Source organism: Dermacentor silvarum, chromosome 9 (genome assembly GCF_013339745.2).
Source record: "Dermacentor silvarum isolate Dsil-2018 chromosome 9, BIME_Dsil_1.4, whole genome shotgun sequence".
In the NCBI taxonomy this organism is placed as follows: domain Eukaryota; kingdom Metazoa; phylum Arthropoda; class Arachnida; order Ixodida; family Ixodidae; genus Dermacentor; species Dermacentor silvarum.
The window spans coordinates 53,141,188-53,268,936 of NC_051162.1; the positions used below are offsets into that span (position 1 = coordinate 53,141,188).

Below are 127,749 nucleotides of genomic sequence, written 5' to 3' on the forward strand. Positions count from 1 at the left end.
TAGCATTAAGGTGAATGTATTTATGTTTAAAGAGGTAAAAACTATTCACTATTTTGCGGTCGCTAAGTGCATTTACTGTACTGGTAACATGTTACAAAAATTCATTTGTGGCAGACATTTCCGCATCTAATTATGAGTATGTGTAATGGCTGTCTCGATATATCGTTCTTGTTGCCAAAGCACAAAAAGTTCGCAGTTTCAAGTGTCATGCACCTAATTCTTTTCGTACTAAGCTTCTCAATGAAAAAAAAATGCTCCTTGTATACATAATAATAAATTTTTATTATTGTTAAAGAATACATAAGTTCCTCGAACTAGCAGAAATGACAGCACTTGCTTTATGGTTAAACCTTTCCATCGCAATGAGCTTGCAGGTGCGTCACATTTTACGTTTTTCATATCTTTGAAATGCGTTCTATTTCTAACATGTACATAATTGTGTTGGAATTATATCTTACATTATTCTGTGTAGACTGTTGTTTGTCTATTTTAATCAGCGCAAAACGAGACAAAGAACGGCAAAGAAAGTGAGATGAAGACAATGTTTGTCTTCGTCTCACCTTTTTCGCCGCCCTTTGTCTAGCCTGTTCTCATACCTTACTGTATTATGTAAGCCTTAATGCTTACACTTCCACTACGCATTGTGTTTCTTTGATTTCCGCCACACGTTTATTCTTGCTTGTGAGTTTTTTTTCTTTATTCTAAAGCATGTGCTTATTATGAATCCTCGTAAGTTTTGACAGGTCCAGAAAATAAAATAAGTATGATAATTTGTTAGACTCTGTTTGACATGCTGAAAGGAGTTTCTAGTTTTGTTTTTTGTCTTCACTCTGTTCCAACTTCAGTCATGATATCTAGATCTTCAAAATTTTCTCTTTATCAGCGTGTATATTTGTTACTTTGAACAGTATTCATGTGTGCTTTGTGGACTTTATAATAAATGATAAGGTAGCAGTAAAATATTTGTACTTTGAAGCTGGTGTGAGGGCACTGTTTTGGTTTATTTGCAGCAGAGCGGCGACAGTGAAATGCGTTGAAGCACCCGACCGGTTGTTATAACAGGTTGGGTGCTTGATGCATTCAACTATCGCTGCTTCAAGGTGTGTGTGTGTGTGTGTGTGTGTGTGTGTGTTGTGTGTGTGTGTGTGTGTGTGTGTGTGTGTGTGTGTGTGTGTGTGTGTGTGTGTGTGTGTGTGTGTGTGTGTGTGTGTGTGTGTGTGTGTGTGTGTGTGTGTGTGGTGTGTGTGTGTGTGTGTGTGTGTGTGTGTGTGTGTGTGTGTGTGTGTGTGTGTGTGTGTGTGTGTGTGTGTGTGTGTGTGTGTGTGTGTGTGTGGTGTGTGTGTGTGTGTGTGTGTGTGTGTGTGTGTGTGTGTGTGTGGTGTGTGTGTGTGTGTGTGTGTGTGTGTGTGTGTGTGTGTGTGTGTGTGTGTGTGTGTGTGTGTGTGTGTGTGTGTGTGTGTGTGTGTGTGTGTTGTGGTGTGTGTGTGTGTGTGTGTGTGTGTGTGTGTGTGTGTGTGGTGTGTGTGGTGTGTGTGTGTGTGTGTGTGTGTGTGTGTGTGTGTGTGTGTGTGGTGTGTGTGTGTGGTGTGTGTGTGTGGTGTGTGTGTGTGTGTGTGTGTGTGTGTGTGTGTGGTGTGTGTGTGTGTGTGTGGTGTGTGTGTGTGTGTGTGTGTGGGTGTGTGTGTTGTGTGTGTGCAGACACACATATATATACACGACACACATACCGTCCGAAACACCTCCATCACAGGATTCAATTCGGACGTCCATCGGATGTCCGTTTATATCGGAAACGGATATCCATAGGACGTCCAGCGGATATCTGGGGTTGCTTGGAGAGCTAGCTTGTTTCTGGCTCTCGGAAAGGTGGGTATGACAAATGGTCGTAAATACGGGCGCTCCTTGTGTTGCATGAGCGCGTGAAACTCGCACATATTCGCATCCCACAGACTTAAGTCTCTGCTGCAGTTCTTGCAGTTCGCGACAGAAGAAATATCCCCTCTGCTCTTCTACATTTTAAATAAATAATGCTGAGCGATTCCCGGTCTCTCGGCGGAATGGTGCTGTTGCGTCAGGTGGCCGCTGATGCATACGGCGGTGGTGTATAGGAGGGTGGGAGAGGAAAAGGTGACCTAAGAATGCAAGGAAACACTACTGCTAGACACGGCAGCAGTGGCGGAGGAACGCGATATATTTAAATTCAAGTTACGCTACGGTGCGTTCCTACTATTTCTATACTAAGCTATACTAAGTAACGTTAGTAGTTTTATCAGCTGCATAAAATGCTGTAACCATTCGCTTACTAACTAAATTAACAAGCATGGTGTAACGCGCCGCACAGGCCACCACGAACACATCCCGCTCGATGACCGCGGACACTTGTTGTCAGAACACTGACGCGACGAAGAGTGGCATCAGCGACGAGCGAGTTCCCGTTCGTGTTGCCTCTCTCTTCAACGCGAACTAGACGTGCGAGAACAAGGCCCACACGAGGCCATCAGATATTTCCGGTCGGCTAGCCTTCAAACCCAGCGCACATTGGCTCCAAGATAGGACGCGTGCGCTCACGGTCAGCCGCCGCAGCTTAAGTAGTAAAGGAGATGCACGCTAACCTGCCTCCTTCCTCGAGTGAAAGAAACGCAGTATCAATTTGTCAAGCGGATAACTGACTTGGAGCGAGAAACCGCAAAGTCCTATTAAAGCACTCTAGATTACGCTACGGAAGCGGCCACCCGTGAAATCAACACTTCTGTACTCACCGTGGTAGTTTTGTGGCGATGGTGTTGCTCGAGATCGCGGGTTCAATCGCGACCATGGCCGCCGCATTTCTACGGGGGAGAAATGCAAAAAGAAAAAAAAAAGATGCTCTTGTACTCAGATTTAGGTGCACGTTATAAAGAATCCCAGGTTGTCAAAATTAAAACGGAGTCGTCCACTGCTGCGTGCCTCATAATCAGATTGTGGACTTTGCACGTAACGTTAACGTTAGCATTTTTCCACCATGCGTTTCGCCGGGCGAGGCAATGGCTGCGCTAGCCTTCTCGCTGGTTATAAACAACGACGCACAAAAATGCCTCGCTCTGTGTTTTGTGTACTACGTAGACAAACACAAGTGGTGCACGCAATTAACGTTTAACACAATCTCACCACTATTGCACTAAACGCTGGTGAGCTTAAACATTGCTGTAAGCATCACCGTCAATTAGCGTCAATCAACGCAACCAGTACAGAAAGCTTCGCTAACATCGATTCCCACAGTGCGTGGGATCCGTATAATTTTTTTTACACTCTTCACTCTTATCATCCCCCCAATATTCTAGGAAGATCTCTTTCAATATGATATTGCCCTCATCTTTCGTTTTTCAAATTAAAATTTTGTTTAAACAAAGAGTAGGCACGATACAAATGCCGTTCAACAATATTCGTCAACATTTTATGACTTTAGATGAGGCCCTAATACTTATTTAAAAGGTACGACAAATTTGTCATCTATTTCGAGTCAGTATAGCATGCAATACGCGAACGCTTCGCCAAAGTAGACTGAACTTCAGGTACAAAACGAATACCAATCGGCACGGTATATGGCCCGAGATGCAACACGCACACGCGCACACGCGCACACGCACGCACGCAATCCACACACAGTGCCGGTCGATTATCTACCCACGAGCTTATTATTAGCCCACGCGCTTATTACACTCTTTGCTGGGATATCGGTTTGAAATTCAGAGACGTGAAATACCGCTCGCAAAAGAAAACTCCCAGACGCCTTTTGAAATCGGCCGACAGAATTGAAATATACTATACAGTCGAAAGTACTTCGTGATTTTGGCCCCACAACGGCCCTTAATAAGTTTATCGAGTGTTCCTTACATACTTTTGCCTGCGTTAACGTGGAGCTCAGAACGTTTGATTCGAAGTCAAATTCTTATTCATCCGTCGTGCACAGTGATATAAGGACCGAGCTTACGGCAGTGTGTCGTGCGTTTCTGGTGGCGGTCCCACTCCGGCGGCACGAGCCCCCCGTTTTCAGCACTTTTGGAGCAACCGTGGCGGCTCTTCTACTTAAGGTATGAAGTTGTCGTATAAACCATAACATGCTTAATTCTTGTAGATTCCAACTATATATAATATAAAGAAATTGATTGGTGTGATTTAGAAATAAATGTTCAAGAACAAGCATGAGATACATGGTTTTTGCGAACTCTGTCTCAGTTGTGACCATATTTAGAAGAAACTACCGCACATACTGCATTGCAGCTTTCTCTGTAGCTTTAGGACATATTTATCTAGTTCCTAGACGTAGAAAATAATTTTTACTTTTTGGATAATTTGCTTTTGAAAATTGCCAAATATTGCAATCTTCTGTTGTAAACAGCCCGGCAACTACATGCTCAAGGAAGATACATTTTGGATAAAGTAGAGTTCAGAGAATTTACATTTGGGACGCAAAATTTCATTCATGTAACTTTATTAGTTTTCCTAATAATGCAGCCGAAAGTAAGCAATATTTAGATTTGTGGTTTCATTTTTGCCCATTTTTTGCGGGAAGGTAATAAAGCTACGAAGCTCCGCTTTCAAACTAATAAAGTTACATGAATGAAATTTTGTGTCCTAAATGGAAATTCCTTGAACTCTACTTTATCCAAAATTTAGCTTCCTTGAGCATGTAGTTGCCGGGCTGTTTACAACAGAAGATTGCAATATGTGGCAATTTTCAAAAGCAAATTATCCAAAAAGTAAAAATTCAAAATTAGTTTGCTACGTCTAGGAACTAGATAAATATGTCCTAAAGCTACAGAGCAGACCGCAATGCAGTAAGTGCGGTAGTTTCTTCTAAATATGGTCACAACTGAGATACAGTTCCGAAAAACCATCTATCTCATGCTTGTTCTTGAACATTTATTTCTCAATCACACCAATCAATTTCTTTATATTATACATAGTTGGAATCTACAAGAATTAAGCATTTTATGGTTTATACTACAACTTCATATCTTAAGTAGAAGAGCCGCCACGGTTGGTCCAAAAGTACTGAAAACGGGGGGCTCGTGCCGCCGGAGTGGGACCGCCACCTTAACGTTCACTCACCTGGAGGCAGCGACTTCGTCCACCAACTTCATCGCAGTGCGGCGTCGCTGGAGGCAAAGTGCAGCTGCTGTGAGCCGAATATTCACCCGTAAATGGCCAGTCAGTGGCCAGAAATCCGCCCTCAATTTGTGAAGCCCTGCAGCAACCAGAAAGCTCACTTTGGTTATTATAAGTAGTGCTACTTATTTGCACATTTTACCACCTTACGAAGCGCGAATAAGTTAACGAAACATTTAGCGCCGTAACACAACAATGATAGGTGAGCTATAGTTGGCACTTATTTACCAGCAAGCAGCGCTTAACTCAGAAATGACAGAGACGGAAAATTCACATGCCACTGTCGGTGAACTGAAAGGTTTACATATGGAGATAAGTAAATTTTTATCGGTTAAGTAGACTAAGGACTTATTAGGAACTGTAGAATAGGCAAATATAACAATGAAAGCCTTTTGTATGATGTGAACTATATACACGGTTTCTCAGCTAGGTTAACCAAGCCGTTATAAAAAACTGGTGCAATATACGATAAAGATACCTATGTTGTTCGGTCATCATTTCTCTTCAGTGCGAAGATAAACCTTGTGCATGGGTTTATTATCTGGCTAATTGAATATTGAAACAGTTTTAATCTTAGATATAACTGTGCGTGATCAATCGATGGGAATGTTTTATTGCATCCTAAATCATCCCATTCAGTCGTTTTCAGCGCGCTTTGTATTGCATAATTATTTTTTCCGCACTTTACACACACAATGCGCGAAATGCAATTGCCGCTTAATTACGTGACCATGAGTTGCGACACCAGTGGTCCCAAAAGTGATTTGAGAAAACTATCTGCGCTCATTGAGTGACTCAGCAACTGCCGAACCATTGCTTATAGCTATGATTGCCACGTGGAACGCACACTTCGTTGGTTTTAGAGCGCTGCTCTTAAGCGTCAGTTACTGCGTTGAGCGTCGGCTGCGTAACCGAGCGAACGAGCAGAGCGAAGGATGAAAAACCGAACACGGAGGCAGCGGGAGGGGAAAGAAGTAACCTTTCGCCCCCCCCCCCCCCCCCCCCCCCCCCCCCCGCGCGAGACCGTTGGCAACACGAAGAGGAAAGCGGAGGAGGAAGCCACAATGAAAACATAAGGCACTATAGGCGGAGGAGGAGTGGAGGAGCGACGGCATGCGCATGCGCTAAGTTGTCGGCGGCCATGACATCCACAGTCGCGTGGGCAATCTCATCTGCCGATCCGAGGGGGGGGGGGGGGCAGGATGGCGTGAAGTGGCTACCCTCGTCCGCGGGGTCAGATGCTGAGGTCAGTCCGCGGTATCAGCGTGTGTGACGGGGATCACAGCTCCTGCAAGAGGCGATGGCGAGAGGCTCCGAGTAAGGCTTGATGTGAAGCTCCCTTGGGTGTTGTCGCTGCTGACACTGGTGATACGATTTCCCCGCGACGAAAAGTGTGAGAAAAAAAGCGTAGCGCCGCGCAAGACGGGCTGTGGGGCGACGATGGTTACGATATGGTGCCAGAGTAGCGCGCGTCGTCTGTATGGAAACAAAGCGCTGCATGAGCGGAGGACTGTCTGCGGCGGCTGCTCCGTCGACCACGCGTTCCCTCTCGCGATCTCCTGATTAGCGAGGCAGTCGCGCCTCACTTCGCTCCGTTTACCATGTGCTGCACGAGACAGATTGTCCGCGCCAGCTAGGCTACTCGCCGCGTTGTCTTCCTAATTAAAAAAACGGGTATTTATGTAATCATAGTACAAAATATTGACACGCGAAATGAAAACACGTGTAGAGCTGCGCTCGAATTTAGCATTAGGGAGTATCGTAATCATCGGTGAAATTTTTGTGGACGTCAAATGAAATCAACTGCTGTTATCTGTCGCGCCTCACTTATGTATGGTTACTGGCACATACTCTTCTGCCATGTGGTAAACTGGAAAACACACTTGAGGGAAGAGCAGGAGGATGCTGCTAGCTACAGGCGAGCGATAACTGTTTCGAACCTTGGCCAACGTCTTCTCATGAGTACTTGTCGAATGTAGATAACAACAAGGACGATGACAACTGTTTTGATGCATAAAGCAGAAATAGCAAGCAAGATCGCTTCAGCGCAAGGCTTAGGTGGACGCAGTTAACGCCGAATAGGTATGCGATGATTTGTGTTAATAGGCAACTACGCACCCTGGTTCTCGTAAGCGTCGCTCCTCTTCGTCTGATTGGCAAGTTGAATAGACTGGCAGGTTGAATAGACTACGGCCTTCCAAATGGAAGCTGACTAGGGAGCTGGGACACAGGCAGTGGCGGCCATGCTGCTTCTTCTTCTTCTTCTACTTATCCACTCCCGCCCACTTCTTCGCTTGTCGGTGCATGTCATGGTCTGGAATAATAATGTTAAAAAATATTAACACAACGCGGCAACCTTATCCCGTTGTGTAAAGAGACACTAAACAGATAAATGAGTTCATCTGTATTAATAAATTACCCTTGAACAATAATAATTAAAAAGCGAGAAAAAGTTATGCGGATCCCACGCACTGTGAGAATCGATGTAAGCGAAGCTTTCAGTGCTGTTTGCGTTGATTGACGATAGTGGGCGGTGATGTTTACGGCGAATGTTTAAGTTCATCAGCGTTTGATGCAATACTTGAAAGTTGATCTGACGTAGAAGGTCCCTTACGTGCACCGCTTGCGTTTATCTACTTGTAACACACAACACACAGCGAGACGTGTTTTACTTGAGGCGTTGTTGTGCGCCATTGATCATGCCCTGCCAAAATGTTAGCGCTGTCATTGCCCCACAAGGCCGATCGCGTCGTGGCAGAAGTGGTAAACTTTATTTAAAGTATGGGGCTTCGCGTACTAAACCCACAATCTGATCGTGAGGTAGGTGGTAGTGAGGGACTCCGGATTGGATTTCACCACCTCAGATTATTTAACTTACATCTAAAATAAAGCACACAGGCGTTTTTCATTTCGCTCCTGTCGAAATGCGGCTACCGTGGCCGCGAGTGAACCCGCCACCTTCAGCAACACCACAGCCACAAAGCTGCCAGAGTGGCAACAGAAGTGTTCATTTTATGGGCGGCCGCTTCCGCAGTGTCATCTAGACGCTGCGGTGCTTTCATGTGGCTTCGCGCCTTCACACCCAGCATCAGTCGCCCGCTCTCGAAATATGCAAGGTGTTTATTTTCCAGGAATGCAGAAATGTACCGTACCGTACCTTGAGTTTATCCTGTTTGTCAACAACTGCTGCCGTGTCTCGTAGCAGCGTGTCCTTGTTTCGTCGCGTTTTCCCTCTCCCGCGCTCCTCCCGTGCATCCGAACTACCACGACTGAAAAGTGGCAAAGCTGTTATTCACTGGTTTCATGACGGCGTTGGTTCTGCCCGCCTCATCTCTTCACCTCCTCTGCCGTTCTGTCTGCGTCCCCTCTGGACAGTTGCGCAGCTTCTGCAATGCCTTTGCAGAAGTCTCACGGACAGCTGTCGAGAGGGCAATGTGGCGGCGTGATGGAAAAGTCCAAACGAGTCTCTCCCGTCGTTTTTCCTCTCTGCAACGCTCCTGCCATGTAGATGCGCGTCGTGAACAAACAGATGCGCGTCGTGCCAGACAACAACAACAACAACAACAACAACAACAACAACAACAACAAACAACAACAACAACAACAACAACAGCAGCAGCAGCAGCAGCAGCAGCAGCAGCAGCAGCAGCAGCAGCAGCAGCAGCAGCAGCAGCAGCAGCAGCAGCAGCAGCAGCAGCAGCAGCAGCAGCAGCAGCAGCAGCAGCAGCAGCAGCAGCAGCAGCAGCAGCAGCAGCAGCAGCAGCAGCAGCAGCAGCAGCAGCAGCAGCAGCAGCAGCAGCAGCAGCAGCAGCAGCAGCAGCAGCAGCAGCAGCAGCAGCAGCAGCAGCAGCAGCAGCAGCAGCAGCAGCAGCAGCAGCAGCAGCAGCAGCAGCAGCAGCAGCAGCAGCAGCAGCAGCAGCAGCAGCAGCAGCAGCAGCAGCAGCAGCAGCAGCAGCAGCAGCAGCAGCAGCAGCAGCAGCAGCAGCAGCAGCAGCAGCAGCAGCAGCAGCAGCAGCAGCAGCAGCAGCAGCAGCAGCAGCAGCAGCAGCAGCAGCAGCAGCAGCAGCAGCAGCAGCAGCAGCAGCAGCAGCAGCAGCAGCAGCAGCAGCAGCAGCAGCAGCAGCAGCAGCAGCAGCAGCAGCAGCAGCAGCAGCAGCAGCAGCAGCAGCAGCAGCAGCAGCAGCAGCAGCAGCAGCAGCAGCAGCAGCAGCAGCAGCAGCAGCAGCAGCAGCAGCAGCAGCAGCAGCAGCAGCAGCAGCAGCAGCAGCAGCAGCAGCAGCAGCAGCAGCAGCAGCAGCAGCAGCAGCAGCAGCAGCAGCAGCAGCAGCAGTCGAATAGTCGAAGGATAAGGAATAGTCGAAGGAACAGTCGAAGGAATAGTCGAAGGATAAGGCCAAAGAAAGCTTAGCTTAAAGAAAATCTTACTGTGGGAGCAGTCTTCGTAAAGCCAGAAAAAGCGCGAAATCGAAAGTTGAGTTGCAACGGTGCCTTAAAGGTCCCGCACTAGCTCGCCGTGACGTCATATACCTACGAGTTCTGTTAGACCCTATTGACACGTGTGCTTGTTTATCTTTATCAGCTGACCGCGTTTGACCTAAAGCCCCTATATATAAAAAGTAGCGTCACGCTTTGAAGAATGCCGCCGCCTCCTCGCACACCCTGTCCGAGGTCGACGCCGCGTCGGTATTGGCCTAGTGGCATCACGTGGACCGTCGAGCCCCCGGGCGCTGGCTGCGTTTGTTTACGATCACGCTCCATCGCCATTTTCGCCCGAGAAGCGTCTACCGACTGGCGAGGAGCACGGCGATAGCGGCGAACACAGTCGGCGATCGTCGAATATGATCAGCGGCGAAAGATAAACAAGTGCACGTGTTTCAAGCGGAGTAGGCGGCGCAACGGTCGAGAAAGGAGCGCGAAAGAAAGGAGAAACGAGGAGGAGGGAAGGCGGTGGAGGAGAGTGTCGCTACTTTTTATATAGAGGGGTTTTACGTTTGACCGTCTAAAAAACGTTATCGCACGGCGCAGGCGCGCCTGCGTGTATCGGAACTTTCTCGATTGTTATCGATGGTTCTATCCGCTGTCTGTTCTCACGGAACCTTGTGTAATCTGATTGCATTTATGCGCGACGCGAATTGTGTATACTCGCGGACAACTTTCTATGGCAATGAAGGGAAAGCTACGGGCGCGTGGATACTGCACATGTGTTATCGCGCCAAGTAGTCCGGTAGCGTTTGACAGTGCTTTTGGTTGCTCGGAATGGACGCTGAATCGACGCAGCTTTCACGTGCGACGGTTTCGCGTTTGCCCAGACGCGGAAGGGAAAAGCCACAAAATAAGTAAACTTTTACGCGCAGTAGTGTGTTCTGTCTTATTTAACTGCTGCTAATAGGCTGTTTATGTTTTCTCTTCCCCAGCCTAAACCAACGTGGTCTAAAACGAGGGACTCTTTTCAGAAGCGTTCTAGCTTGTGCGCGCTTTGCCTCCGTAGCTTTCCCTTCATTACCACAGAAAGTTGTCCGCGAGTATAGCACTTTCTGGGAAGCATGCCTGCATCAGCGATTATTCTGGAAGCTTCGACGACTCATGTATAAAAGCCGACGAGCTTGACCAGCTGATTAGATTTCGACCATCGCCGGCTGTGTTCGTCGCTATCGTTGTGCTTTGAGGGTAGCCTGTTTTTCTGGACACAGGTTCGCCCAATAAAGAGTTAGTTTCGTCATTCACACTTTTGATACTGTGTTCTTGACCGTCACTACCACGTGACACTATAGTCAATTTATCGGTAAAGAATTGACGAGATCATGTATGTAAGGAAGTTTAGTGGCAATACGACGAAGATGCATTATTCGAAAAAAAGAAGCAGACAGTAAAAACTAGCGACGGCACTAGTGCTGTGCTTCTAATAGCCTTTTTATGAAAACATTTGCCGATTAACTGAGTTGAGTTTGAGATTTCAGCGTTCATGCATCAATATTTCTACTACGGTGCGTTGAGGTAGCAAGCACGCCAGAGCACGCACAGCAAGTTTTTAAAGACTAATCGCGGGAACCTATTTCTGGCATTGATCTCTAATTACATCTACTATCTAAAATGCACCCTGTGTACATGAACGATGCCTCAGCCTAGTGGGAAAACCCGATGACGTCACCGCAGTTGATGACCCAGCTTGGTATGTTTAGATGAGTACAGTCGCAAAATGGGTCCCGAATATTTTTCATTATCGCCTAAATTTTTATATTGTGCATAAAAATCTATCCAGATCGCGTAAGTGCGACTACTTTTCAAACACGTTTTTTTTTTCACAAAACAAATTTTAGCTAAGACAAGTTGCAGCAATCTCGTTATCGTGTCGCAAAACGTTGCATACTTAAAAAAGAAAGAACGCGTGGTATAGAAAACAGAGTTTTCTACACGTTAACCCTTTTACTCCACATCTATACCACATCTCAGACGGAATTAAGGCAATTTCAATTTAATTAGTCTCAGCGCGGTGCGGAAAAAAGGCAGTGAATTTTCCTTTTTAAAAGACAGGGCGGAAATTGGGAGTTTCAAAACTAACTGTGATGGGAGTTTCAGAAAAAAATCAGGCCAGCTTGCACTAGTCGTGCAAGGCTGAAGAAACAGCGTAGCTGGGGTTCGACCAAGGTTTACGAAGTTTTGCCAAGTTTTTGCCCTGTGTTACTACATTGTGCCGAGATTTTACCAAGTTTTGCCTTTATTGCTATGTTATGCGAAGGTTTTTCTAGGTGGCGCAAGCGATGTGCCGCCGTCGCGGCGTCGCGGAGCTTTATACGAAGGCTGCAAACGAAGCGGTGTGCAGTGACGTCATGGCTTTTTTTCTCCGCCTACACGGCTGTGGAAGCTTGGCGATGTACGGGAGGCGGCGGTCCAGCGAGGCGCGGCCGGGCGCAAACATGCCAGGTGGTTGCTAGGCGACGCATAGTGACGTCAGAGCTAGGCGCAGCGCGGCGCGGCGCGGCTAGGAGAAGCGATGCGGAAGTCGGAGCGCTGACGTCACGAGACCCGTGCCAAGCTCCGCGAAGCCAGGCGCAGCTGTGCCAAGTGGTTGCTATGCAACGCAGTGACGTCATAGCTCGGCGGAGTTTCTGCGAACGATTTGTAGCCGAACCTCGAGCTTAAACAGCTACGCTGTTAAAATAACGCGAGTATGGTGCATACGCTGAATGAGCCGGTGGTCCTCAAACGACGCGCCTTTTCCTCGACATGCTTACGCGACGGCTACTTTCATTTGCAAACGCTTCGATAGTCTTCTCCATTGAATCTTATCAATAGAAATTGATTGCATGAGCACGCTCACATTCTTTAACAGTGCCCTTGAAAAAACTTGTAGGGTTGTTATGGAGCTTCTGCCCTGTGTGCACGTTTTTTTTTTTTTTTTCGTGTGGTATCGTTCATACGTACACGGACACAGGCAACAGCCTCGCTAGGTTTTTAAAAACGTTATTCTCTAGAACGCAACCTTTATTTGCTTCAAGTAACGCTCGGGAATTCGAAATAACGATAGAAGGGCACATCCTGTTCCTGACTGGGTGCCTTCAGTGGAGGCCCTAGGTCGCAACGCTATAACTGCTTTGGTTGCACGGCATCAGGTCAGTAAGCTTATATCTTCGCCGTTCGCGCTCGTGATTGGTGAGTAAGCATATGTTCGTGTTCGTGCCTGTACAAGCCCATACACTTATATATGTTGTCTGTGAAAAGTAGTGGGTGACTGGGGTCCTGCGTGTGGCCACAGACCCCGGCCAACTTCAAAATTCGCTGATCTCTCGGACGTAGGCGACATCGCTGTTGACGCATCGGCAGTGTTTATCCATCGCCACTGTTTCAGCGATGCTGAATGCGCATGCTCACTGTGTTTATTTGTTAGAGCGATAGCTCTACTACTCCAGGTACAAACCCAGAAAACGCTAGTTCCGTGCATCTGACCTTCTAGCTCAGCCAGTGTCAAACTGGGACTCAGCCTGCCACTACCGGCGGCTGCTGCGTACACCGGGCGGGCGCCCATACGTTGAAAGCTATCTGCGATGTGGACCAAGCGCGCGGTCGCGCGTGCATCATCTTCAAAGCGTCTGTGATGTGTACAAAGTGCGCCGAGTGCTGGTAGCTTCTTATGCGCTGTGCTTTCGATGTTCGCGTTGAAACTAGAAGCAGCATGAAGGTCAATTCGCTCGCGGCTGCTGCCGCGCCGAGCAGCGTCTGTATCCTTTCTCCAAGCAAGCAAAGCCGTGCTATCGCTCGACAAACTTGGTTTAACTGCGTTCAACCATGGGAAACTTTCAAAAGTAAATAAATATTTAACTTATGTATTCATTTATTTATTTGTCCAATACACGCGGCTGCCTCGTGGCAACCATGACTGCAGTGGGTACATCAGTTTTTATTCAAAATGAAATAAGTTATAAAACAGTCGCGTTTTAGTTCAGAGAAGAGCTACAAAGAAAAATGGGTTCTATTCTCGCGTGCGGCAGACGCTGCTTTCACCGACATTCGCCATAAAACTTAACCACGTCCCGGAAACATAATCATTTATTTTTTTTTTTTCAGGAGAAATGGTTGATTGTGTTTCTCCTATCACTACAGCCTAAATAATCTTCCACATTTCGTTCTCGGTGTACCTACCTACAGATCTCGCATGGCTAACGTTTGTCACTGGCATGTGCAGTCATAATATACGGCAGCCACAAAGAGCTTCAAACAGTAACAGCAAGAGAGCAAACCGCCCTGAAAGCCGGCGCCGTGTTTGTCCCTTCTCTTTTGTCAGAGTTTTCCGTGCAAGCTGTTAGTCGAAATATTCACCGTGCTTACATAAACCTCTTCGTTTAATGTCTGTTCATAGGTATCACTAAGACACACAGACTTATTAATGAAATAGCGAGTGATGCTCAACGAATTCACGGGTTTTCTTGTTTTCTCTGAATATTCCGGCTAGTCCCGTCTTGCGCCACTGGATAAGTGCCCATGCGTGGCCTATCCCGCTTAATAGACACGTGGCATAACGACACAAGGGCTGCAGTTTCTTGAAATGTATATAGCTACTTGTTATACACTTCTGTGTGCATACCCATCTGTTCACCATCTTATCGTCGAAAAACATTATAGATTGCCTTTTGCTACGCGGAAAGCTATCAGCTGCATTCGACGACGAGCGGCACAGTTCCATTCACTACCCCTGCTACCCAACTCACAGAAGATTCGGGTCACTTAGGCTCTAAACTGCGCCTGACTCGGCAAAAAGGTTATCAATTATGTAAACAAGGAACTATCAAATAAAAGCGGTAAGTATCCTGAGTTGCACTAACAGATTTTGAAGAAAATTACATCAACTCTACATACTAACATTTTAAACATATATATTTGTTAACATGCTCGCTAGAGATCGCTGGGAGGGTCGGTGTAGATACAAGTACACCTAGCTGATTTGGGCAGAGTGCTCTCAGCCACCAAGTGTTTTCCGTACGAATGCTTTGAAAAATAAATTGCAGAAATATTACCATTTGGCAAAGGAAACATAACTCCACAATAATCAGATAACAATAAATTTAAAGCCGTAACATAGGCGTAATAACAATAAAAAATGGGATTTCATATCCTCCTCCGCTGCTCGCCACTCTCCATTGACCCGAAGGGCCGACCGGACCGCTAACCGGGCCTCAGCCATTCGTCGACGGACCATCTACGCCTGACCAACTAGGGCCAGACTGATGGCTCCATACGAACGAGATGGCTGAACACAACGAAACCCCACCGATAGTCAGGGACCCAGCCATTGGCAGCGACCACGAGTCTGCCTTCGAGAGACATCCTCAAGGACATGTGCCAGGTTGGCTCGGGACACACTGCCTACCTACCCAGCGGCACCTTGTGCCTCGAGTCACAAGGCCACCACTGCGGTGATATTATCGTGGTTTACAGGTGCTGATATCTGTTGGGGATACAGGTATTTGTATCACGAGTGATATGCAGACGTTGCATACTTACAAAAAAAAAACGCGTGGTATAGAAAACACAGTTTTCTACACGTTAACCCCTTTACTCCACATCTATACCACCTCTCAGACGGAATTAAGGGAATTTGAATTTAATTAGTCTCAGCGCGGTGCGCGAAAAGACAGCGAATTTTCTTTTTTAAAAGACAGGGCGGAAATTGGGAGTTTTAAAACTAACTGTTATGGTAGTTTTAGAAAAAAAATGTCACAGTTTCGTCCTAAGGGCGAAGCAATGAATGCGATAGCAACACAGCAATGTCATACGAAGTAAGCTGAGCGGCTTTGGTAGCAATATGAATTGTAGTAAACATGAGCTGATTAAGTAAGCAGGTGTGCTGCGGCGTAAGTAGACCGACATGAAGAGAGACTCGATGACCACGAGAAGGCGCGTGTGAAACGGTGGTGTTGATGAGAAGCGCTTCCCGTGGGCAGCGCGTGCGAAGGGACATACCTGTAGCGCAGCACTGCCGATCCAGGCAGCATTGCATGTGTAGCGTGCGTTGGAAAATGTGGCCCGACTATTACTAACTGATTGAACGAGCGTGGTGTGAGCGCGCACAAACATACATGAATAGATCACACTGAATGACTGCAGACAACGACTGTCAAAACGCTGGCAGCCCAACGGGCGAAGGTACGTGCGGTCTATCTCGCTTCAACGGAAACTGAGCGGCGAATGCACGGTGCATAAAGGTCAGAGCCGTGTGGACATAAGCGACGGTGCGAGCGAGCGACGTGCGCGGTTGTTGGCAGAGTAGAAGTGCGCCCCCCCCCCCCACCCCCCCAACCCCCGTCGCTTCCTCCGGCGCTGGCTTCCCGCTTGGCGTTGGCTCTCCGTGATAGCGTGCCTCCCCCGCGCGCTGTTACTCGTACGGCGCGCGGCGACGATTTTATCGCCCTTGGAATCTATACGGAACCTGACGGCGACGGCGACGCCGACGGCAGAAATCCCGTTGAAGTGTCCATATAATTGCTATCGCAATAAAATGAGGCCAGCTTGCACTAGTGGTGCAAGGCTGAAGAAACAGCGTAGCGGGGGGTCGACCAAGGTTTACGAAGTTTTGCTATGTTTTTGCCCTGTATTACTACGTTATGCCAAGATTTTAACAAGTTTTGCTTTTATTGCTATGTTATGCGAAGAGTTTACCGAGTTTTTGCTATGTACTGTTATGTATTGCTCTTTTATGCTAGGATTTTGACGAAGCTTTGCTACGTAATGTTATGTTATGCCAAGATTCTATTCGGCGCAAGCGGTGTGCTGCCGTCGCAGTGTCGCGGAGCTTTATACGAAGGCAGCGAACGAAGCGGCGCCCAGTGACGTCATGGCTTTTTTTCTCCGCCTACACGGCTGTGGAAGCATGGCACCGTAGTATGGGAATCGGCAGTCCAGCGAGGCGCGGCCGGGCGCTAACATGCCAGGTGGTTGCTAGGCGGCGCATAGTGACGTCAGAGCTAGGCGCAGCGCGGCGCGGCTAGGAGAAGCGATGCGGAAGTCGGAGCGCTGACGTCATGAGACCCGTGCGAAGCTCCGCGAAGCCAGGCGCAGCTGTGCCAAGGGGTTGCTAGGCAACGCAGTGACGTCATAGCTCGGCGGAGTTTCTGCGAACGATTTGTAGCGGAACCTCGAGCTTAAACAGCTACGCTATTAAAATAACGTGAGGATGATGCACGCGTTGAATGAGCCGGTGGTCGCTCAAACGACGCGCATTTTTCTCGACATGTTTACGCGTGCACCTACGACGGAGACGCGTTGACCAATAGTCTTCTCTGTTGAATCTTATCAATAGAAACTGATTGCATGTGCACGCTCACATTGTTTAACAGTGCCCTTGAAAAATCTTGTAGGCGAATATGGAGCTTCTGCACTGTGTGCGCGCTTTTTTTTCATGTGGTATCGTTCATACGTACACGAACACAGGCAACAGCCTCACTAGGTTTTTGAAAACGTCGTTCTCTAGAACGCAAACTTTATTTGCTTCAAGTAACGCTCGGGAATTCGAAATTACAATAGAAGGGCACATCCTGTTCCTGACTGGGTGCCTTCAGTGGAGGCCCAAGGTCGCAACGCTATAACATCTTTGGTTGCACGGCATCAGGTCAGTAAGCTTATATTTTCGCCATTCGCGCTCGTGATTGGTGAGTAAGCTTATGTTCGTGTTGGTGCCTGTACAAGCCCATACATTTATATATGTCGTCTATGAAAAGTAGTGGGTGACTGGGGTCCTGCGTGTGGCCGCAGATCCCGGCCAACTTCAAAATTCGCTGATCTCTCGGACGTAAGCGACATCGCCACGTTTTCAACGATGCTGAATGCGCATGCTCACTGTGTTTAATTATTTATTAGAGCGATAGCTCTACTACTCCAGGTAAAAACCTAGAAAACGCCTGGTCCCGTATCTGTGACCTTCAAGCAGACATTAAACAAAGAGGTTTACGTAAGCACGGAGCATATTTAGACTAACAGCATGAATGGAAAACTCGGACGCCGCGTACACCGCGCTGCGTGCTGCGTACACCGCGCGGGCGCCCATACCTTGAAAGCTATGTGCAATGTGGACCAAGTGCGCGGTCGCGCGGGCCTCATCTTCAAAGGTATCTGCGATGTGTACAAAGTGCGCCGAGTGCTGGTAGCTTCTTATGCGCTGTGCTTTCGATATTTAGTTCGCGTTGAAGCTAGAAGCACCATGAAGGTCAATTCGCTCCGGGCTGCTGCCACGCCGAGCAGCATCTGTGTGTTGTGTTGTGGTGCAGCTGCAGATGCGGCAGTTGCTGACGGCGCCGAGCAGCGTCTCTATCTTTTCCCAAAGCAAGCAAAGCCGTGCCATCGCTCGACAAACTTGGTTTAAGCGCGTTCAACCACGGCAAATATTTAAAGTAAGTAATTAATTATTTAATTTATGTATTTATTTATTTGTCCTATACACCCGGCTGCCTTGTGGAAGCCATGACTGCAGTGGGTACATCAGTTTAATTCAAAATAAAATAAGGTATAAAACAGTGGCGTTCTAGTTCAGAGAAGAGCTACACAGAAAAATGGGTTCTATTCACGTCGGCGGCAGACGCTGCTTTCAGTGACATTCGGCACAAAACTTAACCACTTCCTAGAAACATGCACATTTAATTTTTTCGGGCGGGTGGGCTGAAGTGTTTCTCCAATCACTAGATCGTAAATAATCTTCCATATTTCGTTCTTGGTGTACCTGCCTACAGATATCGCATGGCTGGCGTTTGTCACTGGCATATGCAGTCATAACATACGGCAGCCGCAAAGAGCTTCAAAAGTAACAGCAAGAGAGCAACCCGCCTGAAAGCCAGCGCCGTGTTTATCCGTTCTGTTCTGTTTTGTCGAAGTTTCCATTCAAGCTGTTAGTCTAAATATGCACCTCGCTTACAGAAACTTGTTCGTTTAATGTCTGCTCATAGGTATCTCTAGGACAAACAGACCTGTTAATAAAATAGTGCCTGATGCTGAACGAATTTTTTGGTTTTCTTGCTTTGTTTTAATATTCTGGCTAGTCCAATGTTGCGCGCTGGATAAGCCACCAAGTGTTTTCCGTACGAATGCTTTGAAAAATAAATTGCAGAAATATTACCATTTGGCAAAGGAAACATAACTCCACAATAGTCAGATAACAATAAATTTAAAGCCGTAACAGAGGCGTAATAACAATAAAAAATGGGATTTCATATCCTCCTCCGCTGCTCGCCACTCTCCATTGACCCGAAGGGCCGACCGGACCGCTAACCGGGCCTCAGCCATTCGTCGACGGACCATCTACGCCTGACCAACTAGGGCCAGACTGATGGCTCCGTACGAACGAGATGGCTGAACACAACGAAACCCCACCGATAGTCAGGGACCCAGCCATTGGCAGCGACCCCGAGTCTGCCTTCGAGAGACATCCTCAAGGACGCGTGCCAGGTTGACTAGGAACACACTGCATACCTACCCAGCGGCACCTTGTGCCTCGAGTCACAAGGCCACCACTGCGGTGATGTTATCGTGGTTTACAGGTGCTTATATCTGTTGGGGATACAGGTATTCAAATTACTAGTGATATGCAGACGTTGCATACTTACCAAAAAAAATCGCGTGGTGTAGAAAACACAGTTTTCTACACGTTAACCCCTTTACTCCACATCTATACCACCTCTGAGACGGAATTAAGGGAATTTGAATTTAATTAGTCTCAGCGCGGTGCGGGAAAAGACAACGAATTTTCTTTTTTAAAAGACAGGGTGGAAATTGGGAGTTTTAAAACTAACTGTTATGGTAGTTTCAGAAAAAAATCAGGCCAGCTTGCACTAGTGGTGCAAGGCTGAAGAAACAGCGTAGCGGGGGTTCGACCAAGGTTTACGATGTTTTGCTATGTTTTTGCCCTGTATTACTACATTATGCCAAGATTTTACCAAGTTTTGCTTTTATTGCTATGTTATGCGAAGATTTTACCAAGTTTTTGCTATGTATTGTTATGTATTGCTATATTATGCTAAGATTTCAACGAAGCTTTGCTACGTAATGTTATGTTATGCCAAGAATTTTCTAGGCGGCGCAAGCGGTGTGCCGCCGTAGCGGTGTCGCGGAGCTTCATACGAAGGCAGCGAACGAAGCGGCGCGCAGTGACGTCATGGCTTTTTTTCTCCGCCTACACGGCTGTGGAAGCATGGCACCGTAGTATGGGAAGCGGCGGGGCAGCGAGGCGCGGCCGGGCGCAAACATGCCAGGTGGTTGCTAGGCGACGCATAGTGACGTCAGAGCTAGGCGCAGCGCGGCGCGGCTAGGAGAAGCGATGCGGAAGTCGGAGCGCTGACGTCACGAGACCCGTGCGAAGCTCCGCGAAGCCAGGCGCAGCTGCGCCAATTGGTTGCTAGGCAACGCAGTGACGTCATAGCTCGGCGGAGTTTCTGCGAACGATTTGTAACGGAACCTCGAGCTTAAACAGCTACGCTATTAAAATAACGTGAGGATGATGCACGCGTTGAATGAGCCGGTGGTCGCTCAAACGACGCGCATTTTTCTCGACATGTTTACGCGTGCACCTACGACGGAGACGCGTTGACCTATAGTCTTCTCTGTTGAATCTTATCAATAGAAACTGATTGCATGTGCACGCTCACATTGTTTAACAGTGCCCTTGAAAAATCTTGTAGGCGAATATGGAGCTTCTGCACTGTGTGCGCGCTTTGTTTTTCATGTGGTATCGTTCATACGTACACGAACACAGGCAACAGTCTCGCCAGGTTTTTGAAAACGTCGTTCTCTCGAACGCAACCTTTATTTATTTGATTCAAGTAACGCTCGAGAATTCAAAATTACGATAGAAGGGCACATCCTGTTCCTGACTAGCTGCTGTCAGTGGAGGCCCTCGGTCGCGACGCTATAACTGCTTTGGTTGCACGGCATCAGGTCAGTAAGCGTATATCTTAGCCGTTCGCGCTCGTGATTGGTGAGTAAGCATATTGTTACGCTAAAGCTGCTGCACGGACGGAAGAAGAGGAGAACGAACTGCACTTGTCTTGGTAGCGGCTCGTTGTTGGCGTGGCTCCTTTTCATCAATTCATCTTTTAAATAAACGCACCCCATCGTAACAGTTTTGGTGGACGGTGTGGGGTAAAACAACGGCGTCCCCGAACAAGCGCAATCTGTGGAGCTCCGCCGAAGTCGCCGAATTGCCGGTCTGCCCCCAGAGATGGCTTCCGACGGTGACAACCCGCCGCCTTCTTGCAGCTCCCAATGGCAGCCCTACATCGAACCACGAACATTCGCCGGAAAAGCCGGGAAAGACGTGGACGGATGGCTCAGCTTTTACCAACGCACAAGTCAGTTCAATGGCTGGAATGCCACCGCCCAGCTTAACAACGTTGCCTTCTTCCTCAAGGGAACCGCGTCTGTGTGGTTGGAAAACCACGACGGAGGCATGACGACGCGGGAAAGGTTCGTAGATGAAATCAAGAGGTGCTTCGGAGATCCGGCAGCTAAAAAGAAACGTGCAGAACAAACCCTAATGCAGCGAGCCCAAGTTCCCGGCGAAACGTGCACGACGTACATCGAGGAAGTGCTGAAATTGTGCAAGGCCCTGGACTCTCAGATGTCAGAAGAGGACAAAGTTGGTCATCTTCTAAAAGGGATCACCGAGGACGTGTACCAGTTCCTAACCGGAAAAGACAGTCTGGACTCCGTAAGTGACGTCATTCGGCACTGCCGCACGTTTGAAGCCTTGAAAGCTCGGCGTATCACGCCGAAGTTCGGCCGCCTGGCCAACGTAACTAACGTCGCCAGTGTTGACGTGGTCCCAGCTTCATCCGACCTTGCCTCAGTTATTCGGCAAGTGGTGCGCGAAGAGCTTGACCGACGTGAGGCGGCTTCCCTCTCGACTCTGCAGGTTCGAGGGCCCTTTCCTCACTGCGACTTTGATGAGACGTCCATCACCGCCGCCTCCGTAGACGCCTACAACTTCGCTCCTCGTTCAAGAGTGCCAAACCCTACTATGAACGCACATCCCAGTTATCAGTTCCACGGCGGTTACTCACCCAGAGCACCTGCAGTTTCTCAAAAGTGGGATGGCCGTGCCAGTTCTCCTGCTAATGACAATTTCAGTGCATCCCGTGAGCGTCCTATCTGCTTCCAATGCGCGGACACGTCGCCAGATTTTGTCCTCATCGTCGTCGCAAGCCACCACCGTCGCATGAGCGACCACGCACTTTTGATCGGCGCAGCAATCGGCAAGGTGACGAGACACGCTGGCCTTCTGACTCCGATGGCAGCACAAACCACAAGGCGAATTGCCGGAGCGACTCACCAGCTTCTGTGCGGAGCTTGACGCCACCGCCTTCACGGCGGCGCAGGTCTCCATCTCCGCGACGACGTCTCACGTCACCACCGCCGGGAAACTAGGCGGCACGACCAATGGAGGTGAGGTCGCCAGCCATCATCACCTACACGCCCCTATGCCTCAGCCAGTAACTATGTGTCATAACAAGATTCGTGTTTTAGTGGACAATGTTCCTACGTTGGTCTTAGTGGACACAGGAGCGAGTGTCTCGGTTATCATCCTGGATTTCAAAACCCGACTAGGCCGTAAAGTTATGTTTCTCTGGGATAACGCTAATGCATTTCGTGCTGTGAGTGGAGAGTTGCTCCGACCTATTGGAGTGTGCACCGCGAACGTTTATTTCTCTGATAACGTGTATCAAGCCGAATTTGTAGTGCTTGCTCAATCCACTCACAACGTAATTCTTGGCCTCGATTTCCTTCAACAGTGCGGTGCCACTGTTGATTGCGGTAGTGGCGAGCTTTTCCTCTCTCCTCTTGCCGACCAACCTGCTACCTGTTCATGCACTCTCGCCGTCATTGAAGATGCTGTCTTACCGGCACGTTCCTTATCCAGAGTTTTTGTTGCTGCTTGCGGTGTCGACGCCGATACAGTTGATGCAATTGTTGAGCCTGTGCCTTCGATGGTTGTGAAGAAAAGTGTGCTCGTACCTCGATGCGTCCTCTCTGTGGCCTGCGGAACAACTACATTGTGGGTGTGAAATTTAGCCTCCCAGTGAGTGGTGCTACCCAGCGGTATGCGACTTGCCTCTTTTGAAGTGAATACCAGCCCCCGCATAGGCGCTTTAACTGATGACACGTCACACGAATCCCGAGAGCACGGGGCTGGTCCCGTTGTCCCGGAAGACTCGTTGGCTTTTCTAAAAATGATCAACAAGTCATTGTCTTCAGAGAAGCGTCAAGCCCTGGTCAGCGTCCTTAGCAAGCATGCGTCATTATTTGATTTCGAGCAGAACGCTAGCAAAGTTCGCGTTCCAGCTACGCGGGCTCGCCACTGGATCGACACGGGTTCCGCGCATTCCATAAGGCAGAAGCCTTACCGCGTGTCCGCGTCAGAGCGCAAGATCATCGCTGAACAAGTCGACGACATGCTAGGCGAGGGCATCATTCAAGATTCCTCTAGCTCTTGGACTGCGTCGGTAATCCTCGTGAAAAAGAAAGATGGGTCCTGGAGGTTTTGTGTCGACAACCAGCGTCTCAGTTGTGTGACGAAAAACGATGTGTATCCACTTCCCCGGATCGATGACGTTATTGACTGCCTTCATTCCGCATCATACTTTTCATCTGTGGATCTCCGATCAGGCTACTGGCAGATACCAATGCATTCAGCTCACAAATAGAAAACCGCTTTTGTGACCCCAGACGGCTTGTTTGAATTCAACGTCATGCCGCTTGGTTTGTGCAACGCGCCTGCAACATTTAAAAGGTTTATGGACACGGTACTGCGCGGCCTGAAATGGGAGGTTTGTTTGTGTTAGCTTGAAGACGTCGTTATTTTGGCCGCTCTTTTGCAGAGCACAACTATCGACTGGACATTGTTTTGACGTGCCTTGAACAAGCTCCCTTACACTCAATTGAAAGAATTGTAACTTTGGCCAACGAGAGGCGCTAGTACTTGGATATCTAGTGGACAAGCAAGGGGTGCGACCAGACCCACAGAAGTTCGCTGCAGTTAGCGGCTTTAAGCAACCGCAATCACAGCGAGAGCTGAAGAGCTTCTTGTGTCTTTGCTCGTACTTTCGACGTTTTGTGGCCAACTTTGCCGATACTGCCTACCCTCTCACTTCATTGCTGCGCAAAGATAACCCTTTCACCTGGACAGCAGATTGCGATTCCTCGTTTCGTCAACGGAAGTTCCTTCTCCCTTCCGGACCCATACTTCGTCATTTTGACCCCTCTGCCACAACAGAATTGCGCACCGACGCGAGTGGAATCGCCCTCGGTGCCGTTCTCGTCCAGCGCTTTGGTGACGCCGAGCATGCTATTGCATACGCCAGCCGTTCGTTGAGCAAGGCCGAACAGAATTACACCGTCATTGAGCAAGAGTGTCTCGCTGTGGTCTTTGCAGGCCAGAAGTTCCGGCCATATCTCTACGGGCGCCGCTTCACGATCGTTACTGACCACCATTCACTATGTTGGTTGGTTGGTCTCCGCGACCCGTCTGGCCGCCTTGCTCGATGGGTGCTACGTTTACAGGAATTTGACTTTGCAGTACGTTACAAGAGTGGCCGACATCATGCGGACGCCAATTGTCTTTCGAGGCTCCCTCTACAAACAAGTGAATGTGACGCCGACAATTTCGATGAGTTTCTGGCCGCCATCGACGACATTCTTTTTCCCGACATGGCCACCTTCGTGGAAGAGCAGCGTGACGACCGCAGCCTGAATGGCCTCTTCGCCTCAGCTGCTCAGCCGACAGGCAACAATGGCTTTTTCATCCAAGATGGCCTGATCTACAAGAAGAATTATGCGGCTGATGGTGCCCGCCTCCTCTTAGTGCTCCCTGAAAATTTGAGAACCCACGTGCTCCATGCTAGGCACGACGACTCGACCGCTGGGCACCTGGGTTTCACCAGAACATACCACTGCATTCTACTGGACCAGTATGCGACGGGATATAGAAAAGTATGTGGCCAGTTGTAACAAGTGCTAGCCATTGAAGAGCCCTAATACTGCTCCGGTCGGACTCTTTCACCTTGTAGCGCATACCATCACCTCCTTTCGAAATGGTTGGAGTGGATCTTCTCGGCCCATTCCCGCGCTCAACAAACGACAACCGTTGGATTATAATCTGCGTCGACCATCTGACGCGTTATGCAGAAACCGCAGCAATACCAACGGCCACGGCTCTTGCTGTTTCGAGCTTCCTCTTGTCCTCCGTTATACTGCGTCATGGACCCACTAGTGTTCTCGTGCGTGATCGCGGTCGCCAGTTCGTGGCGGACGTAGTCGAAGAGCTGTTGCGTCTCTGTGCTTGCCAGTTTCGCCACGCGGCCCCGTATCACCCACAGACAAATGGTCTTGTCGAGCGCACTAGCATAACTTTTACCAACATGCTTTCGATGTATGTGGATTGCAGGCACAAAAATGGTATGCCATCTTGCCTTTTATCACATACGCCTACAACACCGCAAAGCATGAAACTACAGGCTACAGCCCTTTCTATATTCTTTATGTCAGACAACCCCGCAGCTTCCGTGACACCATTCTACTTTTTACTCCTCATGCGGACTCTTCTATTGCCCAGACTCTCTGCCGCACTGAGGAAGCACACCGCATAGCTCAGCTCCGTACATTGGCATCCCAGGACCACTCCAAGATCCGCTACGATTCACGACATAAGAATGCGTCATACGACAAAGGGGACATTGTATGGCTTTGGACACCACTTCGCAAGCGCTTCCTGTGCCAGAAGTTTCTGGCCCGTTACGCCGAGCCTTTCGTCATCACCAATCACCTAAGTGATGTGACCTATTCGATGGCTGGTCTCGTGTCTAATGGCTACCGGTCTAAGAAGACGCAGCTTGTTCACGTCGCTCGCCTGAAACGCAGTCATCCCCGTGACTCCGAGTGGACGTAACAGTTACTCGCCCAGCGGGCTTCGTCTGTGAAGGGAGGAGTGTTACGCTAAAGCTGCGGTAAGGATGAAAGAAGAGGAGAACAAAGTGTGCTTTGTCTTGGTAGCGGCGCGTTGTCGGCGCGGCCCCTTTTCATCAATTCATCTTTTAAATAAACGCACCCCATCGTGACAATATGTTCGTGTTCGTGTCTGTACAAGCCCATACATTTATATATGTCGTCTGTGAAAAGTAGTGGGTGACTGGGGTCCTGCGTGTGGCTGCAGATACAGGCCAACTTCTAAAATCGCTGATCTCTCGGACGTATATAGGCGACATCACTGTTGACGCATCGGCAGTGTTTATCCATCGCCAGGCTTTCAACGATGCTGAATGCGCATGCTCACTGTGTTTATTTATTTATTAGAGGGATAGCTCTACTACTCCAGGTACAAACCTAGAAAACGCCTGGTCTCGTATATGTGACCTTCAAGCAGACATTAAACAAAGAGGTTTACGTAAGCACGGGACATATTTAGACTAAGGCCCCAGCCAGACGTACGCGTTGGACCGCGTCCGCAGGCGCCGTGCGCCTGAGAGAGATTGTGGTTGTGAAGAGGAAGAGGCAGAAAATAGCGCCTCTTCCTCTTCACAACCACAAACTCTCTCGGGCGCACGGCGCCTGCGAACGCGTTACAACGCGTACGTCTGGTTGGGGCTTAACAGCATGAATGGAAAACTCGGACGCCGCGTACACCGCGCTGCGTGCTGCGTACACCGCGCGGGCGCCCATACCTTGAAAGCTATCTGCGATGTGGACCTAGTGCGCGGTCGCACGGGCCTCATCTTCAAAGCGATCTGCGATGTGTACAAAGTGCGCCGAGTGCTGGTAGCTTCTTATGCGCTGTGCTTTCGATGTTTAGTTCGCGTTTAAGCTAGAAGCACCATGAAGGTCATTTCACTCGTGGCTGCGCCGCGCCGAGCAGCCTCTGTATCCTTTTCCAAAGCAAGCAAAGCCGTGCTATCCCTCGACAAACTTGGTTTATCTGCGTTTAACTACGGTAAATTTTTAAACGTAATTAATAAATAATTATTTATTTATGTATTTATTTATTTGTCATATACACCCGGCTGCGTTGTGGCAGCCAAGACTGGAGTGGGTACATCAGTTTTAATTCAAATAAAAAAAGTATAAAATAGTGGCGTTCTAGTCCAGAGAAGAGCTACACAGAAAAATGGGTTCTATTCTCGCATGGCTGACGTTTGTCACTGGCATGTGCAGTCATAATATACGGCAGCCGCAATGAGCTTCAAAAGTAACAGCAAGAGAGCAACCCGCCCGAAAGCCAGCGCCGTGTTTGTCCCTTCTCTTTTGTCACAGTTTCCGTGCAAGCTGTTAGTCTAAATATTCACCGTGCTTACATAAACCTCTTCGTTTAATGTCTGTTCATAGGTATCACTAAGACACACAGACCTAATAATGAAATAGCGAGTGATGTTCAACGAATTCATGGGTTTTCTTGCGTTCTCTGAATATTCCGGCTAGTCCCGTCTTGCGCCACTGGATAAGTGCCCATGCGTGGCCTATCCCGCTTAATGGACACGTGGCATAACGAAACAAGGGCTGCAGTTTCGTGAAATGTATATAGCTACTTGTTCTATGTACTTCTGTGTGCATACCCGTCTGCTACCCATCTTATCGTCGAAAAACATTATAGATTGGCTTTTGCTACGCGGACAGATATCAGCTGCATTCGACGACAAGGCGCACAGTTCCATTCACTACCCCTGCTACCTAGCTCAGAGAAGCTTCGGGCCAGTTAGGCTCTACATTGCATCTGCCTCGGAAAAAAAACATTATCAAGTATGTAAACAACAAACTATTAAATAAAAGCGGTAAGTATCCTGAGTTGCACTAACAGATTTTGAAGAAAATTGCATCAACTTTACGTACTAACATATATATATATATATATATATATATATATATATGTGTGTAGGATGCTCGCTAGAGATCGCTGGGAGTGTCTGTGTAGGTACAAGTACACCTAGCTGATTTGGGCAGAGTGCTCTCAGCCACCACGTGTTTTCCGTACGAATGTTATGAAAGATAAATTGCAGAAATATTACCATTTGGAAAAGAAAACATAACTCCACAATAATCAGATAACAATAAATTTAAAGCCGTAACAGAGGCGTAATAACAATAAAAAATGGGATTTCATATCCTCCTCCGCTGCTCGCCACTCTCCATTGACCCGAAGGGCCGACCGGACCGCTAACCGGGCCTCAGCCATTCGTCGACGGACCATCTACGCCTGACCAACTAGGGCCAGACTGATGGCTCCATACGAACGAGATGGCTGAACACAACGAAACCCCACCGATAGTCAGGGACCCAGCCATTGGCAGCGACCCCGAGTCTGCCTTCGAGAGACATCCTCAAGGACGCGTGCCAGGTTGACTAGGAACACACTGCATACCTACCCAGCGGCACCTTGTGCCTCGAGTCACAAGGCCACCACTGCGGTGATGTTATCGTGGTTTACAGGTGCTTATATCTGTTGGGGATACAGGTATTCAAATTACTAGTGATATGCAGACGAGGAGCAAGCAGAGCAACAGTGTTAAGCCAGGAATACTTCACTAGCCAGGCACGACGTAACGCGTGATTGGCCCTTCTGAGTAATATTTCACCGGACATGACGCACTGATAGGAGTGGTGCGCGGCTGGAGCAGGAGGCTGCAAATGAAACAAAAGACAAGCAGGGTCAATGGGTATCCTCCACGGAGGTGTCAAAAGAAAATGTTACGAAAAAAAATCTGGGCAACTTGCGCTAGTGGTGCAAGGCTGAAGCAACGCCTAGAGGAGGCGCTGGCTGAAGAAACAGCGTAGCTGGGGGTCGACCAAGGTTTACGAGCGTTCGCTACGTTTTTGCTATATATTACTATGTTATGCCAAGACTTTACCGAATTTTGCTACTTATTGCTGTGTTATGCTAAGATTTTACTGAGTTCTTGCTATGTATTGCTATGTTATGCTAAGATTTTACCAAAGTTTCACTTTGTACTGCTACGTTATGCGAAGATTTGTTAACCAAGTATTGCTATGGTATTGCCGAGCCGTACATGGCCGTTCCGGTCGGTTCCCCACACCAATCACGGTTCTAATTAGGGAAGTGCAAGGCTGGTGGAGAAGCTTGGTCGACCCCCAACTACTCTGTTTCTTCAGCCTTGTACCTCTAGTACAAGCTGCCCTCATTTTTTTAGGCGGCGCAAACGATGTGCTCGGCGCAGAGACACTAGGCAATGTGCCGCCGTCGCGGCGTCACGGAGCTTTATACGAAGGCCGCGAACGAAGTGGCGCGCAGTGACGTCATGATTTGTTTTTCGGCGCCTACACGGCTGTGGAAGCTTGGCGATGTACGGGAGTCGGCGGTGCAGCGCGGCGCGGCTGGACGCAATTAAACGCCTTGATGTTGGAAAGTAGCGGCACTCTTTGATCTAAGCCGCGATACCTGCGCTGTCAACCTCCTCTTTTTCTCCCTCTCTTTCACGGAGCCAGCGCATCCGCCACGCTGAATGGCTGCGGCGCGCGATACAACCCGGTCAGGTGACCCTGACGTCACGAAAAGGGCGCGAAACTTGCTTTCGCGCGCTTTAATTTCCTCCCGCTGGCCATTTGCTTGCAAAGCTGTGGCCACCCTGCCGCTCCGAACGTGCGGTTCCCAAGTCTTTCCGTAAGAATCTGAGCTTCGTTCTCCGTGGAAATGCCTTGCTGCTGCGCGTTTCAATGCAGCAGCAGGTCAGAGAATGGGCTAGCATTTTTTTCTATTCCCCGAGGAGAACGGAATATCGTTCGCCGGAAGCAGTGGCTCCATAACATCGGGAGAAAGGGTTTCGTGTCTTCTAAGCACGTCGTTCTTTGGGAGTTACAGCTTTCCTTATATTTGTAGGTGAAGTTGCATGGAGAATTTAATGCTCTTTGCGTAGCCGGACTCTTCGTTCAGTTCAATACAAAGCACCTATAACTGTGCATGTATTTCTTCTTTTTCAAGTGAGTCATTGAACTTTTTTGTTGCCTCTTCGTGCTGTGACAAAGTTTTTTTGTGTTCTCGCGTGTGCGTTAGTTCTCAAATGTATGTAATTTATAAGTCAATGCCTGTAACTCCTATTCTGTAATTGTGTGTGCGTGCGTGTATGTGTGTGCGTATGTGTGTGCGTGTGTCTGTGTGTGCCTGTGTGAGTGCGCGTTTGCGTGTCTGAGTGTGCGCGCGCCAAGGAGAAATTTTCGTAGTTAACGTGGTATTTTCTTCGAACCACCCATCGGTCCGGTCCGCAACCTTCGGCGCCGCCTAGATCATTTTGTAATTCAGTGCCGTCAGATATGAAATGCAGGTAGCGACTTTTATCGTGCGAAAAAGCGCGAATAAGTATTATTTTGTTGAATTAAGCCAAACAATTATCCTCTTTCCTGCACATAGGCATATGAACTGGAGCTGGTTAAGCGAAGATAAAAATAAGTCAATTAGCAACCGCCCAATGATATCTTGGCAGCCGCCATGAAGTAAAAAGCCATACGCGCGAAGGTGAAGTTACGTATCTGGCATGTATTATTCGCGGATGCTCATAAAGTACAAGCCACGCGCTTCGGATAATCTCCCTCAATTCTGATAAACTTGACATCTCGAATTCTGTTCTTCAATTGAATTCTCGAATCCTTGATTAATTTTCAAGTGTCATAGTCATAGAAGTGGCTGTGTGAGCAATGAGCTTTTTTTTTTTTTGAGCGACATGTTGAGGTGATGGAATGCAATTTCTCGTCCTTTCATTGTGACGGAATACAGGCGCAGTGTGTGAAGTTCTATGTTGGCTCTTTTGCAAACATAGCACGTATTTGCACAATGGCATTGGTACAAAGGCTGTCGGTCCATTCATTTCGGCGAATTCACTTTAAGTAAACTATCACATTTCTTCTTGGTTACCTTCTATGAGCTTTTTTAAGAGCCACGATTATGAATCAAATTCTCGTGTATACTCTACGCTGCTTATATTCGCTCAATACACCTCCGCGTTACGGACAACCCAAGTGGCGACGTAGAGGCAAACCCCTCAGCCATTGCTTGGTACTAATTTTTATGGAGCGATAACGCTCGTTTTTATCGATCCGTCCTCAAAACAAAAATGTTACGACGTTCTATCGGAAGCTTAGTTTCGTCATGACAGTTTTACAAGGGATAAATGCCCATAAAACGCTTCAAAGGGCCGAATGAACAAGCGCGCATTGATTCTAATGCGGCTGCAGCGAGCCACTGGAATGTTCAGAGCGCCGTGCGCACCGCGCCGGCCCAGGGAGGGGAGTAATACGAGGAGAATTGAGGAGGAAAGCGCGCGCGCGGAGGAGAGTGTCACTACTTTCAAGATGAAGAGACTTCCGGACGCAAACATGCCAGGTGGTTGCTAGGTGACGCATAGTGACGTCAGAGCTAGGCGCAGAGCTACGCCGCTAGTAGAAGCGATGCGGAAGTCGAAGCGGTGACGTCACGACACCTGTGCGAAGCTCGGCGAAGCCAGGTGCAGCTGTGCCAAGTGGTAGCTAGGCAACGCAGTGACGTCATAGCTCGGCGTAGTTTCTGCGAATGATTTGTAGCCGAACCTCGAGCTTAAACAGGTACGCTGTTAAAAATTCAACTCCAAGTATTTTCGTGACTTGTATGGAACGCGTCTCACAATACGAGAGCATTGCAATATTCAGGAGCATATACTTTGCTGCTCCTGAATAACCTTTGGTGCAGCCACCAAGGTCATTCAATGCGCAAGGTATTTTGTGAACATTGTAGCAGGCAAACTTAAAGGGGCCCTGAAACGATTTTGACGATGTTGTACAAACGTACTGAGTTGTTCGGTTGGGTCGTTCTGACCAATAAGCGACGCATTTAAGCACTCGGCGTAAAACGTGTAAATTATTATAGGGTTTTAAAAATGTTCATCAGTACCGATCGCAGCGGCGCCGCTCCCCCGAGTTTTCAGCCACCCCTTAATTAGCCAAATTAACGTCAGTTGGGCCAGCTACTCGACTGGCTACCCACCTGCGTCATCTATAACTTTTCCAACTTTATGGTGACCAAATGGGGCATACGCGTGCAGATGTCTGTTCTGTGGACACTTACAAAATAGCCTTCAGCCGGCCCTTCTAGGTTTTCTGCGTAGCAAAACACTGTTGCTCCATAGGATTCGAACCGGTGGGGCGTACACGCGAGACACTGTAGCCAAAATTCATGTTCGTGACATGTCAATGCCGCAGCAACTTCGGCCACCACATTGCCCGAACTGCGAGCCGCCCAACGAACCCCCCCCCCCCCCCCCTCAAAAAAAAAAAAAAAAGTGCACATTCCAACACGCATGCTGGAATCCACGTACGTGAAGCGAAGCTTTAGTAAAGCAGTCACTGAAACGCTTTATATAACAGTGATACGTACATTTATGTTTACTTTCACCCTATCCAATGGAGTAGCCTAATGGAATGTGTTTGCTTGTCAGCCATAAATGCCACAAATTTACGGTCATGCAATTTTAATGTTTATGCACTACATCGCTTACAAGCTATAGCGAAATGCAGGCTCCACATTAGGCGGACGCGCAGTGTCAGACGTATACGCAGTGATGCCGCATCATGGCCGAAGGCGATGTAGGATGCTTGTCGAAGGAAGCAGGGTGATGACAAGTGTATGCGCAGTAAATCACGACACGAATCAAGCGACATTTCTGTATCTCTTGCGTCACAGTTGCAACATGCCCGTTCTGGAATGTTGTGCCAAAAACGGGGACACCCCCTGTGGCACGTACCGCATGGCTACGTCAAAGAAAATGACGTGAGTGAAAGAACCAGTTGAATATATTTCACCGTTCTATTAACAGATCGGTGTAGTTTGAAGACTCTTACGAGGCGACATTATATGTTCAGGTTGTATGTAGAAAGGGATCCTTTTTCTTCGTAGAACAGAGATGCGCATACTTGGTCAGCACTCAAGAGTTTTTATATAAGCGCATTCGCTGGTACTTTTGTTCAGCACGCCTATAGCCGTGGTGTATATGTACGCAAATGTACTTCCGATACACACACCCACACACACACACAAACACACACACACACACACACACACACACACACACACACACACACACACACACACTACACACACACATCACACACACTATATATATATATATATATATATATATATATATATATAGATACAATGCATAACCCAGGGAATTAAGGAAAGAAAGCTGCGCTTGAATATATACGACACCTGCTATGAAGCTGCAACACGCACGCACGCACAAAGACACACACACACACACACACACACATGCACACAACAGCTACCTTTCTATAGACCAGCGTATACTCATTTAGGGGTCGGCCGACTACAGAAAACACTTTTTTAAAAAGCCTGAACCCTATCATATTCAGACAGCAGGCCTTGAAGCCCACATCTGACACAATCACAACCCAATAGACACCCATTCAAGGCAGAGCTGTGTTTGTGGACTCTGCGCCCCACCACATTCATCCCAAACTCCAGACCTTATATTCATTGATTATTTTTGCTTGAATAATGACGACCTCCCCGCCCCTCCCTGATTTCAGGGATTTCTTTCTTATCTACTTGGCCATTAATTCATAAAGCTTCACTCCGGTATTCTCTAGAAATCATCGTTGCCGAGAGCGGAGAGATTCCTTAATAAACACGCGCTATGAATATGACGGTCAGTGTACACGCGTGATTACATTTGAGTGAATAAGAAATTAAGTGGACACACAGCAGATGTCTTACAACTCTGTAGAGGAGAAACAGCACGTGCTTACTCGGACATAGACAGTGAGAGAGAGAGAGAAACGAAGGAAAGCACATGGCCGAGGTGTGGCACTGCATATCGAGAATACTAGTTCGAAGAGCTCGCACGGGGGGACTCTGTTGCAGCCGCCAATGTGCACTCGCGATGTGTGCTTTCTCAATATCGTGTTTATTGACTGACGGTGGCACCCAAAGTAGGATTAATGAAATCTTCGCGTATGTATTCACCAGGTCAATCTATTGCGTCGCACAAAAGGCTTAGCTGTAGCTTTCATTGATAAATGGGACGTGGTGTTTATTTTAGACATAAAGCGGAAGCGGCTCCTTCTGGGCACTCTGTGACGCTCATTCGTGACGACAAGTGGTTACCTGAGCGCGGTGAAGTGCGAATCCTCAGCAGGACGGGAGAGAGAAGAAGGCGTGCTATTTCTCTCATATTTAGGAGGGCCTGCGGAAAGTACATCGAAGTATTTCACTCGACATGCAAGCAATGGAAGATGCTGTCGCTGTAGGGCGGAAAGCGATATTGACGTTCGGTTTCATTTCATTTTATTTTATTACCTTAAATACCCTTTGCGGGGTATTACATAAGTGGTGGGTGTACAAAAAATACAGAAAGTTGTCCACTATGTTATTGTCCAGAAAGAACATTTGTTACTTCTTCCATGAAGGCAGATGAGGTGGTGATGGCAGCGACGTGGTGGGGAAGGCCGTTCCAGTCTTTAGCTGCGCGGTGAAAAAATGATGACGAGCAGGTGAGAGTGCGTGCACTAGGGCGAGCTGCATTTAGTGGATGGCCTGTGCGCAACGATATGCGTGAAGGTGGTAAAATGTAAGGTGCGTAGCGAAGCGAACTGGTGTAGAACTTATGGAATAATGATAAGCTCGCGAGACGGCGACGGTGCGCTAACGTGTCCAAACCGGAATTTACTTTTAATGGTGAAACGCTGATATCGTATGAGTATAACGAGTGAATGTAACTTACGGCGCGATTCTGTATGGATTCCAATGCGTTGCTGAGGTAAATCTGGTGAGGATGCCACATAGGGTGATGCGTATTCGAGTTTTAGCCTAACCAGTGTTTTGTATGCTGGTAATTTTGCCTGTTCAGGAGCATTGCGGAGGTCGCGTTTGTTAGCGGATGAAATGATGTTAGTTACATGTGAGCACCAGTTTAAATCATGCGTGGTCGTTGAGCCTAGGTACTTAATTGAGTTTACAGTGTCGATTGGGGTATCATTAATTGCGTAGGGAAAGTCGTACCGATTACGGCTGCGGGAAATTAACGTAGATTTACATTTATTGCTGTTTAAGACCATTAACCAGTGATCACATCAGGATGTAATGTTGTTCAGGTCATTTTACAGATAAATGCAGTCATTACTGTTAGCGATAGTTCGATAGCCAACGCAATAATCAGCAAACATATGAATCTGAGAGGAAACATGCAATGGAAGATCGTTAATGTATATTATGAAAGAGACGGAGATACGATTCAACACGTATGTCATGATGAATTAAGTACCGTCATCCACCGTTCACAGCAAGTAATGCAATGTCCTCAATGATGATAAACTAACGAAACGTCGACCTCATGTCGGGCACCAGTATACGCGGTGCAATTTACATATTGTGAGCGCATTTTGGGCATATCGTCGTCGTCATCAGTACATAGGACTCATCATCATCTTTTGTCTCGCGCGGTGCTTCGTCTCTGCTTCGGGCGGCTGCTCGGAAATAAAGGCATCGCATCGGTCGACGTCTCACAATATATTATTCCACAGAATAAAAGTAAGTCGTTTCTGATGGCGAAGTCGAACGACATAAGGTTAGAAATTTTTGTGGTGTTTCGACTAAAAAATACTAGGCACAATCGTTGCGATCCACTTTCATTTCTCCGGTCAGCGGCTGCGCGTAGCGTTAAGCGCATGATAACGACACACGAACAATTACAGCATTACTCTTATTATTGTCTGACGACTGATCTTAGTACATGTTAGCGCTGGCTATGATACACCAATAGTCACACGAGCTCTAGACACAGCACTCTAAAGTGGACCTGCTAAATTGCATATAAAGGTCATGTTTATGAGTGCACAACTTTACAAACAGCCCGCATGTAGCGCCAGCCTCAGCTTATAGTGTTAAAAACCTGTATGGCGTGCTAATTATTGGCACACTTGAATGGTCACTTTTTGACATTCCGGTAGTGCCGCAGAACTCGCGTAAGAGTACAAGTATGCTTTATTGCGAGCAACGGGCGGCAGTAGGAATAACAAAGCCAGATTTATCGCGACTAGACCCCTTCGTTCTCTTCATACAAATTTCCTTGAAGCTGTACCATTATCGCAAATCTAAAAAGAACTACCGAAGATGCTATTATTTTGAAGTACAGATTGTGCCTTTGACTGGACGTTAGTGGTGTTCGGTGGCTTTCACACAGGGATCTATATTGCTACATGCACACTACGTGGTTCTTTTGGAGAAGAACTACCCCTTGGGTCCACTCTCGGAGGCAAACAAACATGAAGCTGTCGGCTGAACTGACCAGCGCTGCAGTTGTTTTATAAAAATTTAACTTGTAAATAGACTTCAGTGTAATTAATGACTAGTTCGCGCAAGATTTTGGTGGAGGTTGACGCTTCCAGTCCTCTCCACGGAGCTCCGCAGTGGCCGCACTGTCCAGCTCTTTCCGCCATTCCTCCTGTTGGCGACACCTCGTCTGCATTTGCATCCGCGACTCTAACGACAATGTACGTCACGATTACCAATTCCCTGGATCTTGGCATATTCTCCGGCCAACACAATGCTGACGTCGAGGACTGACTCAGCATGTATGAGCATGTTAGCCAGAACAGCCGCTGGAACTTTATTATAATAATAGCAAATGCAATATTCTACTTAGGCGGAAGACAGCGCGTCTGATTCCGGACACACGAGGATGAGCTCTCGAGCTGTGATACCTTCAAGGAGAAGCTCCTCGACCTCTTTGGCAACCCGTCCGGTAAACAACTGGCTTCATGAAAAGAGCTGGCTACCGGAGTACAGTCGTCCATTGAATCGTATCTCTCGTACATTCAAGACGTGCTCGCTCTTTACCGGAAAGTATACGATGAAATAGCTGAGGTTGTCAACGTAGGCCATGTCCTCAAAGGAATCGTGGATGACGCGTTCAGCTTGATAAACAACAATGTTTCCACCATTGACGGTCATTGTCAAGGAATGCCACCGCTTCGAGCTGGCCAAATACCGCCGCGTCATTCCACAGTTCTCCCGTCTCCCTAACAAGACTGCGACGTCATCCTGCGTCCACCTTATCACGACACCAACGAGAACGTGATGCGTATCGTTGGCCGCGAGCTTGAGGCTGGAAAATTCAACCCCACTCCATCCACGGCCACTTGACCACACCACTGACCAATCAGCCCCTGCCATCTCCCTCATTCCGGTAGTCGTGCGGCAAGAATTCGCCAAACCCGGTTTTCCTGCTGGGTTTGCTGCTCTGTCGGCAGACCCGACGTCAGACAGGTGCTAAAACCTGTGCCTCGCGGCGACCTGTATTTTCCTCACCGATTCCGCAACCCTACTGAGTGGGGAACTACGGACGACCACCCAGTCTGCGTCCGTGGCCACCGAATTAGCCACGTAGCCCGCCACTGCCGCAACTCCACCACGGTGGAAGAAGATAGGTGATCCGACGACAGCGCGAGGCGCGGCCACTTAGTGGGACTCTACGCACGCCGCTGCCGCAAGGGGCAGCACCTGTTCTGGGGGCCACTTTTTCGCTCGCTTTAGGGCACGCGCGGCAGAGGTGCTTTATTTCGATGCATATATGTCGTTAGCCTGCTTAAAACGACTCTATTTGGTTGGAGGAACGTCCCTTTATATTGCTACACGCGTGTGGTATTTGGTTGTTTGAACGATGCGGGCGGGCGCCATCACTCGAGAAAAGAAGAGGAAGAAGGAGCTGGGCTCGCGCTGCGAGTCTAACCGGTCAACGCTGCAACCGCTGTTGTAAATAAAACCTGTAAATAGTTGGTAGTCTTACTGACTCGTCCTTCGCGTAACATTCTGGTGGAGGTGGAACGTTCCCCGTCCTCGCCACGGAGCTCCGAAGCGGCCGCACCGTCGTCTTCTCAGCCATGGCTTCCGATGGAAACACCTCGTCGCCACCTACACCTGCGGCGCCAACCACAACGTACGTTACGGTTCCTAGTCTCCGTGATCCTGGAACATTCTCCGCCCAAAATGGCGTTGTGAGTCTAACCGGTCAGCGCTGCAACCGCTGTTGTAAATACAACCTGTAAATAGTTGGTAGTCTTACTGACTCGTCCTTCGCGTAACAATATTTCTGCTGACATTCCGATTGACTCCGATGCGGCGAGCTGCGGCGCGCTGCGACGCGTCTCTCTCGTGTTGGAAATGAAGGTATTTTGACAGTAAGTGGCATGAAACCTTCTACCTGCTCAGGATTTGGCGTCTGAATAACGAACATTTGCACATGTTTAGGTATGGGTGTTTAAATGCTGACGGAGGTGGTAAATTATCGACTCTTGTACCGCTGCTGCAAGGCCTCCTGATCACGTGCTGCCCCTAGCGGCGGCGCTCACGTCACACGAAGTGGCCGCTCTCTCGCCCCAGCGCGGGCGCGCCGTCGGAGCACCTATCTTCTTACACCGTGGTCTCCACATTGAAGCTACTTTTCCCACTCTCCTCGCCCATATGCCGATTCTCGCCGTATGCCTCCTACCTCTGATGTTCCTGTAGATCACACTCATTCCGCTCGCTCGCGGTCACCTCAGCGCCGTCAGTCCCCGTCGCCCCAGCCACGCCGCTATTCATCGCCGATCAACTAAGAACTCGCCCGGAAGAAAGACTATACCATCCAGCTCCTGGGGGTAATTCTGAATTATTTTCATTGTGCCAAAATTGTCCACTGATGCCCCAACAAATCAAAACTTGCCAGAATTAATACAAGCCCTTAAGGACAGATACATCGGAGAAGATACCAGTACTACAAGGAGTCCGATTAACTACACGGGTGTAAAAACGAGACACTCGACGCCCCAATAAGCAAGGGAGAGGTCTTTGCGGCAGCTCAGATGGCCAAAAAAAAAAAATACTACCCCTGGTTCAGACCAAATTACAAATGCAATGATTACGAACCTCAGCGATAAGGTCATAGGAGCATTGCCAAACCATTTCAATTTACGCTATTGGCTCAAAGGGAAGATCCCCAATGAATGGAAAGAAGCCAAAATTATAATGGTACCGAAACCCGGGAAAAAGTCATCCCTGCAAGCACTGAGTCCCATATCTCTGACGTCGTGCATGGGGAAACTTTTTTGAACGGGTTATTCACACTCGCCTTCAAAACGTCATAGAGGACAAAGGTCTATTGCCAGCTACTATGCTGGGTTTCCGCAGCGGCCACTCCACGCAGGACGCGTTCCTGCTATTAAAAGAGGAAGTCCTGAGCTCCGTACCCAAAGGAGGAGAACATTTAATACTAGCCCTTGATCTAAAAGGAGCGTTCGACAATGTCTCGCATAAGGCCATCCTATCCGAAATAAACAACATCGTATGTGGTGAAAACACCTTCAATTACATGAAGGCTTTCCTCACAGGAAGGAGAGCTACAATAGGCGTAGCACAAGTCACGTCGGAACCTTTTCAGAGGCCAAACAAAGGTACCCCTCAAGGAGCCATCATCTTTCCTGTGCTCTTTAATATCGCCATGAGAGGACTCGCGCGGGCCCTGGATGATGTACCGCAGTTGAGATACACCTTATATGCGGGTAATATCACTTTTTGGGCAACGCGCGGATGGCCCGCAAGGAGCAGACACTCCAAGAGGCTGCATCAGCAGTTGAAAATTTCGCCAGAACCAGCAGGCTCAATTGTGCCCCAGATAAATCCTAATTTATCAGGGTACATGAAAAAAAGATACAAAAGTAATCGAGACGTAGCCTTTCAAATTGAAGGAGTCAAAATAAAAGAGGTAACCGTTGCAAGAATTGTGGGTTGCTATTAAAAGAGGAAGTCCTGAGCTCCGTACCCAAAGGAGGAGAACATTTAATACTAGCCCTTGATCTAAAAGGAGCGTTCGACAATGTCTCGCATAAGGCCATCCTATCCGAAATAAACAACATCGTATGTGGTGAAAACACCTTCAATTACATGAAGGCTTTCCTCACAGGAAGGAGAGCTACAATAGGCGTAGCACAAGTCACGTCGGAACCTTTTCAGAGGCCAAACAAAGGTACCCCTCAAGGAGCCATCATCTTTCCTGTGCTCTTTAATATCGCCATGAGAGGACTCGCGCGGGCCCTGGATGATGTACCGCAGTTGAGATACACCTTATATGCGGGTAATATCACTTTTTGGGCAACGCGCGGATGGCCCGCAAGGAGCAGACACTCCAAGAGGCTGCATCAGCAGTTGAAAATTTCGCCAGAACCAGCAGGCTCAATTGTGCCCCAGATAAATCCTAATTTATCAGGGTACATGAAAAAAAGATACAAAAGTAATCGAGACGTAGCCTTTCAAATTGAAGGAGTCAAAATAAAAGAGGTAACCGTTGCAAGAATTGTGGGTTACTGGGTTCAGAGTAACGGAAGAGCAAGCCACACAATTAACGTGTTAAAGTCAGCGACAAAACAAGTTGCCAGAATGATACAAAGAATAACATATCACAAAAAAGGAATGAAGGAGGCGGATACAATTAGATTAGTACGGGCCCTTGTAATGAGTAAGATAACGTACAGTCTACCTTTCCACACACTAAACAAATGTGAAGAAGCAAACATCGAGTCTACAATTAGGAGCGCCTACAAAGTGACCCTAGGGCTACCAGTAGGCACATCAACCCAAAAACTATTAGAGCTTGGAATACATAATGCCTATATACTCCAAGCTAAAGACGGCGGTACGGACCGCGCAGAAAGGAGATACTCACTAGGGTGGGCTTCCCACCGTACTACCAGAACCTGGACGAGGTACTGGTGGAAATCCTGGATCCCGTCCGATACAAGATCTCGGTCGCTCCCCTGCCCAAGAACATGGACCCAATCAAAAAAGAAAAAAAAAGGATTAAGCTCGCACTCGGCCGTGCAAGGCTTGAAACAGCGAAGCTGGGTGATCGTAGGGTCTGATCAGATCAAATCGTTATCACGGCGCATGCGCACATCTCGCCGCGGCGGCGGAAACTGGTTGCGTGCAGTGTTTCCGAACTGCTGCCGAGCTGCTGCTGACGCCGCCCGCGTTTCCCCGGAGCGAACACGAGAAACGCGGAAACGGGGGCGGCGTCGGCAGCAGCTCTACGCGTTGCCTCGTTGGTGCTGCTACAATTTCTTTCTCTCTCTATCTCGCTCAAAATTTCTCCTTTCCTCACGCGAGCATTGCGCGCGCCGTGCGCATGCTCTCCTTCCCTCTCCTTAACGTCCCACGTCAAGGCAACATGTGCACGGCACGGAGAGGAGGCGAGGCACACACCGCTCTGCGAGGTGGTTACTAGGCAACGCAGTGACGTCATAGCTCGGCGAGGTTTTGCGGCAGCAGGCGGCACTTTTTACGGTTAACTAGAACAGCTTCGCTGTTGAAATAAACAAAAAACGGAGAGAGGAGAGAGTAAAATGGCACCGTAAACAACAATAAAAAACTAAGAAATGTTTTGTATGTGGACGCTTTCAGGTACAACTGTACACGGTTCATTGCAGCAGTAATTGGCAGCGATAAGAGAATGATGACGAGTGCCTCACTGTACACGTCATCGATTGCCAAGGCAAAATGCTTTGCCATTGTCCTGGTGATCACAGAGCAAGAACGGAGGGAGGAATCACACCCGACTGTCAGCGATTCGCAGGATGCGTGCCGTTTCTTTTTGAACGGCCGCCTCCCGATAAATGTTTAAAATTTTTCTAGGCGGCAGATTGACAAACGCATACAGGTTGATCTGGTGTCCGGGACACGCAGGCCTGGAGGGAAACGAGGGTGTGGATGCTTTTGCTCGGGGGCTCACGAATCGGGCAGAGCATCGACCGCACTGTCAATCCCCCCAAACATTCCAGGAGGACTCAAGCGAGGAGGACAACGACACTTCACGAAGGGCGCCTCGCGAGCTTCTTGCTCACCAGCGCGGCACGCGACAAAAATACAGCACACCCCACAAATCATTAGAAGGCGAGGACACCATAGACCTCCGCAGGCTTCAAACGGGTTCTTTCCAAACCTACAAAGATTAAAGAAAGAACGGGCACGTTTTCACTCGGTCGCGCAAAGCTTAGGCACAGCGAAACTTACTGGCTGCTATTTCTAGGTATTAACTTGATTTCTGCTAGGTCTTAACTTGGTTTAACTTAACTACACATGTAGGAAGGTATCCTCGAGCGATCATTTTCGGAGGTACCTTCCCTTTCGCGCCATTTCACGTGACTAGCGCTGGACGCGTCGGCGCCTATGAGCGATAGCGCTCCTGGCATGCCACAAACACAGGCAGGCAAACCAAGTTTGGTACAGTGCCAAGACCGCTGTCGCTGGCCGACGCCGAACACGTTGGTGACAATGTGCGTGACTAGCGCTGGACGCGTCTGTGCCTACGAGGGACAGCGTTCTTGGCATGCCACAAACGCAGGCAGGCTGACCAAGGTTAGCAGAGTGCCAAGAACGCTGCTGCTTGCGACGCCGAACGCGTTGAAAGCTAGCCGCTCGATACCAATCGGCCAGCTTCGCTGTGTCTTGAGCTTTGCGCGGCCTATATAGTGCAAGCTTCCGCTTTTTTTTTTCTCCTGGCTCAGCGTGCCGCGGAGAGAAGAGAGGAAGAAAGGCGGAGGTCATGAAGGCAAGGAGCTGGCGAGGAGGAGACCGCGTGCGCTCTTCCTCCTTCTCCTCCGGGTTGCCATGGCTGCTGCGCTGCAGTTTCCTTGACACGCACCAAAAATTACGGCTGGCTTAAACAGCTTCGCTGTTAAAATTTTCCAACGCTGTATGGGCACGCCTGTCCGGGGTGTGGTGGCTCGCCATCGGTACATCACATTTCGGGGGGCTGCCAAAATAGACCACCAAATTTAAATACCTGTTTAGGTAAATTTGAACTATCGAACACTTTGGAGCAATGGGAGGCACAACTCGCCAGCTCTCATCCGAAGGTGCAGCTGGCGCTTCTGGGTCACGTCAGACAGGCGGCAGAAACGAGTGGAGCCCTGGACTTGGGGCGCCACCCATCTAGCTCATAACCTTTCACCTCAACTCCTTTTCAATACAGTTATTCCACAGACATGGAACGCTTACTTTAATTCGGCATGCATGACACGCTAGAGGAATTAGCGGAAGCGCAGGAGAGGGCCAACTTCATCAGGGTATCTACCACACAAGCTGGAAGAGACATACTACAGGAGCTGGGCGTTCCCCCCACAGTAGTCAAAACAAAGTTCTGCAGCATCCCTCGAGAGCAGCGGGACCGCATCACTGTCGCCCCGATCCCACGAAACGTCCATCCGGAACACAACGTGGCAAGACGTCGGGCGCGCGCGAAGGCCCTCCTGGAAAAGGCTGGGGAACGGGCTTCGGAGAACAGTTTCATAGATGCAGCGCGCTAAGCTGACGGACAGGCCTTCGTTGCGGTTAGCGTAGACCATGAAAGTCAAGTAACGAACGCAATCTCGATTAGGATCAAGCCACACACAGTGATCTGGTTTCCAGCCCACATGGGAAAGATCGAGGGTGCCCCGCCAAACCTCAATGAGTCGGTACACTGTGCTGCGCGAGGGATCATCAACCGCGTAGCTACCGGGCAGCGTGACGTTGTGGGTACTGACAATCGGGACTCTCCTCCTTCGTACAACGAAATTACTAAGCACTTTTACTTGGCTCGGAGGATCTACCCCCTCCCACATTGTAAACTCAATAGACCTCAGGCTTTCACACTAAGGCTCCTACAGACGGGGGCATACCCAAACTCGCTACTTCTTCACAAAATGTACCCCGAACTTCAGACAACAAATACATGTGCACTATGCAATGACTTAGCGAACTTACCTCCCATGCTCTGGCGCTGTCCCGCGTTACGCGGCGATGAAAGCAATACTTCTTCACGTTGGGATGCGGTTCTACGCATCCCCAACCTCGAAGAACAGTTATGGGCTGTCTAACGGGCCCGCGACGCGGCAGAGAGGCTCGGCCTTTCTGTCCCGATGTGGGAGCGGCCCGATGCACGCTAGCGCGCGCCCTAATAGACCCTGATAAAGTTTTTCATCCATCCATCCATCCATCCTCCTCCTCTCAAGCCTGCTCCTACACGAGCTGTACGCATCCCTCATGGCTGCACTGTAGCCGTCACTGGAATGTGCGGTGCCCGTGTAAGCATCGCCTGCCACCATGTTCAAGTTCTTTTTACAGTGCTGACTAATTGTCCCCATGACTTTATACTTGGACTAGACTTTCTTAAGGCGCATTCCGCTCTGATCGACTATTCTGCCGGTACCCTTTGCCTCGAACTTCTCTTTTCCCCGGATTATATTGTCCAACTTCCGAATAACTTCAGTACTACCACTCTCCTCCGCCTGCCTCCTAAAGCCCCAACTTTCCTCGAGTTGCTATCCTCTTTTCCCGAACCTGATGGCGCATATGTAGTCCCACCTACTGCTTATATCCTTTGATGCGCAATATCATGGTGCCTCACACCGTCGTAACCACTGCAAATAAAACAATATGACTTCCGGTTGTAAATTTTTGGCCTGACAAAGCAAGTTCTACCCTAAGTAATTCTACCCCAACGGTTGCCACCCTGCATGCTATAGCAGACGACCACATCAACACTTTTTCAGTAGACGTCGGCTCCGATGCTAAAGCATTTCCGCAGCATGAAAGGATCGCCTTTCTTCGCGAACAGAAGCGGGAGTGGGCGCGAAGGCATCGGCAACCAATTGCAGTATATATCACAGTGACCACAAAGCAATGGTTGCCATGATGACAAAGTAAAGAGAAAATAAAAGACGATAACAACAACGGTATGTGCCTTTATTCGATCAATATAGGAATTAACCATATATAGCTCAATATACGAGTCGTAGTTATCGACAAGTACAGCTTCGCTGGTCTTCCATCTTCACAATTTGGAAGGGCTCTGAATTTTTACACTTCTATATCTCGCTTTGCTTCACTTCACGTTCTATATCTCGCATTACTTGAGCAGAGATGTGAACCCGAAAGCTTGGTTTCTATCGTGAGCCATGGCGAACACGTCTGTATCGAAACGGGAGCCCGATTCTACTGCGAGTGAGGATGACAATACCGGTGAGTCGTTATGCCTGAATCGTTATGTATTATTCGTCTCGTTAACTTATAGGCGGATACAATTAACGAATTGAGTCCTGCATTACATATCGGCAGTCAGGACCCTTGGTTGCTGTTTCCGAAATAAACCTGTAGTTGCTAGTCAGTGTTTGGCGTTTTTTAATTCTTGTCCTTTTTTGCGCTTTTTGCTCCCATTAAGACCACTTTGTACGATAGTGGGTGCGATAAATGCCACAGAGCCGCTGCAAGCCGTCGTAATACACACGCATCACGAAAAAAAAAGAGCGATATTGGAATGCGCGTACCAATTTTAGAGCGAAAGCTCTACTACACCATGTCTCGCAAGGTCATTCATCCCGTCGCATTGACCTTTGAGCCGCCGGAGCGCAAGTGTGGCAGGTGTGACGTCACGCCATGTGATCCGCTGCGGAGAGGCGTCGCAGCTAGGCTTGCTCGGAGCCTCGCCGCTCCGGTACCACGTGACTAAGTGAGGGTTTAACGGCTTCTTCGCCGGCGCTTGGTCACTCAGCCTCGCCATGTTGGGTCGTATGTGCTTGCGCTTCAGTGCATGTGACAGGCTGAATTCAATCATCCGATATAACTAGATGGCACGCTGCAAAATCTCAAGCGAAGACCGTCTTCTTCACCATTCAAGAAACGCAAAGAGACACACCATCAGATTTGCAATAAGCCTTATTTAATGAAATACTGTGCAAATAGTTTTTCCAAACTAAGCCAAACAGACCTTCTGCTCGTGATAACTAGGTTTACAAGAGTTAAACCTCAGTCAATTTTTTTCACTGTGTTGTAGCCGTGGTAATGGGTGACTGAGTACTCTTATATTTTTCTTGTATCCGCCCGCAGGTTCTTCCATCCCCAAAAAACCAAAAAAGCTACAGAAATTCTGAGAATTGTTTACTAATGCGTAAGCATTGTTTGTCTTGGCTTTGGTTTCGCTGTTTTTTACTTGCTAGTCATAGCTTAAGCTGGTCTACCCATGGCCTTCCCGGTCACAAAGAATGCTTAGGCTTTAGTAGTCAGTAGTCAGATTTTCTTGCCGCATCCGGCCCTTCAAAGCGATCGTATCAGTTGAGCAAGAACGCGGGGCATGAACACGCCTCGACCGAGCAGAGCGTGCAAAAGTGAACACCAGCTGCCTTAGTAGCGCGTAAGGTGTTGCGTGAGGAGAGAGTGAAGCGTCGCAATGCCATGTCACCTTTGCTGTCACTCTTGCAAGCTTGTGTTAAGCGCACGTTCATCGTCCATACAAGCTCTCGCCTGCGTTCTGACTGCACCTCGGTAACACCCAGTGAAAACGTGCCAAGCGTCTCAATGCGCTCGTTTGCCTGCAAGGAGTTCATAACTCGAAGGACACCCAGCAGCGTTCAATTGGACATTGCACCACGCGAAAATCTCAAGTTGGCCCACACATAAATTTCTAGTTGGCCCACCCCCAAATTTTAAGTTGGTCCAACCCCAGATTTCAGTTGTGCCACCCCTAAATTAGATTGCCCCACGTGTACATTTCAAGTTCACCCACCCTTAAGTTGGCCCACTTGCAAATTTCAAGTTGGCCCACCCTCAAATTGCAGTCTCCCCACCTCTGAATTTCAAGTTGGTTCACCCCCAAATGTAAGTTTTCCCACCCCAAATTTCAACTTCGCCTTCCCCCACCCCAAATTTCAAATTGAGCCACCCCCTATTTATGTTGGCCAACCCATAAGTTTCAGTTCGTCCACCCCAAATTTCAAGTTTGCCCGCCTACAAATTTCAAGTTGGCACACTTGCAATTTTCAAGTTGGCTTAGCTATAATTTAAGTTGACCCACCCCCAAATTTCAAGCTGGCCCACCTACAAATTTTAAGTTGACCCACTCACAGATTTCAGTTGGCCTACTTCTGCTATAAGCATCCCCATATATCTCCTAGGGAGCTCTATGTATTTCTATAAGTATTCTCTCATTAATTATTTTTGTTTAAATTGTCCCTCATGACTTACAAAAGCTACAAATCATCTACATTTACACTATATAATGATTAAATGCCTTAACTTTGCAAATTACTCATTTTTGTGCAGACACAAGGCATTACACTTTCCACGTGACAGGGCTGGGGTGCTCGCCAAATAATGCTTATGCTTTTATAACTCTTCAGTAAACTTAAGTGAAAGCACGGAAATGAATGCGGTGACCTTGTTGCCTGTGATCCTGCGTATTATGTGTTACTGTTCTGCCCAAACAAAGCTTCTACCAATCAGGTCTCACAGGGCCCTTGCGCAGCTAGTTGTCGCTCAAGGTGAGTTCAGAGCTGGTGTGTGGGGAATTGCTCACCGTCTGGTCTGTGTTCTTGTCTCATGTGCTACTCATGTGCTACTCATGTGCCCCAACAGAATCTGCACCAATCACGTCTTGGTCCTCATCGCAGGAGCCCCATCTGCACCAACAGGAAGGGGCTGGAGCCGAATTCTGAAGGTTTTTCCACCACGAACAAAGAAGCGGATGCAAAAATATTTGGATGAGATAACAAGTCTACGGAGGACTGTGTCAAGACAGAGGAGCCTCAGCCATTATTCCACGAGCACGGATATTAGCCCAGTCATGCAGGTACCCCAACAAAGATTTCTAGAAATATTTCAGGTTCAAATGCACCTGCATCCTCTGTACAAACATGGGCGATGCGGGCCTGCAGGGTTCCGTCGTTTTGCCCCGTCGTTTTGCTCCCTATTTCACCAGCCCAAAAGCGTATAGATAGCTGGCAAAAACGCTGAGCCTTAGAACAGTAAAAAACGTTAACTACCTGGTTATCGGCAATATCAGTCGTACCTGGATTGATGCCAGAGATCCTGGATTTCGGAAAAGAAAAAAAAATGGGATGTGATGGACAGGGCATTTGTCCTCATCTTTGACGAAATTTCGCTAAAACGAAACCTGCAATATTACCTAAACATGATCTTGTTGTTGGTTATAGATTTATTGACAGCGGCACTGTGAACATAACAATTACAAACCTGCAGCAAAGACAGCACTCTTGTTTCTGGTGTCAGGCATACTGAAGCGTGGCTCCAGCTTGCAACTTTCATGACAGGCGAAGACAGTTCATTCTGGACCCGTTTTGAGGTTACTGAGTAAGCAAGCTGAATGACTGGTCTCTATGCAAAGGCATTCATCTGTGCTCAAGCAAACAAGAATTGTGCTGTTTGTACAGCACTTGGAATAACCCCACAGGATCCACTTGAAATGAATGGGGCTGAAATACACTGTTTTTTGATCTGCCGCACTTGTTGGAATGTGCTAGGAACACCTTGCGGAAATATGACCTGCACATTGGCAAGCATGTTGTTTCATGCAAACACATACTCAAAATATACGAGCGCACGCATCACCTTAAACTCAAATATCTACCAAGAACCACTGACAAGCATTTGTACGAAACATCTTTCGGCAACATCGAGGTAAAACTTGCCTCGCAAGTATAAAGTAACCGTGCTGTATTTGGCACTCGAGGCATTGATTACTTTTAATAGTCTACCTCCTACTCACACACAGAAGAAACTTTGTAGAAAGATTGCACAAGCTGTTCGATGCCATGAACAGCTCCACAGTGCACATAAATGACCGGGAAATCAGAGACGCCATTACCTGGTTCATAGAGCACATCGAAATTTTAAAGGCTTGCGTACTTTAGATTAAGACTTGGAAGTTCAATTGCCCTCGCCAACCTAGGACTATATTTGGATGGCGGATCACAATTAAAGAAATCTCGATGCTGTGGCAAGACCTCGAACAATCTTCTAATTTTCAATTCTTGTTGACACCGCGGCTGGATCAGGATCCCTTTGAGAATACGTTCGGGTTCATTCGGCAGCAACACGGTTGTAATGAAACTCGGAATGTCTACCAGTTTTCTGCTGGAGTCAGGCACATTATTGTATCAAAGCTTTTCAAGCTTTCTGTCACAGCAACTGCGCGGAGGACAAGGTTGTTCTTTTCACTTAAGGCATTTCCATGGACTAACCTTAGCAGAGTGTCTGAAGGGCCACTTAGCACCTGGGGTGCTGCTTTTACAGAAGGGTCCTCTGAAAGTAGTGAAGAATCAAGTGGTGATGTGCTTGAATCAAACATAGTTACCATGTGTGGATATTTGATACACACATTTCTAAAGAAAAGCCAGCTCAGCTCATGCCACGACCTCCATGACGAAAGTATCCAGGACCTCACAAGACCTAGCCAGTTATTTATGATGTTTAAAGCTGTTGAAATAAAGAGCTAGGCTCTTTATTTAACTGTGCAAACTGAGGCAGCATATGAGTATGTCGTGAGGCTGGACGGCAAATTTACACATGCAATAGATGTTATTGTATACCATCAAGGTGTTACAAGTGTATTGTTCTCCATTGTGGCAGGGGAGTACTGCGATTGCCCATTTTGCAATGCAGACTGGAAGCATCAATTTCTGCAGCTCTATGTTCACCTTCAGCTTCTTTGGCAATTGCGGCTTCAAAACCGTGATTTAAGCTTGGCAAAAGGGCCTAAATCTGCTGCCCGCACAATAAACTGAAGAAAGTAAGCATAATACTTCCTTTTTTTTCCCAAATGCGTAAGCATTTCTTTGTCGAGTTACTGAGCAAAACCATCACTGTACGCGTGACGCTCAGAAGCCGAGGGCTCTATTCTGGACATTCCGCTATTTTCTTCGAGGCTTGACGTAGGCGCGACGCGTACAAATTGGCGCTGATTGCCCCAATTTGCTTTCGTAACGTGACGCAAATTTGACGTTTCGCCTAAGAAACTTTAATACAGCTCCTGAACCTAACGTTCTTGATAAAGCAAATCAGTTTCCCTCCTCAGTAAAAGTGAAGCAGCTAGCTCAAAGCGCACGATTATTCCGTAAAAAAAGGCGAAAGCTCGCGAATCAGTCGCGCAAGGCTTTAGACACAGCGAAGTTGGCCGATTTCATGGCGTGCGGCCTTTCCCTGGCCGCGTATTTCATGGCGTGCGGCCTTTCCCTGGCCGCACTAATTTCAATTTCTTCACGGGAAATTGTCAAAAAATGCGCTTTTTGCACACGTTTGCGAGTGTGCAGACGATTGCGCATCTTCCATCTTAGTTGCAGTACTCAAAGGCGCAAGGAAAGATAAAGGGTTAAACAAAAGGGGAAGGGTTAACTCGGCCTAAGGGGGGGGGGGAGGTTACAACCCCCCCCCCCCCCTCTTGTTTTCTCGCTTGTTTTCTCCCTTGAGACAACATACGCGACCTACCAGTGGTGACGAGCGCACGTTCTAGGCCGCATTATCGCTTTCTCGTAAATCATCGATAGCGTTGCTCGCGCAAAAGGTATCCGCTTGCGCGACGGATACGCCGGCGCTGCCATCTCTTGTTCATTTTGCTGCTTACTCGCACCGCGTGAGGAGCTTTGCGTGAGGAAACTTATAGGCGCCGCCTTGCGTTCATCTTTTTATGAATAAAAAGCCGGCGTTGTCATAACCTCCAATGACGCGAAAAGTAACTAATCTTGATTAGAATACATCCACAGCGGTGAAAAGTGCCAAAAGTCGTCTGAAGATTTCTAAGGTTCACCCAATTAATAGAAATAGACACGTTAAAAAAGAACAATGGCCCAAAAGAATTAATGCAAATGCAAACACCACCCGAGAGCGATGCAAATGCTATGAGCATGCGTTATGAACAGCATTTCATAGCCAAACGACCCGGAAAATTCGGAGATACGCATGCCTCTCGGCCGCCATTGCATATGACCGCTCATTAGCATAATTCGCTCGGCTTGTCGCTCCTCAAGTTATGGCGGAAAATATCTGCAATGGCGGCACAGCGCAACATCACGCAACGTCAAATTGACGTTTACGAAACAGCTCTTCCTGTGACACTCCTCAAGGAGCATTCCTTCAGCCAATCAGCAAGCTGACGTGGCGGCTATCTTGGACCGCCACCATATATACGCGAAATTTCAGATGCATTTCACTGACTTCTGTACGCTATCGTCCACTTTCTTTTTAGAGCGCTAAAGTCGCAATATAGGTGCCGAGGACCAGAAGAAAGTATTAGTCGATAAAATTTGTAGCTCCATGTCACGTTTCGTCAGTTTTGATGAAAACGCAAAATTGGATTTTGCAAAACTTCCGCTTCGCGGCACAAATTTCGAAGCACGTGGCCTCTCGACACCCAATCGGAAAGTCAACATTGCGCACAATGGCAGCCGTGCAGCCGCCATGCGTGTCGAGAATAGAGCCCCGAGTGTGTTACCCGCCTGGCTTACCCACGCTTGCAGAAGGCGAATATATCTGAACAATAAGAACATATGTACCGTGTTGTCTGTGTTGCCGCGCAACACAGACATATAAGCAATCAATGAGTTGATAAGGATGATAAAGAGCGGCGAGAGGTTATATGTGTCTGATCTGGTTGATAAGGGTTCGACGCAGATGGATATTGTGCTAAAGAAGGATAAGGGATTGTAATGGTCGGAACAATCCTGATAAGGTTGATAAGGACCGATAAGGGCTGGATCGAGTCCGATAAGATTGATAAGAACAGATAAGGGTTGATAAGGATTGGATCGATTTCGATAAGGTAGCTAACTACCGGTAAGGGTTGATAAGGGTCGGATCAAGTGCCAACATATTACAATGCCAATAAAGCCTACATTTACTGAACCGCAGTGGCAGTGCTCTATGGCGCTTGCCTCCGCGACTAACGCCATAGAGCAAGTGACAAGAACGAAGCAAATTCCTGTTAGATGGCGTCAGAACAAGATGAACCTCATCTACAAAGACAAAGGGGATAAGGATAAGACGAACTCGTACACGCCAGCTACAGTAACGTCGGTGATATATATAAAATGGCAATGCAAGTCATAAAATGAGAACTCTCGAAGTAGGTCGAACCGAGTCGTGACTCAGATTACCGTTTCAGAAAATAAAAGTTTATTTAGCTCTCTCTCTGGGAGAAATGCAGAATGGGTTCAGGCCAGGCAGACGCTTAGAGGATAATATTTTTGTAATAACTCAGTGAATAGAGGTTTCAGTAGCTCAGATTAGACATTTATCGATAGCATTTCTAGATATTAAACAAACCTATGACAACGAGAAAGAGTGAAATTAGTCAAGAAGAAACAGGCCAACCTGGACGCAGTAAGGGTAAAAGCAGACCAATTCATGCTGGCGTTCGCAAACAAGTATGCAGCTTTAGAACAGGAACACGAAGATAACATAGAAGTAATGAATGAAACCATTACCAGGCTGATTACAGAAGCAGCAATTGAAGTGGAAGGTACGGCTAATCGAGAAATCTGTGGAGTACAGTTAACCTCTCAATATGGTTTTCATAGAATATGAAAAGGCATTTTATTCAGTAGAGATACGAGCAATCATAGAGACATTGCGTAATGAAGGAGTCCAGGAGGCATGCGTGAATATCTTGGCAAATATCCACAAAGATTCCACAGCTACCTTGGTTCTCCACAAGGAAAGTAGAAAGTTTCCTATCAAGAAAGGGGTCAGGCAAGGAGACACAATCTCTCCATTGCTATTCACTGCATGCTTCGAAGAAGTATTCAAGCTCATAGACTGGGAAGGCTCAGGGGTGAGGATCAACGGCGAATACCTCAGCAACCTTCGGTTTGCAGATGACATTGTCCTATTCAGCAACAATGGGGACGAATTACAGCAAATGATTGAGGACCTTAACCGAGAAAGTGTAAGAGTGGAGTTGAAGATTAATATGCAGAAGACAAAGATAATGTTAAATAGCCTGGCAAGGGAACAAGAATTCAGGATCGCCAGTCACCCTCTAGAGTCTGTAAACGAGTACGTTTATCTAGGTCAATTACTCACAGGGGACCGTGATCATGAGAAGGACATTTATAGAAGAATAAAAATGGGTTGGAGTGCACACGACAAGCATTGCCAAATGTTGACTGGCAGCTTACCACTGTCGCTGAAAAGAGAAGAGTACAATCATTGCATTCTACCGCTCCTAACATATGGGGCAGGAACTTGGAGGTTAACAAAGAAGCTCGAGAACAAGTTAAGGATCGCACAAAGAGCGATGGAACGAAAAATGTTCGACGGAACGTTAATAGACAGGAACAGAGCGGTGTGGATCAGAGAGCAAACGGGAGAGCCGATATTCTAATTGACATTAAGAGAAAAAAAATTGGAGCTGGGCAAGGCATGTAGTGGGTAGGGTCGATAACCGGTGGACCATTAGAGTTACAGAATGGGCGCCAAGAGAAGGGAAGCGCAGTCGAGGACAGCAGAAAACTAGGTGGGGTGATGAAATCAGGAAATTTGCAGGGGGAAATTGGAATCAGCTAGCGCAAGACAGGGGTAATTGGAGATCGAAGGGAGAGGCCTTCGTTCTTCGTACGTAGACAGGGAATTGTTATTGGATATTCTGAACCACGATGGCATAGATGACGATTTCATGTAGCTGCTGAGGGAGGTATATAGACACAACCGAGTACATGTGGTATGGGAATATCGAAAAGGTAATGAAGTGGTGGGAATTCACCAAGGACTGAAGCAAGGATGAGTCTTCTGTCTCCATTGTTGTTAACGCTTTATGTTAAGGGCACAGCAAGACGACTGGAAAATAGCGAATCGTGGTTTGATTTATCCGACTGTCATAAAACTTGTGACTGTACACGAGAGATCTTGCACTACGCCACCAAGGGAACGGCGGCCGTCGCGGCAGGGTATCGAACTCCCGACGTCCAGCTCAGCAAAACAACGCCATTGCCATTGACCCGCCGTGGGGTGTCACGCACGAAATAAACGTCTGAAATGTTCAGCGTCGAAATTTAATATCTAAATGTAATTTGACCCTTCATAATGCGCAAGTAAGACATCGGGTTATGCTTAGGGGTGCAACTTCGACTGCTAATGAATGCGACCGGGCTAAGTGAGAACAAAAATAAGAGGAGCCTCGCGAAAGGGCTGCTGCTATGCGCGACATCTGATACGGTATGTGCCTCCGCGGTGCTATTCGTTTGACCACTAATAAACAACAGGCTCGCTTGTGATCTTGCACTATAATTTTATTTTTGCGTACGTTGTGTCCATACTTTACCCATATCCCCAATTATTCTCTTCCTGTAGGCAGGGCACCAGAGGAAGATTCACTGTATGTGATTTCTGATGCCGACAAGCATCTTCGTACTTCTCTATGCAGCCACTATAATAATTCGAAAAAACTGCGAAATATCCATGCAGTGTGTCATTCCACGCGTGAAGTTCACAATGAGTTTTGTTGTCTGGAAGGAGGAAATATTTCAATGTCAGGTGAAAGCTAGACAGGAGTACCCCCATCTATTTGCTTTAATGAGCGCAATTCAATCGTGACAGAAATTAGCTGCCAACATTTGCATACGTATATTCACTAACAGGATAGCACTGTAGAAAGCAACCTATAAACTGGAGAAATACTCCAATGGCTCAAAAGTCTATAGGAGGCTGTGGCATCAGTAATGGACAGTAATACTTCGTAGACATCCCCATTACCTGGCCTCCAATGTCAGGTTAAAATACAACATGGTGTTGTAGATATGATGCCCAAGTGAGTAGTGTCAATATTCAGTGATAAGTACAAGTTCCAACCCTATTTCTTTCTTTTATGATCTATTTAATTTTTCCGTGCAGCACTACAAGAACAGGACACGCAGATGTGAAACTCTCTACGCAGTTAAATAATCAAATTTGGGGATTTTACGGGCGAAACCACTATCTGATTATGAGGCACGTTGTAGTAAGGGAGCTATATATATATATATATATATATATATATATATATATATATATATAGAGAGAGAGAGAGAGAGAGAGAGAGAGAAGCGTTTATTGTGCTGAGGGAGGGTGGAATTCTCCTGAAGAAGGTGAGCCGCGCGATATCCTGAGGTTGCCGTATTATACGGCATCCCCAGGTCCGAGTTAGCGCCGCTACCCACTAGACCTTTTTTAGTTTTCACAGGCGCCACCATATTGCGTAGGCAGTGGCGCCATCTATGGGAAGTCGGCATGCTGGTTTGGGCGAGCGCTCCGTGTTACATGCCAGGTACACGCTCGGCGCGCGTGCTTGAGCCTGCAATCAGCCTCGGAGATCAGTTGTGTATTCCTAAGAATTTGTTTCACGAATGGGAACTTACTGCAGCATTCCCACTGTAGCTATACGCTGTGGTTTAGCAGCAACGAGTTGTTACGAAACACGTAACAAGGCTAACGTTGTGTGTACCGTTCTGCTGCAGGGTAAGTTGTGCTGTCTACTTTTATAAGCGTCCTAATTGTTATCTGTAGATGCATTGCTCGACTACTTTGTTTGTTGGTAGAATGTTCCGCCCACGAATGAAATAGTTTTGGTTAGTGATAACAGCATACCATACAGTCTAAATCACACTTGTCCAGTGGGCGAGCGACCGGCTGGGGACTGCGCGAGCATCTGAAGCAGTGGTAGATGCTTGATTAGAGATCTGTTTGCTCTATATTAGGGCATATAGCCCTAATATTTTTTTTCTCTATATATATTTTCCCCCTATATTATCTTTTTTCCCCCTATATTATTTTTTTCTCTTTGACGTGAAAGAAGAGGAAGAAAGCCCGACTTTTTTTGTTTGTTGTGTCTTGATCGTCCTGTCATGTACGACGCACTCACCCGTCTTACGGAAATAATGTGCTCAAAAATAGCCGTCGGATTCTTTTTAAGCAATACCCTTTGGATATTACTGCTTTACAGGGTAAAAAAAAATTGGCGGACGCTTAAAGGGCCCCTAAACCACCCAGAGGTCAAAATTTAGGTGTTGCAGTTGTGCACGAGTCTACACCGAACACGTAGCCGCGAGAATTTTTCGAAATGGTGCCGTAATAGCGGAGTTACACGCGTTTGATGATCGAAAACGAAAACGGCCCTCGCTCGTTTCGCTCTTTCCTTCGCTACTCTCCTCGTCGGCTGGTCTCTTCTCGCCGAGTGCTGCTCCAAATGTCACGTGACATACGTCATCGCCAACGCGCTTCTCAAAACACCTCACACTTCCGGTTAAGGCACGTCCACGCTAGCGGCAAATATACCGACGGCGAACCGGCCTCCCGTGCCCTAAAACGTCTGCCGCGCGAGAGGTGTCCAAAGTAGACGGTAGTTCGGCCGGCGCACTGCCCGCAGCACTATCAACGGGCCAATCGACGACTGCGAAGCTGCACGCCTCCGCCACCGGCTGACGAAAACATCGGCTGCAGCTTCTGTTCCAAGCAAAATAATTTTCTCCTATCTCCAAGGCACGGGGCTTCGCTGCCCTCCTGCGAAGTCCGAACACCTCCTCTACAGGCCTACTCTCCGTGGCCGCCGTCCGAAACATTCCACCGCTAAACACCAATACGAAGACATCGCGCTTCACCTCACGGATGGCAGCCCCATCACCCTCGTCACCAACGTCCGTGTGCTCCGCATGCTTATAGAGGCGAACGGAGCGAATGACATGGCCCTCGCAAAAATCCAGGTAAATGCATTCAGCACCATGAGACTTTTGAAGCGGGTGGTCTCCAACCGCCGTGGGGGTATGAAAGAGGAGAATCTCCTCCGATTAATCCAGTCATTCGTAATTTGCCACATCACCTACGTTGCTGCGTTTCTAAATTGGTACAAGGCTGAACAAAACAAACTCAACATCCTCCTACGCGGTATCTATAAACAAGCCCTCGGCCTCCCCGGTTACACCAGCACTGACCTCCTCCTTCAACTAGGCATCCATAACACACTGGACGAGCTCATCGAGGCCCAACGACGCTCTCAGCTGGAGAGACTCCACTCACAGCGACGGGCCGCAACATCCTCACCTCGCTCGGTATTACCTACCACCATCAACACGGCCATAAACACCAGATCCCCTCCACCATACGAGCCTGGATTCACGCCTACCCTATCCCCAGAAACATGCACCCCGAATACAACCGCGCACGCAGCACAGCACGTGCCACGGCTCTCACCAAAGCCCTTGCTCGCAACGACGGTGTGAGTTTCGTCGACGCCGCCGAATATCCCCACGGTACCCGCTTTGCAGCCGTCACCACGCGTGAAGGCTCTCTCCATCATGCTATCAGCCTAGTAACCCCACACGCTGAGGAAGCTGAAGAAGTGGATATCGCGCTAGCCACACTAGACCTAACATGCCATACCATCGTCTCTGATTCCCGCTCCGCTGTTATCAACTACATCAACGGCCGTATCTCCCACCAAGCCTTGCGCATCTTAAAACAAGCAACCCGCTCAGCCGACCATCAGGTTACACTCGTCTGGTTCCCAGCTCATGTAGGCACCGTCCACCCGCACCTTCCCAACCTCAACGAGGTTACCCACTCCCTATAGCGCGAGGGCTCGCTAACCGCGCGGGAGACGGGGAGGCTGGCCCCACCGGTAGGAATCGCCTGACACGCTACAATGATGTAGTGAAATCCTTCTACTTAGAGCGTAGGACTTTCCCCGGCCCGCACTGCAAACTTTCCCGAGCGCTGGATACAACTTTCCGCCTGCTACAAACTAACACTTACCCCTCGTTACACCTTTACAACATAATTTACCGAGACATTTACCCCAATCCTACGTGCCATATCTGCAAGACAAAGCCAGCCACACTTACACACATGCTTTGGGACTGTACACAACAATACCCCGTCACTAACACCACGACCCTCTCGTCGAGATGGCACGCTGCCCTGCGTAGCTCCAACCTCGACGACCAACTCTGGGCGACCCAGCAAGCCTGCGAGGCGGCGAAGAGGCAACACCTCGACGGCCCCACGTGGGAGGCCTAGGCCCAGCACCACCTCTTGCTGGTTTTAATAAAGTTTATTCAGTCTTTCAGTAGATAAAGTGATGCGTAAATTTTACATTTTATGAAGAACGATATCCACTGTCAAACGTTAAACATGAACTCCAGAGCTCCGATACTTGTCGAGCTCAGCTGCCGTGCACGGCTACCGACGGGAGACGACCGGCTCGGCTGTGCTCGCATAGCAGCCGACGGCGCCGCTTATATAAGCGCGTTTTCTTCTTCATGTACAATTATTGCGAAGAGCGATAACAATGGTAAGAAAATATTTCGGCTTGTGAGCGTCGGTAATTCATTCCGAAGCGCCGTCCGTTTTAGCTTTGAAGTGAGCCGGAAAAGGCCTAGCGACGATATCGGCGCCGTCGAGTGATCGGCGGCGGTTGCGGTGAGGCTACCTCTGCGCCGCACAAATGGGTCCCGGTCTCATCCTCTCTACGGCAAGGAAATCTAGCCGTTCGCGAGGAAAACCGCCGTCGAACGGCGGCCCGCGAACGGCAAACGGCATGCGGCGAGTTACCGTGCCGGTAACGGGGACGTGGACTCAGCGCTTCTCGGCTAACCGCTGTCGCTGCGGTGCCGGCCCGTGTTCATGCGAAGCGTGCCGCTATAGACCCTGTGTTGCGCGCTCGTCTAGAAAGGCCAACACTGTCACACTCTTTTCGCGCAGCTAATCAGACCGCTAAGCACGACTGTGTTGGAACGCGAGCGATTTGGCACTTGCGCTGCGTGCTGAAGTTACCGATTCGCAAGGGCTTACAAGCGAGCAACACGACAAGGAAGAGCAGGGAGCGCGCGTACCTGCTAGTAGACAAACCGGAAGTCGCAGGTTCTTGTTCGACCAATGGGCATCGTCCCCGACGCTGACATCACCAGATTCACCCTGCTGACATCGTGACGACCACTGGGGATACCGGAAATGCCAGAAGAGGAGGACGGCATTGTTTTGTTGATTTTGTGGCGCGCCCGCGGCGCGTAGCGCTGCAGCGTTTGGCATCGTTGATAGTGACGGCATTCTGGGCCGCGATTTTGTAGCAATGCCTTATGACTTATTCTACTCTAGTCTTATCATCCACCACTCACGGCCGGCTGATCCCGTTGATAAAGCGAGGGGACCGTCCCTCCGACCACTGACAAAGTGCGATAAGCGCGAAAAGGCATTATTACCGGAAAGGCATCGCTACAAAATAAGGGCACTGAACTCGATGCGTGTGTTCACTTGAAATATTCAAAAATATTTGAGGTGGTTTAGGGGCCCTTTAAGCTTCGCCTTTAAGAGTAGAATGCGATAGCGTTGTCGGGACCCGTTCGTATCGCATCGTTCGCATCCGGCAAATAGGCTTCATTCACTGCAACACTGAACGTGGGAAAGCCAGCTTACAAAGACCAAGCTTACACCGATCCCCTTAATGTCGGCATCACCTTTAAACAGAAATGCTTTGCTGGAAAGACCTTTTTTTCGGGGGCAATATAAGCGGGCTTATATTAAAATTTGAGAGCCCTAGCACCTTTTATTATTATTTTATTAATTGTTTGCTATTGCCCGACACGCGCGTGTGTCCAAAACGAATTAGCAGGCGAAGTCCTAATTTGACCTGCCTAGGATGCGAGCGCCACCTGGATATAATTTTCGTAAGTATCCGAGCGCGCGGCTGTAGGTCTGGTAGAAATGCTGGAAAAGGGGTTTGCGTTTGAGTTTCCTCGTAGCCCGATTAGGTTTTCTCGTACATTCAAATTACAATCCGACGCCGAATGGTAAACAATCCGACCGTGAATCCGACGCCGAGTGGTAAAGTCGTACTTTACCATTTTTCTGACAGATTTCACTGTGAAAAATTCAATTTTTGTTCACCAAAACCTTGCACCACGTGGAGGGCCTGCGCGGTCGGGGTGGTTGGAGTTGATTTTCTCCGCCACCGACGCCGACATTGCGCACCAACGCCGGTCGCCGACTCCGGATTTTCTGCGACACGGGGCCCTTAACGCTTTCGCGTTAATAGTCGTTCTTCCTCTTCACAGCCACTATCTCTCTCTCTCTCTCTCTGCTAAGTGTGCGTAATGTAAGCTCATCGCCAGACAGGCCGGGCTACGGCCGTGATAAAATTTCGCCCATTTTGCTCTGGTGGCATCGCATTGCGGCATGGCTTGCTACCGTGTCTACACCATGCCCGCCATGCCTTCGAAAGAAAGGCAGCATGCGGTTACAGCGTTTCTGGCGCTGCGTCAGAAAGTCTTTCGCTTGTCCACTTCGACGCGTCCGATGGAGATACGCGCAAAATTTCTCGAAGGTGATGCAGTGCCGGAAATGATCGCTCGAGAATATCACCTCTGAATACAACTTACGTTTGGTTTTCGTGCACCATCGCGGCTTATAGTACTTATAGTACGAGTGAGTATGTCCGCTTTGAAGGAGTACGAGGGGTGCCATACTTTCTCCCGGCGTTTTACATCGCCATCATACATTCGTTATCAAACCGTAGTCGGGATGCCGTCGCGGTTTTCCCATCGCCGTCATTCAAACTTCGTAATCGGATTCTCTCCACGCCGTTATGGACTCTCGTCACGCCGTTGTGACGAGAGTCCAGTCCAGTCCAGTTAATTTTGTGCTTGAATGCATAAAGCGACGTTTTGTTAAGATACTAACTGGAACGCCAATGCATTTCTCCGCAAAGTTCGATAATTAATATCTCGAAACTGGTGTCATCCCGAGAATTCTTTCCAAGTGGGCCTTGCGAACTCCACGGCTACAATTTGTAAATTGCAATATGGGCCATCAGGTGATTAGTTAAAAATCTAATTAGTGAATTATTGGTAATTATTCAATTATGCATTTCAATTTCTTGTGCAAGTAATGTCCGCCTCTTCGAGTAGACCAGCTCATGAACGAAAATTGTGCTATCTGCCACAGGTAAGCTTTAAGAATTTTTGAAAGTGTTCGCTGTAACACCCTGTATATATATTGTCACGACTAAAGAAACTAACAGCCACGGAAGACAACGAAGTGAGCGACACAAGAGCAAGCATAAAGAGGACAAAGTTGGCGCGGCCAATTTTGCTTGGGCCTCTGAATATAGAGCTTGTGTTTTTGTCGCACCGTCGTCCTGTATGCTGTTCTTCGTGTCCTGCGACAATATATATCTGAACATCACGGCAACGAGTGGTTTCAGGGCGACATATCCAGTCGCTCAATGTCGGCTGACAATTTTGCGCTTCACTATCTCCGCGATCAGCCCACGAAAGGGGCTAGACGCAAAGCTGATACGGGATATTGGCGATAACGCACTAAGAAACAATTCGTTTTTTTTTAATTGAGTGCGCTCCTTCGAGTTGACGATGAAGAGAGAACTTACGGAAAGCGTTTGCCCCGGAAATTTGATGCGCGTTTCTATCGTACTCTGGCGCCGCAGTGCGTTTGAACAAGGTCTAGCACGTCCGGTCTTGTGCATCCACATGCTTTAAGCATGAATAAAAGTCAACATGGTTCATGAGGGTGCGCGATGACGCGCTCGTTACTGAAATTTGCAGCATGTCTCGTTGTGTAATAAGTGGTCTACAAAACCCGACGTATACGACGTGTTACCTGTTTCCCCAATTGATTCCGCTGCACGCTACCCACAGAATCATTCCCTTTGAAATCTTTATTTCTTATCCAGAGGGCGCCAATACTGGGGCATGGATTTGGACACGACGAATACACAAGCTATCGCTGACAAAGATATCAACATAAGATTGGCTCTGCGGGGACTTTATCGTGCTTTAATTTTGTTGCCCTGTCAAAAGGAGTAGCCTACGCCAATAACTCTGCTAACCTTTCCTTTAAAATCATGCACCTAGAAAGTGTCTGACACGCGCACGGAAGTCTTCGAAAGGCCTTTCCGACAAAGAGAGAACAAAGAAGAAGAAGAAGGAGAAGAACAACAGGAAGATGGCCACCTCTGAAGTGTCCCGCATACCAGCCTCCAAGAGCTCGGGGTATCCCAGGCTCCAGAGTACCGTCGATAGGAACGATGCATCCAGGAACACTAGGAAATGGCAATGTTCCGCCTTTCGCGCCTTTGCCGTTGTGGGGGTCGTCTTCGTAGCAATGGTGATATTGCTGAGCATCTACCTTGGAATATGGCAGCACCGACAAGGCCACGCCATCGACGAGTACCAACAGCCGTTTTGTTGCCCGAGAGAAGCGCAGCAGACTTTGCGGTACGTCAATACCAGCGTGAACCCGTGCTACAATTTCTTCGAGTACGTGTGCTCCAACGTCATCAAATTTCGAAACTGGCAGGATACCAACATGCAAAGTGAGCTCGACCACATTGTGTTTACCGGAGCCATGCCACCCGGTATTGAGCGCAGCCCTGCAGGTGATTTCCTCATTGCGTACTTCAGGTCTTGCGTTAAAAAGGTGGCTAGCTTCCATGATTTCGTATCCGACATTGCTTACACCCTGGTTCGGAAGGAGACGAGCTTACTAAACAGGATGGACAGAAAGAAAGCCTTTGCTTACGCAACCACAGTGGCAGCCAAGTACCAAATCTTCACAGCATTTTATGTGGTATACGACAACTTGTCTGCTGGACTTATCATTGTCTACAGTGGAATTTGTACCGACAACGAGGATGTGAGTTATGCAATAGCCGCTTCTGTAGTCGCTATCAACGTCGGCTTAAATGTGCGTATGAGCACTGAAAGGGTGCTTGAATTCAAAGCCACCATATGCGGCCAGACTTATCTCACCGAAATGCAAATTAAAAATTACACAGCGGCCAACCACAGCAACTTCTATAAACAAGTATGGCGCATTGAAGACCTACAGGCAGGTCTGGATTCCATTGGTTACTCGTTAAGCAAGGCTCAGTATATCACAGCTTACGGCGCAGACCGCCTTGCAAGAATGCATCACATCCTGTCCACTGTGGAGAACAGCGCCATCGAAGAAGGTGTCATAGCTGCGTACTTCCTATGGCACAGCGTCCTCAGCATCACCACTGGATTTTACGCTTCGAACGATTCGACACCGCAATTCGTGCTTAAGGCCTGCAACGAAAGCCTGGAGAATATACGGCACCTCTCGTACTCCTTCAAAGTGGACGTACTCACGAGCATCGAAAGAGACGCCCACGCTCGCGCCATCTTTGCCGCCGTTCAAGACGCAGTGAGAGCGGAGTGCATGGCGAGCGGCCTATTTCAAGAAGAAGACATCAGACATCTCGAGAACTTCTTCCAAGACCTGACCCTGCACACTCCTGTCCAACTGCGTCTGAGTACAACCATGGTTCCCAAGCCATCGCGTGATTTCTTTGAGAATCTGCTGCGAGGCCGCGAGTACAACTTCCAGGCTCAAAAACATCGCTTAGCGTTCTTAAGAAAAGAGGAGGTACGTTACTACATGAAAATAGCCTTCATTGGCCGAAGCCGAGTCTATCTAACTCCCGAAATCTACAAGTTCATCCGCGCGGGCACAGAAAACGTACACCTGCTGAACATGGCAGCGTTCGGTCGCACACTTGCAGAGGCCCTGTGGTTCATGGTGTTCAATGGCATTCCGTGGAGTTCGGGGACCGTGACCAATTTGCTGCGGCTGAAGGAGTGCTACGGTAGATTCTATGGCATCAAAGCTGAAGACAACAGCCACGACGGCATTAATTTCATCCCGGCGCTGGGCCTCTCATCCGTCCTCAAGGCATTCAAGAGGCCGGATTGGTACAGCGTAAAGCCGGCATGGAGCTTGCTGCGTCTGTCACACGGGCAGCTTTTCTATATTTTGGCAACCTACGCGCGATGCCCGAAGGGGTCATCGCCCAAACAGGTGTATGGCATCAATGGACCGCTAATGTATGTCAAGGACTTCGCGAAAGCCTTTTCCTGCCCATCTGATGCGCCGATGGCAAGACATCATCAGTGTTCTCTTGACGCACATCAGAATTGAGAATGTTTGCTCAATAGCTGCGTGCTTTTCGACGAGCAAGACTTAAATATTTTATTCGTTTGTGCTACCTGACTTCGATTTTTTTAGGCACGTGAAGTAAGATGTCATTATTCTTGTTAGGTTCATATTATGTCTTCTTCGTGCTTTTCTTGTGCTTTTTGAAGTCTAGCGTTCCAGTTTATTTATTCTATAGTTAGCGCACTTTGCAGAAACCTAGATATATTCATTAGATAGTAATAAATGAAATGTATGTTGCAGATAATGTAATTCAATGATAATTCGGGATTTTAGCTTAAACGAATCCTTGATCATGTATATAGTTATTAACTGTGACTTTCAGAGCTGTCGCTATTCGTCACGTTGTTTAATATCATAGGTGTGATGTGAACAATTTTTGAATTTAGGGCACTACTACGGAATATGCTGGGAAGTGTTACTTTTTGCGTAGTTCATACTTTGGTCAGTAATATGTATTCGTATGTAAATAGCGTAGCTTGCACTGGAGGCGCAATGCTAAAGAGACAGCGGGGCTAATGGGCACCTAGCTAGTCCTGACTTCTGGGCTAGGCTAAGCACTACCAATTGATCCCCAGCATTTTCCGTAATTTATTGATTATTTATTGATTATCGATTAGCTATTGATTGGTTATCGATTGGCTATCGAAGAATGACTAAGAATAAGTAGTTCCAACCATGCTTAGTTATACATAGCCAGGCTCAGATTCGCTTGTTCACAGGGGTATGCGCTTGGATCCTTTATGCCTTACCGCCAGGACTGGCCCACATTTTCTGTTAACGCGCCACGGGCTTACGTCCGGCTTCAACATATCCGCTGTTAAAAGCAACACTTTCCCGCGATGGCCAAAACGTGGGCAGCGAGAGCAATTTTAACCTTAGCCTCAAGCATTCGGCTCTGCCGAACACTCCCACGTCTTCTACCTGCCGAGGAGACCTTTACCGTAAACCTTACCTGCCAGCTTTTGGACTTTAAAACGCATAAAAAATTCTGCAGAACTGATGTGGAAGGGGGGGGGGGGGTGGAAGGTAAAAAGCAACCACTTTCACAGCCAAGCTGTTATAGTCTAGGTTCCAGGAGATTGCATCTGCAGAAAACCCGAAGTGTGGTGTGCAACAATTTCAGACACGTCCCGTCACCTCGTCGAGTCGTATTATTAAAACGCGGGGTTGGCGGCGCTTTCAAACTTAGGATTGTAAAAATGTGCTCAATCTTAAGCTTCGCTTACAAGATTGCAACGGAATAGCATTCAAAGATCGCCGACAGCTTCTTACGCTTCCCGACAACTGCAGCTTATGCAACCTTAGTGGTTACCGGGAAACGCTGTCGCCGAACTCTGTGCACGAAGGCCAGCTTTCGGTAGAAACGCGACCTCATGCGTGGGCTGATCCAGGAAATATTGCACAGCATTTTCAGGTTTTTGTTATTACAGCGAAGCTGTTTGAGCAATCAGTAAAACCATGCTCTTCGATCGAAATTAAATTGTCGCAGTTTCACCCGAAAGGCGAAGCAATAATTGCGATAGAAACTTAGTAGAGAGCTATACGGAGTAAGGATAGTAGTTTTATCAGCTGTATAAACTTGAGCCAATTCTGTTTTCGTGAAGTGTTCTTTCTTCTTTCTGGGGTTTTACGTGCCAAAACCAGTTCTGATTATGAGGCACGCCGTAGTGGAGGGCTCCGGATTAATTTTGACCACCTGGGGTTCTTTAGCGTGCACTACAACGCAAGCACACGGGCGTTTTCGCATTTCGCCTCCATCGAAATGCGGCCGCCGGGGCCGGGATTCGATCCCGCGACCTCGTGCTCAGCAGCGCAACGCCTTAGCTGACTGAGCCACCCCGGCGGGTCGTGAAGTGTTAAAACTGGACTCGTCTACGGAGCCCAGTTTCAACACTTCACGAAAACAGAATGGGCTCGCCTTGAGGCCATTAATCATGAAGCAATGCGGGCCATAACGGGACTGCCACGTCTAACTCCACTGCCAACCTTACAGGCCGAGTCCCAACTCAACACTCTTGATGAACTGGTGCACCAGTGTCGATGCGCGCGCGCCCTTAAGCCATCGAAGCTATGCCCGGCTGCTGCACTTTCCCGGTACATGGGACATGACATAGACAACCCAGCTTCTACGACACCCGATGTAGCTCCCTGGAACAGGGTACAATTAAGTGACAATAAGCATCTTGGTCGTCTGCATCAACGTTTACAGATACTATCTATAAACGTTGGCCTGCATAGCCCGGCTCCTCGCCAGGCGAACGCTCAAGTTTCCCGACTTCGTCGCACCGATGATAATCAAGACGATTCGACTCTCGTAGCATAAACTGACGCCAGTGTTAATGGTACCACGATTCACAAATCTCTCATGTGCTTGTTGATACAAGAGGCAGGCCAGACGTGCTCGTATGTTGCCGATCCTGCACCCCCGGCTTATCTTACCGAGCTTGCCGCCACACGGGACGGCTTGGCTGCGTTGCTCCCTTTTGTTCAAGCTGCTAGATATTCTCAGCTCAAGGGGCACGGACTCGACTCAAGCCATCCACGACATACGTAGGGTATCTCGGTTCTCTCTTCTCTCGGATAGCATTCACCGTATGGCTGCCACTACAAATTTAGTGATACGCGTTCAGTGGGTGCCTCGAGCAGCCCTGCCAGGTCTACTTGAAGCAGATTTGGCAACCCACCCTGAGAACATAACGTACCCACTTCCGCATTTTCCTGAAGACGCCCGCGGACAACTGCTCCGGGAACAAGAAAACCTCCGACGTATCACACGAGCTCTTATACCTCCGTGTGGGTCAGACCTCCCTGATAAGTGGTTCTTGAAGGAAAGGGAAAGGTCCCTGGTGGGTTAACCCGCCGAGAGGAGGTTACGTTACGCAGGCTGCGTGTCGGGGTCGCACTCACCCCGTCTGTGACCGCTCTCTGGGCACAACAGTACCACGGTCCCTATGATACATCGTGCCCATTTTGTGACACTACGATTCAAAATGTGACAGTGACACACCTATTATGGACATGCCCAGGACTTCCCCTAGGCCGTCTCCGCCACCTACGGGCAACAGGCCTTCGGCCTGGCCGCCCACCCGGCCTTGAACGTTGGATTCATGGACCGTATCATCGTTCACTTCTAGATTTTTTTGCATGAGTCAAGTCTGTTCGTGTATTTTTGATATACTTTGTTTTATGCCTAAGGACAAGCTTTCGAAATAAAAAAAATAAACTTGGAGATGCAGCAGCACCAGCACCGCGCAGAACTGTTGTCGACGCTGTCGGAGTTTTGCCCGCGTTCGCATTGAACGCGCGCGGCGTTGGTGACTGTTGCCGCTGCCTCTGGGGGCGGCTCGGAGGTTTTCGACGAGATCAGAATGGGACACTCGTCGAGCTGCGTCGAAAATGTTACCCACCTTCTCGCCTCGCAACGTTTTTATATAAATACGCATTTGGTGCCGCAGCTAAACGTCGCCTCCCCTCCCTCCCTCCCGTCCCCCCATGGCCTTTCTCGCGACGGAAAAAGTCGCGTTTGCTCTCTATATATGGTGATTGTAAAGGAGGAAAGATACGCTTAATTCTGCAGCCCTTCAGGGAGCACAGCGCAGAACGCGCGTTTGCTCTCCGACGTGCGTTCGCTCCCCGTGAAAGCGCGCGTCCCTCGCGCTCTTTCACTCGCACATGCAGCGTCCGGAGCGCAGCGACGATTTCATCGCCGTTGACATCATACGGAACCTCACGGCGACGGCGACGCCGACGGCAGAAATCTGCTTTGGAGTGTCCGTATAATTACTATCGCAATAAAACATCGCTGAGCGATGGGTTGCCTAGCAAGCACCTCGTGGGGCGGCGCGTGCTTCGCTCTTCTCTGTGCCGTGCACATGTTGCCTTAGCATGGGACGTTGAGGAGAGGGAAGAAGAGCATGCGGTGCGGCGTGCACAATGCTCGGGAGAGGCAAATAGAAAATGAAAGGGAGAGAGAGAGAGAGCGGAATTGTTGCAGCAACAACGAGGTCGAGTTACTCTACATGCTCCCTACGGGAGCAGAGTTAGGTATAAGTCCGCCATCTTGCGATCCAAATTTGTGCAGTGAAGCCACCTCTCGTTCGCGCAGAGGCAGCCCCTGCGCGAACGCGGAGCCAAGTAGGAACGCGGAGCCAGAGCTGAAAGACGCCATCCGCGAACAGCGGAGACCAGTGAGAGCGCCGGCTTCCGTGACGTGCGCGCGGCCACTCGTACACGCCCCACCGCTCGATGCGTACTCGTATGTGGTTCAGCCGGACCACTGGTTTCGTTCTGTCGTCTGCTCGCGTAAGCTCTCGCGCGCTCTTTTATGGTCTCCTTCGCGCTTGCTTCGATTGTCATGGTTCGATTGCGGCGTTGCACCGCAAACACCGCAATAAAAGACAAAACTGCTGCGAACGTTTTCTTAAATCAGTAAAGTCGTAGGCGCGAAATGCACGCTAGCAGGTCACACATGGGCGCTTGCGTTATTTTACGCGTTTTACCAGAACCTTTAAAATATAGAACCAAATGGCATACTCCAACAAGCAGAAAAAACTTGGAGTAGGCTTAAGCTTCGTTCTTAAGAGTGGAACGCGATAGAATTAGTGGACGCCGTTGACGCCGACACCGTATTTTCTGCGACATGGGCAAAGTACCAATTTGACCTGCCTTAGGGAGCCTAACTGCAAGCGCTGTTTTAACAGCGCTTGCATGTAGGCTGCTTAACCTGCCTAGGATGCAAGCGCCATCTGAATATCATTTTCGCAAGTAAAGTACCCGAACGCGCGGCTGTAGGTCTGGGAGAAATGCTGAAAAGGGGTTTCTGTTTGAGTTTCCTCGTAGCAGAATTAGGTTTTCTCGTACATTCAAATTACAATCCGACGCCGATTGGTAAACAATGCGACGGCGAATCCGACGCCAAATGGTAAAGTCTTACTTTACAATTTTTCTGACGGATTTCACTATGAGAAATTCAATTTTTGTTCACCAAAACCTTGCACCACGTGGAGGGCCTGCGCGGTCGGGGTGGTTGGGGATGATTTTCTCCGCCACTCACCGACATCGCACGCCGAGGCCGGTTGCCGACGCCGGAATTTCTGCGACACGGGGCCCTTAACGCTCTCGCGTTAAAAAATGAATCGCCGCCCATTCCTGAAGAGGGTCGAACAGCGAAGCTGCCCCCCGGCGCTGCCGATGTGTTGAGCGTCTTGAGCGCGCACTTCGGGATCGGCGCACAGCTCGTGGATCCACAAGCCAACTCTCGCTGACGCTCACGGTAGGCACCTCCTTCCTCAGCAGTACGCAGTACTCGAGGTCTTCTGGTAGTTGTAGCTGAGATGGAATGTGCGGAACCACTAATACAAAGCTCCGCACATACAACCAACGCTACTCTTCCGTTGACTTACTTTTATTGCGATAGCAATTATATGGACACTTCCACCGGATTTCTGCCGTCGCCGTCGTCGTCGCCGTGAGGTTCCGTATAGATAAAATCTTCGCCGCGCGCCGTATGCCCGAGCGGAAGCGCGCGGGGACGCACGCTGTCACGGAGAGCGAACGCACTCAAACTTCCACGCGCAAGCAAGGAAGAGGGAAGCGAGCGCCGGAGGGAGCGGGGGGGGGGGGGGGGGGGGCTCATTTCTACTCTGCCAACAACCGCGCTCGTCGCTCGCTCGCACCGTCTCTTATCTCCACACGGCTCTGACCTTTATGCGCTGTGCATTCGCCGCTCAGTTTCCGTTGAAGCGATAGACCGCACGTACCTTCACCCGCTGCGGCGTATATGCGCTTGCTGCCAGCGTTTTCACAGTCGTTGTCTGCAGTCATTCAGTGTGATCTATTCATGTTTGTTTGTGCGCGCTCACACCACAGTTAGTAATAGTCGGGCCACATTTTCCAACGCGCGCTACACATGCAATGCTGCCCGGATCGGCAGTGCAGCGCAACAGGTGTGTCCCTTCGCACGCGCTGCCCACGGGCAGCGCTTCTCATCAACACCACCGTTTCACACGTGCCTTCTCGTGGTCATCGAGCCTCTCTTCATGTCGGTCTACTTACGCCGCAGCACACCTGCTTACTTAATCAGCTCATGTTTACTACAATTCATATTGCTACGAAAGCCGCTCACCTTACTTCGTATGACATTGCTGTGTTGCTATCGCATTCATTGCTTCGCCCTTAGGGCGAAACTGTGACATTTTTTTCCTACACCGCCATTGGTTGGCGCGCCTCAGGCTCTTCCCCTCCAACGCGAGTATTGGACTGCGCGACGCACGTCAACCCCCTCCCCATTCTCCCTTTCACCTGCACCCTTTCACAGCATTCTCACAAGGGGAAAGGGGTCCCTCCAACCCTTTCCCCTGATGAGCTCTTATCTTCCTCTCTGCCGCAAGGTCACGTGGCCCCTTTTAGCGAAGTCAAAGATGGAAATGCTTTTGTGAGTCACTGGACCCCCGAAAGCCACTGTCCCGTGTGTGGCGTACCCTAAGGGGTCTTCGCTCATGTCCCCAGCAACGACACCCATTTAACGCCCTTGCTCTCCATCAAAACCACCATGAGATAGCCGTTGCAGAAGAGTTTTGTGCGAAAGTCGCCGGCGGAACAGTTCTACTCCCTGACATGGTTTTAGTCGACATTCCTGGTCCACGAGATACAAGTATGGACGCTCCTTTTTCTATGGAAGAGTTAGAGGCTGCTATGGCGCTATGTAGGTGTTCGTCTTCGCCAGGGCCCGACGGAATCACATATAATGCTATGCGCCACCTACGTCGCGAAGCGCGATGAGAACTGCTCAACATTTTTAATAGGTCACGGCATGATGGCGTCGTTCCACAGGAATGGAAACGCAGCCGCTTGGTACCGTTGCTAAAAGCAGGAAAGTCACCGCTAGAACTGTCATCATATCGGCCTATAGCACTCGCCAGCTGCGTCGGAAAACTCATGGAGCGCATGATCCTCATGCGTCTCGAACGTTATCTTGAACACCACAATATTTACCCTGACTCTATGGCGGGATTTCAACGAGGCCGTTCATCGATTGACAATGTCATTGATCTCAGCAATGTCATCTGTTGAGCAGCAAAAGTCTTGGAAACGATTATCAGTAGCACTATTTCTTGGCGTGAAAGGCGCCTACGACAACGTTTCCATCAAGCCATCCTAGACGCACTTTTGACATTGGAACTAGGAGGGCGAGTATTTCGATGGATCCAAAGCTACTTGACACAAAGGTACTTGTTTGTACGCTGTTGTGTCTGGCGGTCCCTCGGGACAAAGGAGGCCGGCGCCGACTCAGACGCGCCAACCTGGCGCCCTTTCTCGCGGCCGAGAATTGTCACCTGGGACTGAGGGATTAGCAGTTGGTCTCCGGGCTACCTCATGCGTGGCTAAACGGCAGCGTCGCCCCTTGGTGCGGTCCCGTGAATTACCAGCGCCGCCCGAACCACGACGACGCTACGCCGACTGCTGCCTTTCGAGACAGCCACCGCCCTACCTGGTTCCGCGAACTGACCACTATGGAGAGGCGAATCTTGAAAGGGGCCCGCGTCTGGCAATCCCGGGGGAACGACATCAACGTTCGGTTCCCAAGGTGTCAACCGCTGCCTGTGTTCGGGGGCGACCTAACAAGATTGGAGGCGGAGCCCGGCGGGAAACGACGACACATCACGTGCGGGATATGTCCACCTGATCCAAGATGCTGATTGGCTAAAAGAACTACAGTGTGTTCCCTCGTCGAGTGAAAGAGGGAAACGAAAGGGATAAAACATGGGACTTGAGTGTTGTGAAGGGAGGCTGGAGGCTTGACCATGTAGAGCACGCTTGACGATGTAGAGCACGCTCGACCATGTAGAACGCTCAGAGATGTAAACGCTACCACATGCAAAGATGTTAGCACGTAGACGGCTCCAATATCATGGAGCCCATCTTGTAATATACCATGTACAGTGTATATAAAACAATTTTCTAATCTCCCTGGATAACTCCTCCTCTTGGCACCTGGCACGGCACCACACATGGAAACCTTCGTGGACCCCCGGACCATCGACCATTCGCAACAGTGGCTGGCAGCTTATGGGATCGGCCGGCGTTGGCTACATCGGTGTGGTGAGTGCTACGTGTTTGCTTCTCTTTTCGCCAGACTCATTAGCGCAGGTGACTAAGTCGGTAATGGTGGTTTGGTGTTGTTAGTGATTTCATCTCGCAGACCAAGAATATAGTGTCTCGTGGGCTAGGTTACTAAGGGGAAGAAACACAGGGTGCACTGTAAATACGGATAAGTTTGAAATCCAGGAACTCCTCAAAAGTTGTGAGCCGATGGGCATTTTGGTTGCCCCTGCGGTAGGCAAAAGTCAACAATTGGAGCTTTTACAGAATGAGGAAGTGAGTTGGGAGAAGGCCGGAGAGGCCAGAAAAATTCTGCGATCTCCCGAAATTCTGCGATCTCCCGATGTGGTAGCGATAAGGACGGGCTTAGGGCCTGAGTTTGCGCTTCATGTCGCCAGGACTCTCTAGTACAAGTAGGTAGTTGCTAGGAGAGTAACTGTGTGTTTTCTGGCGGGCACCATTTTGGGAAATTCACCTTCTTTAAATAGCGAATTTTAGGAAGGGTGAATTTTGAAGGCAAACGAGATCGCTATGGAGAAATTCAGAGTGCAGGACCTCCTTCTAATTTGCGAGGAGTTAGGCATTTCGGTCGACTCCGCAAAAACGAAAGAAGCGGTTCTCGACGTCATGAAGGTAGAAGAGGTGACGGTCGAGGAAGCTGATGAGGCTTGGGAGACAATTAAGGAAAGAAAGCAAAAGGCAGAGGAGTGCAAGAGGCGCGAGCTTGAAGCTGTTGAGAAGCGCGAGAGGCGCGAGCGTGAAGAAGCAGAAAGGCGCAAGCACGATGCCGAAATTCGTGAGAGGCGCGAGCAAGAGGCAGCGCAACGGCACGCTCTTAGGATGAAAGCGCTCGAACGGGAAAATCAGATGCTCAGATGGCGGACAGCGCGACGCCAGCTCCACACTTTCGAAACAGACGAGGGTATTGTTAATTTCCTTGCCGGTTTTGAACGAGTGTGTGAGAAAGAGGGTGTCAGCCGGGACTTGTGGGCCGAGCGATTAGGAGCACTTCTCCCGTTTAGTGTCGGCGCGTGTTTTATGCATTGTTTGTCCGAGGAGAAAGCGCGCGACTACGACAGGGCTAAGAGGGCTTTGTTCAGGCGCTTTGGTGTAGCATGGCAGGCCGACTTCGAAGGCCCAAAAGACAGTGAAAAAGCCGAGCCTGTCGAAGGTAACATTAGCACTGAGATGACTAGTGTAGAAAGCTTTGGAAAAGGTGTGATGCAAGTGGCACACACACAAAGCGAAGAGAGCGGGGGACCACCCGCACCAGAAACGGAAGGCCCTTTAGGCCAAGTGGGTACGGCGGCGGCAATTTCGGCCAGTCTGCCAGACAAGGTCACGCATTGCTTCTCGAATAGGTCGGAGCAAATGCTGAGGGAACCGGGAAAATCCACCACCAGCAAGGGAGCTTTCAGGGCGAAAGCACGTGAGGAGACTCAGAGACTGATAGGCGCATTCCCTATTGAGCAGCGGTCACAGGACCATGGAACGATTCCAGAGGCAGCTGTAAGCAGTGATGAGTTAGACGGGTTAGTAGCCGGAAGCGAGGTGAATACGGTCACCGAAGAGAGCTGTGGTTTTCCCGCCCTAGAATTCGTGGCCGACTGCGAAGGCCAGGATGAGAACAACAAAGCTAGTTCAGACAGCGCTGAGAGGGCTGTGGTGCCAGTAGTTGACGGAAACAGTGACAAGCGCGAAGAAACGCTTGTTTCGCCATTTAGTAAGGCTGTTTTGAAAACAGAGGCCGACTTCGAAGGCCAGCGAGAAGTTTGGCATGCTATCGACGGCAGTGATGGAGCTAGACCACCTGAAGATAGACTTAATGACGAGCTAACTTGCTCAAAGGTCAAATCTGGTTCTGCTCTATTAGAACGGCAGTCGCACTGTGAAACCCAAAGGGGCAAGGAAATTTCAAGCGCGTGTGCCGAAACTGCAGACTCTACGATGCATGCCAAACAGAAAAGGCGTAGGCGCAAAACGAGAACGGCGGACGCGGTCGAGGCGCTTGGAATCAAACATGCGAAGCGCCAAAGCGACAGGGGCAAATTCGCTAGGGTCAGAGTCCAGACAGAGAGCGTGAAAAAGCGAAGGAGGGTAAACCCCAAGCTTAGGCGTTTGCTGCGGTCAGGGACCGGCGTGACGCACGTCGCGAAAAGGATAGTTTCGCGAAGATTCAGGCGTGGTGAACGTCGCCTAACCGCATCTCGTACAACGCATAGTAGGCAGAGGGACAAAGGGAAGCGTCCTGTAGGCTGTTACAATGGCCGATCACTCGCAGGGGAAAAGAAAGGAGTCTGCCAAGCAGATAACTGGAAAGTGCGCGCACAGGTCTGTCAATGTATCTCCCTCCCCGTACTTGGAGGCGGTTGTCCTAAAGTCACAGCTACCGGATGTGTCAGGCGAATTAGTGGCTTTTGCCTTCTTCGCGACGGCGCCTTGCGAAATCCCCGGAATGCGCGACCCCCTCGAGTGCGTTTGAAAGAAAGGGGTGCGTTTGAGGCCCGAAAACAGAGAAAACAGGAAGACGGGTAGGATTTTTTCTTCTTTTGTATTCTGTCTGCCCGAGATTGAGTTCAGTTTTGAAAGTTTGACAGGCGTAAAGAATGCCGCAGTTTTTTTGTTATGTTGTTAACCTTTCCGGCTCAGGTTAGACCCACGATTTAAAGGGGAGTGTGTACGCGGCGACAGATAAAGAATTGTATTGCAAACAGTGTCAGGGTTACAAAAAGTTTAGAAGGTCACGCGCAGGTTGCGCAAGTTGTAGACCGGAGTTTTCGCGCGAGTTAGTGTCGCGTCATGTTTTGTTTGCTTTCATGAAAACGTGACAGCTGATTTTGGAAAGCGTCGGATGGTTGTTCCCGCACGCACGTGGAGAGGACCGCGCGTTAGAAACTGGTTGCGCGGATCGCCTTTAGCGATAGACTTATTTTGTCTTCAACGTCTTACAAAGGGGTATGTCATATGAATACGGCCACCTGCTCAGATGGAGCTTATAGCATTAAAGCAGCGCAATTTCGAAGTGCGCAGGGGAAAATGCAGAATAAGTTAGGCCTTGTGAGCCACTTTGGGCACGGGATAGATGGTTTTCTTATTTGCTGATTTAGTATCTCGGCATTATGTAATGATTGTGTAGCTTTTTTGTGCTAAGTGTTACGGACTATGAATTACTGAAGGCCAGCTCTCCCTTCGCCTTCCTGATCTGTGGAAGCTCTAATTCATAATTACTTAGCTTCATTACATTAACCCAGATGGTGTCTGTTTCCGAAGACACGTCATTGGAAGTTTTTTTGGTACTTGTCCGGATCAACGAGCACCTTGTGTTTCAGGGTTTTCTTTAGATAGGGGGCAGTCAGATTTTTGGAATTGGTAAAGTCTGGCGATGAGAGTGGCTTGCAGTGGCGCTTGCAGCATTGTGTGTGGCTGACAAAGGTCGCTCCTTGGAGCTTGTCATTTCTGCAGCCCAGTCTGAGCCCACCTATGAAGAGGCCTTTGGCGGGAAGATCATCATTCCTGGAAGCAGCGGTCCCATGGCTTTGAGCGAAGCAGGCATCAAACCGGCCGAGCTGCATGAAACAACTCGACCTCCCGATGCATCATCTGGCGGCGGGGGTGCTGTTGTGTCTGGCGGTCCCTCGGGACAAAGGAGGCCGGCGCCGACTCAGACGCGCCAACCTGGCGCCCTTTCTCGCGGCCGAGAATTGTCACCTGGGACTGAGGGATTAGCAGTTGGTCTCCGGGCTACCTCATGCGTGGCTAAACGGCAGCGTCGCCCCTTGGTGCGGTCCCGTGAATTACCAGCGCCGCCCGAACCACGACGACGCTACGCCGACTGCTGCCTTTCGAGACAGCCACCGCCCTACCTGGTTCCGCGAACTGACCACTATGGAGAGGCGAATCTTGAAAGGGGCCCGCGTCTGGCAATCCCGGGGGAACGACATCAACGTTCGGTTCCCAAGGTGTCAACCGCTGCCTGTGTTCGGGGGCGACCTAACAAGATTGGAGGCGGAGCCCGGCGGGAAACGACGACACATCACGTGCGGGATATGTCCACCTGATCCAAGATGCTGATTGGCTAAAAGAACTACAGTGTGTTCCCTCGTCGAGTGAAAGAGGGAAACGAAAGGGATAAAACATGGGACTTGAGTGTTGTGAAGGGAGGCTGGAGGCTTGACCATGTAGAGCACGCTTGACGATGTAGAGCACGCTCGACCATGTAGAACGCTCAGAGATGTAAACGCTACCACATGCAAAGATGTTAGCACGTAGACGGCTCCAATATCATGGAGCCCATCTTGTAATATACCATGTACAGTGTATATAAAACAATTTTCTAATCTCCCTGGATAACTCCTCCTCTTGGCACCTGGCACGGCACCACACATGGAAACCTTCGTGGACCCCCGGACCATCACCATTCGCAACAACGCACAGAAGATGGTCCGACTACTGACCACTACACATGCCGTGGCGTTCCTCAAGGCGGTGTTCTAAGCCCTATTCTTTTTAACCTCACACTTCTTGGGCTGGCTGATTTTCTACCGGAAACAGTGAGTGTCTCCATCTACGCCGACGACATCTGCATCTGGGCATCAGCGGTGACTCGCCCGCAGGTTCGTGCAAGGTTACAGAAGGCAGCAACACAGGCAACTGGCTATCTTTGCACACAAGGCCTAACCATCTCGACGGGAAAATGTGCGTTAGTCGCTTTTACGCGAAACGCGATGTCTGGTTATCCAGTGTGCATCAATGGCCAGCGTATCTCCTACAAGAGAAATCATCGGTTTTTGTGTGTCTTTGTTGACCGAGACCTCTCCTGGAGCCCTCAGGTTGCCCACTTGAAGAAGAAGCTCACATGTATGGTTCACGTTTTCAAATTCATCGGCGGTAAAACGTGGGGATCATCAGTGAGCTCTATGCTACAGTTGTACCGAGCACTTTTTATCGGCTTCCTACGCTATAGCTCTCCCGTGATTGCTAAAACATGCAAATCAAATCTTCGAGCTCTTCAGAGCGTGCAAGCACAGGCAAAACGTGTTTGCCTCGGCCTTCCGCGGAGCGCCTCAACAGCAGGAACAGTTATCACGGCTCAAGACCACCCGATCACGACTTACATGACCATCGACACGCTTAGGGCCCATATTCTCCACGTTTCACGGATGCAATCAAGCTCTCTTGCCTCCCTGCCAGAACGACGACCACAGGCGTCATTCTCCAACGTGGTCAGCATTCATAGTGCCTCCCTACCATCGGGGTTCACACCCTCGACACGTTCACCGTCAGCGTTGTGGTGTTTAAAACAACCTGAAGTGCGCCTTTACGTTCCAGGAATAAGAAAAAAGACGGACCTGCCTACTTTGGCCTTGAAGCAAGCAGCTCTCGATTGCTTGCACTCTTTCTACTCTGACCGAATCCACATATATACGGATGACTCTTCCACTCAGACCAGCTCCACCGGCGCAGTGGTTATACCATCACGATCAATGGGCATCACGTACAAGACTTCTCACGTGACATCATCGACCGCTTCGGAGCTTGTTGCCCTCCGAGGTGCCACTGATTATATTAACAACCAACTGGCTAATCGGGGGGTAATATTATGTGATTCAAAGGTGGCCCTGCAATGTCTTCTGTCAGCTCTCCGTCGCGGGTTCTGCGAACAACTCGTCTCGGAGATACGAGAAATGCACCACCATACGATCGCAAAAGTACACGACGTCGTGTTTCAGTGGCTGCCGAGTCATTGCGGTATCACCGGCAAGGACATCGCCGACGAAGCTGCTAGGAAAGCACACGAAGGAGCAAATCTTGTTTCTGTACCTTTATCGAGGACTGACTCAGCCCAACACCTAAGCAAGCTAGCGCAAACTATGACATTGGAGAAGTGGCATACAACTGAATTCGCCCAACATTGGTTGCATTCTCTCGACCCATCTATGCAGCTGCGGCTGTTGCCTGGATTTCCGCGAAATGAGGAAACAATGCTGTGCCGCTTACGCTTGGGTGTTGCATTCACCAATGCTTACACGTGTTTGATTGGAATGGCTGATAGCGCCGAGTGTACTGCCTGCGGTGTCGATGAGACTATAGAACACCTACTATGCTACTGTCCATCTTTTCAAAACGAAAGACATGACCTCTGCAACGTTCTTAATAGGCTAGAGAGCAGACCGTTCACTTTGAGCAAGATCTTGCGACCATGGCCTCGCATATCGCAGCTGCAAAAGGCCACAAAAGCGCTGCTGCGATTTTTAAAAACTACATGACTGAGTGAGACCGTCTATGACCCGGACTGATTGATCATCAGTGATAGAACAGAGATCTGTTGCTACGTCAGCGATATCAACAGTGGACTTTCTATTCTTCTCTTAATCTCTCTCTCCCCTTTTTCCTTCCCCCAGTGTAGGGTAGCCAACCGGGCTCAGTCCTGGTTAACCTCCCTGCCTTTCATTAAATCATTTTCTCTCTCTTTAGCGAAGTCCGACAACGACGGCACAGGGTTCGCATAAACAGCTTCGCTGTAGAAGGCAATGGTGAAGCACAAAGTTTATATGTATCATGCTGGCTTACCAACAACAGTGATCGCTGTTTTGAACAACGCCATCAACCTAATACAGGAGGCTAACCTATACATAACCATGATTTCAGTCTATTAGACACGAAATGCGTGAGAACGATGCCCATGACTGACACGAATGTTGTATAGCGACTGCGGTTAGATGTTTAGGGGGTTCCATTGGGTTGGCCGCATAGGATCACATGATATTGTGTTTTAGTTCCCACGAAAAGCGATCAGATAGTGTAAACATTTTCCAATTCTCGCTGCCAATTTACAGACGCAGGTTCTCTTCGTCGAATGAAAACGTATACAGGCAAGATACAGTTGAAACTCGATTTTACAGAACGCGATTTTACGAATTTCCCGATTTAACGAAAAAATCCGGGTTCCCCCCGCAGTTGCCCATAGGCTTAATGCTTTTACGAACTCGAAATAACGAAACAAACTTCACCGCCAAAACCCAATTTAACGAAGCTCTCCGAGAAAAACATCCATAGAAAAAGAGGTTTCTCCAAATTTATGGCGTCTAGAACGTCTGGCAGTGTGCTGCCAGCGGCTTGCTGGCATGCTGGCTTCCACCCTTCTACTTCCGAGACTGAGTCGGGCTCCACAAGCCCGCAACACGAGCAGCTAGGAACTTGGCTTCGCCCAGTTGTTGGTGAGATCTTCGTCGACATAACGAGGTGGCCGCAGATCGGAACTTCGACGACTTTGTGAACGCCGACGCAGACGCGGACACTGACACAAGAGAAGTTCTCGACGAAGAGGAGATAGTGCAGCTTGTTTCCGGCGCACAAGAGGAGTCTGAAGATGGGAACGATCCGGATACTGTCGAAGCTCCCGTGGCCGCACCAAGTATGGACGCCGTCAACCTTCTGAGGCGGTTTGCTGGGGCACACGAGGGTGCCGAGGACGCTTTGATTTCACTGGCCAGCTGCGAGAATTGTGTGCTGCCGCTGCTCACGAATTAAGCGCGCTGGCGAAAATCACGAGCCTTTTCACTAGGCTATAAATTTGTTGTTCTATCGAACGAAATTTGACGTTCTCTCAATTTTACGAAGCTCCCGATTTAGCGAACAAATTCGCGGGTCCCGGTTACTTCGTTAAATCGAGGTTCAACTGTAATTCACAACAGATGCACTCACCGCAGCTGATGATGCCCATCGCATGTTTGCGTGGCAAACACATATGTCTGCATACTGTAGTTACCGCTGCACCTAAAGGCTACTCAGTGGCTCTTCGACGACCTTGTATGAACAGATATCATGCACATTTCACGAAAAATGAGCTAGAACAACTCCAGGTCGTTCGTAGCACGCGATCGACGGCGAAGCATTCAAGCAGCGCCACGCAGGCTCGCACACGCAGAAGGTGAGGAAAGGCTCGCCGTGCGTTATTTCCTCCTTGCCCAGTGATATGGTCTATAGACCGTTTTATCGATGAGAAGCAACGTAGCCTCGAACCAGGGCACTCCCCTTCTCGGACTGGGATGTGCGGATCGCCGTTTCTCCCTGCGGCACCATCGAACTGTAGCGGTGTCATTGCGAATTAGTTGATTCTAACTTGTTAGAGCCACACTAATGTTATAACCACACTAAGAAGCAGCAGCCATAATGAATGTGCCGGAAATGCAAGGAAGCCCGATCGAAAAAATACAGGACCTCGGGATCCTAGGACTCAATATATCGGACACAGGCAGCCGCAAGGCATGGATTCAACAGACACTGAGCCGCGGCCGAGCAACACAAGGGGTTCTTCTTTCTGGGGTTTTACGTGCCAAAACCAGTTATGATTATGAGGCACGCCGTAGTGGAGGGCTCCGGATTAATTATGACCACCAGGGGATCTTTAATGTGCACTACAACGCAAGCACACGGGCGTTTTTGCATTTCGCCTACATCGAAATGCGCCGCGGCCAACACAAGGGGTCCTCTGAAGACTCACCAGTCGTAAGCGCGGCCTCAGAGAAGACACCCTCGTTATAATTACGAAAAATCTCATCATATCGAGAATTCTGTACGGCTTCCCTTACACGCGAACCACGGTAACGATGCGTCGTCGCCTCGAAGCAGTTCATCGTCAGAGTATACGTATAGCCTATGCTTTGCCGAAGCGTACTCCAAACCACGTGCTTTACTGAAAGACACAAACGAACACGATTGAAAAAAACTAGGGGAGGACGCAGGACGTGCCCAGGTGCTGTAGCTCGCCGCTACGTCTTCTTACTCGCCCAGTTCAGTCGGAATCCACAAGCTCCTCTTCTCGCAACAACGTCAGCGCCCTGGCTGCCCGTGGTGGTGGCCATTGTTCACTCCCTTCCAACCAACGTGGGACAAAATGAACAAAGTCGGAGGCGTTGCCATCACCGCAGAGCCACCTCAATGCAGCAATACAGCTCAATGCATTTACACGGATGGTGCTGTTTCACAGAATCACGCCAGTACTGCCTGGACGAACAGTGACGGTATCAACACGGCAATAAATCATGCCATACCATTAAGTACGACCTGTGCAGAGCTACAAGCGATTCCGGAAGTTGTCCAAGCAGCCAGAAATGGGAGCCTCGAGCATCGCAGCCCTCTACACAAATACACGGATTCGCAAGAAGCCGTACGCGAACCAAGCAAGATTTACGCACACCCGCTGACAACCGCCATCCACGAAGAAGCAACACTTCTGTGGCACAAGGGAACTGAGCTGCACATTCATTGCACACCGAGTCACATGGGCGCAGAAGGGAATGAGCGAGCGGACGTGCTCTCGCGGGGAACATATTTACCCAATCCTATTCCCCTTACCCCGATTCCGTTGCAGCCCGATCGGCCGAAGATGTCAACGCTGTCGATGCTCACCTGCAGCTCCGACAGCATAGAAAGCTTGCTCTACAAGCGCTTCTGCACGAAGGCCATGACCCCCTCCCTCTGGGCTTCCACGCCGGGCACGCGTGGCACTCCGCCGTCTACGCACCGGCATGGCAGTCACGCCTGCGTTCAAGGCCCAATACCTTGACAGGTCACCTGACCCTACCTGTGGAACTTGCAACACGGCTGCGCCAGCCACAGCACACCACCTGCTATGGACACGTCCTGGCCTATCCTCACTGCGAAGAATCTGCCTTGCGGGGCTACAGAGCTCAGTCGTCACACTAAATGACCGGATCCTTCCAAGAAGGACCACTGAACACCGCAAAGCTATAAACGACAACTTGCTGACCTACCTTATAAGGAGCGAATCAATTCACCTAATCTAGGCACCTCGCGGGAAAAACCACTCGGGTCGCCTTTTAATATACGCACATATTTCTTTTTATTATTACACGTCTTTCTCTTTCTTTCTTCTCTCTCTCTCTCTCTCTCAGGTATAGCCAGCATGCACAAGTGGTGACATAGGGCAAAAAGTTTAATGGAGACTAGCTCTGGACAGTTCCTCACGCGTACAGTTATCCACACTACCTCACTTCGCAGTACACCGTGTTCTTAATAATGCTTCGCAGGCTGTCCAGCAAGTTCTTGCTGACGCACAGAATTGACATTTAAATCACTGCGCCCATAGCAAACCTATGTTGATGGACTTATATTTACCTTTTTTCACTTTAAATACTCCACATTTTTCATCATCGTCCCAATAAATGAGCACCTTTGTGGTTTCTTTATTGAGCTTAGTGAGCTCCATTGTGGTTTCTTGATTGAACACCATTTGTTGAAGCCCTGGAAAACAATTCAGAACGCAGTATTTAGAAATTCCGTTGCTTAGAGCACTGCTGGTGCGACATATAACAGCCGATAAAGCACTGGCTTTGGGAAAGTCTGCTGCTCATGTAATGACAAGTGACACCACACTGAAATAGATCATCCCTGCTCGCGCAGGCGACCCAGTGGCGACCTAGCTATTGTTTTGGAGCTCATGTGCTATGGCAACACTCCAGGTGATGCTTGAAATACCTTTGAAATTTTGATACAGAGACATATACAAACTTCTAGCAAAGAATTACGCAATGTTGGACTTGGTGTTGGCATATCGCGTGAGAGATGTGCGAGCACAGTAAAAATCACATAGAAGCCAGCACCTGTGATGTGTGGCCCTAAGTGTGCTCTGTAAAAGCTTAATTAGCGCTCGAAACTTACAGTACGTGCTCTGTCTACTGTAGGGACAATGAAGGAATGCAGTCGTATAAGCGCGGCCTAGTTTTCAAGTACCAAGTGAAGCGAACCTCGCATTAGAAGCAGCTATAAAAAAATGATCCTCGCTAATTATAAGAGGAAGGGAAATGCCTGCCGTCTTGTGCACTGAAACTGCCTCCTCCCCCCCCCCCCCCCCCCCCGCCTTCCCCCTTGAGATGCACACCTAAACTCTACCAGGCCACAAAGCGAGCCTTCAGCATTCGGCGTTCCCTCCCCTATAACCATAGTACCGACCGAACCCTGTGATGCGACTACAACAAACGTAGTCATCACGACGTGGCCGATAGAAAGTGGCCGAGCAAGGGAAGCCTCGGCGAAACGCGAACGCTTAGACAAGAATATAACTTATTCAGAAACCAAGGCTGAGTTCTAATTCTCACTGAAGACGGCTAAAAAGACAGCTGAACGGACAGCAGCCATCTTGCGGATCGTTTCAAGCATGACGAAACCGACAAACAAGGCAACTTTGTGAGGAGAGCATTGAAATCAAAAACAAAATAGGCTACCTTGCTGCCTAAACAAGATGACGGCTGTGCAGCACGCCTGAAAACTTCGCGGAAAGGTCGCCTGCACACAAACGAACATAGTAAGGCTTTCTGATGCCTCTTAATGTCAGCTACGTACACTCTGCTTTTCTATGGTTTGCATACGCGAACTGTTAAAATGCAGCGAGAATTAGTGATTCTCTTAGCTGTTTCTTGTCGACGCGATGACATCTTCCAAAATACGTTCCATTACTTGCACTTGAAGTTGTCTTCTTAGCAATTAAGGTGCACTGTCTTGAGTGCTGGCCAGAATTTGAACACATCCAAAATTTCACCAAGGGCGTTAACGAGATCGACATGCTCAGATGCAGGGATTCGCCAATAGCATGAAGGCTCCAGTCTGTACACCAATCTGTGGAAACTAGCTATTTAACAAGCTTGAAGGCTTAATGCGCAAATCCACAAAAATTGCTATTGAACAATCGACCTCCGCAACCACGATGCTCTTTACGAACATTGGCCTAGATGACACCGTAGTGTAGCTTCGCAAGGCTCACAGCGGCATCATTAACTTCCACTACAATAATCTATTCACGGGAGACATTTACTATTCACGGGAGACATTTACAATCTATTCACGGGTTCCCCTATAAGAGATGGAAAGATGTCTGTTTTAGTTTTACGCGCTATATAATTTGTTCTACTGGGCGCAGATGTTTTGCCTATATCTTGAAAAGAGAAAAGGTGGAGTGCTGTGTCGGCTCATACCCTTTGTAGGCTTTCGAATGATCAAAGCGGGCTTCTTCATTTTTTCCGTTATGGTCGCCTCGAAACGTCGGCGTTTTCTGCAAAAAAAAAAAAAAGAACGACGATACCAGTGAGAAAGCGAAACGAAAATTTATGCAATATGGTTAATGCTTTCCGATGACTTTAGACTGGGCTGAGAAGGGGTCGAAAGTGAATACAAAAAGGGCCTTCACAGAGAGCCGCGCATATACAAAGGACAGATAAAAGTGAAGATATAGGTATAGATAGATTTTAATAATAAGAAAGAGAGAGATTTCTATTTTCTGAATGAGCCAAATCCACAAACCGAAAATACATCACATAAAGCTGTAATGACAAGAAACACTAAGGAATACTTCTCTAGAAAAAGTGTCGCAACAAAATGGGTCAAATAACGCGAGAGGACCGCAGATCGCATTTTTGAATAAAAGAAATTGCAACAGATCCAACGAGTTGGATTCTATATACAGCGAATCTTTGTGTGAGTGCATACAGAGCCGCAACACGAGTAAACACACGCACACACAAACACAAGCGTGGGAGCACACAGATTATACTGAGCCTTTCGTGGAGCGGAGTTTCTGACTACTAGCGAGTACGACGGATGTCTTGAACGCATCATGGTTTCAGAGGCGGCGTTCGGATACGTAAATTGCACAATTAGAATCTATTCTTTCTTCAACAAGCGTTGACTTCCTCATTAACGTGCAGCCGCGGATGCGCCGAGGCGAGTGCCATCTGGTGCTGCTGCAAGGAACCCAGCGGCGCGCGCGGCACACGTTCTCCGCTGTGATTGGTTGACCTCTCCGGTAAGGGAACAGCCAGGCCGCAGCCACGGTCACGAAACCCGGCGAGGATCACAAAGAAAAGCTTCGCTTTTAAGATATAGCATTACTTCCTCCGAACGACGGTAAGCCGCATTATCTTGGTTCTGTCCAGCTACGCGTGGCCCTCGGATATTTTTTTTTTTCAGTAACAGGCCTGCGGCTTCACAAGCAGCGCAGTCACAGCGTAAGCTGGAGGAGCGGCAGCATAGGAGACCGCCGTAAACTGCTCCCGAAGCGGCGGAGCTCCCTGGCCTCATTTCCTGCTGCACGCACATGAGGGTCTTCGCGGCGAAGCTGTCGTGTCTAGCCATGGCAATGTTAGGCAGCGCCACTGACAACCATGACGCTAGATAAGGCGCCGCCTGCCTTGCGAGGAGGAGCCATAACGTGTACCGAAAAGTAAACTCAGGTATCGAGACTAGGCCGCGCACATGTCACATCCCTTGACAAGTGACACGATACGATGCAACTGCTACGTGCCGTGACACCTGGTTGAATACAACGCAACTGTAATGCAAAATTCGCATGTATCTATGATACGCGGCGCGCTTCTCACTAGGCGTCACAAGTGGCACGATGCAATGCAAATATAAGGTCCCTGTATTTTTCAAAGGTAGCGCTACGTATAGTAGAGCAAACTCCTCCTCTCCGCGCCGTTTCCTCCTCGCCCCTTCCTCTCGGTCGCCACTAGTGAGCGAAGCGCGCGGCCGCTACCGCCCGCTTCATATCGTATCGCATGCGGAGCGTTGAAGCGCTTGCTTGAAACGCGAATGTTCTGGGCGCATTTTCCCAATGCTGTTCGTACGATATCTACGTAAGATATGTAGCACCTTCAATTAATAGTAGAATCTGCATCGCTCAGACGAGGAAAACAAAAGGGCAAGTTAAACGCAATCCTATGCAGTCTTTACTGCATTGCATTCAGTTTCAGTTTCAGTTTATTTATTTCGTAAGTGGAATACATGCTTACATAAGTATACAGAAGGAGGTCCCAAAGCATGTAGCATTGTTTCTCGAAATCGAATGGAGTTGTTTACCTGACACATTTACGAAAACAAAGAGCTACATCAAACTATGCACACACAACACGGCGGAGACATTCATGTGCTAAATACTCTCAACGTGTTTTTTTTTTATTATTATTATTTCCAAAATTCATCCGCGTGCTTTCCTTTCCCGCTCAGTTATATGCCTTGGTTCCCGGGTGTGGGCGCGCTTTCGGCGTTTTGTTCTTTAATTGGCAACTCTTCCATTATGCTCATTTTATGAAAAGTCTTGCTGGTATTCATATTTCCACAATGCGCCCTTTTGTTCGCCGGAGAGCATAAACCGGGACTTTTTTTTTTTGTACTCAGTCGTTGGCTGATGGTGAACTCGCGAGCGCACCCACCTTCCCGAGTTCATCACTAACTGGATGAGAACAGGGATCAGAACTTCCCTCAGTAATGACCTCCCTCGGTGGCAGTCAAATTTCTTTCTTCCGATACGGTGGAGCCATATCGCTCGCCGTTGGAGGCTTCGTTTGCCATGATTAACCGCAAAAAGCTTGCCCCCCCCCCTTGGCAATGCTATTCGAACATCCAACAGCACAGCAAATCGGCATCCTGCTGCAGCCGAGCGCGCCTTCAAAAATCTAAAGAGCCTACGCTCGCGCACAGCGCACATGTTCACGGTGGGTGTTTCTACGCTCACTAATGGCGCCGTTTTCGGGCGATAACGAAAGCCACGCGGTTTATTCGTCATGTGTCAAGCCTCGTCCAATGGGAGAGCGGAAAACGGCGAAGAAATCAGGAGAGGGGTGGAGGACGGGCCGGGGGGGGGGGGGGGGGGGAGTCTCTATTCCTATTTGAACAATGGTTTGCGCTACCTTTGGAACATACAGGGACCTTATGCAAATACTACATGGCGTGCCACCTGGTGCGATAATATGCTACTGCAATGCAAAGTGTGCACGTATCGACGCTACGCGGCGCGCATCTCACATCGAGTGACTATTCAGGCGATGTGAGAGCAGGCTCCTCAAGCAGGCTAGGTGACTATTTTTCACCCACCCGTTTCAAAGGGGCTGCCATTAAATCATTATCAACGTGACTTGTATAGATCATCTTTCCGCAGCCGCTGGTAAGCGGTGCGCGGCGCGGTGGTAGAGTAGCTGACGCCCGCGCAGAGTACTTACATAATATTTTCGCCTCCTCTTTCTTTGGCATCAAATGAACGTCCTGAACCTCTAAACTCCCGAGAAAATACTGGGAGGTCTCAGAGTGCACTAAATAACTTAAGATAATAGGTTTTCTACAAACAGCGCAACTTTTGTTTCTCAGAAGGTGACTGGGAACAGGACATCGCGACGTTTTGACGTTAACTACGGTAGCTGGGACACCTGCTGTGCTGTTACATAGGGCTTCCCACCGAGCAGCCACTGTCGATGCACCACTGAGAAGATGGGTTATTGAGGTTCATTATAGTAAGCGGCACTTCTGACATGCACAGCGAAAATAACTTGCCCAACCGGTTTCGCAACCGGTTTCCACTTTCCAGCAGAAATCTGCGACCGCCTCCTGGAGCAACCACTCTCAGCGTATAGAATTTCCCAGTTTCATACTTCTTATACGGCCTGACAATGGGGCAGCAAATTGCCTTAATTGCGGCGACACTTCCAACGAACGGTTCACAAAAAGTGCTTATGCGAGTATAAAACGTTCTTTTTTTATATGCGACAGCATGAATACTTACCCAGTAGCCCTTGTTAAATTAAATTCGTAGTATGTCGTATTCAGTCGAACTTTCACGTAGTAGTCACAAACGTTTTCCTTCTCTGTCGGATTTCGGCCGTAAGTCCGCTGGATTATGTATATCGGATTAGAGGTGTTCAACATCTGAAAAAAAAAGTTTGATGTGGAACAATTATGTATCTTGGACGAGTACAATAAAATTGTGAAGGTTCTTGAGCTTCGGACAGAAATAAAGGAATATTAGGAATACATTGAAAGCATGATATAGAGTATATCTAAGCCAAGGTTTGTGTCACAGTACACCTGGTAAGACGCGTTAAAACAGACGATGCAAAATGCAACGGAACGTAGGCATATCGGGGAATGGCATATATATTTTTTTCTTGCCTTCCTTCTGCAATAACCATGTCTTGCCAGCGCAATATTTGGAGGTGGCAAATGAGCTAGTTAATCGACTAAATGCGAAATGTTATTGTAAAGGTACTGAAAGTTGGGCGAGTTGGTAGCTATTCATCTTGAAACTGCAGCGTGCAGAAACTGTCCTCGTTTCTTGTGTGCGCGCTGCAGTTTCAAGGCGAAATGTTATGCCTGGCAAGTGATCAGGACGTTGGCAGAGAGGTTGACCAAGCGGCTGAAAGCGGGAGCCCACAAAGATGAAGGCAAGCGGAATAATAACGATCGAAAAAGTCCAGCAGCTTTTTTTTTTCCTATGTGTAATAGGTTGGCACATCGTCTAGAAAATGTGGCGAAGTAGTGCCGGGTTGAGGCAGTCATTTTTGAGCGTGAGGAAATCGTCCAGCATGTGTCGTGCCACGCAGTCACGTGCACATGCGTCAAGCTGAGTGGCACGCAGCGCTTGCGAGGCATTACACAAGTCAGCGTTTGTGCCGTGTCACGAGAACATGGCTTAGGAGTCCCCGATGTCCTGGGGGAAGTTAAAATGGGTCGATGCATTGATAAGAGATTGCAAGGACACTCGCCTAGATTTGAAGAACGCATGGCGGGCACATTTGACATCACATTGTTCAGCGTGCGGTTTGGAGGCCCGTGTTTGATGCAGCGCATGGGCTGTGTAGGAAGAAGGAAGAAAAAAAAAGCATGCCTCAAAACGAAAGCATACGAGATAAAGAAAAGTGGCGACACGCGCATGTGAGGCATCGATAGCGCTACTCTGCAAAGAAATTGACTTTCTCAATTAATTTAGGGGTTGACCTTAAAAGTGAAATGAAATAATTGGGCTTTCAGGCCCAAAACCACGATATGATTACGAGATACGCCGTAGTGCGTGTCTCGTAATCGGTCATGAAGTTTGATTAATTTTGACCCCTAGGGATCTTCAGGTGTACCCAAGGCACGGAACAAGGGTGTTTTTGCAACTCACCCGGGATTTTATCCGGGATTGATCCCGCGACCTCGTGCTTACCAGTGCAACGCAACGCTAAGCCACGACGGCGGATAGGGCTTGACCATGCAATATTGTCTTGGTGGTACTCATCGTGGAGTATGGTTACTTTTGCTCAGCCTAGCTAGTTTTGTTGGTTTGCGCATTTATGAGATTTTAATAACAATGTCTCAGCGAGTTACCTCCATTTTTCATTATCGGGTATTCGAGCCTGTTTCGTAACTCTAGCAACTACCCCGAAGATAGTTGCAGAGTTAAAATGTGCGCCAATATGTGTTATGCGTGTGTGTTCCAAGGGCACGTGACACCGTCATGTATATATATATATATATATATATATATATATATATATATATATATATATATATCTATTTTTAATGAGAACAGACCGCTGGCTGTCCGCCTGAACGCCTGTTTACTTCCACTTCCTCCTCTCTTGCGACCGCCGTTCAAGGCCCTGAGCCCAAGCCCGTCTCTTTCTCTTCATTACACTCGGCCATGCTGCTGAAGATACCTCTGGCGGTTGTTAGGGCGCGCTGGTGATGGAAAACCGTAATCGACAAGGCTTGGGAATGAAAGTAGTCGTTAAGACCGTCCAGTGCGCAAGGAGCTTCTCTTGGGGTTGCGCTCTGGTCGCGGGTCTCGCCGTCAAGTATCTCGTCGCAGTTGTAAAAACGGGGCAGGCGATCTCGGACACTTAACCGCCGCCCGTTTCACTAAGCGGGGTCGGTCGCACTGGCTGCGGTCGGTCGCAGTGCGTTGGGATTATATACCAAGTGTCTGGGACAACGACGGGGCGACAGATTGGTATGGTCCTCGAGTGGTAGCGCTCCATCATCGGAGCGCGACGAAATACTAGATGATTGTTGATCCTTAACCGCGGCACCGGAAGACGATGACGGGCCCGCGATATCCAGCGGGAAAGATGGCCGGTGCTTGTGAAATCTAACTTCGTTTTCGGCGACCATCGTTCTGGACGGAGCCTTGAGCATGAGCCCAGAGGCCTCTAGGCAAGGGGGCAACGCGGGGGAGGTGCTGTGCCGAGCACTTTCAACTTTCAACCGCCTGTGGTGGAGCGGACATCGTTATTAGCTCAGCCGGTGCATCCATATGTCCAAGCAAAGGCGAGCTTGGAGGTTGCGTCGCCGATTGCGGTGGATGGGATGTTATATCGGACTCTGGAAGTGACGGTGTGGCGTAGAATGCCGAAGCAGAGTCCGAGGCCCGTCGCGGAAAAAAGTAGCTGGCAAGCGGGGTCTACAGCCGCTAGCCCATGGGTGAAACTGCAGCGGCGAGATGGTGCAGCTTCCGAGCTTCGCGGGATTGCCGTCGCAGAAGCTCGGCTGGCGTAGACGGCCAGGTCAAAGTAGGAGCGCTCCGTACGCTTCCCCAGTCGTGATGGGGTCGACGACACCCGATGAGCCGGCGCCTGCGGCAGGGCAGCCTTGCTGACCTCTCTGTCAATATGCTGCTGGGCACGACTGCCGCGTCGTGGTGGTGTACATCACGAGCCCCGTCCACGGAGCACTGCTGGTCAGAGTTGCCGCAGGCATAGGAGAGCCGGCCGAAATCATCTACCAAACCTGCATGCCATTCAGGCCAGGACCGGTGCCTGATACTTTCGTACTCGTGCCATGCCTTGGCGGCACCGCGAAGTCGGTTTACTGCCATTTCTTGTGGTCCAGCCAAGCACGACGAGCGCCCAGCGCGTTGTCTTTTTTTTTTTTGCCTAAAGGATAACGTCATTCTGAAACCCGTGGAACTCCAGCAGTTCCCAAACAGCTCGCGATCGTAAAGCTGCAGGCAAGAATCCGGAGATTAACCGAGGTGACGTAGTCTAGTAGCTCCGAGAGCAACGAGATGGCTCGTGTGAGGCCCATGAGGCTGTCGGGCCTCATGACCCGAGGAACCTTTCGACGAACCAAGGGCGGTGTCCATGGAGAATACGGCAGCCGCGGTACTCACTCTAGCGATATTCATGGCAAGGGACGCTTGGGCGGCGTTCCCTGGCCGTATGAGGCACCCAGGACGGCGTGGTCTCACGAGGGATGTCCTTAAGGATGGGCCACCTTAGGCTGCGTTTTCGTAGATTGCGCCATTGTAATCAAAACAGACAACCGGCGGTCCGCAAGAATGCCTGTTTTCTTCCTCTCGATCTACTCGCGACCGCAGTACGAGCGCACGAACTCATGTGCGTCTCTTTCTCTTCATCACAGTATAGATAGATAGATAGATAGATAGATAGATAGATAGATAGATAGATAGATAGATAGATAGATAGATAGATAGATAGATAGATAGATAGATAGATAGATAGATAGATAGATAGATAGATAGATAGATCATCATCAGCAGCAGCCCATATTTCTGTCCACTGCAGGACGAATGCCTCTCCCTGCGATCTCCCATTACCCCTGTCTTGCGCCTGCAAATTTCCTAACTTCATCACCCCACCTAGTTTTCTGCTATCCTCGACGGCGCTTCCCTTCTCTTTGTATTCCTTCTGTAACTCTAATGGTCCACCGGTTATCCATCCTGCCCAGCTCCATTACTTCCGCTTAATGTCAACTAAAATATCGTCTATCCCCGTTTGCTCTCTGATCCACACCACTCTCTTCCCGTCTCTTAACGTTAGGTCAAACATTTTTCGTTCCATCGCTCTTTGTGTGGTCCTTAACTTGTTCTCTAGATCCTTTGGTAACCTCCAAGTTTCTGTACCGTATGTTAGCAGCGGTAGAATGCAATGATTGTACACTTTTCTTTTCAACGACAGTGCTAAGCTCCCAGTCAGGATTTGGCAATGTCTGCCGTATGCACTCCAACCCAATTTTATTTGGCGAATTGCCTTTTTATGATCACGGTCCCCTGTGAGTAACTGACCTAGATTAACGTACTCATTTACGGACTCTAGAGGCTGACTGGCGATCCTGAATTCTTGTTCCCTTGCCAGGCTATTGAACATTTGTCTTCTGCATATTATTCTTCAACCCCACTCTGACACTTTATCGGTTAAGGTCCTCAATCATGTGTTGTAATTCGTCCCCATTGTTGCTGAATAGGACAACGTCATCTGCAAACCGAAGGTTGCTGATATATTCGCCGTTGATCCTCACTTCTAAGCCTTACCAGTTTAAGAGCTTGAATACTTTTTCTAAACATGCAGTAAATAGCATTGGAGAGATTGTGTCTTTTTGCGTGACTCCTTTCTTGATAGGTAACTTTCTACTTTTATTGCGATAGCAATTATATGGACACTTCAACCGGATTTCTGCCGTCGCCGTCGCCGTTGCCGTGAGGTTCCGTATAGATTCCAAGGGCGATAAAATCGTCGCCGCGCGCCGTATGCGCGAGCGAAAGAGCGCGGGGGACGCGCGCTATCACGGAGGGCGAACTCCCCCGCGCGCTATCACGGAGAGCGAACGCACGGTGGACGGGGGAGTTCGCACGGTGAACTCCCCCGTCGCCCGAAAGGCTGTGGGGGTATGGGAGGGAGGGAGGCGGGGCGGCGCTGTGCTCCGGCACCAAAGGCGTATCTTGCCACTCAATCTCCCACGCGAAAGCAAGAAACGGGAAGAGGGGGGGAGAGGGGGGGCAGCTTCTCCTCTGCCAACAACTTCTCCTTTGGCCGGCGGTGCCGGTCGCCCGCACCGTCTCTTATCTCCACACGGCTCTGACCTTTGTGGCGTTGTGCATTCGCCGCTCAGTTTCCGTTGAAGCGATAGACCGCACGAACCTGCCCTTGCTGCCAGCGTTTTGACAGTCGTTGGCTGCGGTCATTCAGTGTGATCTATTCATGTTTGCTAGTGCGCGCTGACACCACGATTGATAATTCAGTTAGTAAGCCAATGTGTATAAGTTTATGCAGCCGATAAAACTACTATCCCTACTCCGAATAGCTCTCTACTAATTTGCTATCGCAATCGGTGCTTCGCCTTTCGGGTGAAACTGCGACATTTTTCTAGTGGAGAACCAAGGTAGCTGTGGAATCCTGGTAGATGTTTGCGAAGATATTCACGTATGCCTACTGTACTCCTTGATTACCCAATGCCTCTATGACTGCTGGTATCTCTAATAAATTAAATGCCTTTTCATAATCTATGAAAGCCATATAGAGAGGTTGATTATACTCCGCAGATTTCTCGATTACCTGATTCATGACATGAATATGATCCATCATAGAATATCCCTTCCCGAAGCCAGCCTGTTCTCTTGGTTGGCTGAAGTCAAGTGTTGCCCTGATTCTATTTGAAATTACCTTGGTGAATATTTTATACAATACTGAGAGCAAGCTAATGGGTCTATAATTTTTCAATTCATCAACGTCTCCCGTCTTAGTATAATGTTGGCGTTCTTCCAGCTTTCTGGTACACTTGAAGTCGTGAGGCATTGCATATAAAGGGCCGCAAGCTTTTCAAGCATGATATCTCCTCCGTCCTTTATTAAGTCGACTGTTAGTCTAGTTTCTCCGGCAGCTTTTCTCCTGGTCATGTCTTGCAAGGCCCTTCTAACTTCATCGCTAGTTATAGAAGGAGCATATGTATATCCTGTTCATCACTACTTCGATTGAAAGTAGCTTGGCTGCTCTGGGCACTGTATAGGTCAGTATAGAATTCTTCCGCTGCTTTGACTATGTCATCGAAATTGCTGATATTACCCTGCTTATCTTTCAGTACATACATCTTGCCTTGTCATATGCCAAGTTTTCTTCTCACTGATTTCATGCTGCGTCCATATTTTACTGCTTCCGCAATCTTATCCACGTTATAATTTCGAATATCTCTTACTTTCTTCTTGTTGATCAGTTTTGACAGTTCAGCGAATTCTACCTGATCTCTCCAGTTTGCCACTTTCATGCTTCGTCATTTCTTTATTAGGTCCTTTGTTACTTGGGAGAGCTTACCTACTGGTTGCCTTGGTGCCTTACCTCCCACTTCAATTGCTGCTCCTGAGATCAACCTAGTTGCGGTTTCATTCATTACCTCTATGCTGTCTTTATCTTCCTTTTCTAAAGCTGCATATTTGTTTGCGAGCACCAGCCTGAATTGGTCTCCTTTTACCCTTACTGCGTCTAGGTTGGCCTATTTCTTCTTGATTAATTTTACTCTTTCTCTCTTAAAATGTAGAGAAATCCTAGACCTCACGAACCTATGGTCACTGCACTTTACCCTACCTAACACTTCTACATCCTGCACTGTGCTGGGGTCGGCAGAGAGTATGAAATCTATTTTATTTCTTGTTTCTCCATTAGGGCTTTTCCAGGTCAACTTCCTGTTGTTACGCTTCCTGAAGAAGGTATTCATAAGTCGGAGCCTATTCCTTTCCGCGAATTCTACCAACATCTCTCCTCTAGCGTTCCTGGAATCGATGCCGTAGTTGCCAATTGCTTTCTCACCAGCCTGCCTTTTCCCCACTTTTGCATTGAAATTGCCGATGACTTTTACAGCTTTTACAGTAGAACATTTTACAGCTTCGCTGTAATAGATATTCAAATCATCCACACGTTGCTGAGTAATTTCCTCAGATATTTGGTGAGAACTTGCCGGAGGCTTTATGTAGCGCTAGAACTTCGAAGGGGCTTCAATCAAGAATTTCTTTAACGTCATATTGTAAAATTTATTCTTGCATTCCTTAATCAGTCGTTTTATTTGTTGTCTCGTTGATGTAATACATATTTTGTTTTCAGCTGTATAGATTCTCCAACAAGACATTTTTTTCGTTTTAGTTTTCTTTCTGCATGAATAATTTATCTGGATATACAAGGATTGGTTTTACGAGTGCGTTTCACAATGTTTGGTACATAACTGTCAACACACTTTGCAACAACCCTTGAAAAGAAATGCCATACTCAATCAGTGCTACAGTTAGTATTGTAAAGGACCAGAAAATCATCATAGGATTTTTTAACGTAGTCTAGAATGAAAGCGCCATCTACGGTAGCAAAGTTCTTGCACTAGATCTAAAGAGGGTATTTAACACCGTGAGGCACGAGGCCATACTAGCCAATCTCAGTCACACGCATTGCGGCCGACAAACTCACAACTACGTGAGGGCTTTGCTCACGGACCGTAAAACCACAATAGGTCTGGGAAATGCTGATGTCACAGCGAGTAGACACGCCGAATTTAATAACGCCACAAGGAGCAGTGCTGTCGCCGACACTTTTCAACGTCGCCATGATAAAACTCCCTGACCAACTCGAGAACATACCGGGGATCAGACATGCCTTGCATAAAGACGACATCACGGTATGGATGGTGGGAGGTTCCATGAGAGAACAAGAAGAGGCATTACAGGAGGCAGTAGACGTCGTAGCAAGATACGCGGAGACAAGCAGACTGCAATGCGTGCCGGAGAAGTCGGAGCTCCTCATAATCGAGAAGTAGTCACGAGGACGACCAACCACCCTGGCACCAACTATCAACCTGCGAATAGGTCCTAGAGATATCCAAAAGCTGGACAGACTTTGTATCCTCGACTCCTACTTACATAGAGACGGGGGCGGAGGATACGCCATACAGCAGCTACAACACACGACCGCCAGGATCTTGTGCATGATGCAACGAATTACAAGCAGAAAGAGGGAACTCAAGGAACAGGACCTGATCCGACTAGCGCAGGCTCTGATTGTGAGCCGCATCACATACTCGGCAACATATTGCCACGGCGATGAGAGTAGCCAAAAGGGATAGGAAGCTGTATTTACAAGATATATACAGAGAGAGACGGCTGCAGGCAACATGGCAGAACAACAACACGAGCACTACTCTGACCGTCGTCTTCAGCGTCTTTCTGGTGCAGTCTTCCATGATCAGGGGGATGCGTGCTTCAGTGCGCGGGAACAGCGCGTAACAATATATAAATTTCGGCAATGTGGAAGTAAAGGCTCTACACCAGCTGATACGTGAGGCGTATAAGCAAGCTCTCGGACTCCCACCCGGAACGCTAATTTTTCGCCTCGAGGAGACAGGGGAGTAGAACAAGGCACGGGAAATTATGGAGGCTCACCTCGTAAGCCAGAAGGAAAGGCTACAACGCACGAGAGCGGGACGCTCCATATTGAAATGGCTTGGATATTCCGTACGGAAGCATGTTTGGAATGGCCCGATGAGATCAAGGCCGACGCGGTAGAACGGGACACCGGGAATGTCTATGGGCTCTTCTGAAGAGGACCGCTTGGCGACAAGGATGGATGCTTGTCGCTGGCAGGAATCACAAGTAGCAACGTATGGACCCACAGAGCGGTCGAGGCCTGGCCAGAAGAACCGATGCCGAACGCGATCGTACGTGCGAGTTGCTCCGAGATGTCCAGCGGTTGGGGCGTCATGAAGCTGTTCGAGAACAGTGGAACGGAGTGTTTCGGGAACAACTAGTAGACGCTCTGGGCCATGGGAGCTGGTTTTGCGTCTGTACAAGATTCCGTCACGAAGCACGAATAATGGTAGGGACGGGGCAGAGTGATGAGAGCATACACGGTGGTAATTTGACCGCAAATTGGCATCACAGAGCTGTTTGAAGTTTGAAGTTTATTTGTAGCGCAAGAGCAAAAAAAAAAGCATACCTATTAGGTAGTACAATAGGATGTCCCAAAGTAGAACTGTCCGGGGGGCCTCCTCTTTTACAATGCATACGATATAATCACATAAACAGCAGTAGGATGCATCCAACAAGCGATAACAACTTTACACAAACCAGAGCGTTATATAAAAACAAAATAACAAGATAATAATATATAAATAAATATCATAAAAAGGTTATATTTCATTATGATAAGCTAACAGAGGCATAAAACAGATTACGAAGATGTTTAACTTGTGAATTTAAAGCAATAGAACACGAACGTATTTATTTAAAATCTATATGAACAATAAGAGTGAAGAAAGTTATACGTATTGGAATTCCCACACAAATACTTTAAAACACACGTCCGCAGAAAAGACAAAGACGAAAATAAAATCGGCAAGAAAATCGGCAAGAAAAAAAGACAAAAAAAGTGGTCGCAGTTTCACCTGAAAGGCGAAGCATCAATTGCGATAGCAAATTTGTAGAGAGCTATACGGAGTAAATGATAGTAGCTTTATCAGCTGTATAAACTTGGACATGCAGCAGCACCGGCAACACGCAGAACCCATGTCGACGCCGTCGGCGTTTTGCCCGCGTTCGCACAAAATGCGTGCGGCGTTGCTGACTGGTGCCGGAGCCTCTGATATAAATCGGCACTTGGTGCCGCAGCTAAAAGTCACCTCCCTTCCCTCCCCCTTTCCCCCCCCCCCCGCCTTTAGCACGTCGGAAGAAGGCGCGTTTGCTCTCATATAGATTTCCTTTATCTCTCTCCCGACCATAGCGTGCCCCCTTTGCTCGCCTCCGGCGCGCCGGGTACTGCTGCTGCTGCGCTTGCGATCTCTCTCTCCTCTATTCTAACTCTCAACCATCATCCCCCCTGTGCAACGCGGTTGAGGTGTCCTCTATTGAGAGACAGATAAGTGGTTCTTGAGGGAAAGGGAAAGGTTAGCGCTATCTTCTGCAGCCCTTGAGGGAGCACGGCTCAGCGCCAACGGGGAGGGGTAAGTGGGAGCGAAAGAAGGGATAGAGTGGAGTCGCCATGGCTGGGCGAAGCAAAACCGGCAGGCATAGGCGGCACGTATCAGGCCGAGATGGAAGGCCTTGGTGTGCTGCAGAGTCTGCAGGGGTGTTGTGCCAGGCCGGTCAGGCCCGGGGTGGGGTGGGAGGCCGTGAGGCCTTCCCGCTTGTAGAAATGTCCTTAGAGGCGTGCGGAGAGCCCTGACGAGTCAAGGAACTCCACGACGCCTCGAAGTGCAGAAAGGTGGTGTCGGCCGGGGAAGAGGAGATCTTCCTCCTTGCCAGAGGGGAGGCCCAGGCGGCGGAACTCCTGCAGGAGTGGGCCCCGCTGCTGGAGGTACGCCGGGCAGGCCAGCAGGAGATGTTCGATCGTCTCCGGCTCCCCGCAGGAGCTGCAGGCCGGGGACGTCGCTCGTCCCAGTCGGTAGCTGCGTGCTGCCGTCCAGCTGCAGCCGATGCGGAGCCGGAGAAGGAGCGAGGTCTCCCTGCGAGCCAGGCCTCGCTGGGGGAGTGGTCGTGGGGGGCATCCCAGTGCCACCCGTTTGTCTGGGTGGTGGGTCACCAGGTGTCGCCGCAGCCTCAGTCCAGTGAAGTCGCCCTCCGTCACGGCCCGACTGAGGGGCACAGTGGTGTGGTGGGCGTCCTTCGCCAGGGTGTCGGCTGCCTCGTTGCCCGGGATCCCTACGTGGGCGGGGATCCAGTGCAGGGACACCGGGTGGCCTGCGTCCTGCAGCGCTGTCAGCCGGGTAGACAGCAGTGCAACTCCTAGGCTGGCGCTTTCTGGCCTCTGCAGGCCGAGGAGGGCTGCCTTGGAGTCGCAGAGGATGGCCGCTGGTACCCCAGGAAGCTCCTCGGAGAGTAGGTCGACGGCCAGGTGGAGGCCTGCCACCTCCGCTGCAGTCGAGCTGGCGTGTCTGGGTAGTCGACACTGCCTGCTCTTCTGCAGGGCTGGTGCCGTGCAGGCCGCCGTGGCAGAGCCGGTGTCCGGTACCACCGAACCGTCGACGTACACCCTTGAGAGACAGTTCTCGCGTTGCACTTTACCCAACTTTTCACCCCTTTCCACAATAATCTCCATGCTCTCATATATGGTGATTGTAAAGGAGGAAAGAGACGCCTACTTCTGCAGCCCTTAAGGAAGCACGGCGCAGAACGCGCGTTTGTTTTCCGCCGTGGGTTCACTCCCCGTGAAAGAGCGCGTCCCTCGCGCCCTTTCACTCGCACATACAGCGTTCGGCGGCGCGCGGCGACGATTTCATCTCCATTGACGTCATACGGAACCTCACGGCGACGGCGACGGCGACGCCGACGGCAGAAATCTGGTTTGGAGTGTTCATATAATTGCTATCGCAATAAAACTAAAATAAAGAAAAATCACTGAGAAAGCAGCTCTTCTAACAATTTTATTTTTAATTTTCGTTTAAAGGAGTAGAAAGAAGAGCTAATCTTAATGTCTGCACTAATTGCATTCCAAACACTTATACCAGCGAATCTGAGGGTAAACTTTCCATAATTTGATGTTATTTTCGGTAAAAGGAGGTTATTCTGTTCAGAAAACCTCGTGTTGTATGAGTTAACGATGTGACACAAAGAAAGGACGTCCGTACATACCTATAGGTATGTCAAGATGAATGAAGCGAAACATGAGAAGCAATAACTTATATTGAAATAAATACCGAAGGGGTAGAATACGAAGCAGTTGGTAAAGAGGCAGGGAATGGCGTCGCAGTGGTGTAAATGTAATGAGCTTCAATGCTTGGTTTTGGAGGCGTTCTAAAGGCTTGAGGTGAGTAGGATAGGTGTTTATGAGTAGGATAAACACTGTGAGTAGGATAGTATGTTAAACGGCTACCTATATATGCATGATATAACGAAGTAAGAATATGAGGTACAAAGTATGCACGTGCTTTGATGAGAACATGAATACCAAATGACACTTTGTGCAGTAATGAACTGACATGGCAGTGGTATTTTAGGTGTTTGTCAAGGGTAACACCAAGAAATCTCACTTTTTCAGATATCGGTAGTACATAGTTATTCAAAGAAATTGTTATGGGATTTACTAATACTTTTGGTGGACTATGGAAGAGGACAAACGTTGTCTTAACTGAATTTATACATAGTTGGTTTAAGGTACTCCATGTGTGCACATTGGAGAGGTCAGTATTAAGTGTGGCTTGCAGAGCGCTTAGTGTGTGCTGAGATGAGTATAATGTGGTGTCGTCGGCATATAATAGGCAGTCTGAATCGGTCAGTAGATTAGGTAAGTCATTTCTGAATAATAAAAAAAGCAACGGACCTAAAATGGAACCCTGAGGAACACCACTGGTAATTAATTTATTGGTAGAGTAATGATCATTTATACAGACAACTGTGGAACGATTACACAAGTTGCAGAAGAGCAGTTCGAGAGGTGGATCAGTAGTGCCGAATTGCGCTAGTTTATTTAACAAGATGCAATGATTTAGTGTGTCAAACGCCTTACTAAGATCAATAAATATAGCCCCTACAATTAGTCCCCGGTCAATGGCTTGCTTGATTTTGTCAGTTAAGGGAACTAGTGCTAACTCGGTTGAGTAGCCATGTCTGAACCCAAACTGGAGGGGACTGATAAGCCTAAACTTATTTAGGTAGTTAATGAGGCGGTTATAGATAAGTTTTTCAATAACCTTGCTAAAGGATGGCAATATACAGATGGCACGATAATTGTTAATATTTTCACGTTTGCCTTTTTTGAAGACAGGAATTATTTTACCAATTTTAAGTGAGTTAGGAAATACCCCAGCACGGAACATTTTGTTAATAATATCAGCAAGGACAAGTGAGATATCAGCAGAAACAAGCGTCATATGAGCTGGTCTGATAGAATCAATGCCAGGCCAAGTTGATTTTAAGGAACAAATAACATTGTAGACTTCATGCGGTGAAACAGGACGAAGATAAAATGAGTATGAGCTACGCGAAATACTAGCCACCGCATTCGCTTTAGGACTGTTATCCGAAGCAACAAAATGTTCACTGAATGCTTGAGGAATATCAGTATCTTTGGTGTGTTCACGATCATTGAGGACAATTCTTTTGATGCCCGGGTCAAACTCTTTCATATTAAGAAACTGTCTAATTAGTTTCCACTTACGCCTGGTATCGTTTCCGTTTTCAAGTATTTTGTTTTCATAGTAGTCTCGTTTTGCGCGCCTGAGAATGGCAGAAAGAATGTTTGAATATGCACGGAAGCGATTTTTCAAATTTATGTTAAAGGGCTGCGATTTTACTTTTTTGTGAAGATTATTTTTTTTTCGTGTTATGGAACGCAACATGACATCTGATATCCAAGGATTTCTTGGAGTAGAATACCAATGTGTGACTTGTGAATAAGCAGTACACTGATCAATGCATTTAGTGATTCTGGAATGGAACATGAAAAATACCTTCTCAGGACAACCCTCCATATCTACGTCATCTCAGTTTGGGGTTTGAACCTGATGAATAAACTGTTTTGTTGAACGAAGATTTAACATATCTTTTAGAATTGCTAACTGCTTCTGTACCTAGGCAAAAAAAAAACAAGGGGTAATGATTAGTGATTGAATAACCGATAACTCCAGAAGAACAATGAGAATCAGAATCAAATGAAGAAAAGATGCTGATCAATCAGCGTGGAAGAGCCTGAAAGATCACGCCTAGTTGGAGTCTGTATTAGGAAAGAAAAGCCATAACTGAGTAGACAAGTTACATAGTCAGAGCAAGTCTGACAGTTGATATCGAGAATATTAATGTTTATGTCTCCGCAAATTATTATATTTTATTTGCATTTGTTAACGCATATAATATATCTTCAAGCTGAGAACAGAATTGCGCATAAGAATTTGACGGTGAGCGATATAAAGCACCTGCTATTGTACAGCTGTTATTGACCGGCAGAGAATTGCAGTCAAACTCTAACCAGATCGATTCACATAACAAGTCCCGAAAAGCAAGATCGTAACGTCGAACGTAGGGCAATGATGATCTGATGAAAATAGCCGACCCACCGCTCCGGTGGGAAGTTCGATTATTGAATTCATATTTGTAGCCAGACAGACCATACAAATTTCCATTAGCTGATGTTCGCTGTGTATGTCGGTTAAATCGGATATCGTGAAGACACAGGGTTCCGAATCGTGCGCTGACAAGTCGGGAGGATCCACTGGATGACGGGATAAGCAGCCCACATCCTGGTGGAGTCTGCCAGACTTGTAAGTGACGTGAAAGCTGTATTCTTGCAGTTTCAGTGCCCAGTGACCAAGTCGTCCAGTCGGATCTTTGAGGGAAGACAACCAGCGAAGCGCGTGGTGGTCTGTGATGACCGAAAAGGTGCGGCCGAACAAGTATGGTCCAAACTTTCCGACAGCCCAAACTAGTGCGAGGCACTCGCGCTCAGTGGTCTAAATTTGCACTCTGAAGAGGAAAGAAGACGACTGGCATAGTCGTCAGATGACTGACGACTGGGCGAGAACAGCACCGATGCCATGTCCACTGGCGTCGGTGCGAAGTTCAGTGGGGGCTGACGGGTGGAAATGGGCCAAGATGGGTGGTGACGTAAGTAAAGTCGTGAGCGTATGAAACGCGGTGGCCTGTTCAGGACCCCAAGAAAATGACGTGTCCTTCTTCAAGAGTTGCGTGAGTGGACGGGCAGCGTCGGTGAAGTTCTTGATAAAACGTCGAAAATAGGAGCACAAGCCGACAAAGCTCCGTACGTCTTTAGTGGAACGTGGCATAGGGAAGTCATTGACAACGCGAATGTCTTCTGGGTCAGGTTGCACACCGTCAGCACTCACAAGGTGGCCAAGAAAAGTAGACGGAGCCTTGTAGACAGTCGAGAGCGTCATCGATCTGCGGAAGAGGGTAGACGTCCTTGCGCGTTACTGTGTTTAAGTGGCGGTAGTCTACGCAGAAGCGCCAGCTGCCATCTTTCTTCTTGACAAGGACGACCGGTGAAGCCCATGGACTGCATGAAGGTTCAATAACGTCCTTGGTGAGCATCTTGTCGATTTCACGCTGTATCACTTCTCGCTCGGCATGGGACACGCGATAAGGACGTCGTCTGATTGGGCTGGCGTCCCCAGCATTGATCCTATCAGTGACCAGAACTGTCTGTCCCAAAGGACGGTCATTAAGGTCAAAGATGTCGCGGCAGGACTTCAATATGCGCCGCATAAGGGATGTCTGTGCAGGAAGGAGGTCAGACGCTATCATCTTGTCATTATCACCGTCGACGAGATTGTGCGAGGAAGAGGAAGGGGCAGAAGACAAAGAAGCGTCGGTGACGAATGCAGAAACGGCACACTCATCGATAAAAGCAATGTGGCCTAGAGTCATGCCGCCCGGGATAAGTTGCGTGCACCAGCTAAAGTTCAATATGGGTAGAGACGTTCGATTATCCGTAACTCTAATAAGCGTGCGAAGGAGAGCGACGTTTTGGGTGAGTAAGACGTCAACAACCGGGGTCAAGATGTAATCGCCATCGCGAATGGGAGAAAAAGACCGCAAGTTCACATATATAACGGCTTGAGGAGGTAGACGAACGTAATCCACTGAGCACAAGCGCGGTTGGCGTGTAGTAGGAGCGTCATGGTAGCACGGTAGTTATAGCTGAAGCAAGCCGGTTCCACCGTCGATAAGGGCAGAATGGGCAGACAGAAAATCCATACCGAGTATGAGTTCATGGGAGCATTTCTAGAGCACGGCAAGTAGTACGCTTGTGAATCAGTCAGCAACACTAATTCGAGCGGAGCACATCCCTAGCACGGGAAACGTTCCGCCATCGGCGACACGAATGAGCGGTACTGTGGGTGGTGTTAGTACCTTCTTAAGGCGGCGACGAAGCTCCCAATTCATCACTGATATCTGAGCCCAAGTATCCCCTAGAGCAATATGTGCGTCATCCGTCTATGAAGTTCCGTCTGGTCTGCAGTGTGGTTAGAGGATTTGGCAGGCGAGTCGTCGATGCAGCATCACCTCTGGGAGCTGCATCGTCTAGTTTTCCCGAGGGAGTCGTTCAATTGGCGACGTAGGGCGGCATAATTATGGCGAGCGAGATGATTGGCGACGAGACAACGGCGAACGGGGCTGGTGACCATATGGGGATGGTGAACGACGATACGGCATAGAGGGAGCGTCGTCACCGGTGGTTTGGGGAGGCTCGCGGTAGGACTGAAATCGGCCATGATCCATGTCGGGCGACGGTTGTGTTCATAGGGCGCCTGATACCAATACCACCAGCTGTTACAATGTGGGGCCACGTGTCCAATACGATGGCAGTTGAAGCAAATTGGACGGTCATCAACAGTCCTCCACTCGGCTGGATTGCGAGTACGGAATGGCGGCCTTTGACCTTGGGCGTGCGAAAGTGAGGGACGGCGGTCGATCGGCTGGGAAGGAGCTGCGGCGCACACAGAGTCCAGGCCAGCATTGCAGAGCTCCTGATGAACGATGGCTTGGACTAGTGGCACCATCTGGGAGCTATGGTCGCATATACGGCCGCACATAGAAGCAGGAGACACAGCGTGAAGTTCGCATCGGATGATACTTCACGTGTTCTGCGGTGAGCGGCGCCGACGGCTCAGGTACGTCTTCGCACGACCACGTTGCTGCCGTGTTCGGATGTCGAGCGAAATGATGGGCAATGCGTCGACTTTTGGCGGCCTCAAAGCACTTTCACTCTTGGATGATGGCATCGACGGTGTCGCAGTCTTTGCAGATTAGTAGATTGAAGGCATCATCCGCTATGCCCTTTAACACGTGGCCTACTTTTTCAGACTCCGTCATGCCGTCGTCCGCTTTGCGGCAAAGAGCAAGCACATGATGTATATAAGTCAGGTATGACTCTGTCGCTGTCTGCGGACGAGATGCCAGCTCCTTCTTTGCTGCCGCCTTCTACCTGCAGACTTGCCGAACAGGGAATGCATCTTTTCCTTGCATGCATCCCAGCTCACAATTTCGTCTTCGTTATTCTCAAACCACACCTTCGATGTTCCTTTGAGGTAAAATAACATGTTTGCCAACATGACCGTCTCATCCCAGTGATTGTTCTTACTTCCACGCTCGTACAGGGGTAGCCAGTCCTCGATGTCGACATTGTCAGTCCCGCAGAATGTGCCTTGGTCCTTTTGCTGAGCCAGGACGACCGTTGTCGTTGCAGCTGCCTCGGTGGGCGCCGACCCCTCATACGAAAAGCACAAACACACACATTACTCACACCACACTATGCGCATTATATTAACAGGGACCCAGGCTCCCCCACTGGTAAACAGTGCGGGGCCTATCGATCAAATTAACACATCTTGTGGGGGTGCCCTGCAAACGCCTCGTTTAAAAACACCATACTTTCCAAATTACCACACAACCAGCATCCTGGCAGCTGGGAGAAGTGGACCATTCCCCTAGGAAGGTTTGAAAAACTATGGTGTCCGCTTTTGGTGCAGCACGTCAAGAACGTGCTGGGTCAGGAGGCATGAGCCTACCAGGAGGCCCGGACTTGGCCTTTATTTCCTGCTAATAATAGTTCGGTGCTAATAAATGTTATTTCTCTCGCTTTCTCTCTTCCGCCATCGTGGAGAAAGCCAAGCGTCGGCCGCTGCGGAGCTCCGTTGTACCGTGTGGGTACCCCGCAACTCCCACCAAAACGCCACGGGGATGAGAGTAGCCAAAAGGGATAGGAAATTGTATTTACAAAATATATACAGAAAGAGACGGCTGCAGGCAATATGGCAGAACAACAACACGAGCGCTACTCTGACCGTCGTCTTCACCGTCTTTCTGGCGCATTCTTCCATGATCGGGGGGATGGGTGCTTCAGTGCGCGGGAACAGCGCGTAACAATATATAAATTTCGGCAATGTGGAAGTAAAAGCTCTACACCAGCTGATACGCGAGGCGTATAAGCAAGCTCTCGGACTCCCACCCGGAACGGTAATTTTTCGCCTCGAGGAGACATGGGAGTAGAACAAGGCACGGGAAATTATAGAGGCTCACCTCGTAAACCAGAAGGAAAGGCTACAACGCACGAAAGCGGGACGCTCCATCTTAAAATGGCTTGGATATTCCGTACGGAAGGCCAGCGCACCGACACAAATCCCCACACGAATACAGGAAATTGTGCACGTCTCACCGATTCCGAAAAACATGCACTGGGCCTTCCACATCCGACGGCGACAAGTCCGAGAGCTGGAGCTCGCGAGGAAGTATGAGAACCACCCCAATGTCTTGTACGTCGATGCGGCCAGCGTAGCGAGAGAGAGAGAGAGAAACGAGAAGGGAAAGGTAGGGAGGTTAACCAAGGACGTGCCCGGTTGGCTACCCTACGCTTGGGGAGAGAGAAAGGGGAAGAATAGATAAGGAGCGAGAATACGAAAAAAAAACACACAAAGAGTCAGTTATTCACACAGTCAGTCGCAGAGGAAGGTCCACTGTCACAAGCGCTCATATCAGTAGCGCACCCAGCATCTCTGCCAGGGGGGGGGGGGGGGGGGTTTGACAGTTTGCCAATACCATCTAAACAGCACTAATTTCGATTTCTTCACGGGAAATTATCAAAAAATGCGCTTTTTGCGAGTGTGCAGACGATTGCGCATCTTACATCTTAATTGCAGTACTCAAATGCGTAAGGAAAGAAAAGGGGTTAAACAAAAGGGGGGGTTAAGTCGGCCTCAGAGGGGGGGGAGGGGGTTCCAACCCCCGAATCCCCCCCCCCCCCCCGTCGGTGCGCCACTGGCTCATATAGTCCAGTCTCCTTCAAGAACTGAAGAAGAGCTTTTGTGGCCTTTCGCATGCAGGAATGCGTAGGCCATGGTCCCAGAATCTTTTCCTCTGACAGCACTCTGCTATCTAACATGCTGAGTTGAGTTTGAAGAATCCGTCATTGAGCGTCAAAAGCTGGACAATGACACAGAAGGTGCTCTAGCGTCTCATCGCAGCCGCACAAATTGCATGCCGCACTGTTAGTCATTCCTATTAGGAATGAATAGGAATTCGTAAATGCGACGCCCAACCACACGCGACACGGTAAAGTTGCTTCACCACGGGAGAGTCCAGGTGGCAGGCGAAGTCGCAATTTAGGGTCGAGAGAATGCAAGCGTGAGTTGCTGAAACCTGGTGAATTCCATCTTTGAAGTGTGATGTGGCGAGCAAGTGATTGAAGAGCGTAGCAAGAAGCACCACATTCGTCACCAGCGTAGTCGACAATCACAGGACCGAAATAAATGCGTCGTCGGTTCCCGGAGCGAGCGCTGCGGAGGCATATAGAACTAGCCATAATGTTAGCCATCATGACGAGACCGCACAGGGAGTGCGTCAAAGTTCTTATGGACTCTCAGACGGCTTGCATAATTTTTTTCCAGGGCTAAAATTTTCAGGGCCGCACATCACATCCTGAGTGGAGCGGACAAGCTGCCACCGTACATACAAATCGCGTGGACTCCGGGACACGAGTCCTTACGCGGCAATCAGCAGGCACACGCCTACTCCCGAGCGCATGCACACCGGGAGCAGCGACGAGGACGTGCCGAGCAGTTCCACTCCAAGCCGATACCATTGACCTGCAGGCACATCCTACATCACTATCGCCTTTCACGAATAACACTACCACCGCCTCATAATGCTCTCACGCGAGAGGAAGCCGTAGTGTGGCGGAAACTCTAAACAAACACATATCCCCACTTCAGCTTCTACCTGCTCAATGTGATCAACGCGCAACGCTTTATCCCATGGCATGGGTTTGCGCAAGTACACCAGAGCTCACACCCATAATCATCCCACCACACGGAAATGGGAGGCAGCGCTGTCCAGCTGCGACTCGACGGACCAGCTCAACCTGCTCAACCGAGCGAGATGGGAAGGCTGCTGGACTCCTGGACGGAGGGGACCACACACTGCAGAGCAGAGGAGCTGCCTACGCTCGCGTGCTCTTTTGTATTATTCTCTCTCTCCTCGAGGACACCGTATTTATTTTTCTGTGAGTATCCTGCCGTACTGATTACGTTTATTTAGTAATAAAACCAAACTGACCTAACGGCTGAATTGGGAATTTCAACAAAAATGGTGATTCCGTGGAGCCTGTGAACGTTTAGGCTGCAGAACACATCTGGCACGGCCAAGTTCAGCAGTGTTCAGCAAATTCAGCAGCCAAGTTCAGCAGCCAAGTCCAGCATCTCTGCCCAGGTGGCCGTATAGTAACCAACATGCATCCTATCGCCTATACCCGTTCCCACACACAATGCAACTCCTGAGTCGTGACAATCTGGGAGTTGAATGCGCCAATTAAAGATGTTTTTTGAAGAATATATCCAGCACCCGCTGTCGACCTATATGTTTGAACCGCTTCGTGCCCAACCGGTAAGCATTATTATTTTTTTCCTGTTCAGGTTCATTTTGGGTGCGGCTACAGTTACGGCTAAAATTCAGGCTCGGGTTTGGTTTTCGGTTCGGGTTCGGTTCGACACCCTTATCTAAAGAAATATTTATAACTTTCAGAAAGGCAGGATGGGCAGAGATAGAGTCGTAGATGGTTCATAATTTGGCGTTGAAGGTATGCCACGTGAAACGTCATAACATATAACTCCAACTGCGGCCATTGGCACCAACAAAATATTCTGTTAATGCTGAAGCACGGCTCGACCGGAGTATTAGTATTTCATATGCGATCAAGTATCGGATATAAAAAGGGGTATAAGCTTACATTATACAGGTCCTCTAAATCTGTACGACGAAGCACGGAGGTTTGGACGTAGAGTCCCAGCAGAAGGGTTACTATGAAATAGAGCATGGCTCTTGAGGACGACCCACAAGTTTTAGGGCTGTACTAGAAATAAATCTACGTAAAGTCCAAGCAGAAAGGTAAGAGCGAAGTGGCGCATTGTTCTTGGAACAGCCCACACGTTCTGACACTGGAGGTATAATGGCTATTGTACAGCGGCGGGGACACTATCAGCGCGCTTAGGAGCACCTAGGAGCGTGAGCACTTTCCTTTTCGTGAATGTTTGTTTACCTTGCTATATTCCATAGCCTTAGCCGTTGAAGTGTGCAGATGATACAGCACTCCTGCCCGCTCTTATTTTTGACTCCGCGGAAACATCTGTGCACCTGCGCAAACGTTCCTTAGCACAAAGCACCATCTGGCACGTAGCGCAGTTAAAGAGGAAAGCTGTGCTAGCTGGTTACTTGAAATATGCGTCACAGTTAACAAGTGCCAAACAGACGGGACGCAGGAAGAAAAGCATAAAAGGAACATTGGGCCAGTATAGTGTAAGATTTCCTTTCGTTCTATTATATTGCTTATCATCCACCGTTCACGATTGGCCGCTCCCCAGTGTTAACGTCAGCGGAGTGCTACTCGGACCTTTGACGCAGGGAGAGAAGATATAGCATTCGAATAGTTGCAACATCGCACAAACCAATTAAAACAAGACATGAAAGAGATCACACAACATATTTTGTTTGTACAATGCCCACGGTGTCTCGGGAGGATATGAATGCCTCGAAATCGATCTTTGTATTTACGCCTCGGCAATGTGCCTGGAACATCAAATGCATTGTTGAGACGTTGCTTGTCCCAGTCTCGTCTAGCTCAGCCCCTGTCTCGTCTAGTCTCCCAAACTTTGGCTCATATACCCACTACGGGGGATTGGCCAAGAAGCAGGCAGTTTCAACTATGTTTGTTCGAAATTTATTAAAAACTAAATTTGCATAACAGTCACTACAAAAATAGTATTAAGAATTTTGAGATAAAATAATTTTGACATGAAGAAGTGAAAAAAATGTCATAGTTTCGCCCTAAGGGCGAAGCGATGAATGCGATAGCAACACAGCAATGTCATACGAAGTAAGGTGAGCGGCTTTGGTAGCAATATGAATTGTAGTAAACATGAGCTGATTAAGTAAGCAGGTGTGCTGCGGCGTAAGTAGACCGACATGAAGAGAGACTCGATGACCACGAGAAGGCGCGTGTGAAACGGTGGTGTTGATGAGAAGCGCTTCCCGTGGGCAGCGCGTGCGAAGGGACACACCTGTAGCGCTGCACTGCCGACCCGGGCAGCATTGCATGTGTAGCGTGCGTTGGAAAATGTGGCCCGACTATTACTAACTGATTGAACAAGCGTGGTGTGAGCGCGCACAAACAAACATGAATAGATCACACTGACTGCAGACAACGACTGTCAAAACGCTGGCAGCAAGCGCATATATACGCCGCAGCAGCGGGCGAAGGTACGTGCGGTCTATCGCTTCAACGGAAACTGAGCGGCGAATGCACGGCGCATAAAGGTCAGAGCCGTGTGGAGATAAGAGACGGTGCGGTCGAACGAACGACGAGCGCGGTTGTTGGCAGCGTAGAAGTGCCCCCCCGCGCTCCTTCCGGCGCTGGCTTCCCGCTTCCTTGCTTGCGCGTGGGAGAGATAAGAGACTGTGCGGACGAGCGACGAGCGCGGTTGTTGGCAGAGAAGTGCCCCCTCCCAGTCCCCCTGCTCCCTTCAACGCTGGCTTTCCGCTTCCTTGCTTGCGCGTGGGAGATTGAGTGCGTTCGCTCTCCGCGCGGATAGCGCGCGTCCCCGCACGCTGCCTCTGGGGCATACGGCGCGCGGCGAACATTTTATCTATACGGAACCTCACGGCGACGGCGACGGCAGAAATCCGGTTGAAGTGTCCATATAATTGCTATCGCAATAATAATAGGAATAATTCATAATTCTAGAAATTCAGCAAGACACTCCTCTTCTATCTCTAATCAAATTGTAAACTGCAAGAAAAGCATCCCTGTGGCTGTGTCCCACTGAGGTCGCCCCAAAGCAGAGAATGGTTGGCGAGGTTAGTAATAGGCCAAGTTTTCGAAATGAAATTTCTAAGAGTTTTATTTCTCTTAAATATGGGCGGCACGAGAGGAAAAAGTGCTCAATGGATTCGGATTCATTGCAAAAAGAACATAGAGGGGACACAGCGAGACCAGACCTGTGTAAGTAAAAATTTAGTGGCAGTATACGGCATATCAATGTTGTAATGGAAACTTCCAATTGCCTTCAAGGAACCGATTATTATTTCACGGGAAACAAAGATGGTGGAACTCAGAATCTTGCAGTACCACTGCTGGCTCTTTCTCGGTTGCGATAGCGCTGCTACTGTTCCGACCTCCTGATTAAGCACGAGTTTCCACAGTATATTCTTAGCTCTACACTACTGATTGGATTTGAAGAAAGTGCTTTTTAGGGGGTTGAGTTGCACAAGCAATTAGAGTTTCATCTGCTTATATCTCTTATAGAGCGAAAATTTACATGCGCCGGAGGAGAATTGCCATTCGCTTCGATTCCACCCTTGAGGCCCTGCTACTCGTTTATTCTGGCATTTTACTATTGCATTTTTTATAAGGGCAACACATGCGCAGCACAATTATCGCGCTTCGGAAACGTGAGCAACCAAAGCTTAAAATTAACATAACTTCTTTTTTCTTCAGCCTGTTCTTCCTTTTTGCTATGGGCACCTAAGGCATTTTCTGTCTTCGAAGAGAAAAACGTAATCTTTTTATGCCGATGCAAGTGGAGATCCTTGCACCTGTAACGCTTGCAGCCTCACTGTCATCGAGAATTACGTGACGAATAAAATATTTGGCCAGAACAGCCGCTATTAAACAAGCGGCGAGCAGAGCTAGAGAGGGTACAGAGCTGAAGTCTTTCCGTAAAGTAAGGGGCTTGCGGAATGTGAATGTCACTACCCTTTCGCTTTGGAATATAAACGGAAAAAGCGCGGCTTGTGGACACAACGGGAAAGCTGCCCGCGAACAATAGACAATCGGTGTGAAGACGGCACGCACGTTGACTCCGGCCAACAAATTTCTCCACTTGCAGCGCGGACAGGGCGGAGCGTTTGTGCTCTGTACTCTCATTTGGTCAAAGCGCGGACGACGCTGCGAACATGACGGAAGGAAAAAAAATCACCGACGATTACGATACTCCCTAATGTGAAATTTGAGCGCAGCTCTATACATGTTTTCATTGCGCGATATATTGGCTGGCGCGGACAATATGTCTCGTGCGGCACATTGCAAATGGAGCTCAGTGTGGCGCCACTGCCTCGCTATTCGGGAGATCGCGAGAGGCAGCGCGTGGGTGACGCGTGAGTGACGCCTGGGCGCGATTCGCAGCAGCCTGCTCAGACAGACCTCCGCTCATGCAGCGCCTTGTCTCCATATAAGGTATCGGTGGACGCGCTCGCCGCATGCCATCGGTGAGCGGACGACGGCGCTAAAGCCCCTTGGCGGCCACATTTCGACGGGGGCGAAATCCTAAAACGCTCGTGTACCGTGCATTGGATGCACGTTAAAGAACCCCAGGTGGTCAAAATTATTTCGGGATCCCCACCAAGGTAAATACATCTGGTAGCGAAGCTTCCATAGAAGCCCATACGTTCAAAACATGGTTGCTTACCGGCGGTTCATGGGGCTTAGCGCCATCTGTGTGAGGAGGGAACGCTTCCGGCGGAAAAAAAATAATTTGACGTCATATCCGTCAAAAACAGAAGTGACGTCATTTTGTTCTCATAGGCGCGAAATTTGTTTTACGGAGGCCTGCCATTAGAGCTGTATATTCAATTGCCCCGTCATTGACTTCATGGGGCGTTCCGAGTTTTCAGCGCGAAAAGCGATGCTGGAAAAGATCAGCCGTACGGGTGTCGAAATCGCATCGCTGCACAGAACATACTTTCTTTGGAGGCCGACGAACGCATTGGGCGTAGATTGCGTAGAGTGCTCGTCCTTTCGTCGGACGCCAAGCCCGTCGGCCAGTGCTGTTGCACGAAAACAACTAAAGTAAACAAGTATCTGACGGTCGCAACTCACTACTTTTAACTGCACAGGTTAAGAAACAATAAAACTACCCGCGTCACCTAATTCAGACAAACGTCGACATGCAAAACAACACACATGTGAGGGGGGCGTATTGTAACAGGTGAACTTTACGAGCGCGCCTTTCCACGCACTCCAAGAGTTGCATTGCATTGCAAGTGATAGCGGCGTCAACGCCCGCCGCTATCGATGGGCGCTCTCACGGTGGGCCCTGAAAAAAAATATTTATTGATAATGATCTAGTAAAATACAGTTGTATCTTTTCTCGCCATGCGTATATAAAATGAATTAGGAATTTTATTTTCGTTGAATAAATGTAACTGCGTCTCGCTTTAATTTAGAAACGCTTTTTTCTTTCCCAGTGTCTATTCCCTCCAAACATAGTCGCGCTTCAATCGCTGCTCCCATAACCACCCTTGCTGATGTCGGGGACAATTGGTTCTGAACCGCTTTTCGCCCGAAGCTTCGCGACCTATGTGGATCGACCTTGTCCCCACTTCGGCGTGCCTCATAAGGTATCGTGGTTTTGGCACACAAAAAGCCGGAATTTATTTTGCAAGTGCAATTTCGATCGTTTATTGCTACGTATAGTATTTATCGTCTTCTTTGACGGCACTGTGCCGTCGCGCCCGTTGTCTTGTCGGAAGAGCGTGCGCGGAGCTACGGCGGTGGAAGACACAAACTCACCGTGACATGATTACGTGTTACGCCGACTTTTCTTGGCTAGAACTACCGCGACGATCGCTCCTAGATCCTTCTTTCTTCCGTGTCTGCGACTCCAGGTGTTATGTTCTAACGTCATCAAAACCAGGCCACGGCAAGATTTCCGTGGGAGTACAAACGATGCAGACCTGCTAGATGGGCCGCGTTCGCGGAAGAATTCGTTCCACCTTATGGGCGTACTGCCACATGTTTTCCAACATGTAGGAAGTCTGCCACACGCTTTTCGCATGTAAAAGGATCACATTTGTTAAGTATGGACGTCGGGAAACATTTACACAAAATTTTGATTTGATGCTGGTGTTGTCTCGCAATGGCCGGACCTCGCGTCATTGGTTTTATCCTGACCTTTAAACGAAGAGCGAAATTTGCTGTCGTCATGTAACCTTGAGGCTCGGTATGATGGTACTACTCATATAGAAATTATGCAAATTCCACACACTGTGGCAATCGATGGTATGCGATGCTGTGCCTTTTGTAGGCTGCTGACTATGCAGCGCTACCAGATGAGCCAACTCGTTTGGGTCAGGCCAGCAATTGTGCGTGCGACGCTAGCGTGTGTGAGATGACAGCAGCAAGACGACAACGACAGTATTACGGTGATGGCATGACGACGGATTTTTTTTTTTTTTTTTGTAGCAGCGGAGCTGTTTGAGATTTTAGTTAGGCCGCGTGGTGCCAACAAAAACTGTGGGCCGATCCAGGACGCAGTGCAGAAAGGGTCCAAGCGCAATGGCACATACCCCTGTGAACTAGCGAAGCTGTTTCAGCTCGAGGATGGTCCGTCGAGTGTACGCCGCAAAACCTCCGCCTGGCATCATGCGTCGCCTAGAAACGCTTCGCCCCAGCTGCGCCGAGCCTCGCCAGAGCTGCCTGAGCCGTGACGTCATCGCGCGCACCGCATCGCTTCGCCTTAGTTTTGCCGAGCCGTTACGTCACCGCGCCATGCGGAGTGGTTTTCGCGGCTGCGCAGAGGTGGAGCTAAGCCGTGACGTCACTACGCCGATCCACGGGATACATTGACCCTTTTCGCGGCGATCCCGTGGGCGCTGCCATGTTTGATCACGTGGTGACGCGTCCATTGCTTGCCTCAACTGCCTCCGTTGCCTCTTTGTTTACAATGGAAGTGTATGACGCCGGCGCGGCTTAGAAAACCTCTGTTTTCGGAGGTATCGTAGACGGTGACTAGGTGGACGACACGAAGCTTTGATCGCTTAAGCTATGTCCAAACGGCGCAAGCAGCGTATATGGTGCTTGTTCTCAAAGCGGGGCTAAATATGTATTCCAAGCTATCCAAGCTTTCCGATTATGAATTCAGTCAGGATTAGTGTGTTTTGCTCTTTGTTCTTTATTCGGCAAATATTTTGAAGCAGTGGCTTGTCAGTTTCTGACTAAGTGAAGTTCCTCGGTGCGGCAAGTATCTGATTATTTTCTGCCTAATCCCTCGCCGGTGTGCTCAGTTCCGATAGATTTCTTCTTCCTGAGCACAAGGCTTGAAACGTAGCTGTTTTGTACATTGTAATAGCTTGTAGCAAATATATATTACAGCTAGTAACTCGCGTACTCTTGTGGACCGTCACGAAACATTCAGCTTCGACCATTCGTGCGCCATAGGTGTAGTCAGTCATTTATTGTGCGTATACAGTGCGCATATATTCAAATGTGCGCCCATTCACTAAGTGTATTCTTGATACGTCGGCGATAGAGTGGGCGTAAGTTTCCCTGCCACTAGGGACAGATGTGTATAGATAACGAAACTTACTATGACAGGAAGCGGCGCTACTCCCTTTTTCATTGTTTAACGAGTGGTACTCACTCTTGCCGACGTTCTAGGGCTGAAGGCCTTTCTTTGAAGGTTAGCGATACAAGGCTGGCGGATGAGCAAATTTCTGTATCCTCAAGGAAAGCCGTACATCACGAAGTGCTGGTAACACGTTCGGACAGTTTAAGCAGCGGTCCGCGAACTTGGCCACACAGATTCATTCTATTCCTTAACATGCCAGTCACTATTTTTGCAGCCAACTAATGCACACATCTTCAATCCACATGATTCAATCTAGCATGATTGGAGCACAATGTGTTAGCGAAAACTCAGTCGCATTTCCGACAGCTGATCGCACAGAAGCAAGGTAAAGCGGTAATGGTTTCGTATTCGTGCGCGGTCGCTGAGGAGAGGTATGGCGCGCCGCCGTGAGCGCCATCTCGTTTCTCTAAAACAAACTGCTCCGCGAAAAGGATCAATAGCTCCGCGTCGCCGCCGCGGTGACACTAAAGCCGGAACCGCATGGCGCGATTTCAGGCGCGTGTGACGCGCGGATGGTGGGACGCACGCGTCATTCTGACGCGTGCCCAGCAGGTTCCATCACGAAATCGCGCCGCCGCGCGCTGCTACTCGGAGTAGAAAAAACACCCCTCGCGCGGCGCGTCGCGTGCGCGTCCGCCAATCAGAGTTCTGAGTGCAGTCACGTGGCATATTGTTTTTTTTTTTTTTGCCACCAGATGGTCCTGCTCTCCGCGCATCTCTACGCATCTCGGCGGAACTTCTTTGGCGGAAGTTTTTTTTTTTCTCAGCAGAACTGGCACGCGCGTCGAAGGAAACACGTGCTACACGTGTTCGTTCGCGCATCGTGTTCACCCAAAACGGACAGAGCAACCTTCAACGAGGCCCTAAATAGTAGCAATCGCCTCCTCTGCTCGATAGTAAGCGGCCAACAGTACAATTTCTAGGTGAATTGTAAACAAGCAGCGGCCGCTCAGCATGCGGTAAGTACATAGTCGCAGTTTCGCACACAATCTTGCTCTTTGACATGAAGCTTGATACATAAACTTCGGAAAAAATGTCGCTGTCTAATTACACGAAGATTACTTTTATTGTAGTGTTCTGTAATTTTAAGGGCATATTATATATGCGGTAACAGAGACAATTCATATCGTTGGGAGTTATGTTGTCTGCCAACCCGGAAAACGCAGCGTGAAAGCGCCGCGCCGTTCCATTCTTTCGTGCGGGTGCTCGCGCGTCGGCGGCAGCGCGAGCGTTCGCTGCGCATCGCGTTTTTCGCCCGCGAAAAACGCGCCATACGGTTCCAGCTTAACGCCCCGCCGTCTTCGCGCCGAGCACATCGCCGCGAAGATGGGGCGACCGAAGAGCGTCACTCCCGAAGCAGAGAAAGCGCGGCGCGAAAGCCACCGCACCGCTACTCGAGAGCGAGTGAGACGACTTCGGTCCGATCCCGAGTATCGCGTCGCCGAAACGGCGGCGAAACGTCGGCGATTCGCAGAAGATCCGGAGTTACGAGCCCGTGAAACCGAGCAAAAGCGTTTGAGCGTTCAGAAGCGTCCAGATACTTTAGTGACCGAGTGTTCGTTGCTCTATGGGCTGTCGATGATTTCGGGGTGATCTTGCGCAAAACGTGCCCCAGCCTCGAAGCATAACCTCGCAAAAACTTGGCCGTACCGAGATAAAGCTTGGTGGGGTCGCCAGCTTCGCTGTTTGCCCAATCTTTGCACCACTAGTGTGAAGCCGCCCCTAATTTTTTTGTACTCCGCCGAAGACACTTTACAACCTGTTCTGTCAAAATCTCAAGCGCTACCGAAAGTCGTACAATGCCACACAGCGTCTGCTTAGCGTTCACTGCCATGAGGAAAAGATTGGGGAATGTGGGCCGATTCTGAAGTCGAGTGTAGTCTCTATAGCGCAGGCGGCTGAAGACACTAAATACAAAACTTACCGCATAACACAGCGTCTCAAAGCACCAGGTGCCATGAGAAAACAATACGAAAAACTGGCACGCTCCCACTTTTATGTGCAACTCATTGATATGTGATGTGACGCACGCGAAAGACAATGGTAAGTCTGATCGAATGGTAAACTGGCACTCGAGCACACTTTCTCTTTCGTGCTATGCCATGTGACGCATGCGCCAGAGATATTCTAAATTGTTCGCATTGACGGTACGGAAGTATCCAAGCTGGCTCGGCCTAACGCAGTTGTGCGGGAGGAGCAACGTTCGATCCAATCATTGGACATAATTTTGTTAAGAAGCCCCAGATAGGAGTCCACAGCAAAATGCAGGAATAAAAAAATGTGGGCAGCTTGCACTAGTGGTGAAAGGCTGGAGTAAACAACGGAGCTGGTGATCGACCTAGCTTCTTCCAGCTTTTACTAGGCTTGGCTAAGTTTTGCTAGGAAATGCTAAGTGCTGTCAGGCACGGTATTCCGAATCGGCTCGCCGCCGACGCGCAGATTCTTGCTTGGCCGCGCAACGTACTTCAAGATGAGCGGCTTCTTCTTCGGGTGTCCGGATCTTCTTTGGTGGTCCCATGTCAAGGCTACATGTACTCGCCACAGAGTCAACGAGAGTTCTGCCGCCGTCGCGACGGCTCCGCGCTTTACCTCCCCGGTGACGTCACGGCCAAGCTGCGCCTTCACACTTGCCGGGGCGTGGCTGGTCGAAACCTGCCGAGCCGCCGCCAGAGGTGCCGGCTGCAGTCACGGACACCGCGCGCGTTCGGAGCGAACGCGGCGAAACGCGGACGGCGTCGGTCGCAGCAGCTCTGCGCGTTGCCTCGTTGGTGCTCCTACAATTTATTTCTCTCTCTCTCGCTCTCATTTTCTCTTTCTCTCTCCCGAGCATAGCGCGCGCATGCTCTCCTTTCCTCTCCTTAACGTCCCATGTCAAGGCAACATGTGCACGGCATGGAGAGGAGGTGAAGCACACGCCGCTCCGCGAGGTGGTTGCTAGGCAACGCGCGGTGACGTCATCGCCTGGCGCAGTTTTTTGTTCGCACTACGCGGCCTAACCAAGAGCTTAAACAGCTCCACTGTTTATACGAGTAAACTAGAGCGCCATGCGAGCCTCTTCAGGGTATACTCTCTTGTGGCAGCTGTAGCGATCACAGGTACTCGGTGATCCCGTGATGCGTTCGCTTCCTAGGTGTCTCGAAAACAAAACTGGTTCGTAAATAGAAGCATCAGAATAAATTATTTAGGACGATGGCGGTCCTTACCAGTATTTGTTTCTGAAGCGTAGGTGGTTCCGACGCTCATTTAACGTAAAGGGACGGCAAGTCGAAGATGTCATGTTCGTACTCCTTTAAAACCTGCGCTGCGTAACTCTCAACGAGCCTGCTCTAGGAGGCGTGGTTGTTAATGGTGTATTCGACTGGTCTCTACCGTGCGCCGACTTATGGTAAAACGTCGAGAAAGCCGCTCGGGAGCGAAGTCATGTAGAAAGCCTGCACAAGCTGAACATTAAACTCCCCATCAGAGCAATCAAGCGTCCGACGCCGTAACACTGCTGCACTGTTTCTGTTGCAAACAAATATGGCGAACACACGAGGCCCAATGCAGGGCCGCACACACGCAAAATGCCCGCCAGAACGACCGCAGCAGACGCCTCACTAAAGCGAGAGGTTCCGCAGCTACGTGACCGCAGTTCTGTCGGTAAAGTACGGCCGGGGTCAGCGAATAGCAGTTTTTGAGACCGCATCGAATACGTATCTAATATTTTTTCATTTATTTATTTATTTACCCTCAGGACCGAAGCATTACAGAGGGGAGTGGGTAGACAATAAACATAGTGCACAATAATATAATCAAGCATGGTAATTTAGCCATGGTAACTCCTAATTATACAATGTTAGCTAAAAGGCAGATTTAAATCGGGTGTTATCATAAATTCAAACAATGGCGGAAGGAAGGCGATTCCAATCTTGTGAAGCTGTGAATCTTGTGAAGAATCTTGTGAAAACCATTCCTGGAACAATGTTTTTCTACTGTTACTCAATTGGTCTCAGTCGTACAAACTTTCGCATGTATTCTAGATAAATCTGGGCCGATTGATGTGATTTTTTTGGCCTTCAAGAAAGCCTTTGGTTTAGTTTGTCAAGCTAAAATCATTTTCAAACTTAAAATATCGGCCTTCCAAATTATATTGTGGATTCGGTTTCTGCTCACTTATTTAATCGCACACAGTTCTTTAATATAAACGGCTACTGCTCATCCAAACTTCCGGTTACATCAGGTGTTCCTCAGGGAAGTGTTTTAGGACTCTTGCTTTTTTTAATATATATTAATGACATTGTTAATGCTATCCTTCAACCTGCCGAAATAAAGCTATTCGCTGACGATTGTGTTATGTTTAAGGAAATTGCTAGCGTAGACGATCAGGTGCTTCTAAATAATTGCATGAGGAACGTTTATCAATGGTGCAACCAATGGGGTATGAAGCTATACTTCAAAAAACACTGTACATGATTGTAACCAGAAAGAAAAATTATTTCTCGTTTCCCTATACGCTATCATCTCATCTACTCAAACAAGTCAGCGAATATAAGTACCTTGGCGTAACAATAACAAAGAATCTCAGTTGGAATGACCACGTATCTAACATATGCGCATCCACCTTCCTTAAGTTATGGTTCCTCAAAAACAAACTCTGACAAGCCCCTCAATCCGTCAAGCTTTTGGCCTATAACTCAATCATTAGACCTTCCCTCGAATACGCATGTATTACAGCGTAAGCTGTTATGGGCTTATTCCAATAGCCGTTTCGGGTCGCGATGATGCCGCCGCCGCCGCGTAACTGCTATCGCCCGAAATGTGAAAAAAAAGTACCCGCTCTCCGCCAGGATCAACCCAGGCCCGCTACGTGGGAGTCGGATACTTTAACACTGGGCCACGCAAGTGCTTGCTATCAGGCAAGCAGAAAAATTCCATTTAGACGCGCCCTATAGGCAGGCGCGCAGGTGCAGACGACCCGTGCCTCCGCCAGTATGGCGGCGCCATCTAGTTAAGGGGCCTGCAACCGCCGCGTGCGACGAGATGTGATTCAGAGAAGGCGCGCAATCAACGCTATCCGAATGTTAGATATGCGCCACGTATTCTGGGTATCTCTTCGGTACACGTTATGGCGTGTCCTCGCCAGATACGAACCGCTGCTGAAGAAGCGAATCGTAGAGCTACAACCAGGCATCATCGGGCTCAGCAGACTGCTGCGCAGAGAGCATTACAAGCCGCAGCTCGCCGTCGACGCCGGGCGGACAGTTCAGATCGTTCTCGTCAAAATCGAGGCGAAGACACTTAGCCGCGAAGACCTTGCTGTGCGTCGTGCCGAAATTGGAACTACTCTTGCGCCGCTCTACCAGCTTACGCTGTGACCATGCTGCGTGTGCCACGCAGGCCTGTGAGTCTTTAGGGGCGAAGCTCCTTAGGGTCAAGCCTTGTCCCTTGTCGCGCCGTCGTAGCCACGCTAGTACTCGCCGTTCCCGCTAGAGGCGCAGTTGTGCTCTCTTTCTCTCTCGTTCCCGACGCACGCTCTCTCTCTCTCGTCCGTAGCTAGAGGCGCTGCGTTGCACAAGGCTATATAAGCGCTGTATATACTGTACACATGTACAGTATATATATATATATATATATATATATATATATATATATATATATATATATTGTTACGGTGCGGAAAACAGACAAGGTCGACGAAGGAGAAGAGGACGAAGTGGCAACAGCCTCTCTGTGTTCTCAGCTGATGTCTATCTCCTGTAAATACATTCTGTAAATAGTTTATACCCGTGGCATTTTGGTGGAGGTGCGGGGTAGTGAGTATGGTGGTAAGGCGAGAAAAGGCGGCGGCCTGAGAGTCTCCCCATGAAAACGGCACATTTTTCTTCAGAAGATCCGTCAGAGGGCGTGCTATGGTGGCGAAATCTTTAACAAAGCGACGGAAGTAGGAGCAAAGGCCCACGAAACTGCGGACATCTTTTTCGGACTGTGGGACAGGAAAATCTTTCACGGCTCGAATTTTCTCCGGGTCCGGTCGGATGCCAGACGCATTGACGACATGGCCAAGGACTGTAATTTCACGGTGGCCGAAGTTACATTTCTTCGAGTTGAGCTGCAGACCGGCCTTGCGAAAAACAGCAAGTACAGCTGAAAGGCGCTCAAGGTGTGTGCTGAAAGTGGGCGAGAACACAATAACATCATCTAGGTAGCAGAGGCAAGTCGACCACTTGAATCCTTGGAGTAATGAGTCCATCATACGCTCAAAGGTAGCCGGAGCGTTGCAGAGCCCAAAAGGCATAACTTTGAAGTGGTAAAGACCATCAGGCGTTATAAAGGCGGTCTTTTCACGATCTAGATCATCCACAGTGATTTGCCAATATCCGGACCGTAGGTCGATGGATGAAAAATACTGTGCCCCGTATAGGCAATCAAGGGCGTCATCTATACGAGGTAGTGGGTAGACGTCTTTCGTCGTGATGCGGTTGAGGTGCCGGTAGTCGACGCATAATCTCCATGTGCCGTCCTTCTTCTTTACTAGCACAACAGGTGACGCCCAGGGACTTGACGATGGCTCAATGATGTCTTTCGCGAGCATCTTGTCCACTTCCGTTTTGATGACTTGGCGCTCCGAAGCTGAAACTCGGTAGGGTCGCCGATGGATGGGAGGATTATCGCCTGTATGTATACGGTGTTTGACAAGAGACGTTTGGCCTAAGGGACGGTTGTTTAGGTCGAATATATCCTTGAACGAAAGCAATAAACTGCAGAGCTGTTCAGCCTCCACAGGCGTAAGACCTGGGGCGATCATTTTCGTAATGTCGTGGTCAGTACAATTGGTAGACCGGAAAGGTTCACAGGACGTGTCGACGGCAAAAGTTTCAACGCAGTGAACTTCTAAAGCAATGATCGTAGCCAGGGTAATATCTTTAGGCAGAATTTGCTTCGTAAGCCCGAAATTCACCACAGGGAGATAGGTGCGATTGTCTTTGACTCTCAGTATTGTATGCAGGACAGTAACGTTATGGCTGAGAACGATGGCAGTTATTGGAGCGGAGATGTAATCACCATCGGGAACTGGCACAGATGGCGCCATTTCGATGTATTGCAAGGCCTGTGGTGGAACGGGAACAAAATCAGTCGGTCTCAGGCGAATTTCGTGAGGTGTTGTAGGGTCGTCAAGCAGAGGCAGGTCAAGACGCACAGTACTTGAAGAACAATCGATGAGCGCTGAATGGGCAGAGAGGAAGTCGAGGCCTAGTATGAGGTCATGGGGGCATTGGTCAAGCACAGTGAAAAGTACGACAGTATGGCGGCCGGAAATGCTCACGCGTGCAGTACACAATCCGACCACGGCCACCATGCTGCCGTCGGCGATTCGTACGACCCGAGTAATGGCAGGCGTAACAATTCTCCTTAAATGGCGGCGAAGGCGGCTGGTCATAATCGATATCTGTGCTCCGGTATCTATGAGTGCTGTGACGGGTGTGCCATCAACGTGGACGTCGAGAAGGTTACGTTTCGTAAACAGCGTCAAAGGAGGATTTTGCGGCGTATTCGACATTGCAGCACTACCCCGAGGTGCCGCATTGCCTAGTTTTCCGGCTAGGATGGTCGTGGGTAGGTCGGCGAGGGCGAGCGGTGAAACTGGGGCGGACGTGGCTGGCGACGTTGAGGCGAGGGCGAGCGAGTATAGCGGCGAGGAGAGGTAGCGGCGTCGGAAGCGTCGTAGAAGCGACGGGGTGAAGAACTGCGGGGCGAACTTGTATTCCAGAACGTGTTTCGAGGCGGGGACGACCAACGGCTACGGCAGTGACGGGAAACGTGACCGATTCGGCCGCAGCAGAAACAGATCGGCCTGTCATCAGGTGTACGCCAGTCCGATGGATTCCGGGCACTGTAGGGATAACGGGCACTGGAGGGTGGAGCGCGATAGGACCGAGGCATAGGGGCAGGGCCGGGGTCAGGACGACTCAAGGAGCAGGCGCTGGGGAGAACCACGGATTGAATCAGCGATATCGTCTCAGCAGTGTTGGTCCAAGACGTCGGTTGAGGCGAGACAGGAAACGCAGCTTCGAGTTCGCGGCGCACAATGCGGGTCACGTTTTCACTTGGTGGTGGCACGCTAGATTTGTCGGTTAGGTCGGTGCAAGAAGAGGTCACTGCAGTATTTGGAAGCCGTGTAAACTGATTATGTATACGGCGGCTCTTCGCCTGCTCGAAACGGCGGCATTCCTTCATGATGGCGTCGACGGTCGATAAGTTTCTGAAGACCAGAAGGTTGAATGCGTCGTCCGCGATACCCTTGATAATGTGGCCAGCCTTGTCCTCCTCTGGCATTGACGTGTCGATTTTATGAGAGAGGGTGAGGACGTCCTGAATGTAGGAGACGTACGACTCGGTAGTATTTTGGGCACGCGCGGCGAGTTGTTGCTTGGCGGCTAGCTGTCGACCGGTCGGATTGCCAAAAACGTCGGACAGCTTCTCTTTAAACAACTCCCAGCTGGTGAGCTCTTCCTCGTGTGTATAATACCACGTTCGCGGTGTTCCATCGAGGTAGAACACGACATTGGCCAGCATTATGGTAGGATCCCACCTGTTCACCTTGCAGACGCGCTCGTACATCTTTAACCATTCTTCTACGTCAACACCATTGAGGCCGTTGAACTTGCCGGGGTCTTGCGGCTGAGGTAGAGCAACGTACTGGGTCTGCGTAGTCGGCGATGCAGCTGCAGACGCGGTGCCTGCCGCTGAATGCATGTTCTCGGGCTGGGTGAGACGTCCGCTGCGGAGCTCCGTGGCGAAGACGCGTACCCCGCACCTCTCACCAAAATGCCACGGGTATAAACTATTTACAGAATGTATTTACAGGAGATAGACAGCAGCTGAGAACATCACTGACATGCTATCCAAATACGTCTCGCCCGACCACAAGGACTGGGATATTGCGCTACCCTATGTCACGTTCGCCTATAATTCGTCATGCCACGATACTGCTGGGTATTCCCCCTTTTACTTGCTCTTCGGTCGTGACACTGTATTACCATTGGATGCTTCGCTCCCCTTGGTACGGAACTCACAGACCGAGTATGCCCGCGATGCCATCGCCCACGCTGACCATGCGCGCCAGCTTGCCCGTACTCGTTTGTTGGCATCGCAGGAAACTCAAAAGCACACTTACAATTGCCGCCATCGTGAGACAAACTTTGCACCAGGCTCTCTCGTACTCGTTTGGTCCCCTTGCCGACGTGTGGGGCTCTCTGAGAAACTCCTTCCGTGCTACAAAGGTCCTTACCGCGTTCTACGTCAAGTGACCAATTTCATTTCATTTCATTTATTATACCCTCAAGACCACAAGGTATTACAGAGGGAAGTGGGGTTAAAAAAAAAAAGTTACAAGACAAGGCAAACAAAGAAGGCAGCAAGTGACGTAGTCATAGACATGAGATGCCAGAAGCGATGGTGTCGATTATGGATGTCCGGAATTGTGCGTGATCTTCAATAGCAATCAACGCGCCGGGAAGGTGGTTCCATTCTTCACACGTCCTGGGAAGAAAAGACTCTTGACAAGCTTTGGTGCGACACTGCAAAACTCCAACTTTGTGATGATGATCAATGCGAGGAGATATATACGTTGGGGATGAAATAAGATTATCGCGCAGATATGAATTATGGAAGTATATTTTATGAAACAGAGCTAGGCGAAAGCATTTGCGACGAGCAGAAAGCGGTGGAAGTTGCAAGATATTTTTCATAGAAGTTACGCTTGCCGTACGGTTATAATTGCTTAGGATGAAACGCGAGGCATTATTTTGAACACGTTCGAGAGACTGGGTTAGTGTCTCAGCATATGGGTCCCAAATTGATGAAGCATATTCCATTTTACTTCTAATTAGCGTCTTGTACAAAATTAGCTTTAATGATGAAGGAGCGGAAGAGAAGTTTCGACGGATATAACCTAACATGCGATTACTTTTATTGATAACGCTGTCGATATGTAAAGACCAGGAAAGAGTAGAGGTTAAATGGACACCTAGGTATCTGTAAGATGTAACCGCTTCCATGGCAGTATTGTTAAGGTAATAGGTCGGAAGGGGAAGTTCACGGCGGGTTACACGCATGGTTTTGCACTTAGATGGGTTTAGTTTCATTAACCACAAGTCGCACCAGTTACAGACAGCGTTAATGTCGTTTTGCAGAGTGTTAGTATCAGCGGTGTCAGAAATTTCACGAAGAATAACGCAATCGTCGGCGAAGAGATAAATGTTAGAAGAAATTTCATTGGGTAAGTCGTTAATATAAATTAAAAAAAGGAGAGGGCCTAACACTGATCCTTGGGGAACGCCAGATTCAACAGGGCTAAATGGGGAGAAGTGGTTATTAAATGCAACGAACTGTGATCGATTAAGAAGAAAATTCTCTAGCCATGCAAAGAGATTAGGATCAAGATTTAGTTTAATAAGCTTAAAAATGAGTAGTTTGTGACATACCTTGTCGAAAGCCTTAGCAAAGTCGAAGGAAACACAGTCTGCGCATGAACCTTTATCAAGAATGAGATGAGGATCGTGAGTGAACGAAAGCAGTTGTGTTTCACAGGAAAAACTTTTGCGGAAACCATGCTGTGCACGTGTGAAGAATGAGTTATCGTCTAGGTGCTTAACTAATTGAGACGACAAGATATGTTCGAGTACTTTACAAGGAATGCTAGTGAGGGAAATGGGGCGGTAGTTATGAGGTGAGCTTTTGTTGCCGGACTTGTGAAGTGGAACCACCCTCCCAATTTTCCAGTCTGCAGGGAGCTGATTGGTGTCCAAAGATTGCTGGAATATTTTTGAAAGTATTAAGGATGAGTAAACAGAAGTGATTTTCAAAAACTTTGCGGTAACCAGGTCTGGGCCAGGGCTGGACGACACCTTCAGATTTTTTATTACATTTTCTACCCCAAATGGCTCAATCATAATAAAGTCCATAGCCGGGTAATTGCAGCTATCTAGGGTGGGAAACACAGGATCAGGACATAGAACGAAATTACTGCAGAATACGGAGTTCAGGATTTGGGGACATTCAGCGTCGGGTATTGTTGACCCTCTAGAATCAGCTAAGGTTATTGTATATTCTTCGGAAGGGTTTATGATGCGCCAAAACTTTTTCGGATCTTTTGTAAGTATTGTAGGCAAAGTGCATTCTTGAAATGTACTTTTAGCGAGTTTTTTAGCTGCTATGTAAGCTTCGTTCGCGTTCTTGTAAGCGTCCCACTTAGATGCCAAAGGACTTTTTTTTGCGAGGCGGTACAGGCGCTTTTTCCGATTGCAAAGCCGCTTTAGGTGGGAATTAAACCAAGGCGCCTTAGAATTCGATGCTATTATACGCGATGGAATAAACTTATCAGTTAATTCATGTACTTTGTTTCTGAATATGATCCAGTTATTGTCGACCGTGCGATCGTCGAAGTTACTTAAGAAGAGATCAAAGAAGTTAGATAGTTCCAAGTTTATATTATTAACATTTGCCTTGTTGTAGTCATATATTAACTTATTTTTCACAGCTGGCTTTAACAGAGGAGACGTAACGTTATATGAAAGAGCTAGATGGTCGCTTACACCAGGTATACATGAAACATCCGTAATAAGGTCAGGATGAGAGCACAATATCAAGTCTAAGATATTGGCAGTTTCCTTTGAAATCCTTGTTGGTTCACATACTAGTTGAGTTAAAGAAAATAAAGAACAAAGATCAAGAAAATCATTACACTTTGAAGAGTATGGATGACAAGCAGGTGGATCGGCGTTCCAAATTATATTCGGAAAGTTAAAGTCCCCCATTAATATAACGGGCGCTTTTGGATGCAGTACAAAAAGTGTGCTTAGTGCGTCATGAAGTTCGGCAGTGAAGGAAGACGGGTAAGAGGGAGGGCGGTAACAAACAGCGAAAATAAATTTTCTATGGCCTATGTCAATGCTGGCGCACACTATTTCTAGGTCGCTGTGAAAGTTAACCTTATGACAAGGCAAAGATTTCGAAATGGCAAGCAGTACGCCACCGCCATGGCCAGCCATGCGATCACAACGGAAGATATGAAAGCGGGATATATCTAAAATTTCACAGTTGTACACTTGAGGGTGCAACCACGTTTCAGTTAAAGCGATAATACCGGCACCGCAGTTGTCAATGATAGAGTTAAGTGCATCGCGCTTGTTTATCACACTTCTTACGTTAGCAAGAAGCACAGGGACATGTGCTGCTGAAGCCTATGTCACCTATGAGATCATCCCAGTGACATCCGTCGTGCCAACCGGTTCCACATCACCCGACATCGTACACGTCTCTCGGCTTAAGCCCTATTATGCCCTTCCCCATGGCCCCATCTGAAGCACCGGGACGGTGCTTTTTCCGCCGGGGGTTGTGTTACGGTGAGCAAAACAGACAAGGTCGACGAAGGAGAAGAGGACGAAGTGGCAACAGCCTCTCTGTGTTCTCAGCTGCTGTCTATCTCCTGTAAATACATTCTGTAAATAGTTTATACCCGTGGCAATATATATTGTATATGTATGCCACACTCCGTCTTCCGGAAGCCGGCTTCCGGAGAACGCTTCCGGCGTTTTGCCCGAATGATCCCCCGGCCGGTGCTTCGCCCACTCATGATCATTCACTTCCTGGATATGAGGTGTTTTTTTTTTTATTTGGGACCCACACACTAAGAAAAACATTGATGCTCTCGAAATGATTCAACGTAAATCCACTCGGTTTATCTTTTCTAAATACCGCATGATGGACTCCCCAACTTTTATGATGCAACAAAATAATATCCAGGAACTTAAGCTGCGTCGCAAAATTCTGAGATTAAAGTTTCTTTTTCACTTGAAAGGACGTATACGTCCTTTCATTAAGACCCTAGCGTATACGTCCTTTTCATTAGGGACGTATACGCTAGAGTCTCGTCTTTTATTAGGTAGGATGTTGACCATCGTGTATTCATGCCCCTCCGAGAGATCGAGGTCTATCTGACGAGCAGTACACTCCTTATGTACAAGAATACAGGTGGACGTACCCCACTGAAATGAATTGTATCCAGGCAGTTTCGCCTGCAGTCCGTTTTCTTGTAAGGCTATGACCGCCGGCATTGAATTTAGGGTCTGCAGGTAGAGATGGAGAGTGGCCCTCTTTTCCCCATATCTAAATCCCCTGCAATTCCATTGGATAATCTCTAATTTCGCTTGTTTGGAACTTTTATGATTAACTTTAGAAATGCCTGCCCTCGTGAATTTATTGTTGAGGGGGTG

General features: G+C 48.8%; 4 protein-coding genes across 4 annotated transcripts in view; 2 read left to right on the plus strand and 2 right to left on the minus strand.

Moving 5' to 3' along the window:
* The window catches only part of LOC119463596 (UPF0746 protein DDB_G0281095-like), a gene marked incomplete at its 3' end in the record, with an annotated part of 6,648 nt that extends 1,525 nt beyond the window's left edge, over nt 1-5,123 (minus strand). Inside the window, exons 1-2 of the mRNA XM_037724425.1 lie at nt 5,092-5,123; nt 2,760-2,828 (exon numbers count right to left, since the gene is read on the minus strand). Coding sequence (XP_037580353.1) covers nt 2,760-2,828; nt 5,092-5,123 — 101 coding nt within the window. The remainder of the gene's footprint in view (nt 1-2,759; nt 2,829-5,091) is intronic.
* Nucleotides 5,124-5,343: 220 nt separating this feature from the next.
* LOC119463597 (ataxin-8-like) lies at nt 5,344-9,109 on the plus strand (the record flags this gene model as incomplete). The annotated part of the gene is made up of 2 exons (XM_049655282.1): nt 5,344-5,350; nt 8,742-9,109. Coding segments are annotated over exons 1-2 (375 nt in total), but the record flags the coding sequence as incomplete, so codon positions are not given.
* Nucleotides 9,110-9,121: 12 nt separating this feature from the next.
* Nucleotides 9,122-9,556, plus strand: LOC119463598 (ataxin-8-like; the record flags this gene model as incomplete). The annotated part of the gene is made up of 1 exon (XM_037724427.1): nt 9,122-9,556. A coding segment is annotated over one exon (435 nt), but the record flags the coding sequence as incomplete, so codon positions are not given.
* A 44,177-nt stretch (nt 9,557-53,733) lies between these two features.
* Nucleotides 53,734-108,037, minus strand: LOC119465253 (uncharacterized). The gene is made up of 5 exons (XM_037726052.2): nt 107,824-108,037; nt 87,132-87,274; nt 83,554-83,630; nt 81,701-81,826; nt 53,734-53,964 (listed from the first exon to the last, which is right to left on the minus strand). The coding sequence occupies exons 1-5, from the start codon at nt 107,908-107,910 to the stop codon at nt 53,777-53,779; spliced, it is 621 nt and encodes a 206-aa protein (XP_037581980.1). The 5' UTR covers nt 107,911-108,037; the 3' UTR covers nt 53,734-53,776.
* Between the last annotated feature and the right edge of the window lie 19,712 nt (nt 108,038-127,749).

Bases quoted from the DNA above. Each gene is read 5' to 3' on its own strand.
- LOC119465253 (XM_037726052.2), bottom strand. From the start codon at position 107,910: ATGCTCTATTTCATAGTAACCCTTCTGCTGGGACTCTACGTCCAAACC. The intron at 87,275-107,823 runs GTAAGCTTATAC...TTTTTTTTTCAG, and splicing joins ATTTAGAGGACCTGTATAAT to ATGTTGAACACCTCTAATCC. The intron at 53,965-81,700 runs GTAAATATAAGT...TCCTCCTTCCAG, and splicing joins AGTATTTAAAGTGAAAAAAG to ACAACAAAACTCATTGTGAA.